Here is a 144,179-nt window from a genome sequence, read left to right on the forward strand (position 1 = left end):
TTGTTAGTCTATGTTTTTGCAGATTTAATAGTTTCTTTCGTTTTAAGGTGCCCTTCTTTATTGAAAATATTCTTCCTTAAAATCTGAATGTTTTCTATTTACTAATTTATTACAGATATTAGAGGAGAATATTCGAAAAAATTCAGTAAATTTGAAGCCATTTCAACACGCACACATAATAACTCCGAAGTTCCTTTATTATAATATTCTATAGTCTTTTTATCGTAAATCTTTTCGATATTTGTAGCATTCTCATTTTCTGTTCGTTTAATACAAAGCATTAATCCTTATACGATACTCAGTGAAGTATATATCAAAGGTATCTGATATAATGTGACTGAAGTAGTCACACTGCTCAAATAAGAAATAACTAATTTAATATACATAAATGGTAGATTATTTTGCCAATTATCTAAGTCAGACCTTTATGCAAAATATTTGAATGTAACGTGAGAATTTAGGATACACATAATGTTAAATATGCTTGAACAAAAATGATAACGATTCTTGTATGAAATAGCGTGTATAAGGATCGGATAGCGGGAAGAATGACACAAATGTATGTAAATCGTTTTGTTTCTTATTTCATGTAATGTATCTGATACATTGAAATAACGCAACGTTAAGCGTAACACATACATTAAAAAAAGTATGCCAGTGATGGGATAAAATAACGAGTATTGTGAAACAGAATAATTTTTAATCTAATTTCCTAACGTTTAATCTAGAGAATTAGAATAATTTGATTCACAAATGAATAATTCATTGATTCGTTAAGAGTCTGATTAAAAGTCTGTTTCCAATAATTCCAACAAGAATTTTTTCTATCGTAGCTTCGATACAATTTCGATGATGTAATATTTTCTGCAAATCGAATCGAGGAATTTCTACAGTCAGGAACGACTGAACTCTGACCAGTTATAAATACGTTCGTAACACCCTGATGCAACGTAAGAACCAACTGATTGCTCAACAAGTTAATCGTTCGATTGTTCCTGTGAGAATGGCCTGTATGGCCACTAATCGTTACGAATATAATCGTGACCCGGCCATTTCTCTTCTGGAATATCAAACAACGACGTCGTAGGTCAGGAACGAGTTTCACTCTAGTTATTCGAAACTGGTGCTTTGTAACAAATAACTGACGTCGAAGATGACGAACTAATCGAGTACCATATTTTTCTTTTTCCAAGGAGAGAAAGAACCGTGCGAGAGATTGAACTAACGAGAATTAGAAAGCAACGAGCTATTTTTAAATAAACCATTTTTATTGTCTCGGTCTCTTTAAATGGACGCTTGCATCATTAATAACGAAGGGGAAAGGTCAGACAGGAACCGGTTCCTCTTGTCCCGATTCATTCGACTGCCGATCCTAAAGCAAATCGGAACTGATTAAATGACTCGTGTGAATAAATCACGAAAAGGAATTTTAAGCTTCCTTGACATGTCACCTTGATCGACTTTTTAAGCCTTGGTTGCTATAATTTGCACCTTTTAATTGGAAGATCGACAACTGCAGATATACAGTGTAACGGTAAAAATCGATATTTTCTGCTCTTCCTCAACCTCATCGAGGAATATGGTAAAGCATTATAATATTTATTTGGACGACTTACCGGCTATTAATTGTTATCACTATCGAATAATCATTTTTATTTTATCAGAATAATGATAGAATCGATCACAAATTATCGGATCTACAAGTTTCTAATAACTTGTCTTCGTCCATAGAAAAGAGAAATAAACAGGTTTATTTCAAATTTTTCACCAGATCAAGAATCGGTAATAGACAATTGCATCGTTTCTTACTTCCTTTCAGTTTATGCTGGTCCAGCAGCTCCAGCTCCATACAACGCTCAATATGGTGCTCCTGCTGCACAAGTATTTCCTGGCGCAGCACCTTCGTATCCTGCTCAAGGTCAACCTGCGTTCGGCACGCCTGCTTTCCATCCCCAGAACTACCAATCGTAACGATTCGGTGCTTACTAAATTCGTAATCAAGACGTATCTGTATATAATTTAGGCAAATAAATTACTTCCCCTCCTTTTTTTTTAAACTTGTCATTCTTATTCCCTTTCCTTCGTTCCTTCGTTTGTATTTATTTCATCTTTTTGCACCTTATCGGAGAAATTTCCTTAAGTTGCTTCTAATTGACTTTGGTTTTTACTTTTTTTTTCGGAGAGAAAAGGAATTAACGAATACTAATAACAGATGTTGACAGATCCCTAAACATTTCCAAGTTTAAGGGGATTGTTTAATGGATTTGTATTATTTGCTTGTTCTTTCTATTTTTTTTTTTTTTTTTTTAATAAGATTGAAGTTGGAAGCTTTTAAATTTTTCAAAGTTTTGGGGAAGCTTTTTAAAATTATTTTTCGAGAAACCTGTGTCTTGCTTTTCTAGAAAAACGAATATAGTTAAAAATATCAGAAAATTCCAATGCTTCTACTCTGACGGTTTAGTTTCAAGTTTTATCGTAAAACGATTTACCTTTAGATAATGTTTCTATAGAAGCGACTCGCTCAGTTGCGAATATTTTTACCGCAAACGATAACGGTTTTTTTCTTTCGTTATCTAAAATTCCATTACTTACATATATACTATGTAAATATATATTATAGTAATTGTTAATTGAACAATTTAATTAACTATCCAATTCTAGAAACTATATATTATTAATTCACATTTATCGCTTAATAGAAACAGTCAGATTTTGCTGTAATACGATTAAAAAAATCGGCTCTTGCATTTCAGATATTTAATGAATTTGTATCATATAGGTTAACGCGCAGTTCTTGGCCAAGAAGCGGCCAAACCAATGCGCCGAACGAATGACCAAGGAGTATTATTTAGTCGTCAGAAACCACGAGTTAACCTACATTCGATTTCGCTATGCATTGCGGTTAACGTAATCCAAGAATCAGAAAGATCTCCTCGCTTCGATCCTGGGTTAGCGAGAACGTGTCCTCATGGCCATTTCACGTTTATTTTATTTATATTATTATTATTACTATTATCGATTATTATTGGCCAGGCAAAAGTAAGAAGAAACACAAAAGACAAACATTTCAAAATGTCGCGATTTTGATTAAAATTCGCGGAGATATGTTCAGATTTTCTGTCAGACATTATCGTAACGATTGTCTCGTAGGATTGCGATCTCTTTGCACGCACGATTTCACGCGAAAAGAAGCGATCGCCGAAAAAAGTTTCGCCATTAGAATAAAAGAACGATGTAGTTGGTTGATCGACGAGAATGTGTTTTGTGGCGTTGGCGGCTTCTCAAAGAACCGATCCAGACTTTCACATCGCTCGCTGAATTCTCAGCGACAAATCTGGCACCCTATTTTCATCCATTTTGGCGTTTTATCGCAATTCGTCAAAATTCATTCGTTCGTCGATTACGATTACTGTATAAATTGATCTATTTATTTATCTTTAAGATATACTCGAGTGAAACGTCGCTAAAAGGGAACGATAGTAGATAAATCTCTAAATTCATGACCAACTCACCAATAATCGAGAACCAGATAACTTTACGAAGAAATAACGAGAAATTTCGTCGAAATACGGTTACCAGCTGGTTACGAACTACCTTCAGACCGTAATCCTTGCGACATAGGTCACATCGGTGTACGAAACACGCGAGAAGAAACCTACCGAGGAACGTGGAGTCGTTCCTCCTGAACAAACTCAAGCATCGTGATTCGTCGCTCTCGAAAAGGTCAAGAATTGTAACTTGCTCGAATCGAGCACGTGCACGCATTGACTGGCAATTGAATCATTAATTGTAATTTGAAATAATTGTACGTAAAATAGATTTCAATAATTTTGCAATAACTTGGCGAGATGTGATTATCATTTATAGTTGGAAATGCAGAAGGAACTTTATTATTTTTGTAGTAGGAAGATAGACGAATTTGATATTATCGGTGAATTTTAATCAAGCACGATCTAATCACGCGTTACTTGTTAGAGGACCCTGTTTGCGTAAAAATTTGCGCAACTGTTTCTTGAAGTTATCGACCGAACTATATCGCGTTACGGTGTAAACAGGCAATCTGAATCGACGTTAATTAACCAAACGAGGTCAGCATTCTAATTTACCTGCTCGTGTAATGCGTAATTACAAGAACGAACCGTTGCATGGCAAACAATTTTGTGTAAACACTGATTTATCTTATCATCAGTGCAAAATTATTACCACTTGTTACTTTTTCTTTTATTCTATTTGTTATTTTATTAACATATGTGTGATATTTATATATACTGTATATAAAACATAATATACATAACATTTTTGCCTTCGTTTCAACAATTCATTTATTTTTAGAAAATACACCTAAAGATTAATATTAGTCTATGTATACAATTAATTGTAATTAAAATATAATTAATATATCTATAAATGTTATATATATAATACATTATAAGTAAAATTTAAATTAATTGTTACCTTTGTTTTTATATGTAAATTTAATATTCAGTAAATATTTTATGGGCAAATGAATATTTCAATATTTTAGCAGATACTACGGAAATTCGTTTACTGTGCGACGGTTTAAACGGACATCGATGGTCAAAGTGTAATCTTGGCCACTGTTTATAAGGGAACAGGAGCTCATTCTTGATAGAGGACTGCCTTGAAAGGATCACTGGATCACTAGGAGGATCTATGATCCCGTCCAGTCGTCCGTGAATCGGGCATGTGTCGAAAACCACAGAAAAGTTCTGCTTAAGTTGCGGCGAAGGGGTTGAGATTGCAACTCGTGAGAACTGGCCTCGAAAAGTTGAGAAGAAACATCAGGGACGTTTGAGGACGGCTTTAAAACTTGATCATCTTTTTTCATCGATAGAACATGCAATTTTTCACTTCCTTGTTTATCTATACAGCGGACTTGTTATGCGACGAACGGCAATTTCGAAGTTTGGAATATTCAAAATATTGAAATGAGGGAAGAAACGGTAAGGGAAGAAGAGAAAGAAAGTTAAATATTCCAACGTTAAATAATACCACAACTAGGAATTCCAGAATTAAATATTGCGTAATTAAACACTTCAAGATTAAATTTTTCATGATTAAATAGTTCCAAGATTAAATATGTTGGAATAAAAATATCCCGAAACCAGCAGATTTCTACACCAAATATTCCGAAATTAAAAATTCCAGAATTGTACAAGGCAAAAGAATAATACGCACCAACTTCTTCCTCGTCAGTGACACTTTACTTCTTCGATAATTCACCGCAGCTTTCGACAGCTTTAACTTCCACACAGACGCGTCTAGTGGGATCGCCGTTCACGTTTATGTCATTAGCAAGAAAACAATTAAAGTATCGTTTTTCATGTCAGGTGTTGATCATCGTAACGTGGTTTACTCACATGATCGACGCCGCGATGCTATAAAAGCTAGATCGTTCGATCGAACTAGCCACACTCGTAATCGAGACGTCCGTTTCGTGGCCGGTGGTGTCCAGCAGCATGAGCTTGCTCGTAAGTGTGATTTCGTCCAGGAAAAAGTTGTTTCGTTGTCGTCGTTGAACGTTGATTGAAAAAAAAGAAATCGGAAAAGGATCGAACTAGTCACAGAAGTCGTAAAATTTAAACTTTTACGGCTACATTTAATTTTGTACAAAATCAAAATCAGATTTCATCCGTTAGAAAATCAATATCTTAAATGAAGTTTTAGTTACAAAGTGTTCGTCGAACTTCGCTTCCGATTGAGCTTAGATAAATCATTATTGGAAATTCTATCAAGATTCAACCGAAACTAATATCAGTAATAAATCTGGAATAATCTATATTAGAGCTTGAATCGTAATCTCAATTTGAGAGGAACCGGTTTAAAATTTAATCGGAAAGATATTGTAATCTCAGTAAAAGGAGGAAATCTAGGGAACTATTTCGAGCTTATTAAATTAATCGAAAAACGTCAATCAATAATCGAAGTTATCTTTGTTTCACTTTCAAAAATTAAATTCCAAATTACTGTAAGATATCAAGTATTTTTATAAATTAAATTAAATCAATATTCCTTACCTTCTATCTATTTCCAAGCCAATCCTTCTTTAGTTTTCAATTCTAATCTTCGAGTCTAATTCCCAATACTTTTGACGCACTGTGAGGTCCAATTGCGGGGAAAAATTGTACAGAATCCGATCGACTTTTTCAGATAATTCTGGCCGCATTAGTGGCGTCAACGATCGCCAAGACTTACGAACAGAGAGAGTACTATCAATACAGAGGTCCACCGGCGCCATTAACCAGCGATGGGATGGTGATGGACACGCCGGAAGTGGCCCATGCAAGAGCTGCCCATCTAGCGTTACACGCTGAAACGATAGCTAGATTAAGAAAAGCTCAGAACGATTACGAAACGTACGAGAACAACGAAATGTACATGCCTCGGATGATGGACCCCATGGAGGTTATTACGCAGAAACGACAAAGACAGAGGACGTTCGTGCCTTTGGAGAATGACGGACGCGCCATGGAAACCTGTAAGACTTGCAGTATACCCCAGGTAAATTAAAATTATTTGTTATCAAATTTGAGAATTTAAAGAAACTAGAAATAACGAGCAGAAGAAATTTTCATCTAACATGCATCGCTGGAGAAATTTCAATTTCAGAATTTTAAACACCGAAAAATTACGAATAGAAGAATTTTTAATTTAATGCTGAATTTCGAATTATTCGTTTTGTTACGTTTATATATTACATATACCTTTAAAAAGTCCTAAAATTTCAATTTTTTCTCAAATGAAAAAGTCACAAAAACTCCTAGATTACTAATTATTAATTTCTACATACAAACCTTGCTCTGATTTTCAAGATGACAGAAGCAAAAATCCCGCATGTAGCAACGCATGCGAGAGCAGCCTCAAAGGCATCCGAATTTTATGAATTCGACGTCTTTGACGGACGAAAAAATTTGGTTTACCTTGCTCCTATCGGACTGACGTATAAACACACGCCAACGATAGGTTATCGGGGACCATTGGCGCCCCTGGGACCGGATGGCCGCGTGATAGACACACCGGAAGTAACGAGGGCACGCGAGGCTCATATGAAGGCGCATGCTCGCGCTGTGGCGCTTTCAACGCAAAACGATCTTTACTACTGACCAATAAAATAGGATCTCTCTTTGTTTATTCCGTGAGATTTGGGTAAACGGACATGTACGATACGTTAAACGACTAACTTTGGTATTTTTGTTTAAAATTAAGAACGATGAAAAGATGCAATACTCCGTTCTTTGAAGAGTTGTAATATTTTGAAACCGAATTTTGACATTTCTGTTTCAAGCTAAGGATGATGAATATATTATAAAGTTATATACATGTACTGTACTCGAGTGAAGAAAATTGCGCGTGTCGCCCAGTTTTCTTCTCAAATCGTTCGACTTTCTGTCAAACTGTACGCATTCGTTCTACGAGAATCGCACAATGTAACTTTTCGCAGCAATGAGAGCACCGTTTGTATTGTACCTGATTTTTTACATTTAACATCGTTTTGGACTTTGATTTTCGTTTGTTCGGCAGTTTGACAACGAAAACAACCTACGCACTTTTTGTAAATAATGTTACCAATGCACACACTCAACCCTACATATACGTAATATTAATTAAAACGAATCATTTTATATGAAATAACGATTTCTTTTTATCTCACATTGCCATTGCTGCAATTCGAATTTTATTGCCATATGATTGTTACTAATGATTAACAATAGGTGATTTTAACAACGTCTAGATTCTAAGCCAATAGTAATAACTTATGATAGTCGTAGAAGGTTAAGATACTTATGTGAAATGAATTTTACGTTGATTAGAAAATCTCTCTCTTACCACCAAAGTGTATTCTGTATTTTTTATTATCTTTCCTGTGAAATAAAATATGAATATGGTTCTAATATTGTCTATTCTCCGTTTTTTTCTCCTTCCCTACTTCAAATTAGAATATGTATTAACGTAGAACATAAAATAGGGAATATAATTAATTAATATCAAACTGACAACAATTTTTCTCCTCCGAAATCTATGGAATCCACGACCGAATTAAAAGATTAAAGCACATCAGATATAATTCGCAATTTACCCAATTTTTTCGCGCAATAACACGCTTAAAACTGAATTTAAACAATGGGCTCCACCCGGTTTCATAAAGTTCACGGAACTCGATATCGTAATAATATATAACTGAATTCTGGTTAATGTCAGGGAACTCTTATCGTCTAGAATTTACATTACGCAAGATGCATACAGGTCAAGCTGGGAGCGCTCTTCCTTTCCATTTCTTATTGGACGACGCCTACCTGCTCGCTTATTTACCTACATTCGAGCATGAGTAATCCGGCACAGTATGGCGTGGGATGACAGAATAAGAGCACGGTGTGCCCACGTGACATATTCAAAAAAATTACATTTCTTTTCTTATTATGAATTTTAAAAAGTAGACAGAGACAGAGAGACGTACGAGAGATGCGCATCGAACCTTTGAAACCTCGAACAATATACGAACATGTCTTTAAATTCCTTTTAAACTTTAGCGATATAATCACGCCACGGAGAGTTGCCTCGGTGAAAAATCTCAAGATGTTCCATGTAATACACGTACGCGTAATATGTTCACGAAAGAAAGATTCTTAAAACGTTTAAATACATTCGTGAGCCATTGCATTCCCTCGGTAATATCGAATACATGTGCACAATTTTTCACTGCTTGATCGATTAAAAACATTGCACCGTTCTAACAATCTCGCCAAACTATTTACTGTCACCTAAACTTAACTCGATGCCCAGTGACCCGTAATTCACCACTATGTTTGCACACAATCTATTAAAAATCCATCCTTCCGAACAATCGTCTAATCTCCTGGCCAGCTACCTGGTCGGGGGAACAGGAAATCTCGACCTTCCACGCCCCAAACGTTCACTTCCTTATGCAGCCAACTCTCGATTTCAATATCCATCGTGTTTAAACAGTCAATTACGTACGATCACTGCGATAACGATGCCGATCCAGATCTAGAAAACGAATCCACGAACGGTGTCTGCTACCGGTACACTTCGCCTTGCACTTATCCGGCAGACACCATGGAACCGGTTCTGTCCGTGACTCGGCTAACGTGTATCCTAGACGCTGGCACCAGCAAGGACGTGTTTGATCGAGCTTGACGAGGTATGCATTAGGATTTAGGGGCAGAAAAATTGCCACCGTGTTGTTCCTTAATGGGATTTATATCGATAGGGTCGTTGAGGTGCACCTGCGATCGTATAAACCGATAATAGGGTGCTAAGGTGAGAGTTGGAGGTGGATTTACGAGGTTGGCGCGAGTTTGGAGATGTTGGTTGGTTTGTGAAAATGGAAGTGAAAATTGGTTGGGTTTGCTATATGCGAATAGTCGATTTGAAGTTATCGTAACGGGAGAGCGTTCTTTTTATGCAATTTTGTGGATTTAAAGTAAAATTGAGCCAAATTTACTTGGATTTGAGAATGTCGAATCTATTTTGCTTGGTCTCGCCGATTTCTACTTTCTGTTAAGTTTAATTCCAACCTGGGGCTTTGTCACGGAGAATTGAATTATTTCGTGAAAATCTTGAGTTAGCTTTGAGTGGTTTTGGTGCAGTTTAATGATTGTAAAATTCTCGGACTCGAGCTCGTACTTGCTTGGATTTCAGATTTCAATTGCGGAGAATCTAATTTGGTTTGTGTAAGTTTGGGGATATCGAAGTGTACCTTGGTACTTTTACGAATTTAGGTTGAATTTGATTGGAACTTTTTTATTGATTCGATTAATTAACTAGAAAATAAATTACCCAAATGGAGTTTTACATTAAAGAAATAGCGAACACCAACAAAATATTTTAATTTTCTATCTAAGTCATATATCTTAGTTACTAAAAACTAGTAAATCGCTTTGCATCCTGGTTGCAGCACCCATAAGTTTGCCTTTAGTGCCCTGAATAAACTAATCGACATTGCGTCCTTTTCACGCCCGTGTACACGTGTTAGACTTCACTGTGCAATCAGATTTGCGTGTAGTCGCTCAAACTCTAACACGTTTTCACTGCCGTGTGTTCTGAGCCGAGCACGAATCAATCTGATTCGTGTCACGGGCATGTTAGTCGACCACACGTGCCTGTTCTCTGATTATATATTCGATTATGTCAGTGTCGTACAACTTTTAAACAGTTCTTAACCGTCTACCATCGTTTGACTATTTTATGAATAATTTTATGGCTACTTATTTCCCAATAACGTACCACTGCATTCTGTAAATGTCTTTTTCTTTCAAAAGAATGAAATATTACATTTCGATCCTTGTTAATAATTTCAATTCCTCTTAGATTACTCTTATTTTAATCTTTAATCGCCGTTTTAATAATTTGATTACTGTTTTATAATTTCATAACTGTTTTATTATTGAATGACCGTTTGCATAAATTGGTAACTCTCTTATAACTTAATAATTGCTTTATAATTTATAGTCACAATTAGTTCAATTGATTTGACTTTCCAAGATATTCGAGAAATCGATTAATATACCAGAAAGTGAAACACAATTAAAAAATATAAGCATTTTGAAACGCAATAAAAATTTTCTTGCAATTAAGAAGAGCGACTTTTTAATCTTGCTTGTTTCAGCAAAACATTTCGCTGCATTTTATTCGTTTCATTCATGTTACAATCGTTTCTCCGTTATGTACACGCACGATAATTTACAAATGCATATGTATCGCTGTAATTATTTAAAAAAAAAAAAGAGAGGGAAAACACGATAGCATTGAATAATATCTATGAATAGTTCACGTGCAAAGGTTAATTCTCACGCAAACGCAAACTTTCCTTGACTAACGAGTGCGAAAGCGATGAAGAGATCACCTTGAAGAGGAATGTGACAAGAGGACATTTTTATCTCGATAATATCCGTAACGGTACAGACCACCGTTATTTCATTTCCATTCGACGATAAACACACGTGTCGATTTCGCTTTCCGTGCACATTTGCATACATCGTTTCTCAAAGTTCGACAACAATTTTTCACTTGCATTTAACTGTATTAAAAGTGTACGAAACTTGTATGAAATTCTATTAAGCAAACTTATCGTCTCTGTAATATGATCTGATGAGTCGATAATTTCTAATCAGTAACGATACTAAAATTCGTTGAGATCCGGGCGAAAAACAGACGATCAAGAGGTAGATGAAACACAGAATCACAGAAAAGGGAGAGAGCTAGAAGGAAGAGAGCTTAAAGATACGGAAGACGTTATAGAAAAATTCCGAGAGAAATATTTCGTTGATTGTCGAAGTGAAAACTCATTGGAGGTAGTTGAAATTCGACGACTCAAGGGGATTTTTTCCAAATTCTCTCGAATCATCGATAACAATGGACGAATGTGAATATTTTCTGTCAGCTTGATTCTTCTTCTGCGGCGATCAACGCCAGTTTAATAGTGATTCCAATTGTTGCCAGCATTCCAGGAGGGATTCCAGGGAGCACCCGCAGGATTCCATGACGGATTAGGAGCAGCTGGACCGGCTGGAGCTTTTTGAGCCTCCGCATTGTATAAGGAGAAGTGGACTGCCTTTGCTTGCTGCACTTCCGGTGTGTCTACCACGCGGCCGTCTGGTCCGAGAGGGGCTGGTGGTCCACTGGAAAATAAATTAATTTTCTTAATAATAATAGTACGTAGGACAAGACGATGTAACGACGAACAAGAGTTGAATGAAACTTCAAACTAATTCCATATTTAAAATAATAGTCACGCTAGAATTTTATACTCGCTTAGTGCAAAGTAGAATATGTATTTGTTCGTACAATAAAGCAATACTATAATATTCTAACTAAAGTTTGATTTCTATAGAAAATTCCAATTTTCAAATGGCCAGAAACAAGAATATCTGAATTTTTTCACTGTCTTCCTACTTCCTCTTCCTAATAGTAGAGAATATATATATATATATATATATATATATATATTTATATATATATATGTATATATATAGAAAGAGAGAGAGAAATTCCTGTTCTATGAGACAATATGCAAAACCTGTAATGCGGAGCATAGCCTCCAGGTGCGTAGGAACCAGCAGGGCCGGGGTAAGGACCGGCAACACCAGGTCCCTTGGGTGCCCTCGCATTTGCATCAGCCAAAGCAGCTAAATGAGCTGCTTTCAATTGAGCAACTTCTGGAGTATCTACAACTCGTCCATCTGCTCCTAATGGGGCTGGAGCCGCGTGACCACCATAGGCTCCTCCGTACCACTGTGGCGCACAGTAGGCCACGTTCAAAATAATAGAAATCAGAATCTGAAAGAAAGCGAAATTCACTTATAGAATACATATATTTTTATTTTGACTTTCTACCCTGAGAAACATGTGCTATCTAACAAGGAACTGAACTATCCCTCTAACAAGAAACTGAAGCACGTACGCTTCAAAATAAATCTCCGAAAGAAAGGAAAAAGAAAGGAACGTCAAATTGCGTTAGAAAAGAGAGAATGAAACAAAATTCTCAAAAATATATCCGAGTCTACTTGAAAAAGCGTACAAAAAATAATCACTTTCCACGATGATTCCCACCAAAACACACACACGCATTTTTCAAAAGAAAAATTCCTGTAAAAAACGAAATGCAGGTGTAAAATTTCAATCAAACAGACAAACCAAAAAGTGAATGCTCAAACCCATCGAAAAGTAATCCAAAAAACAGTCGAGCCTTCCAAAGTCATTTGTACCAGAAATTCAACTAAAATTAAAGATAAAAAAATTACGTAATACTCACAATATATCGAAACATGTTGTCGAAGCTCAGCGCAGGTCGATCCAGCGACTATCGACAGAGCTTGTGATCCGCATTATGACTTCCACAATCTGCTATCGTCGAATTTATAGGGGTACAGGGCGTCGTCGCGTGCCCCACCCCGTGCGCGACAACGGGGTATACAACCACACCCAGAAAAATGCTCTGCTTTAAACGTTGCCTTGCCCAGCTCTGTAACATTTACCAGCCATTAACAATGACACCGTGTGTCCCGTAACCTCGTCAGGAATAAAACTTGCCTCGACGCGACGCTATGCGCGAGACGTGGACACGCACGTCATCGCGGATGCAGTCACAACGTTCTCGATACATTTTCAATAAAGTGGCCACCAAATTCATGGAATATGTCATTTAAAAATTTATTAATTTCGTTGCTTACGATTGTTGTGTAGTTGAATTAATCTTGTTATTAGATCGACATATATATTTTTCCTTATTTTTATGGAAAAAAGTTTAAAATGTTTGATGTAATAATCGAACAAATTACACGACTGCATAACGCAGCGAGGATATCGATAAGCATCGTAGAATTTTTTCAATATCTTTGGGAGCTTAGGGAACAACGAAAAAAATGGTGATGAAAACTGTATTGAGTCTGACTGGAGACTTTGACGCCCGCACAAGCACGAAAGTTACGACTACAAATGAATTGGAGACTCCAACGCCCGCATAGGAAGATACACGTCGAGAATCGTAGAGTATCATTTTCAAGCATTTACTTTGAATTTGCGAAGACATATCTAAAGAATTCCCGTCTCCAAGAAATTTGTTCTGCTGTTATTAAACTTTTCTTTCATCACGAATCGTATTCTGCACGACTCATAATTATTTCGAAAAGTACCAGGCATGTAAATATGAAACCGGAATTTTTGTATAGAAAATACACGTTTATTGTATAAAAATGATTAAAAATATTTTATTCGAAGTATCGCCCATCGCTAGCTATACATTTTTCCCACCTGTCTGGCAATTGGTGGATGCCACGCCAAAAGAACTGTCGCTCTTTTGAGGCAAACCAGTCATCGAGCCATTTTCGTACATTTTTGTAAGAAGTGAAGCGCTGGTCAGAAAGTGCGTGTCCCACCGATTGGATTTCGTCAAAAAATGAACACTGTTTTTATCGTATAACTGATTCTACTAACCAAAATTAATTTTGTACAATTATCTTAGCATTGCAATGTTCTGTAATATTTTGATTTCCTCGTGCTTTCTGTATCTGCTGTGTCCACACATAGTTTCTTAATATTTCACGGGAAATCGAAAAATCTGAAAGGTATTTCTATCCTAATTTCCAAAGAATGACAGAATGGGCAATTACAAAAACAGGTATAGTTTGCATAGGTACGTAACACGAGGCGACAACGTGTTTCAGAAGCATTTCACTCTCTATATCCTCCGAGCGATATTTCATCGTGTGCCCACAGCAAGTGGACGAAACGAATTCCATCGATCGTCGCCCATTCCGTGTTCACCCACCTCTTACGATCCCGCGTGTTGTCACGCGGCGTCACAACCGGTGCATTGGGTTCTTTACTCCAAGCTTTTTTCTCCCCTTCTTTCTTTCTTTTGAAATAACGAACCGAGTTGCGACAGTTGGTGCCGGTTCAAAGACCACCATCGCGCATTGTTCGCGTGCTGACCTGAGCGGAACTGCGCGAGCTTGTCGCCAACGCTTTGATAACGACAGACAAACGTGGTCGGGACGTGCCATGCCGAACACCAGTTTCTTACGCAGTACATAATTAAATCAAAATGAGAGAGAGAGAGAGAGAGCTTGTTATAAATTTAATTATTTCATAAAGGACAATAGACAACACTTGGTAATTGCTTATTATTGCAAGTGAAAACAAATTATTATCAGATCATTGCAAAAAATGTTTCCATATACAAATTCTGATTAAAATCTGTTTTTACATTTTTATAATCCGATTCGCCTCGGTCTACCCTAATTAATAACATTTGCTTCACATTCTAAACGAAAGCAAATTATAATGTTACGTATCCGTGCGTTCTTTTTACAAATTATTTATATTAGTCTATAAAACTGAGATTTTGAATGAAATGTGTATTTTATAGGTGGGCGAATGTTTCAATAAGATCCGCTTCTGTTCTGAATCGTAACAAAGCTTACCAAGTAATAATACGTAGTAATTCACGTATATTTTGATACGTACTTTTTATCTTATTGGCAACCTATAAGTAACATTTAGCAAATACGTTATATTTGCAAATTACTCTTATTTCTAAGTTACTTTCATTTACAATATCATCTTATTTGTAAAATATATTTATGTATTCTATACAATTTTATTCGTGCCAAATTTGTATGAAACGATTGGCGAAAGAAATGCAACGAAAGCGTAAAATTCAGCAGGATATCAAAGTATACAACGTATGATCCAGCGTCCACTGGGGCAAAAGATTTGGCAAATTTACGAATGGTCGAAGTCTTTAAGTTTAAGACGCTTTGAAGACTCGTCGGATGAAGATAAGTCGGATGAAAGATACCAGCTGGCTGTAGCTCACTGTAAACTGACTTTTATTTGTCTATTCCTGTTTTGCACTCTACAATAGTATATCTTTACGTTATCATATGCTGAATGAATTTGAGTTCTACCTAAGTACAGTAGGTATAGTTACTTCAAGAATCCATTTACAATACACGCCAGATTGTTTTCATCTTCCACATATTACTCGTAAATTCGTGGACACTTGACTGAAACGACAAGGGTGCACAGATACCATCTACGAAACAGATAATCTATTTTGGCATTGATTTATGATTTGTAAGTAAAGGAACAAATCTTTATCGAATCCGAGTAGATATCAATTTTTTTGTTTTAATATGAACGCAATAACCAGGAGCAAAATGCAAATTTCATAGAACATCAAGGTATAAAAGGGAAACAGGATTAGATAGAAAATACAATAACGATAAAATGTCCGTTAAATACTTGCAATCTTTAATGAAAATATTTCACCAACATAACAAAACATCCTCCTTGCAATGCACGATCTACATCTACCTTACAAAAGAACCCTCCCTTCCATTATATGATACACAACCTCTTTACGAGGTTAGAAAAATTGGACTATTATAAACAATTCCATCAACAGAACTCCGAAAAATGCACACCGACAACAGAGTGTAAATTAAAACCCAGAAATACCAATTAATCCACAAATCCATCAGAAAAACGACATATTACAAATATTTGACAATTTTCCCTCTTTTTCAAATTTCTCTCATCCCTTGCTGTTTCTCCAAAAAATTTCAACGATTCTGTCATCAGTGGCGCCGAGTATAGCGACTCATTTCCCATTATCACCAATGCGATTGCGGATAAGGGTCAGCGTAAGCGAGGTGAGCGATCTTCGAAATTTGTTCAGCGTGAGCTGCCAAATGCGCAGCCTTGGCGTGCGCCACTTCCGGTGTGTCGATTACTCTTCCGTCGTGAGCCAAGGGCGCGGGCGGACCGTGGTAGATGTTCTGAGTCGCGGCTACGTAGTTGCCGCTGTAGTCTTCGTATTTTCCATCGGAATAATCGCCGTAGCCGAGTGGAGCAGCTTTGGCAGCTTCGGCTGCGTGAGCTGCTAGGTGAGCTGCCTTGGCGTGAGCCACTTCCGGTGTGTCGACCACCCTTCCATCGTGAGCCAAGGGTGCTGGAGGACCGTGGTACGCTGCCCCGTAGGCTGTGTAGCCTGGAATGGCGGACGCCGAGAGGACGAGACACGAGAAAGGAAGCTGAAACGAGAGAAAATATTTGAAGATGGAAAGAAGGAAAGCGAAGAAACGTTAATATCAGAGCGATTCGATTATTTGAGAAGAAAATACGCTTTGCAATTGTAAATTTATGTTTGTTCCAAGTGTTGTTCGTCTTGGCCGATAAGATACGATTGCATCAATTTTAAGATTGCGACGAGGGACACGATAGTTTTGCGCGGAAAAATCAACTGAATCTGGTCGTCGTCTATCGAAACCAAACTTGATCTTAGTATCTTCGCGAATTTCTCGAATTCGAACCGAACGCCATAGCTAGACTGCGGATGTGAATAAAAATGCACGTCTTTTACAGCAAGATCAAAGGAGTGAAACCGAAATAGCTTCATCCTCCAAGTATTGCAACGAAGGAAATACTTTTATTTCCCCGTAGATGCCTAAACATCCGCAGTCCACCAACGACGATACGATAGTGATCTACAAACTGTCTGCCGCTACTCGAAACTCTACGAAACGTGTAATGTTATGGTCGTTACTCACGAGGAGCCTCATGTTAGCCATGATCCACGACCTGATGCTTTTCTGCTGGTCGAACGGTCCGTGGTACACCTTATATAGTCGTGGAACAATACGGGCGCCCACTTAGAACAGCTAAACAAGCGGACACGCCGGTGTACGTGAAATATCCGCGCGCGCACACGCACGCGTTCCGCTTGATTTTCACATAATAATGGGTGGGGAGAGACATTTCTGTTTGGCAACGCGGGAAAAGAGAGTCGTGCGATCGATCGACAGCGAACCGATACAGAGATCGGCAGAAGAAATCAACAGCGATAGAAGAAATGGATGGGATAAGATTTGTTGCGTCAATTTCTCACCGGAGAGATCCATAGCGATCGAAAGAGAAATTAGGGTTGGTCTGTTGAGAATTTTGCCTGACTAGGGCTGGTTAAATTTAAAATTTATGTTGGCCAGGGTTGGTCGTATGGAAACTTTGCATCGGTCAGGATCGATGAAATCAAATGGAATTTTGTATTAATTGGGGCTGGTTCTCGCGATTTATACAGGGATCGCTCGATGGAAAAATATGAAAAATCGAAGAATGACGGATCTTGAGGCGAACGTTGCTTCATCGAATGGATTTTGGCTTTCTCGGGATATTTTAAGTAGTTGGTGTTGCATTTTCATAGTTTACAAAAAGGTGACTCGACGGAGAAGTACGAAAAATTGAAAAACGACCGATTTACTTGTGTTTTAGGGTAAGCTTTACTTATTACGCGTAAATATAATTATCCACTTCCTTGCGCAATACAGAATCAATTGGTCCACTTTATCCATCTTGCATGGGACCAAATTTCTCTGTTTGCTAATTTTACGCGGCGCTTATGGTCAATAACGAATCGAGAGATCGTCGAACGTGGCGTTCGATGCAAATTCTGCGAGATTCCATCACGTATAGCTACGCCCGAGTTCTTAATAAGCCCTCGGGCAATTATACTTTGCGAAACGCAGAACAATGACACCCAGTGCTCGAACAATCATTTCTAACGAGCGTCCACAGCCTAATTGGGACAAGTTCATTACGATGGAATCATTTTCCACTGATTATTCGTGGCCTGCTACCAATGAAAATGGCGCAAGCCATGGGACTTGACTGATCAGCGTGTAATTCAATTCTGATATGGACAAGTACAAGTACAAATATTTTTTCCGTTTTTATAATACAGTATAGGTTTGTGCAATAAGTTATTGTTTTATTATTATGCTACAGTAGTTGTTATCAACAATCGCTTTCGGCTGACAATTTTTCTGTGCGAATGTTATCGCATAGTTTTTCTGTGTAAAAGATTTGTCAAATGATAAATTTCATTTAAATTTATTAAACACTCCAAAAAATTCCACACAATTTTATCTTCACTAATTATGGAATTAATGGAATAATACGCAAATTAATGTAAAAGAAAGAAAGATATAGGTAAATAAAAAAATCAGATGAAAATGATATATAATTTATGTCTCGTAAAAATAGAATTGTCGCGAACGGCAGTCGTTCGTCGAAACGATCGTAGAAATATCGTTGTTGAGTAATTGATACCGAGATTCTGTGTAAACCAGATATTTCACGCACGATTGCCGGGGGACGAAAGAATTCGAGAAACCATGACGAAGAAATTTCCAACCAGCGACGCTTGCTTGAGTAATCGATATTGATACGCAACCGTGATTAACGTAATATTAATGATCTCGCGTCAATGTCAATAACTCGATTAAAACGAGGGCAGGAAGAGAATTGAGAGCGAGATTCTAACTCTGTAATTATTTGAGCTATTTTTGGTAGATTTTTCTGAATTTTCCTCCTTTATTTGTCTGTTTTAATATCTTTCGTTCATTTTTATAATTTAGAGAAATGTTCAAATACGATTTTTCCAAATATGTACATAATTCGACGACGAAATGTCTGCGTTGCAGTCACAGGTTAAAACCCCTCGAGAGATTAAGTTAAAATCCAGCTTTAACGAGATTATTCTATCAGCAGCACGCGGCACGCATTCGCCACTTAACGTGGATTATCCTAGTGGCTGTATCTGAACCTATCAATCATCGTAATCACGGTATTATTATATTCCATCAATAGAGTACAGCGATATGACAAGCCATAGGGGCGAGGATCAATAAACCATCAAGGGAAGCGGTTGTCTCTGTCTTTCGAAGCTCTATTGTAATTGAATCATTGGTTCGTATTGATAAAATATATATTCATCGCGTTAACATTGATAAAATTCCCAGCGACGACGAATATTAGGTGGAATATCAATAACAACCGATATCAACGCACAGTAACTAATTAAAATTTCTATCGAAATTCCCAATTTTTCTATATAAATCAATTTGACGAAATACCGAATATACCAATGTAATTCCTAAATATCCTGAAACGACGTTCCAATTTGATTCTTAAAAAGTTCAATCACCTGTCCATTTTTTATTCGCCTACAAAACCTCATCAGATCCAAGATACACCATTCTTCAACATTCTCTGACAACCGAATTCCTCGATTACCATTACGTAACGTCGCAAAAACTAAATAATTTCTTATTTGCTATTCGAAATAGACGCGGATACAAAAAAGATCATGGCGCTTTTTTGAGTTTCTCGTCATGTCCGAATGCCAATCGAAACGAAGTTTAGTCCGTCTTTTATGACATGCGCTGCTGGATGCAGAGCAGCGTAAATAATCGAGTGAATGTCGATGCTCGATACGTGCAACAGGCATTCCCTGTCGACAACCGTCCCTGGCCTCGTCCAGGCAAATGTGTAGCGGGTTAGTGACACGCCTAATCGTCCCATAGTGTTCGAGAATGATCCTGTATCAGGAAGGAGGAAGTCACGTTCTCCCTCGGATTCCAACGAAGGCTTCGATAAATTCTTTCGCTGTTATCGCACATTGATTCGCGTCATTTGGCTACAGCTTGGATTTCGATGGCAGTTTGTTTTGAATTTTTCACGAGAACTTTACGCGCGTCTTAAAATTTGCGTCACTTGATCGCAGCGGAAACTCGAGTATCGATTCGTTTTGAATTTTCTTGATTTTGGAGAATGATTTTCCTTACAAGTGGAGATATTGGAACATTTTGAACGTTTGATGGAAGGATTTTGCTACAGTACCTGCCAGTGAAATTTATCGCAACCACCAAATTTAATTGTTGGCAAATCTCCGAAGCAATGTACGATTTGCACGTGGCCTCGGTCGAATGACACCAAACCTGGCGCAACATTCGCACAACGTGTATCGTTATTACGTTTACGCTTGCTTCCCGTTCTTCTCGGCTGAATCAGGCGCCACCGCCCACGCAACGAGCACAGCGTGCCAATTAATGGCACCACGACGAACGTTTAGCGAGACCCTTAACTGGTTAGCGTGGATAGCCGCTGATTAAAAACAATGCCGCGTGACGAGATCCCCTGGAATCCCGTGGAAAGGGCTTTTGTTCAACGTATCTATCCATCTATGCATTACTGCGCCGCCCACGCCACATACTACGCGATCTACGCGATTTTCTCCGCATTTTCTGAACGCTGCGTCTTCCTTTCGTGCAGAATAGCGGTGAGTGTTTAAAATACTTAAAATTATTTATTAATTGGAATATTTTCTGCATGTTCGATACTTGGAGTATTCATTTTTATTATGACATTTGATTACGTCAGAGTCAAATAGTTTTTGCGAACAATAGCGATTTTCATTTTCTTGGAATTTATCGTATCGTGCTATCTGCGTTGGAAGTGCAGACGGAAGTTTTGTATTAATCGGTACGAATTATACCAAAGTGAAGAATGGTGTCTGTTGTAAGATACGAAGTAGAAGACTTTTATTCAAAATTTCACAAAAGAGGCCTAAATTTCATCCGCCTGAAACAGCGTTAAAACGAAACATTACAACAATACCTGAGACGCATGTCGCTAAAACAAATTTAAAATTACTTAAATAGTTTTGTAACAATCGATAGTTTAGTTGCTATCGGAGAGCTATGATTGAAAAAAAAAAAAAAAGGAACTTTATATGCGTGATCGAAAGCGTACGTGCGTGACCATAGAAAAATGTCTATTATGCAAAACAGAATTGTTTGGCTATGAAATTCACGCGAATCGCGCAATCACTTTTTCAATACGACGTCGTTGCACGGATTGATTTTTTGCTGATTTCATTGTCTCGTGTCTCGTATGTTTCTTGCGTTTTTTTAGTTCTGTAGGGTGCAGTTTTTCAGACTAGATCGATCGCAGCAAATTTATGTAACTTTGAATGGGTTTATGTAAGAATATCTTATATACATCGATGCTAGTTTTCTAGAAATCTTATTTTATATCTCAAGCCTGTATTTTAAAAATTCTATCGGACGTTTTAGTTTTGTTCGACGTTGGGTTTTATATTCGATCGTTCGATATTCGATATTGGACGTTGAATTTGGAAACATTACGTCATTGTAAAAGTTACCATTTTCAATATCAAGCATCGAGAATACTCGAGCATCGCAAATATTAAATTCGTTAAATCATTAACCGCAATTAGTAAGAAAAGTTATATTGGCTAGTACTAAATTTGAGCAATAAAATCTTTCAAAATTCAATTTCTTCTTTTACACGCTCCTTAATGCTACACAAAACGCCAAGCAAATTTTCAATAATTTCATTACGCTAGAATCAGTGAGAGAAACAGAGATACGACTTCGAAAGCAAACCAATATTTTACACATGTCTTTTTTACGATCTTTCCACTTTTCTCTTTTTTTCTTTTATTTTATTGGTAAGAAAGGTTTCATTCCAATCACGTACGATTGTTTATTCCGAGGACGCGGGACGACCTTCGTCTTGATCAACGTATCAGTTACCTTTCCTACTCCTTCTGCTTTTATCCCTTCTTCCCATTTAATTGCATTTCGTCCCTGTTCTTTCCCTGAATCCGTGGCTTACATACGTATCAAGGTTGTACTCTTGTTTCTCGGAATAATAATTGAGATATTGATTCGATTACGACATCGCACGCGATCTTCCATTATTTACATTTTCCCGCCCATTTTCGATCGAAAATTTGTATCTCTCGATTATCGACTATTATCTGTATTATTATAGTTATCGTGGGAAAGAATGCGAATATGAGAGCAGTTGAAGGAACGATCATTGATTTGTTTCAGCATAATGTACGAATTACATCTTACGAAGTGTTACGCGAAGGTTGTGAAAATTTACGACGCTGACTGAAATATAATAGAACATTAAATTTCGGAAATTGGGAAAGCTGGGAAAATTGAGAAAATTTGAAAAATCGCACGAAACTTGGATTTGTCGATAAAATTAGTATTCCGTGAATATACATATAATGGATCGATACTGTAAAATCGACATCCTAAAATAACGATTCTCCAATTTTTTGTACGAGAGATTGTACAATTAGACTATAGAATATAATAGTTCTAGAAAGTTCTTTAAAGTGGTGACTCAAAAATTTGTTTACGAAGGCAAACTTTTTTAATTCTACATATGCAAATACTTTCTCTTAAAGAAGTATCGAATCGATCAATTTAATGTTCGAAGTATCGAAACATTTGTCAAATATGAAATATTCTCAAATTAAAGAATGAAATATTCATTTTCTTAAAGTGAAATGTAACTTAATTATTTGTATCCTTCAGTCATTTTTACTTAAAGCGTATTACCTTGGTAAATGCTTAAACTACTGTCACCTACCCATGAATTCTCAATTAGCCCTTCAACGACTCACTTTACAACTTTCTTAATAGCTATATTTAGTGACTTATAAATAACAAAAGAATCATATCTTACCCTCGACTCGTATTGAAAACACCGTACTAAATAGTTTATAAATCAATTTATGCTTTATAACCCATGGAATTGATAAAATCGATCATTTAAAACGTACAGCAGCGAACAAGCTGTAAAAGTAAAGATAAAGTATAAGGTATAAATTCTCCAATTATCTCTTTTCACTCGCAAAATACGCAAAAGATAATTTTACTTAAGTAGAATACTTAATAACACGCGAAAATTTTATCGAAATTTTCCACATAAATGAGAGTACTCTAAATATTCTATTAAGTATTCTAGTGGCTACAATACTTACGCGTAATACTTGAAATACTTTACTTATATCGATTAATAATACAAGTACAAGAAATAGAGTAACTATTACTCACCCCCTATAAAATCAAAAGCACTACTTTATGTATTTCGCGATCGAATGAAAAATTACCTTTTTTTTAAAACGTTCAAAGATACAGGAAAATCTATTCAGAGTAAAAATATTTAATTGTACTTGACAAGTAACGTAACAAATACCAAACCTCCTACGAATCGTCACAAATTTAACCACATCACACACCCAGTGAAAAATCAAATTTGGAGATGTACAAATATATATAGAATTTCCTGTTTAAGTTCTATTTTTCTAATTATATTGGGAAACTACAGTATGAATTTGCACGAGGATTCGCCGTCTAATAATATAAACTATCGCTATTCGCCCAAGATATCAGTTTCTTGGGACAACGAACGTACCATTTATAAGAAAAGAGAATGGTTGGCAATTTTTGTCGGACTCCAAGGAGTAAGTTCACCAGTTGCACCTGACCTCGAGAGATCCTTTTGAAAGACGAGCAGACAAGAGACGGACAGACCAGAGAGTAATGTCAATGTCACCACTTTAGGTGTACCAATTGCTTCCCAGGGTGTGGTCCCCTCCTACGGGTCGACGACTCCCTACCAGATTCACCTATATAAAAGGAGACACCGTGGCTCGACAGGGCAGCACATCACCGTTGATACTTTAGGGCGAGTACTGGTTGGAAAATTCACATTCTATCTGCCAGCAGCGCTTTTCCACGTGACTAACCATGAGAACGATAGTGAGTATGGATATCCAGGGATTTTCCTTTTTGTCGTGGCAGTATGATTGGTGAGGATATTTTCGAAGGATATTGCACAAGTGGTAGTTCAGATTAGGGCGCTGTGAGCAGAAAATAGTTCGTTAAATAATTCTTGAATTTACGTCAATTTAAAATTGATTAATTAGGGCAAGATTGATCGGTCAAGTATCGTGTACGTGTTTGATTTTGACTATCGTAGAAATGAATAGCTCTTTGTAGGTTTAGAAATCTTTCTTTGTAAAATTTGATAGCTTGTATAGATCTAGAAATCGATCGTTATTAACTTTGGAACGTTGATCGTTAAAATATTATTAAAATATAATGATTATTTATCTGTTATTAGATAATTAGAAATGAGACCGTTTTCTAACTATTATTAACGATAGTTTAGGTACACGCAATTTTTCTGAATTAAATTAAACGAATAGAGAAATTACATTGCTATTGCTGCAAAATTACAATTATTACTAGAAAAATCGGTACACTGAATATTAATTATTATAAAAAGTTGTTACGTATTAGATAATTAGTTTTTTGACCATGCAAATCGAAAAAAAAGGAATCTGCAATCGTTACTTATTAATAACTAACCGAGTTTTTCCGTGTCACTAGGTTTCTTCGTCATTGACATACTAACATCCCACGTTCTAACAGGAGCCTCTTTATATGAACAGTTGCAATTCGTATGCCTGCTCAGTCGTCAAACCAACCATAAAAAAGTTCTTTCCACGCTTCATCACACTTTTCCATTAACTTGTTTCTTTAACGCCTCTTACCTAATTATCTTCACTATGCCTCAAACTATTAAACGCTAAATCGCATCCCACCGAATTAATTCAACTACAAGGAACCTTCTTTACTGCTCGTTATTCTATTTCTAATTATGCTTGGAGCGTTTGAAAAATACACGTTGCCTCACACGCAAAGACACGCTTCACTGAATTCATTTTCCACCATAACTCCATTTCCATCAACCTTGCTCTTTCAAACTCTGACCTAATTAATATTAAACTACAGTTACAATTATAAAAATTGCAGTTAACAAACTAAAATTTGTATCTTCCTCGGTTAACAGAATAAAATGTCAAAGTACTTTTTCAAATTGCAGATCATCTTCGCTACAATCTGCACCCTGGCCATCGCAGAGCCCGGATACGTGGCTCCAGTGATACCTTACAGCTACCTCAGAGTGCCATTAGCCTACGACGGCCACGTTTTGGACACGCCGGAAGTGGCACAGGCGAAAGCAGCGCACCTCGCGACTCAGGCGTACGAGGCGGCCAGGAACACACTCAGCTATGCTCACGTGCCGGCTCTGTTACGTGTTTATGCACCTGCACCTGGTGCGCCCATAGGCGCCGATGGTCGTGTCGTCGATACACCTGAGGTCGCGCAGGCGAAAGCTGCTCACTTGACTGCTCACGCGTTGGTAATTACGAGCAATTAGTTTTTTTAAATCTGAAAAATCAACGACTCAGTGTTTTTGGTATTAATGGAGAAGGAAGTCCTTGGAAAAGTTCAAGGATCTGTACTTAAAAGTTTTCTTTCCTCTTCTTTAGAAATATTTTAAATTTGCAAAGGAATTTTTAAACACTCGTGAGAATAAGAGCAGAATCTTACATTGTTTTTTTTTTTTTTACAAATATATTCCCTTCATTTACTAATAAAGTAAATGTTTCGTTTCAAGCCGAAAAATGTATAGTATTATTAATATTTGACTTTCCATCATTTTTTTATGTTGAAGGAGGCTGCGAAGAATCTAGGACTCTATCCATACGGTGCCCTGGCTTATGCCTCAACACCTTATGCTTATGGATTTGGATATGGTGCTCCCCTTGGTCCTGATGGTAGAGTAGTGGACACTCCGGAAGTTGTTCGAGCGAAGGTAGCTCATTTTGCAGCACACGCTGATGCGGCCGCAAAAACTGTTGAAAATCTCTGATTGCCACTGAGAGGAATATTTGGAAAGGATAACGACGCAACTCTAAAATAATTTTTTTCAATTTATTCAATATTTGGACTATTTGAATATGAAATGGACGAATAATTCTGTAAAATGATCGGCTGTCTTTGTTCTGGATTTTTTTTACTAAATACCGTAAAAATTGCAACTGAATGTTATATGTGTGAAATAAGGCAGCGAAAGTATCGTGCTATCTTTGTATGACCTAATACGATGGATTCGCATAATAAATAATCTGTTTACGAATTATTATTTATTTTTGTGCATTGTCTTCTCCCTTAAAATACTTTGGACCTGTTTTAAGTACACGAAACGTGATATAAAATAATTTACATTCGATCAATTGAAATCCTAAAATGTAATTGTTCTTAATTGAATTTATTATCAGATAGCTTTCCCTAGCTCAAGAGCTTTGCGTGCCATCGTTATCGCTCCTTCTCTGGTTAGATGGCTACCGATGAATCGTTCTGAATGAACAAAAATAACATCTTTGATTCCAGAGACGTTTGCAAGCTCCTCATTGCACAAACCTCCCCAAGGTTTTGGCAAAAACAGCCTACAAAACAATAGAATGTACATTAAAAGCTTCAAAAATAATCCAGTTGTCGTTCGAATAAATACCTGCACACAAAACTGTTAGGTCTTATAGGTACGCCTTGAACCCTATAGTTACCATTATTTCGAAAAATTACAAATTTTAACGGTGGCTGTACATTTTGTTCTCTTTCTATCGCATAAAGATGCTGAGACCATGGTACAAATTGTAATAATACTATAATTTCGCCACTAGGGTCAACCTGCAGATATTTATCATAGCTTTTCTTTGAACATGTCTTTAAATTGTATAACAGAAAGGCTTGGTAGGATATATTTTTATGTTAACATATAAGAGAGAAAGGAATCTTCTCTTGCATAATATCGCAGTAAGGAAATGCCTATGATACATTTTTATACAACTAACAATGGCCATGTATTCTAATGCTTGAACTCTATTCAAACAGAATGTTATTCTATTCAAATCTATGCAAATGTCACCTCGAAGATGCACAATGATTTGTTACAATATCTCTAATAGTGCAATTATTAATTACAAAGTGGTAAACACTGATAAACTGTAAAGTCCTTGTTTTATTTACCTCAAAGCGTTTGTCAATAGCTTCCTGCACAATGGACCTAGCAGGCAACCAAACATTTGCAGCATAATTAATACGTTGCACTAATTCCTGACCGGTTAATTCAACTGCCTTCAAAAATTGACTATCAACGTTAATATCCTTGCTATTCCATGCAGGATTTAAGAATTTCACACGGGATGATAAGTCTGTACTGATACGATATCTAAAATGGACAACACACTGTAAGTAATTTAATATAATGATATCTTAACTGCGCAACAATAGTATTGGACACTTACACAGGTTCCTCGTTGAACATGGGAACTCCATTATCTATACCATCAACTTCCTTAACGAATGTATTATAAATATATTTAAAAATCAATTCTACGTCGCTATCATTTGCTTGTGGAATCAAATGCTTGATAATCTCATGGCCAAAATGGCAATAAATCAAACCAGCGCTACTCAGTTTTATCGTCGAATCGTAACCTGGCTTCTTTATTACTGTGCTCATTGACTCGTTGAAATCTCTGATTCATAAATTAAAGGAATGAACTCTATGTTATTAGCTTTATACCAAAATGATTAAAAAACAGGTCATACCTCATATGATGATCGTAACGATGCTTGGAAGGATTATACTCTCCACCAACATCGATCACAATATCACATGTATTTAAAATATTCATATTGCGTGATCTACAAGTACATTCAATACTCTATGTTAATTCTCTCCTTTATGCATACTTCCTGCATACTTCTCATTCGTAATAACATTTTCATTTCAAATTGCCCCATATAACTCCATAAGAAAATCTGATTACACTAAACAGCTCTATATCTTACCTCACTATAACTGCATCTTTATACCTGGGCAGCGTCTTCAACATGAAGCAAGCAAGAGTTTCGTCACAATGAAAAGTGCCATCGTGTGTTCCGATTTTCACGTTTTTAGCCATTGTCACGAATTTCTGTGATGTCGTTCGCGTATAGGTTATATTACCTGGAGGAACAGATAGCTTCGTAAAGAGTCGCGGAATTATTCCAGAGATATACTTAATCATATCCAAGCACTAACCACGTCAGTAATTAAATTATATTCTCACCGACGTAAACAATGCTCGTGGTACACAAAAGAATCCTATTTCTTTAATTTCGCACGTGTACAACAGATTAAATATTGATAATCAATTAAAAGTACAATACTGTGTATCAGCCAATCAGAGGCTACGTGCGTTACGCTTGACCAATCAGAAGCTACACACGCTACGCTTGCGTACGCACGTGTTTACAATAGTAAGACATTTAAAATTACATACTCCACTCAATGATATGCGAATGATACGTGTGCTTTATTGTTATTAGTATTCGGATACATATTATTTATATATTTATTTGAGAAAAAATGTGTATTATTACGTGGAAAAAATATTTTTTGTAGAATTAGATATTTTACTAAATAAATATTGATATTTATAGTATTATAATATTGATAATATAAATATTATTCAAATAAATATATTCATTACATACTTATTAGAACAAAGGTGTAATCTGGTATTTTAATGGATTCAAAGAAATTGCGAAAGGTATTTATTGATATTTCACTAGCAGATTGGAAAATAAATATATCTCCCGTGGTGACATGGTATATGAAAACAGATAATTTCTCACGTGTTTTATTATTTTAAGCTACAGTAATATTACGATATCGTGGTTTGAGAGATGACTATATTTACAATCGTTATTTAATTATACGAAATTACACATTTCATCAAATTCAATTATTTCGGGCTACCTCCTCCATCATTGAATAATCGACATATTTAGGAACGAAGATTAGATTAATCGTGCTGCGATCAATACTAAATAAAGATGGAAAAAAATCTTGTTGCCACTCTCGATATGAGAACATCAAAGGGAAGAGAAAAGAAAACAATTAACTAAACGTTCTAAATCGATACAAATAAATAAAGAATAAAAAACTTATCGTGCAGATGGACGAACAAGAGATTGCACGTAGTACACAATTATTATTAACACAGTATAGGGCTTCTTACATCGATAACGTGTTACTCTACAGAGGGACACAGGATATTTACAGAAACCATCGAATGTACACGCTTTGAAACCATATTTTAAACGTTCTACACACTTATCGGTCGCGATTACCTATCTAAAAAATCGCTAAAACTGTAACGGGATAAATTCACATGTAAAAATATATATATTTATGATATACATATGTGTATGCGGAGTCTATTTATACATTTATTTGTAGACTGTGGATATTTACGCAAATTCGTCATTTTTATGAACTAAAAGAATAGCTCGTGAATGTATTCGATCAGTTATAAAAATCTTTTACGAATGTATTGTATGTGTGATACAAAATATTTCGAAATTTCGTTATATTGGATTATATTGGAGAAGTTTGAAACGGAGCTGGAAATGTACATAGAATGTACATGATATTTAATATTTAAATGAAAGAATTTAAACGGTTGATTATTCGTATATTTCTGTATCTTTAAATTTCAAATAAATGCATAAAAATCCTCAGTCTATTTACTAGTATTAGGAATTTCGGTTCGAGGGACCGTATTTCTGCTAAGGAGAACGAAAATCGATGGATCTACAGATTTAAATAAATTCGCAAAAACACGTCGATCTTTTTAAGAAATTATTTTATCGACACGACGATTCGAGTATTTCTCAAAATTCTTTTCTTTATTTGTTACTGTACATCCTTGTTAATCTACTCATGCAGTTGCATCTAGCCAGCCGATACGAACATTCGTTCGTAATTTGTTGAGCAATGCGCGTTAGATTTATTGCTGTATCGCTAGAGGGAATACTCCATCGATGACTGTATCGTGAAAACCATCGATGCAACGTAGGAACAGACGTGATTCGCTCTTTTGACTAAAGGAAGTCGACAGGGGCTGTTGTCTGACTATCAAGTTCTATAAATTGTTACGAGCGAGATTCTGATATTTTCCTCTGAACGAAGATATTTAGGAAACTTGCTCGTGTTTTCGTGTTGGTTAATGACAGTGCAAACTATGGTTATTTATACAATTTAGTATTTGGACACAGCAATGTTCTTAATTTCTAGTTTACATATGGTTTTTTTGGAAGCTTTGCTATCTGCCCAAGTATGTATCAACCAAATAGTTCTATTTTATCAATGGCTGTTTTACTTTATCGATCATCAATGACTGTTCTGCTTTATCGACGAAGCTATAACTAATATTGAATCAATTGGTTGCTGAAGACTACTTCAGAGTACATTTCCTCACTCTCTATTCTTTACTATTCTTTACTCTCTGTACATCATTTATTTCGATGAAAGGAAACGCAATCATGTTACCATTCACCGCATAAAAACAACGAATTCTAGAAAGTAGGAGTGCCGTTATTCACGACACGACTTTTTTCGAACACTTTCTAGCACTGTCATTCCAACAATAAATTCCCTTAAAATCTATCTTCTCCGTGAGCTGCTTGTTCGAACTACCTCGAGCATATTAATTTTAATAAGTGTGAATCCATCATCGTCATGTACAGGGATTATGGCAAATGCTGAGGGGAAGAGGCGCCGCCCTCTTCTCCGGAATCTTACCTATTAACAATATACATAAATATACACTAAGGGAAGGGATTCACCAATTACCAAAATCAACGTTGCCAGCAGCCACAAAGAGAGGACAAACAAATCAAAATCCTGATTCTCCTTTTAACCACTCCCTTTTCAAACAATCCTTATTCCTAGCGTTGTGACGACAGCTCTGGCTCTCCTCATCAAACACAGTGCCTTCTTCACACACGAATCGAAAATCAAGCACCTGCCTTGAAGTGAACCCAGGAGAGCAATAGTGAAACAGTCTGCAGTCTCTATTGTCACCATAGAAACGATACATCTGCTTCTCCAAGCAATTAAAACCACCCTGCCTCCTCAACATCGCTGAGTTTCGACTTAGAGATCTCATCGTGGTCGATTCCACCGTTTCAGCTCGCTTAGTTGTGGTTTCTGAAATAGCAATTGCCTCAGAAACTGTCAAAGTGACAGGTCCCTCTGTCGCTTTACTCTCCAAATTCTGTTCCACGATTTTGGCAGACGAAGCAAGCGTGGTTTCTTCCTCTATGGTTGACCTAACGGTAGTCGAGGGTGATTCTTCGGGATGATCAGACTCAATGGACGTCAGACCGATCGGTAAAGTTGTCGTACTAACAATTTCTAGATCCACTAAGGTAAAACTCTTAGGACTAGTTGATTTCTCAAACTCCGTGCTAGTAGACTCGGTTTCCTTCGAGGATTTCTCAACAGTAGAGGCAAGAGTCGACAGTCTAGAAACAGGATAAGGCGTAAAATTTTCTTCTTGATCTTGTTTTACGTTTGTTGGTGACTTCTGTTCGCTTGGACTGGAGTCCTGGTCGTTTTTGCTCTTCGTAGGTGCATGCATCTTCTCTTCTGATTCGTTTAGAGGCTTCAATTTGCTCTCTAATATATTCTCTTCGCTCCTGCTAGCTTCAGTAGTAGTCGTCGATACATCTGTTGCCATCGTTTCCACTGTTTCGGTCCAATTCTCGTCCATATTCGTCGTGATAGCCATAGTAGTAGTTGGCTTCCGAGCTAATAAAGTGAACTTCCTGATCACCGGTTTGGGTGCCAGCTCGTTGTAGGATTTAGGCGGCTTTGCTGGCTTTGGATTCAACAGACTCAGTCTAGGTTTAATAATTACAGGATTCGGAGTCGTCGTTGGAGGAATGTAATTGTAATTCTTTCTAGCAGTGATTGGCTTGAACAATTTTGGAGGCATGGGACGAGCAGTGGTAGTGGTAGTTGTAGTACTTGTACTTGTAGTAGTACTTGTTGTAGTTGTGGTTGTTGTCGTCTGCAAATCTATCTTCTCCGTAATGGATTCCTTTGGACTCTCGGTCTCCACATCCTGATCTTTCTGAGGCTCCGTGGTAGTTTCTGGCTTGTCTTCCTCATTCTCTTTCTTGGCGTCCTCCATTTTATCATCAGCTAACATTTCCTTACGAATTTTCTCTGCACTTAGACTGTTAGAGTCTGAAGACCCGTGTTCTTTGTAGTTATCTGGTTCATAATTGTCATCTACATAATCGTGAGCTATATTCTCGAGAGATTCTGAGGGTCTTTTCGTTTCTAGTACGTCCTCCTTTTTATCTTTAGGCAACTCATCGGTGAATTTAAGAACTCCTTCCGTACTTTCTTCCTGGTCACTCAAAACAGATTCGTCGTCTTCGTGTTCTTCAAGAGTCTTTTCTTTAGAACTTGGCATTTCTTCAGAAGCCATATGTTCCGAAGTCACATGTTCTGAGGAAATAGTGGCGTTTTCGGAGCTACCAGGATCGTTGTACTCATCGTCTGTACTCATTTCATATGTATTTTCATAGAATGCTTCGGTAGAGTCGTAATGTTCTATGGAAGCTTCCTCGGAATTCATCTCTTCATTCTTCATCGTCGAAAATTCACGAGATTCTTTTCCTTCCTCTTTCTCATTTTCATTTTTCTTGCTTTTAGCTTGCCTATGAGAAGACACTTCTTTCGAAAAGTTCTCAAACTTCATAATCTTTCCTTTACGAGAATGTTTAGCCATTTCTTGCTGATCATCCTGAGAATCTTCATTGCTAAAGACTGTGGTTGATTCATCTTCCATAGATTCGTGCTCTATCGAAGATTCTTCTTTATAATAGCTCATTTCTTCTACAAAAGGATCTTTCTTAGGAGCTTCAGGCTGCTCCACTTCTTCGTCAAACTCTTCCTCGACCTTTCTTTTCTCCTCAACTTCTTTTTCGCCTAAGCTTGGAACAGTTGTTTTCTCCTCGCCTTCCAGAATCTCGACGTCTTTTTCATCCTTTTCCAAAGTTCTAGATTGTTTCTCTAGAGTCTCATATTCGTTAGCCTCGCTCTTCCGATTGTCTTTCCCTGTACTGTGATCTTTACCAGTTTGAAGTTTCTTCAAGTTGCCTCCATGATTATTCACAGCTCTGATATCGACATCTTTCGAGGTCTGTGACTCTGGTTCGTTGAATATATGCTTGTCAATCTGTTCAGCCTCAGGATTCACTATTGTTGTTGTTGTCTCTACTTTTTGATCGGGAACTTTATCATCAAGTAATCCAACAGGTTCGTTATTTTCAATTTTGGTTTCCTTTCTCTTGGAAGAAATCTTTCCTCTAGCTCTGATCTTGGAACTTATCCTTCTCGTGTTTGGTTTGGGTTCTATACTGGGCTTCTCTTCCTTTTTTTCTTCTTCTAAAATCTTTCCACTGTCGCTTTCTTGCAATTTAGACTGTTTACTTTCTTGAATAGTGCCATCAAGGTCTTTTAAGCTCTTAGAATCCTGTTTATCCACCGAATCTCCTTCTGTCGTTGCTCCAGTGATTTCTTCGGTCGAAGATAGAATTGGAGTCTGTGTAGAAACCTGCTCCTCTTCAGTTGTATTTAAAAATTCTTCTTCATCCTTGGATTTCAGCTTCATGTACTCGCCTGGATCAAGAATAACAACATCTAATGTATTTTCTGGCTTTCTTGGTTTAGAGTCTGATTTAGTTTCATTATTAGGCTTATGTTTCATATCAGAAAAATCTACATATTCATCTTTCTGAGCCTCGTGAGTTTCCACTTCGATATCCTCCAACTCTGACTCGACATTCTTCAAATTTGACATAGCATCCTTTTCCTCGTCGGCGTCAATGTATTCTTCAGCATCAGAGTCCCTAGTATCTATTTCCAAAGGAACTTCTAATCTGCCTGACTGCTTAGTTTTACTTTCTTCATCTTCCTTCTCTTCATCTTTCGTCTCTTCGTCTTTCGTCTCTTCGTCTTCCGTCTCTTCGTCTTCCGTCCCTTCGTCTTCCGTCCCTTCGTCTTCCGTCCCTTCGTTTTCCGTCTCCTCATCTTCCGTTTCCTCATCTTCCGTCTCTCCATCTTCCGTCTCTTCGTCTTCCTTCTCTTTAACGTCGTCTTCTTCATAATCCCTCGCTTTAAAATTTTTAGAAGCCTTTGTCTCTAAATCTTCTAACGAATCTCTCTTGGAATTGTTCTTCTCGTTATCAGAACCAAGTCCTTGAAGCCTACTTCCCTCAAAGACACTTCTTAGAGTGTCCTCAGTGAAGTCTTCTCCAAAGAGAATATCCCTAAATCTCATTAGACTTTCCTTAATGGAAGCGAAATCCTGACTTTTATTTTCTGTATCTTTCTTATTCGCACCTGTCACCTGCCCATCACGTTTTCGTTTAGAATGCCCAGCATAGACAAAAGAAACCATGGAATTCTTGGTCTGACTAACAGATCTTTTAGATCTCGAAACTCCTCTAGATTCTTCAAAGGTTCTTCTGCTGTTTCTGATTTTAGGAACGTCTCTATAGAACGGATCAAAGGACTCGTCTCCCTCTTTATAATCATCGTAGCTGGCTGGGATCGTCGGCAAGGGAAGAGTGACTAATTGCGTTGTATTTAATGGTCTACCAGATTCGTCGCTAACACTTGCTTTGGCTGTTACAATTACTCTAGATTGAGAAGGTAGCAAGGATGATGGATTCTGAACTATTCTTTGAAGATCTGGAGGTGGTAAGTTGATGGTGATTTGGTGAGGTTTCAGTTGAGGGATCTGCACAGGCGGCAGCACGTGTATGTGCTGAGTGACTTGGTCATTAGGGGATTGGGAGGTCTGCGAAGGTTTCGAAGATGTTCGTGGGGTTGGGTAGAAGGATCTGACTGTAGTTTCGTCGGGAGATGGGGTGGGAAGGAAGTTGCCTGAAATCCTTGATTGTTGGGAACTCTGGCTGCTCGTCTTCGTTTGCACTGAGCGCGAGGGCTCCGGCGTTGGCACTGGGGATATCGTTAACTTTGAGACCTGGAACAATACGTAGAATTTGTATCAGACAAACGATATGAGATTGTAAAATCAGGTGAATTAACTGCAATATTATTTTTCCTCAGAAAGGGTCTCTATTCTATTCTATTTCTATTTTAGGAAAGCGTTTAAACTCTATTTCCACGAATATGAGCCCCTCCCCGATTTGTACCACGAACTACGGAACGCCTTGTATGATAAAAACAAAAAACTAGGAAAGAGAAAGTCAATTCAGTGCAAAGTTACCTGTCCCTTATTGCTCGACTGAACAACCTCCAACGGCCTGATACTCTGCACCCCACTCTCCCTGTAATCCGAAGTCTCCCTAGGATTATTACTATGAATAAACTGTTCCGTGGTACTAGCAATCCCATGATTGTGAAAGATAGGATTTATCAACGCTGGACTATTTCCATTGCTATTCAATAATGTCTGAATGGTAGAAGATGTAGCGTGAAACAGTGGCGACGCCGTCGATGGTTCGTTGTGAATAATCTGTGGACTTGCAGTCGAACTGAATCTGATCTGATGCACCTGAGGTGGCTGAACAGTGGTGGAACTGACTCCTTGATTGCTAAACAGTTGATAGGAAGTCGCCTGTTGATTATTATTCCTCTCTCCATTGTGGAAAATATACTGGTGATGGTAGCCGCTATTTTTGTCATCGTAGAGAGACTTTGATTGACTCGTGTGAACCTGAGGAAATGGTGGTTGCGGCTGGAAGTGTTGTGGATAGCCCGTGGGATGGGAGAAAGAACCGGAGGATGGCGTAGTGGAGGGTTTACTTGGTTTCGAGGTTGTCGTGGACGTTGTGGTTGTTGTAGTTGGTCGCGCTGAAGTGCTGCGTTGGTGGTCGTCTATGGGGTCCGATGGATCGACGTCGTCCTCGCTATTTTCGTGTAAACTGCGAATAAAAATAGCATTCAGAAATTCACTTGATCGGGTTAGACTTTTTTTTAGAGCAGGCGTTCAAAATCGTGATTTGTCGCTTTGGAAATTGGAAATTTCAGCATGGAATGGTTTTTCAGGTATTGAAAAGAGACGGTGTTTCTAAAGATAGCGCGCTACATAGGAAATGACCGCAACAAGCAGCCAGTAAGACGCGATCAATCAAAAAATCGTCGATACACGCAATCACCACACCTATCGATCCTGTATCGCGCGACTACGTAAGCAAAACCGGCAGTTATGCCAACTAATGCACCTTTGGTCCTTTCGAAATCACATCTAGCATAGGTGAACGTCTAGACAGGCAAACATTTCGTACGCGACAGGTGAACCGAGTCGCTACAATAATTATTTTCAGCCAATGTGTTCTTTCGCGAAAGTAGATTAGCAGGGAGGGGGATGTTGCATTCCTTTGATGGAAAAATAGATATGGCGAGTCGGATTACGAGAGACGAATATGTAATTGGTAGGTGATTTCGTATGGTTCATATGTGAATTTATTAACATACCTGAGAGTGACTGCGTTGTTTCCATAGAGTTCCAAGTTCAAGTTGTAGAATCGCTCGCTCTTGCTGCAATCGACCTCGTCTACTCTCTCGCAAACCCTGGTTTCCTGATCGAAGACGGTTCCATTCAGACAGAGGAACTTTATGTCCATAATCTCGTCTGAAACCAAGTCTCATGGTGAAGGACAGGATCATTATTCGGGGATGCTCTTCTGGGTCATGGTTCTCGAAACGTCCATACGTCCCACATTATTCGAAAATAATTTCAATCACCGTAGTAATTTATGAAGCAATTTCAATCTTAAATATATTAAACAAAGTAAATATAGTTTAACAAACATTCTCCGCCCACTGAGATTTGCATTAGAAAATAGATTTATAATTAGACAGTTTCAAAATATTGTTTGCATGTGAATAGAAAGAATTACGTTCCCCAGGGTAGAAAATTGTTATGTGTGTGTATATAAGAAGATATTATACAATACAGATTTGTAAAAAGGACTATGCCAAAAAAGCACAAAGTTTCCGTAAAAAAAATACAAATATTATAAAGAAAATTACATAATAAAGTTTTTTATGAAAAAATGATGTATCAAGAAGGTACCAGTTTTATAAAAGATGCATACTTCGAGAAGATACAAAATTTCTATAAATAAACTTATTCGAAGAAAAACTATGTAGCAAAACATTCCTACAAATTACGCGAAAGATTCCTAAATTTAGAATTGAAATCATCCATGGAAGATTAAAAAGTTGAGATAATAGCAAAAAAATAAAAAAAGAAAAAAAGATACGTCACTTCTAACGAAGATACTTAAAAGGTTGGACGATCTACTCGATTCCTCGTGACGAGTCGAAGCCAGACGTTCTCGACTTAGGTCAGTAAACGTTCCTCGACGACCGTGACATTCTCTTCCGAGTGATCTCTCGATCGATTACAAAACTTGGATCGGACGTTTGCCAGGCCCCCGAGGCGGGTCTCTCGCGATCGATCGATCGATTTGTCTCGCGTTTACGAGTCTCGTTCCCTGCCTGACGTTAACTTAATTGTCGGTTTCTAATTGTCACGACAACAAATTAACGATAAGAATCAAATTAAGGAACAAACTACGATCGACCGATCCATCGATCCCCTGAGGAGTCTGTTTTTAATTAATCGATGCGCGTTCCGACGAATTCAACGTCGGTTGCAGTCCTTTTCGCGGGAAATTGACGAAGTAATCTAATTTAAGCTGAGAAGATAAGATAACTTTTGTAGGCGTAATTTAGAATAATGAGATATTTGTTAGGTCTGTTTGAAACAGGTGTTAAAGTATTAAAATACGGGGGTTATGTTTTTAAATAAGTGCATTTTGTCCATCTGTTTAGTATTTAAGATCTTTGTCGAATATTATATTTAGCGAGGGATTGTACTATTTTGTTATTTTGAGAAATTGGGAAATTGAAAGTTATAGAAGCGACTGCAGAAATATTGCTGAATTACCTTTTTGACCTATGGTGCAAACGTGAAACATCTGACATCCAGCTTCAACATCCGCGTAGTATCCACCGATCACCTTCCCCTGACACGAGAAATTCGTCTCTGGCAGGTTGTCGAAGTCCAAATACTTGCGAGATAACAAAACATGATTACTATAAAACATGCGATCTCGATTAATCCCAAAGATAGTATTGTACAAAACTTATTTACAAAATTCGTTCCAGAATTCATTAGGGTTCGACATTTTTGAAAATAATTTTCAACTGAAAACGCGATAAACGCGTACTGTAACGCGAAATGTATTCTAACGAGGTTATTAAAAATATTTGAGTACTCACGCCAGGTTCCCCCGCGCTGCATAACAAGGAGCCATGCTGGAGGTTGAGGATCGACAATAAAACTGCAACAGAAGAGCCAATCGCGAGCTATCGTTAATAATATTCTAAATCGATCCATACGTTCGCAATAGCGGAATGTACGAAAGAAGGAAAGACAGAAAGAAAGAAAAAAGGGGAAAAATTCGAGAGTAAAAGTGTCACGCGAAAGGGAAAATAATTTTTCATTCGACAAAGAAAAATGAAATAAAATAAAAGACTACATGTTCGGCACGAGGATAATAATTTACTGGACTAATTTATGCGTTTGCGTAACTCTTCTACTCGGAGACCCTGTTACACCAGTTACGGTTATAATTATAAGCAACTATCGACACGCACCTAGGTCGTTGCTCTCTAATATTCTATACTTGTTTCTTTAAAAAATTCCATCTATATCTGACAAATACTAACGTCTATGTAAAACGTTCTACGATAATCTCAAACTCATGTACGATATACCCAATACAGGACAACAAGCTTTCAAATTGGAAATTACAATTTTCCATATGTTTGCTGAAATTCTCTATATTTTGAGGTAGGGAATTATTGTTTACATTTATATCGTACGAAACGCAGAGAAAAGAGCCGATTTCAGAACCACTTGTTACCGGATCCGATCGGGGCATTGATTTCAATCGGTGCTGCCAGAGTCAGAGTGAGAAAAATGATTATTAAATAAAATAGAATGTCGCAGCGTAGAGAATCGATCGACGATCGAGTGGTCAGTTGTAGGCCGAGGTCATCCGGTGTGCACACGGGCCATCCAATCAGATACGTCCCCGGATCCTGTCGATCTCTCGCGAATCTAATATTCGCGATCGAGGTCTTTTGCAAAGCTGCAGTCGGTTGCCGAAGATATCGCGAGTTGAATCCGATCAAGATCGGGCGAACACGCACGTTCTCGGAATTTAACTGTGTATGATGTCGTGCAGGTTCAAGCTTCGAGACTTAAATTTCGAAAAAATTAACCTTGAATTAACTTACGCTCGATGATCGACGTTTTTAATCAGCGATTAATAATTTCATCACTCGACTAAATTAACCGTGAACTTTAATCGTAAGCGGTAGTTGATTAATTAAAATAAATATCTTTATCCATCTTTACCTATAGCATCCGATGTTTGATCGATTACCAAGAATATAATCTGCATGACAAATTGACCAATTATATTGCTGTCTATTGCCTGCAAGTTTCACTTGTTGACGTTCAACACGAGAGTTACTAAAATAAATTTATTATAAAATCGTCAAAATGCAATGATATATAATTTTATTTTATACTAAACACGCGTGGAGTTAACTTCACTTTACGATTATTTCTCGTTATTCTAAGCGTATCGAGTGTCCAGAATCTTCGGAAGAAGGTAGCAGCGTACATGCGTATATCGACGAATGCTTCTGACGCAAGGAGAAATTGAAGGAACCTGATTAGAAATCATTAAATAAAATTGCAGTAGAGTCGCGATTGAATGTTTCTTTTGTGTTATATTAACGTTACTAAAATTGAGAAACGTTGCAAACGTTGCAATAATTTTTAGAATTTTTCGAGAATTTATAGAAACGAATATTCACGTATTTCCGATTCAAAAAATCAAGGATTCAAGAATTTTAAGAACTTGGAAAATTAGGAAAATTCTTAAAATTCATCGATTTAATAATAATTAATATTTTTAATATTTATAATATTTATATCTACATTTATATTTATAACAAAAGTTAATTTTTTCTACAGAAGAAAGAAAAAGTACACAACTTTGGACTTTCTATCGTAACGTTATTTACATTGCAGGAACGATTCATCGAATTTTGGTTTCTACGATGGAATTCCGCCATGCGGGGCCACACGCTTTCCATTTCTTCAACCTTTCCCTTTCAAAACCTTCCACACAATATATCCAATTATACTGTATATGATACATCCATTTCGACACAGATTTTCCAATTCACCGCGAAGTATGTCATTGATCCACTTGTTTAACGAAGCTTTTATTCCAGATATTACAAACCTGTTCGTAACGCAAAATATACTACTCTAATAACGCAACTAAAGAAATTTTTTTTCTTTTTTTTTTGGTAACAAAATAAAACATGTAATTAATTTTCTAATTGTGCATTAGAATCGTGTGATTAGAATTTTTAGAATCGATAATTCAGGATATATGGAAGTTAGAAGAGGAAGATATTGGTATTTATTAAGCTATCGGATAGTGACGAAACATTAGCACGATGCGAAAACGGGCGCAAAGTAGATATTTTTCCCAGACTCTCGCCCGTAAACTCGATGATCGTTCTTTCATCTCTAGAAAGCTGCGCGGAGTTATTGATGACATTGCCTACGGCGAAATTGACGGAAACTATAGTCACGTGACATAATCAGAAATGCCTAGGTGAAAGGTCAATGCATTCCTCGAGAAGAAATTTTAGGACGTCGAACAAGAACTTTAATAAATTTTCCATAATTCGCGCAAAATTTCAATTTCCTTCGCCTAGATGTACTCGTTCTTTATAGATATATTTACATCGTTATAAAAAATCAAGAGAAATTTTGAATATTCGAAAGGGCGTTCCTCGAACTTCTCCAAACGTCCTGCGATCATCGGTATCGTCAATCGCGAATATCATCGGAAATAAGCAAGATCGCACGCTCCACTTGCCGAGCGCGCCACTCATCGTTTCGTCGTCGAGGCAGCAAGACATTTGCAAACGTGATTTCACCGTCTAAACGTAGTCCATTTGTCCATAAATAATTTGACGTAACGAGGACGAATCGGGAATCGGAGGATCGTTATCGCTCGCGTCATCGACGCCTTTCATAATTCCCGGTTCGCGTAACTTATTTGCCATGCAGATTCCAGTTGCTAATTTCGTTAATCGAAACATGTACGCGCACGATGCTACAGCTACCTGTTTCTTTCGGCTTCTACTCTTTTCTCTACTCTTCTCTCTAGGCAGCTTCTTAACTTTGAGAAAACTATAAAGGGATTGTTATCGATTGTGTTCGAATTTTATGTTGGAGATTTTGGTGAGACGGCGAATGAAATTTCGTGGATCGCGCCAGGGCGAATCGAAACTCGTATACGTATGAACGCTAACGAGCAGTTCTTCGATTCTCTGCTTCGACTCTTTTTGATCCTAGCCTGTTTCTCGTCACTGCTGATGAGCAATGTTTCTATCTTTGTTTATCTTTCGTTATGCGGTAGCATCGTTGGATGAGGCAGTGATATAATCCCTTCAGCATGTAACGCCTGTGTGAATCTCGTGACATTTAGATCTGCCAACTGGCCGACCCAATGCTCATCTTCGCGGGACAAGTTCTTGACAGTCCCATGCCTTCGTCCAGGATGTTAGACGGGCTCGGGATATTAAGAAGCACGCGTGCTGCCATATTTCATTAGTATAATATCTATAGCATATTACGTATGTACAAATTGTATCTTGCATAATAATTTATTAATTTGCTTCGTTTTGCCTATTTTATTTACTCAGCCGTTTATTCGTTTATTTTCAAGTATGAATTTATTTTTCAGATAATTTTGCCAGAATGTTACATTCTGTTTCAATCTTCGTTTATTCCTTAAAGCTAAAACTTACTTCCTAATTTCCTACTCGCGCAATAATTCCTTTCATCGATGCTTCGTTTCTTTTTCTCTTTTTCTTTTTTTTTTTTTTTTTTTTTTTTTTTTTTTTTTTTTGTAGTGTTGCGAAAAGAAGTTTAAAACAGCCAAGTACGTTATTTTATTTTCTCTCGATTATCTCGTAGACTGTCTCAGAAATGCGAGAAAAGAAAATGCAATAACTTCCTCAGGACGAAGAGTAATAATCTTAAATCGGCGATTACGCAAACTCATGCAAATTATTCTGTTTAATTTTCCGAATGCTCCGTGCAGCTCGAGCTATGGGAAATTCGTTCGGCTAAAGTTTCCAGCGTGTGGGTGTACAAACGACTTCCGTTTGTTTAACGAGCCCCAATTTATAAAAACGAGCCACTCGATTCATACTATAATTAAAATAACGCCGGAGAAATATAGCGGCAAGCGCATGATAATATGTCTCGTTGTACGTTGTAGTGTTGCGAAAAGAAGTTTAAAACAGCCAAGTACGTTATTTTATTTTCTCTCGATTATCTCGTAGACTGTCTCAGAAATGCGAGAAAAGAAAATGCAATAACTTCCTCAGGACGAAGAGTAATAATCTTAAATCGGCGATTACGCAAACTCATGCAAATTATTCTGTTTAATTTTCCGAATGCTCCGTGCAGCTCGAGCTATGGGAAATTCGTTCGGCTAAAGTTTCCAGCGTGTGGGTGTACAAACGACTTCCGTTTGTTTAACGAGCCCCAATTTATAAAAACGAGCCACTCGATTCATACTATAATTAAAATAACGCCGGAGAAATATAGCGGCAAGCGCATGATAATCATGGGAATTCTTTTCTCCTATGCAATTATAGTTCATTAGGATTCCTGATACGAATTTAATTATTTACTAATAATTATCATAAATTTCCATGAAATTGTCCCACTTTTATTGCTTATCCTATTCGCAAGAGAAATTACAAAAACGTCAATGAAAATTTTCATTTCTTCTATTATCTACTGCGAAAATAATTCGCAAGAAGAATTATCAAAGAAAAATTGGCGATAATTTGCAGAACGAATTATCGACTTTTATAATCGAATCGATCGATTCGAGAACGTGCAATTCCAGCAATTATTAGGAATCGTGCTCGCTGGAAACAATTGAATTTCCCACGAATTATCAAACGAACAAAAGTACAATTAGTACCTGTGGCGATTCGAAGATCTACAATGGGACAATTAAATCTTGAGAAACGAGAATTGGTAAAGTGGCAGAGGAAAGGCCTGTTTAGGGCTGACTACCGAATCAACAGGTCGATTAGCACTTGCCCGATACTTTTGTACAACTGTTATTCGGAGTGTTGGTTTCCTTTAGCTTAAGTCGGAAATTTTTAAGAAACGAACAAAGCTTTAAAAAAGCAAAATGACAGAGAATAAATCACAAAGAGGAAATACGGGAAATAAAAATAGCAGGACAGCAAAATCGAAACAGAGAAACAGAGAAACAGAAGATAGTTATTCCAATAATTTTCAGAATATAAAAATAGATTGTCCGACTAGAACAGAAAGATCAGGAAATAAAAAGTGAAGAAGGAAGAAAAGAGTAGAAAAATTATTGCGAATAATTATTTGAAGTGGAAGATCGTTCAGGTCGGAAAAGTCACAGCTTCGTTGAAACGAATCGCGAGCAGAGTCGAGAGCGTTCGAGAGATGAGCAACATTGAGCAACATTGTTGCTAGATGTAGTAACGTCTTAGAGACGCTACTGTAACGGTAATATCACGGTAATGGCTGTAACTGTTGCGATAATCGGGTCTCGGTTTCTTCTTTGGTCTCCTCTTCGTTCACCTTGTTCCGTTTCGCCAATACACCCCCCTTGTTTCTTTCAAATTCGATTAGAAGAAAGATGCGCGACTTCTATTTCACGAAAAGTTCACTTCCGTATATTTTGAAATTTATTTCATTACTTTGTATACATTCTCTTTTTTAGATTCTTTCTAGTTTCACATAATTCGGTTCTTTTGCCTTAGAATTCTTTTAAAGTCTTTTTTTTTTTGGCTCGTTTGTCTATTAAGGTTTTATGCTGTATTCATAGATTTCCATTTTTATAAATTAGCTTCGTGTTTGATTCTTTAGCTTGCGATTGAAATTGATTCGATTTATTTGATAAAGTTGATTAACGAAGATGGAGAAATTACTGTTATTCATGGAGCTATCATCTGTATTGTTGGTATAATTGGAACGCACGGTTCTCTAATTATACTCGAATTAGTGGCTCGTTGTAGTTGATTGAGTGGAGAAAAAACGATTCAATTTACCGATTCCTCTCTGTTAATCCCGATTTCATGCTATTTTATTCTTAATCGTTTAAAAATAAATGGGCGATTCGACTTTTCCAACGAAATTGAACAGAAAAATCCGCGATACATGATTAATTCGCAATAATTTTATTACACGGAAAAATAATTTTCGTGCTACGGTAGATTTACGGTAGATTTAGCTGCAAACTCCAGATTTAAAGCTGTCTTAAAAGACTTGAAAAGTCCTTGTAACCTCGAAAGACGTTCTCTCGAGGACGCGGCTCCGCAGGAGGAAGCGGCTCGATCGGCTGAAAGTCAGCTGAGTCTATTAGAGTCGAAAGGGCACGCTGGCACGCGGGTGTATTGTAAAATCACGTAAGAAGAGCACCTTTCACCTCGTCGATCGCGCGCACAGCCTGCTTTTATACCAAATATCCGCCATTACCGAACAAACATCGATAATGAACGACCAGTGTCGACGATCTACCGATCCAGGAAATACACTCCACGCTACGTACCATTGTACCAACGCTTGTCAAACTAACAGGCTTTCTCGAACCGTGCACCGTTACGTATCAGTTTTATATTTAATAATTTTATTATTTTTGTATTTAACAAATTGTATATGTTGTGGAAATTTATAGGGTTGGGAGAAACGATGGAAGAGGAAAAATGAAATTGACGATTATTACAAATAACTCGGAAACAATTCGTTTAATAAACGTAACGAGTGTTTCATCCGATTTAGCTTCGATCTAAAACTCATGATGTTGGACGAGTACAAAGAACGGCGTTAAATGGATCACCTGTCGAAGCTGCACGGAACGAGACAAGTAAAAATAGAGGTTTCCGACGAAGAAAGGACAAGACCGAGGAAGAAAAAGAACAAAATCCACGAGGATAAAAGTGAAGGTGAGCAGAGAATCGTTGCAAAATCGGGCCGCGATGGTAAAAGAACGAGAAGCTGGCAATTTGGTCGATACGTCAGCGCTTTCTACGATTATGGTATCGTGACGCGTCGTTCGCGTAAATAGAGCAACGAAAAAAACAGGGTTCACGCGTAATTGTTACATAAAACACTCGTCTGATTGGCGCGATTACGTTTCGCAAAGATTCGTCACGATATTTAAATACGGTTCCCGAAATTTTTAATCTGGATGCACAAGGAAAAGATTTCTTTACGCAACCTCGAAATTTACGAATCTCCATAGGTCGGTATAAATTTATACACACACACAAATATGATCAGTTATATAACACCTCTTGCTTCGACCTTAAATGTTAGCATAATCATCCCATCCAAAGAACAAAGCATCTTTATTTCCTACTCGTTCCCCTTTGTTCCTCGTTTCTCCTCCTTTCTCCTCCTTTCGATAACCGTCGACAGCAAATTCACTCTGCAGCTTCTGTCTAATTAAAAAATTTTAAATGCTCTGTTCTTTTTGGCAAACGTTACACTTCCTCCTGACCGTATATATTTTAGAAAGTTAAATTTAACTTTTTTCTTCGCAAACACCGCGGAAGATGGCAATTACATTATCGAAAAAGAGGGCGACAACTGTTTTGAAATTATAGAACTAATTCGAATTTCGTAAGTCTCTTCTTTTCGCCAGTTATAATTTATCGTCATTAATCACATGATATGCGGAGAACTTTTTAGAAAGCAAAATTAAATTTCTCTTTCCAAAATCTCCGGAACTTGACGATTATTTCGTTTCAGAACGTACAATTACAGTTGTCCAATATCAATATTGGAGGATAACCCAAATTTAATATAAATAATTTTATGCTTTATGCCCGCACAAGTTCTTCAAATATAACGTTTCAAATATATTTCAAAGTATAGAGAATATCCAAAATATAATATTTTCTATATTCGTGAAGATATGAATTTTTGCATAAATATTCGCGGTCTAGTGACATGCCCAATGATAACACGTCGCTTTTCCCTAGCAACATCATCCATAACTAATTGTAAGATCCGATCCTCTCCTATCAGATCCATTGTTCGCACTTGCGTTTCCCGGCAGTCAGCGAAGAATAAATATTTAACAGGTGGCCAAGATGACTTGTCGCCGATGTAGAAAGTCTCTCTGGTGCTGTGCCCGGCGACTCTCAGGTTTCTAATACATCAATATTTCTCGGTGTTCCAGCGACAAGGAAAAAAGCGAGAGCACAGCCGGGTGAAAGTTTACAAAGGATGAGAATTCGGATAATGCTCGAACGTCCTCATAAATATTTAACAGTCTGGATGATCCCGGATGGGTCCTCTCCTTCGCGCTTCTCGCAGAGATCTCTTTCTTTGGTGTCGAAACGTGTTTTGGTACCAGTTGGAGCGATTCGAATTTTTGGAATTTTAGAATATCCGCCATGTTTCAATATGTTTTGCTTTATCTTGGAATTTTAACAATGTATCAATAAAATTTAGTTCGTAATCGTATTCTTAAAAAATATTCAAGATTATTCGATATTTTCAAAATGTTCGATATGGTATGAAGCTGTTTACTCTCTGAATACTTCAGAATTAATGTAAAAACTTCTGTAAACACGATTACTTGACAAAAGCTTCTCTATCGTTCGATATAAATTTGTGCATAAAGATATAATTTCTTTTATTTCATCAATTACTGTAATCTTTCCTAGTTCCACTTTAATACGGAAGAGAGAACAATAGGAACTCGACCATTCTAAATTGTCTCACATGTTTTCGTTCATCTTGTCACTTAAGAAAGAACTTTCCGCGGTATATCGCCTACTATAAATAGAACTTATTAGCATAATTATGTGTCCGGACAATCAGAATGGCGTTCTTGTTCGACGGAGTAGGCAGACAATGTCAATCCAGGTCAAATAGTAGTATCAAGTACGAGCCATGTTTCAGAAACAATGGAATTTCTTCGTTAACGTATGCGTTTTCTAAACTGTCCCGATATCCTAAATCATTAGTAACTTGATTAATGGAAACAGTAAAGATATTGGTCAAAAGAGAAAATCTACGACGAAAGAGCAAGTACAACTTCAAAGTATAGAGTTATTAAGATGTTATTAAACCGGAATAACACAAAGTAAAAGCCACATTTAAAAAGAAATTCCAAATGATTATCCATTGATATTGTTTAACCTCGATTTTCTCGAAAATCGAGGCTTCCAGAGCGAAAGCTTATTTCACAGTTTCGTCGCGTCTTTTTGCCCAATATCACCTATCGGTCCATGAAATTCTTTGCTTGGAACGACATATGAGAAGTCACGGAGAAACTGAGAAAAATGACAAGCCTGTGAACGCAGGACGAAGAATTTCGTTGAAACACGAATTCCGCTGTACCGAGATCATAAAAGTACACTATACGTATCAGAACAGAAGAAAAAGAACAAAATCGTTGCCATACCGGTTTCTAACAGGGGAACACCGCTCGAGGGAGTTCGTAAACGAAAGCGGCGCGGTTATCGAGCGGATCGATTTATTTCAACGGTGGAACGTGCCGATCTCGATTTAACCGATCTACCTGCACTTGCAGCGACGCAAACACGCGTATTCCGTCGGAGTAGGGCCGCGATCTATCGATCTCTGCGTTCCGTGGCGAAAATCCGCCGAGCTGCCAGCTTACCGGGTTTCGTAACGCGTGTACCGTGCGATCGCCGCGAGTAAACCTGGTATCCTGCTGGTATACGTTTGCATACGTCGACGAACGATACTTGTATTACAGAAGCGTGTATCGGTATGGTGTGTTTATGAAATTTTAGATTTTTCGCTAATTTTAGAAATTGAATAATTTTCACAGTATTATACGGAGTGTCGCGTTTAACTCTACCATCCTTAACGACTCGCTTATTCGTCACGATACTGAGAAATGTTTTCGACAAGAGGCGTATGGCATCGAGAGAAACGTATTGCGGCTTTATTAATTTTTTCTTGTCGCACCTGGACGTTTTAAAACGTATTTAGAAAGCACGGTATGTCCTCCTCGATATCGTACAAATTTTAGCTGAAACGTTGTTTCGTATCATCGCAAATGAGAACGTAATTATGGGTGGCAGAATTGGTGAGACATTCGGTATACGATATAGAATGATTTCAAGTGGTTTGATGAGCTTTTCGAAAAGATAGCTTATACAATGTGTTGCATAAATTACAAAATCACCTTAAAATTTTCAAACGTGACAACATATTCAAATATCAAAAGACACCTCGTAAATAAAAGTACCAAATCCAATAATTTTCCAGCTCGCATGAGAGTGTCTGTCCAACTTGCCTGACTTTACTTTCATTTAAAGCGCGATGCAAATCTGGATCGCTCTCTAGAAACTTACGACGCAGAACAGCAGCAAAACAGTGTGTTTACAGTGCAAGAGAAGAGAAGAGAAGCAAGCGTGGAGCGGTAAAGCGGCGAACCAGTGTAACTAGTAACTGGTGTCTCGACTTCCGGTTTCGACGCGGACGCGGCGTTCCCGGGCCGCGTTTCCGTGGGTTTCTGGATTACGTGCTGGCGTGCGACGGTGCGTGCTGGTTCATTATGCGCAAGAAAGCAAGAAAGAGGCGAGAACCGAGTCATTGCTATTCGAGGGCCGGCGCAGGAAACGGAAGTTCCCGATTATCCACAAGACACGACAAGTATCCTCGGATCGCCGCGTATTCAGCCTTACGGTTGTCAAACTGTCAACGTTGCGAGCTGCGGATATTGTCAGAAAATGGAGATAATTATGTTTTTGGGAAATTTCTGCTACATTGATCGAGAATATTTTTTTTATTTTTGGCAGTTATTGGAAATTTAACGTGCATACATCTGTCGATCAAATATTTCTTTATTCGCTCATTTCAATATTTAAAAATTTATCAAGAAATTATTATAATTATCAGATAAATTAGAATTATGAATATGTACATTCTTTTAGTTAGAATTTCTAAGAAATTAACAGATGAGATTAAATATCGTGTGCAGTAGGTCTGGACGATACTACGAGCAACGCTAATTGAAGAAGAAAGACAAGGGACAAGCGTCTTTGAGAAATTTCTGCAATATTAACAGAGAACATTTGTTTCGTTATTTTTTATTTGATACGGTCGACTTTACTTTTCATAATGTAGGTGTGATTCATGGCTCTGATTCCGACTTTTCTGACACATGTCGTCATCGCCGCGCGTACACAGGAACACGTGTCTACTCACGCAAGCGCGTACGAATCACGAGGGAGTTTCATTGAGGAGCAGAGAGATGAATGAGTCAAGGAAGCGGACGTCATTCACAATAAATGTCACTCCCGTGGATACTGCCGATAGTCACGTGAATCCTCAAGAAATCTTCCTCTGTCACGCGTGCTTTGTTCTTCGTAACGGAACATTTTAATTGACAATAGCAGTAGGTTGAAAAACGTTAGGCTTGTCGTAGATATCATCTTATAGATATTATATAATACGTATATCTTAAATATTGTATCGTATGTTTGAAATTAAAATTACATTTTTCCAACAATCCAGACTCCATTCTTATCCTAAATTAAATCTTTCACAAGCATTACGTAACACTGTAACCACCGGGAGATCGCATAATTAATATCGCGAAAGATATCGTAAAATGAAAAATCCAAAATCGTTAGAAGAATAACAATATACGCGATATATTTCTACTGTGAGAACACGAAAGGGTCAAACCTCCGCCTATAAAATCTATCACCGACTCTACGTCTATATAGTTATCTAATAGAAGATTGGTCACAGGAAATCATGCGAAAACACCAGTCGGTGAACGACTTTTCCTCGAGAAGGGAAAAGGCTGTCGCCGGTAGCGCGATTCGGTTGGTTGCGCTTGTCGCGTAAAAATCCACGTGAAAGGATCTGCAGGATCGCCACGTGGGCGTTTTCGACGACTTCTATTTTCACTGAATGGCCACTGGGCTTCGACCAGTGTACAGTATACATTAGTATACAACAATAAGAAGCTGCGGTACAATGAAGCATTCGTACCAAAAAGCCAGAAAAAAGTCGATTACAAAATTTCCCCTTTCCGAGATGGTTGAACATACGGTAGCTCGTTTTATCTTTAATCGAAGAGAAGATATTCTAGCTGAAATGAGTCAGCTGAAAATTCTTTCAAGAATTCCTCGAAATTATTCAATTCTCGTCTGGGATTTTTTTCACACAGACTATCGAAGGAATCTCCGATATCTCCCTATTGCATGTCTGCTTTAATTACGCAGTAGTCTAAATAAAAACTGACTGGATTTTTCTTTGGCGGCAGACAATGCAGCAAGGCGAAACTCGAACGTGGAGACGACGAAAGGTCGTCAGACGAACTTCAATTGCTTCGGATGAAACGCGCCATTGTGTTCTCTCTCGGGTGACTATTAATTAGAATTAATTAGGAGATCGCGCGGAATTTCTCGTTTCGTATTACGGTATTTGCAACTTCGAGAAAAGTGATGTTCGTGAATGGAGAGAAATTATGTAACGGCTATTGAAAATCTGAGGGAGAAAAGTTGAATTGTTGAGACACAGCTTGGATTAAAAAATGTGAATACATTGTCGGAGTTTTAGTGTGATCTATCGCGATTTATACTTAAATGATTTATTTTAATTTATATTAAAATTTATATCGACGTAAACTTATATTTCCATAGTCGTTCGATTCTTTAGTAAACGAATTGTTATTCGTAATTGTAAATTGTTAATTGCTAGTTGATTGCAGTTGACTACTCTACTTTGCTAGAAACGTAATATAAAATAATTCTGTATTTTTTATGAAAACACTCCTATCACAATTTTTCAAGGATATCTTAGCACAATTTTTCCACGATTTCTAAACACAAAATTTTCTCCTCCACCGATTTTACGCGTACGAATTCTCCTTGGCCCAGTGGAACTGAGATGAAAAGAAAACTCCGCAAGACGACGATTAGCAAAATCCGACACAATTAAAGCAAACTTATACAAACGTAATCTCTATATTCTACTTAGATGTAAAAATCCAAAGGTAATCAAGGTCCAAAATGAAGATAAAGAATTTGTGCAAAATTCAAAACAAAATTTCCGCGGTAATAAAATTTATAGAAACAGAGTATTTCGAATAAAAATTTGTTCATAAAAAATAATGGACGAAAAAAACTGGATTAGTCGGTCGAAAAACATATGCGAGCATTTTATAGCGTATATACGGAACAAAATGAGTAAACTGGAGATTATTGTATAATATATCGCCGAAGATAAAAGATCGAGAGACGATCAAGGTAAAAGACAGAGCGACGATGCATTATTTATGTGGTATGTATTGCGCGGTGAAGTGTGCGATACGTGCTTGATATTTTATAGTTTGCGTATTTCACCAGTGAATTTGTAATCCCATTTTATCGGCTACTCAATGTCACGCAATTGTTGCTTTATTTATTCAGCGACCAGGGTATTTTTCTCGGCGTCGATTTTTATATAAATAGCTCTTTTATGTCTCAATATTTCGAACACAAAATGCGTAATGTATGTATGCATTTGCAATTTGTTCTTATTTAGAATTTAATAAGACACACTTCTGATCTAAGTAATTGATTTGAAAATGAAATTAATCGAATTAATTTTCCAGTTAAACTAAATGTAATTAGACAAACTGCGATATATCAAACCTTTCCCCAAATAGTTTCATAATTAGTCTCACGATCGTCTAGGGAATTTCAACATTTCCACTTAACCTATATATTGCTCAATCGGAATTTTCTCCTCCACGAGAATATTTAAAACGGTTTTAATTCGTAGAAATTGTTCCGGTAAAACGCCGTTGAATTATTCCCCCTTCGCGCTTCGCTTTCATTTTTTTCCAAACATTCCTCGCCACGGTCCGTACACTTTATTAGAGCGAGGCATTGATAACAACATGGCGACTTTCGTGCTTCCCCTAAGAACACCGCCATGTTTAACAGTCTATATAATTGCGCACAATTACAGGCACGCAGCCCAGAAATTGTTTGTCCGGAAAAACAGTCGTCGCTTGATTTCTTCGAAGGAATTTCGATTTCATTAAGACGACTTGGTTTTCATTGATTTACGATTTTATTTCCATCTGCTTATTGGTAGAAAGGAGAAGCTGTGTTGTATGATTCATTTTTAAGTATTTAGGAGTTCTTTTTGCGATCCTATTTTATGTCTTTATAAATTATTATAATAATTGTTAACAGCTCTCGTTAACACAGAGCACAGAATATTTCAGGAAATTTCTTCAATTTCATTATAAGTTTATGACAAAATATCGGCCGTCATTGTTACAAAAGCTTCAATTACCTACGTCACTAAAATGGTAACGTGCACACAGTGGGTCACGAAACAATACTGAAAGTATCATAAGGACGCATTAGTTAATCATGTCTTGGAATGCTAAGAATAACATACAAGGATCTAAAAGAAAAAACTACGGTTCTTCAACTTAGAAATGATTCAAATGGTTCAGGCTTTCTTCGAATTATTCGATAGAATAATTACATGCATGCATTTACGTGATACAATGTTGTATTATTTGACACAGAAATTAGGTACATACATTCATGTGCTCAATTTCAATTTCTGTATCAAATAATTTGAAAGAAAACCTCAAGAATAAAAGAAAGATACAAAAATATGGAAGATCCGTTTCTCGACAAAATTTCCGAAATACAATCGCATCGATGCATAATGATGGGCATTATTCGACAACGTGAGAGAGTGAAATTAAGATCGTGACTGACTGACTCGCGTCTTACGTGACATCGGCCAGAGACACGCTTCGAAAGGTCTAACCGCATCCTTGCGCCGCAGTTACGCGGTTACGTAAGAAGAAAAGTCAGACAACCAGGTGGCGAGAACAGGATAGCCAACTGTGCTCGAGGTGGGGACGAGAAAAGTCGAGAAAAGTGTGCTCAGCCAAACGAGATTCCAGAAAATACGCGGCTCCTCGTAAAAGACGCTATATATATATGTGTGTGTACTACTTACGCTGCTTTATTTTTAAAAAGATCGACCAAATTAATTTAAGATGTATAATTACTAAGGATACGCGTTTAAGTTAGATTCGAGGTTTTCAAGGAAATAGAAAAGATGAGAGAAACGTGATTTTTAAATCTTCGATATTTTGAGTGCTAGAATAAGATTAAGAGGATTTTACGAGATTTTGAAGATCTTTCGACAGTTTTATTAGTAAAGTAATGGTTGAGGATTTATTAGTAGATGTATAATTAAGGGATAATCTTGTTAATAGAATAACTGATAGTCTGGGATTTGTTGACGGAATAACTTCATTAACAGAATAATTAATAGTTCAGGATTCGTTAATAGAATAATCGCTAGTTTAGTATTTATGAGTAGAATAATTTTGTTAATAGGATAATCGTTTTAACTTTCCGTTCAAATAGATTTGTACACGCGTAAGATCAAGAAATACCACCGATGTGAAAGATTATACGTATCAATATACAGAATTTTAAAGTCAGATCTCAGTATTAAGATAAGTGTGTCTAGATTGCAACGATTAACGTTTACAAGTGGATAGCATTTGCGAAATTCACAAGCGTTAAATCGTGTCGCGTCTAATTGGCAAGGAAGTGAATCTGTTAGGTTAACTAAGTACGCCGACGATGATCGTTACAGGATCGTATTTCGAGGCCGATCTATCATTGAAAAAAGCTCCTGTACCATTTTACTTAATTAAACGCCTATCCAGATAATTCGATTTATATCTATCGAATGATCGCGGAGAAAGTAATTGCGGAAACATCAAGCGGACAAATACAAAAAATACGAAAACGAACTTACTATATTGATCCTGCGTAAGCTTCGTACATATGAATCGCCCTATAAAATCTAACCTAAAAATCGAAGTTCAATTGACAAGTTCAATGAGCTACGAGCCAATAATTTCAACAGACGCTGCACTTTATGTATCAAAGCCTAATAAGTGATTAAACTTCACATCGATTGCCTAATTAAACAAAAATAATATACTCGTCATAGTCGTTCTGTATGTTCCTCGTATATGTGAATCACCTTATAAAACTTAACCTAAAAGTCACGTTTAACAAGTTCAACGAGCTACGAAGCGATTTCGGCAGACATTGAAGTTCGTATCTGAAAGCCTAACGATCGATTATTAAACTTTACTTCGATCCTCTAATTAGACGGACGATCGATACTCCATTGTAACGCGATTATACTTGACGGTATTATGATCGCGTGCAGGTAAAATCAGCATGGCTCCGCAAAAGCGAAAGTCAATTATTTCGTTCGCTCGAGTCGTTATGCAAAATTCTGCTAATATGCGGCGTGCTGGTTATTTATAGAGTGACTGGACAATTCTCTGGACTTTCTAGGCCTGTTACCCGCGACCGGGGTCGCAATTTTGACGACCTTTCGATTAATGCCCGCACATTATGCGTGATTATATAATCCTGAGTAGGAGATTCTACAGGAGAAGAAGAAGAAGTAGAGCTCCGTTTATATTAACACATACAGCTATAGTGCATCAGTAAATTTGCTAATTTTTCCTACTATCAAATATTCTTTATTTAAAATTATTATTTTTTGCGTGTGAGTAATCAGAAGTTTAACGAAATGTATACTTTGCAATAATGTCTACTTACGTAACGAATGTTTAACCATTTAAGGAACATTGTTCGATCACATTTCTTTAGTTGTATTCGGAGAATTCTAAGTCGAATTTTATAAACTGTATTTATTGAACTGAATGTGCAAAAGCTATTTTATAAGACCGAGTCTATAAAATTGAATCTAGAAAGTGAATTTGATACATTACACTTCTCGAATCAAATTTATAAAGTAGAACTCATGCAATTGAATCTATAAAACTGAACTTGTTGAAACGAGTTTGTTACGTCGAATTTATATCGAATTCGCGATATCCGCAGTCTGATTATGCAATTAAGTTTCAATTACATGCATTTAGAAGTTAAGATATCCAAGGAATAGAAGATACGAATTCTCAAAATCTCTTACACCGCTATAATATTCGCTGTACCATTCGATAAGTATCAAAATGGTGAGCGAAATGAAGCAGACAGGAGAATGATGGACAGCACGAATTTGCGAACAACGTCGCGAATGAATCATTCGCAAATGGTTGAATCATTTGTACGTTTACGATGCGAGGGCGTGCGCCGCGTTGACGCCACGCATGGAAACGAGCACCGTTGATCGCGGCGTATCGCGATCGAGAGAAGAAAGTCCCTGCCCGATGGTGAACGAACCGGGTTGCGTGGCACGCCGCTTCCAGGCAGAAGCGTGAACAATGCGGAAGAATATTTCTCGAACGATCGAAAAGATACCAGTCTATTTCCGCGTTTTCCAAACCAAGGAAAATGGATCATAACTCCGCTTCGAAATGCCAAACGAACAGTGTATCGACATTTTCTTTTCGATCGACGAGTACTTCTTCTCTCCATGATAATAGGGTCGAACGTTTGTTATTGCAATTTTAGTACTCTTATGCAGTGTTCAATTTGGAAAAAGGAACTCAAGACGAGGTAAAACAAATATATCGTTTAGATTCGTTGACTATCGGTGTAAAATAATTCTTCGCTGCTATAAGCATGGCCGTGATATAATCTCAAATATCATTAGGCTTCCAAACTAATTTCGAAATCAGAGTCTGTTTCAAAACAAGAGTCGATCTGTTTTACGATTAGAAATCCATTACTGAATTTCACTACCCACGAATCCATTAATCACTGCGAGTTTATACTCGCTGAACCTTACTGCATTGACAATTTGCAACTGTATTCTCAGAAATATACGTCAACCTATAACCGTATCGGATATCTCTTTGATAGCTTTCCAGTTGATTCCCTAGATCAAGTTACGACTTCGTTTCTAATCCAATCGATCCGTTTGCTAATTTATTCGGTACTCTGTCGGTCACTGTGTGATTTCCTTTAAAATCTCCTTGACAGAATTGTGAACAGTCTGAAATCTCGTTAATCGAGTCGCTGGCTGCCACTGCATTTACAAACTTGCTCCAAATGTTGTCGATGTATTTGCAATTATATATATCTAAGGACATGGTCCTAAGAAGATGATCAATCTACGCAGAACGAGAGCATCGTAACGAGAAAACGTACGAACGACCTTAAAAGAGGTCGAACAGATCGCCAATAAAAGGCAAGCAGTCGTGAGTTTCGTAGACAACGAATGACTCATTGATTATTGCATTCGTGTAGTAACCGCGGGGGCGGTTTTCGCTCATCTTTCGGTAGAAATGCAACCGTGGGACGCCTCAAGAAAGTCTTACGACAGCGTAAATTGAAATTTTTACGGAATTATTGATTTCAAACTGTCAGATAATCTATCTCCCATGAAACAATTAATTCTCTCTTTTTTTTTAAATATTCTCTCTTAATGACGAATGAGCATTTGTCTAAAGTGATTTTATACCATTCCCTACAATGTACGCATGTTACAACGACATGTGCGTTTCGATATTTTCCAAAGTAATTTTTCGACTAAAATATCTAACAGCTGAAATAAAATATCTGAAACGTCCAAAGTACCTAAATTCCAGTCTCCATAGACATTGCTAATCTCAACACGAGAAACCCTACCGCCGTTGCATTGTCGAGAAATACGGGATACGTATAGTCAAAGCTTCGAACACTAAAACAAGCCATCCCCGAGGAACGATACATAAAATTCCTGGTCTGGACGCAAACGGCAGGCTTTGTATTCATTACACTCGCCATTTGCGTGTTGGAAGAGTCGCGTCTCTGGACCACCAGCCGCGAAACGTGCGAATCCACCTTTGTACAAGCGTATTTACATTCACGTAGGAGCTAAATGGAAGTTGCATCGGGCAAGGAATGCAGCCTCGTGGGACATCCGTCCGTGAAACGTATGCATCGCGGTCGAACCACGTGGGACGTTCGTATACACTACTGTTCATAAGTCGACTCGAAGTAACAGTATTCGAGTATTGCCTAATTTGTACAAAAGTTAACGATAAATCAATAACTAGGAAATTAGAATAGAATCCGTAGGCACGTTCGATCGCCTGGCAATTTTATTACCTCGAGAAAATTTGTTCGTCGAATGAATTCTTCAACGTATCTTTTACCAAAGAATCTTCTGAGATAGTGAAATTCGGAGACAGAGCCCTGAGAACTTTCTCCCAAAATATCCTTCATCGAAGAATTTTCCGAGGTATTAAAGCTGTTAAGGTAATTCCTGGTTCTATAGAACGCGTAGAAATTCCAAACTTTTGAACGTCAGTGTACGTCCACTTGCTTGCGATTTTATTGCGGCTCGTACATCCTCCTGTCTTCCCAGAAAATCCTTTGCGTCCGTCTCCGGTGAATCGACTTATGTATCTTCCTCCTTGTAAGCCTTGTCGAGAGTCTCGAATGTTTCTCGTGGAGAATAGTAAGCCTTTGATTTGGGTTTAAGGCGTGTATACTATACCACACAGGGATTTTTTTTAGCAAACAGCGTGGGAGGATGACTGAGAAGTACGTATTTTCGTTTAGAGAGGAATTCGGTTTCGGAGTATTTTGTTTAAACTGTATTATCGAGGACTTTTCTGGAAAAAATGATTGACTTAATATACGAAACAGATGTACAGGTTTGAGTTTTCAAATGTAAGAGTGAAAGAAAAATACGACGTAGTAACGGGTATATTAAAAAAAAATTTCACTGATCCTACAAGCATAATTCAATATTTAATGCAAAATAAAAAAGGAACAAAGGAAATTTAATCTAATCAAAAATTCTAGCAAAGTAATTAAATTATTCAAAAAACGTGTCTAATTGGTGGTAGATATCACGAGGCACGTCTTCGCGTGTAGATGGTGTATCGCGATACTAACTGGGTTTTCGTGTCGAGTCAAGGTGTTTCCTACGTGAACGTAAACACGAGACCGTACGTCGGCCACGATACGAGAATCGCGAATGAATCGTGCCGATGGGAGGAAAGGAGAGAATCTCGTACGGCGGAAGAATCGCGAATAGTTTCGGTGCACACATACGCCATTCTGTCCAGGCAACGCTAATTGCTCAAGAACCTGCCATTAGTTTCTTCATTTCTCTCCCTTGCGACTACCAACTAGGATCGATCGGCGCGATCATTAATTGGACATGTCGATTAAAATTACTTGAATTTCTGAGACACTGGTAAATATTTTACAATTTTTACGTATCTTATTTCCGTCGATTAAACGTAAAGGTTAACGTAAATTTACGCAGGTTAAATATACGGAATATGAAAAAGTCAGGTGCGTCAATTTCCGATGATACTTATTATCACAGGTTAAAAGTATAAAATATAAGAAAAGTTCGTTATAAGATGTTCTTCAACCATCAATGGTGATAACGACGATAGAACAACATTTAATTTAACGGATGGCATTGAAACGTACGTAGCGAACGTAGTGAAAAAGAGAAAAGAAAAAGAAAATGGAAGGTAGTAGAGCGATAAAGTACAGAAGGATGCAGTGCATGCACTCCATGCAGCCAGTTGCATGCCATTTGCACTTCCTCCACGCATTGTTCGGTTTCCCTCCGACTTTCGAGGACCTCGTATGCAACGAGGCAAGTTGAGTTAGGTCAACCCTCGATCCGAGGCTGCGTATTCCTCCTCGGATGCATTGTTCCCGCGATGCACCATATTGCATTCCATTATTTCGAGCACATGCGTGCAACCGAGGCAACGATTGATTCGCGAGGGGAGTTGAATTTTACTCGAAATTTCCACTAAACTTGTTGCTGACAAATCGACGGTAACATCTTTCTTTCGAATATTTCGAATCGGTAAATTAGATTGATAGGGGAGATGATAGGAGAGAATTAGGTTGACGAGACTCACCTTGCAACAAAAATCCATGCAGCGCGAGGTTCATGGCTACGATCAATTCCTTCAGCCTGAAACAGAAGAATTTTTCGTGGTTAGTGATTAAATTCCTGGCAAAAATTTTATTTTATTTTACTTTCTCACGGTATTATTATGAAAGTATAAATTAGTGGATATTAATAAATGTTTGTTCAATATTGGATATAAATTTATCGAATTTATTCTATAATAAATAACGTAACGTCAATTGATATATATATATATATATATATATATATATATATATATATATATATATATTATTTGTCATATAGTAAGTGGAACATTATTTGAAATATTTATTATTTAGAAATTATTCTTTCAAATAGAGAAGAGATTGAGATCTGCGATAGCGTAGATGAAAATACACGTTTCAAATATGCACTGGTCAGGTTCAAGAGAGAATACGTAAAGTTTCCGAGCGGATAGGAATGAATTTACTTTGTTCAGAGATTCTTGTACGCCTTCGTGCAATTTAGCCGCAATTAGCATCTCTTAGCGTTGCATTATTGCCATCTATCATTCGTCAGTCTTGAAAAGCGGGAATTTTCTGATCGATCCCTCGATTCTGCTCGAACATTGCGTCCGTTCGATCAATTAAAAGCAATTAGTCTTATGAAAGACCACGTTTAAGCCGATCGTACATGAAATGCGCGGATAATTGTGGCGATTGTACTGCTCTTGGGCAACCTATCCGCGAAGCACATAATTTAGCGAAGTTCTCTAAACAGCGATCGAGTAGTCGTTTTGAACGAATTTTTCAATGTTAGTAAATGCTCCTTATTCTCGATGAAATACAATAAAAGAGAAAAAGAGAACAAACATCGAGCGTTTACAGAAAAGTACCAACTTTATAATCCATCGATCATTCAGCACACCTAGATCAATTCTCAAACTTGTTCAAACTCCGAAATCTAACATGCCACTACTTCAAACTGCTCCAAACTTTATCAAACAGGATTCAAACTTTTTCAAACAGGACCAAATAAAAAGCTACACGAGAGTACCAAACTACTAGAAAATTTAGGGTAGAAAAGAAATTTCGTCTAACTGGTTAAACGAAGCCACTGGAAGTCAGAGCTTCGATCATTCGGATCGATGAAATTCGAACATGTGCAGTGGATCAACGGTGGCGCACTCGAAAGTCCTCGTCGGAGCACAATGGCCGCGTTGCAGCGGAATTAATTCAGGTCGAGCACGTAGGAACACGAGCGGGTAACGGTGCCTCTTTGCAAGCCACAAAACGGCCAACGGAATTGTTTCTGGCACGGCAGACTTCTTTTCCCCGTTTTCGCGATCCTTGCTTAAGTACTGAGCCAATTAATAATCTCTTCCTATCTCATGTCAAAATTGATTCGATGCTCTTTACATCTCATCATTTTCATAGTACAAAATTATCATTAATCTTACTTCTATCGTTAAAGCTTACATTCATATACGTATAATTCGATCCATTTCATTTTTTGAAAACCTTGAAGATCCAACGATGTCAAACATCGTCAAATGCATCGATAACTACACCTATCGATAACTCCGATTTGCTTTACAATCGACGAAACGCTCGAACGAGTAATAAATAAATTCCGCGAAATGATCGTCATTGAATAAATGTGGGAAAGGAACGTTGGAAACGAAGAATGGAGGGATCCAGCGAGAGCAACAAAGTCAAGTAAAGTTTCGTCAGATCTTGTAATAGGAATGAACCACCCGATTGTGGTATTTTGTTTCGCTTAGCGCGTCACGAAAACGTCCACCGACGTCTTGGTCGATCGCGGCCCTCGTGGTGAATACGAAATCGAGCAACACGGCCGCCATTAACGTGCGTACAATTCCTGATGAGCCGTGCTCTTTCGTCTCCTGTACCGTAACCATTCGTCGAGGACTCGTCGGGAATTTCATGTACCGCGACCTCGTGGAACCAAAAATCTAAAAGTTTGATAAACTCTGAGAAATGAGTTTTTTAATATCAAACGTAACATACTGTTTGGTAATTCGTCGTTTTCTAAGGACGAAGAAGCAACGATAACGTAAGAAGTTGACGGACTTGCAGAATTTTGTTTTTTCGATATTAATGAAAAAGTTCTTCATAGATTTCCTATATACGATAGTTTTACATGAAAGTTTTATGGGAACTTTTTCTTTGAAAAATGTAACATAATGTTCGTCGGTTTGTCGTCTTCTTAGGACAAAGAAGTAACGCGAATGTAAGCATTTGATAGATTTCGAGCAAATATACGCGAGCTTAAAGAATCGTTTACGTTGCCCCAGGGAGAAATGGAAATGTGCAGTTATGTGAAAATTGTGATTCATGCAAGATATGATCGTACGCATGGTTGCACGGTTTCTTTCTTTCCTTTGCATCCGTGGCGATCCTCTTTCGCCTTAAAGACGATTTTCACCTTACGTAAAACCGGCACATCGGCCGTGACTCGTTTCCATGGCGAACGACTTTCCCCGATTCTGTATCGCGAACGTTGTACAGTTTAAAAACGATCGATGCCACGCCTTTGGATACTTGCCAGATAATCATATGGTTACTTTTCTCATTACAAACGATTTTACGCTCTTTTCACTCGTCGGGTACAAGCTTTCGTACAACGAATTTTTGGTATTGCTTGCGTATAATGATCATTTTTCGTCTTATATAAAAAAAAATGGAATTTAATTTTTTGCCTTACATAAAAGTTCATTACAATGAACAATGATTTACATCTGCCTGTTTTACGATATTCTTCCTTGAGTTACTTAACAGTTTTTGATCAAATCTTACTTCAAAGTTCCACACAGCAGTTTATATAATTCCTGTGCACTGTATACTTCACACCTGAGAACGGAACTTTACTTAAATAAACTAAAAAACTTTGCTTCTTTCACTCGCTGTAATTTCACTAGATCTGGTAGCGGATCAAACACTTTCCAACGATATCAAACTTGTTTGCTAATACAGTTCGCTAGGAATATATAAAGTATAGTACTTTCCAGTCATTTTTACTGTTACATAGCTACTTACTATTTCAGTAAGGATCAAAGAGAAGAAACATGTAAAAATGTCCATACCGAGTAAATATTTCTTTCTGCTTTTCCCTTTCTATTTTTAAAAGTAGAAAATTCAAGGACGTCTGGAAAGGCTACTTGACGAGCGACGACTGTATTATGTGCAGGTGAATTCGTGTAAAGAACCTCTAAGCAGGTCGTTTCGTAATTGATTACGGGTCTCATTGATGATTGCAATTAAGCTGTTACACGAATCCTTAACTTTTTGCCTACCTAAAAATCTAATCAAATTTAACGTATTATCGTCATAATCTAAGCTAATCTATCTAACTTGATTTAATTTAAGCTAATCTAATCTGACCTGATCCATTTTGAATCAAATAGCATTCAGTCGTACAAAGTGCTTCGAAACTCGAAATTCGCATTAGAAAGTCGAAGACCGAAATTCAGCTGCGCGAAGCCACGGGGACAACGTCTGAATGCACCGGAGGATCTAGATCACGGAGGACGAGGATCGACACGCGAGGCCGCGGGCAATATCCGGTCGATCGATCTACGAGCGGAAACGAGGACCGTTCTCCTTTCAGAAAAGGGATTGTTCCACTCGACTATAACGTAACACGTTCAATCGTCTCGGGAAAATCGTTTTCTTCGAAACGTAGCGAGGGCGAGTTCGTGATGACTCTGTGTGCCGGGACGAAGTCGATCGATCGTTTTAGAAAGTCGAGGATGCGCTCGAGAAGGATCTTAAATCATTCGTTGGCAAATAAATCCTCCGTTGCCGTTACCTTGACACTTAACGACGCTGTTATGAATATTGTAATGTGGTCGAGATTGAAATAGCCATGGAACGGTGAAATGTTAATTTGTTCGAGGAAACGTTTGCAAATTTTTACGCTTTTTACGAAGAAAGATTCTTTCCTAAGACAAAGACAGGTGTCGTTGACGCGTAATGTGAGTTACGACTTAACCCTTAAATCGAAGATTAGGAAATAGAAAATTGAGACGTGCAAGATTAAGAACTAAATCATTTGCTTGATCTTTGCATCGCTGTGTTCTACTACGGTCACTTTCATTATTCCGATTTTATTTTTCTAACGAAAATATATCACGATACATCTAAATCTATCATACGTTAATCTTCTTATACATTTGCTGGCTATTTACTATATTTTACGTTGAAGCGAAGAAAACAGAAGTAGTCCACGATCCATTCATCCGCGGATCTAGAATCCTCGATTCGCAACTCTCGATCTCGAGGCTGATTTATGTATCCCCGAGTGGATTCCGTGTGCTCTAGAAAGATTTTCTCCGTCGATAGCTCGTTCAATCGTTGCGCTTTTACATAAACCGAGGACACAGGTGTTCCTTCAGGGCTAGAAAGAAAGCTACGCGCTCGACTTTTCATGTTTTTGACCGAGTATCGTCGCGATAGCGATCGATTAGGCAAGAAGAACACGACGAAGAGTCGATCGACCCAGCGATAATTAACTGGTTACGTAAAGTTGTAAGAAAGAAGGATGAATCGTCGCGTGGATGAAATTCTTCCCGATGTATTCCCGGATAGAAAATGAATCGACTAGAGTACTAAATATAAATATAATTTTGGATATTTAGGCATGTCTCTGTTATAAAAGATAAATTTCCTTTTAGGAATTTGCTTTCGAAAGCCTAAACTATTTTAATTCGCAGGCCATCAAAATTCTAAATATGTGAAAACCTAAAATATATGTATTCCAATTCTACCTGAATTTCAAAGATTTGACAGCTTAAAATATTCTAATTTCCAGAGCATCCAAATATTTGAGATTTGAAAATACCTAAATTCTCGAACTATCTGAATGCCAAATATTTGCATCCGTAAATTACGCGCGTCTTGCAAAATTCATCGACCATGGAATATCAAGAAACTATTTAGAATTATAACAGCGTTTCTATAACGAAAGATATTTAGAATTGCAATGGGCTATTTAGATCGACATTCGTTCGATCTCGAAATGGACTAGTTACTCTCCCGCATCGTGGGAATCGTACGATTTAGACAAAGACTAATTGATCACTGGCAAACGATGCTGCGTTTGCTTTCACTTTCCATAAAATCGTCTCGAATTGAAACATAACGTCCGAGGAAGGTGGAATCGTGCTACGAAATCGGCAATCGTAGACCAACGCGATGTCAGAAAGAGAATGGAGATTCGCTCTGCTCTCAACCAGCCATCCTTCGAGCTGATTCACTACGATTGCACGTAGAACGAATACGTTGAAAGCGAGGAGATCTGGATCATCGATTGAATATGTATAAACGTTCTAGAAAATAAGAATAAAACCATGTTTTTCAACGAAAAAAATTTCTTCATTCAGCTGTGATATTTTCATACAATTTAACTTCTGAGAATCCAAGGAAATAGTAAAAGTAACGGTAAAAGGACCGGTATAAGTCCTTAAGTCGTTTGTCAATAAAAAAATCAAATTATAAAGAATTGAGTTTCCGATATTCAAATACCCAAGACATCTTAGTTTTAATTGTTTAAGTTACTAACATATTGGAGGCCTCAAAATCCAAATTTCCAAACTAATTGAATCTCAAATATTCCCAATCCATTTAAATTCCCAAATATTATCCTATTTAAGTTACCAAGATATCCAAGTCCTTAAATTCCAATTCGCACTACCTGAATTCCAATCTAAATCTCTAAGTACCTGACTGATTAAACTTTCAAAAACCTACAACTGAGATATTTATCAAATTAAATAATGCGAAGAAAATATTTTGTTCGCCGAACAAGACAATACTCTGATGTGAATCGTAAAGGAACAATGAAATATTATAAAATACGTAGCGACAAGAGAAATTGCGTTACGATAATGTAACTATTTCCATACACAACTCTGCGCGTTATGCTTACACCATGTGCAAGAGCCAACGAAAAGAAAAATGGACGATTGTAACGAAACTTTCGGCTTTCCCCTTACGTTTGATCGAAGCTAGACCCGCTAGACCAGCGATTGCAGACTCAGATTATGTAAATTGTTACACATACAAAACAAATCTCCGTTCTCCGTTCGATCGCTCTTAAATGGCCGATTTGTTGATCGTAGCGCCGATACATTGATACGGTTAACTCGCGTGTGCCTTATTACACTTTCAAAATGCCCGCTGTCGAGGAATTCGAGCGACAATATTTTCAGCAAATGAAATTCGGCAGAACTCTGCGAGTTTATTAACACACAAAGAACGGGATAAATCGATCCTGCCTCGAATAATAATTTCGTCCGTTTATCCGCTGCTTCGGTGTATGGTGCGATTAGATTTTTGAACTCTTGGTTTCTTGGTTCTTTGCAAGTTTCAAATTCGGGGAGCTTAAAATTTTAAATTTAGAATTCCTCGTTTGCTTTGCGGAATTTTAACTTGCACGGTATCTAAATTCCGAGCTACGTACCTGAATTTCAAAATGCCTAAATTCCAAAGACATTTGGTCCCAGGATATTTAAATTCCCAGCTCTCGGTTTGTGTATCTGAATTCGAAAAGGTTTCCGAATTTCTAGATATCCAAATTAAAAAATACCTGGTTTCCAAAGAACATAAATCCATGTAGATACTTGAATTTCAAAATATACCTGGTCAAAAAGATACCTGAATTTCTAATCATTTTGATTCAGAAATTCTCGAATTCTTAAATCCATCGGTTCGTAATATTTATCGCCATCTACATAACCAGATATACTTATCGTTAAAGGTTTTCTGCAACGAATAATTTAATCTGAAGCACAGACCACCAAGCGTAACTCGGAATTCTAATCGCTACGATGTAAAACGTCGAAGAAATGAAATTACACTTCCACCGTGAGTCACTAGGGCCACATCAGCCAACCACGTTAACCGATCATTTATATCTCGCCGCGTTTCCGTGTTACAATAAATTCGCTATCGGGCGATCGCACACAGCGTAACATTATCCATATTTAATGCGCGTCTTTAATAAAACAGAATAAACGATTACGAAACGGTTACGAAAGCTACCGCCCGATGTTAGACTCCGTGAAATGTCAATTTTCTGCTCGCACCGTGATAAATAAACTTATTTACACTTTCGATCTTGCAACATTTTTCCCAATCGAACTGAACGTTATTATAATTCACCATGATCGCATAACCATGTCACCATAGAATCGAATATTTTTATTATTACGAGACTTCGAACCTCGTTTATTTTACTATGCACGTGTGAAAATTGAACAGGCTATAAATCGATCGTCCGTCCTTTCGCCAGACACTTTCGAGGAATTCATTAGAATTCGTTAGAAGTGTCGCGGCACGCTTCGATCGCATTTCGATGCATTCGACAACGAAATAGGGAAACAAATCCTGCTACAAATCTGTTCAACGTAAATCAGTGTCAACTGTTTTGGTGTGTTACAAATTTTACCAATTAGATTGGTCTATTAGTAAATGAAATACTCTCCTTTTTCACATGTATCTTTCACCATACGTGTAAATTAGAATTCAAAGTAATTACTATACGTATTTTAGTTGATCCTACATATTCCACGGTATCGTCATAGTAATAGAAACGTATAGAAATAATGTCAATGATACTGTAATACAAAGTACATATGCAATGACGAGCTAATCGTCAACGGATCGATATGTAAATGCCACGATAAATACAATGACGTGCCAGTAGCACGTTTCTCGTAGCAACTGTGTATGATCTTTCGATATGGAGAAAATATTGGGTTTTTAGTGTCCTAATTTGACTTTAGGGTTTGAGGGATTGGATTTTTACTGACATTGGGCGTTACCTCAACATGAATTCTCAAAGCGATTACAGAGTCACTTTCTCCTTTTTGAAAAGGCCGGATCGATGATGTCAATCGTAAAGAATATCGAACTCTCATACGATACTGTAAATTTCTCTTTACGACTGTAGCCGAAACACGTTCGATCGTTTCAGCGACGTTTACATGTTGTTACAAAGTACTGCACGCCCACGTAACGCCGGTGTAAACGAGGTCGTGTGTAATAGACAGAGTTCTTCAGAGCCCAGCTCGCTCTTTGCTTTCTTCTATTCCATACTTTGCCGTCTTCCGTTACCCATTTCATTTCGCTGATCTTGGAATTGCTGCGCATCTTCTAGTGATACGTTTAACCAGATGAATCAGAAGTTGCAGGATAGTTACGAAGCATTCCGGGGTCAAGAGACTTTAAACTTCATAATCGTGAAATCTTATGTTCCTGCTAAAGGAACCTCGCGGCTATGTAATCTGGCCATGATCGTCACAGAGCCACAAAATGTAGGCCGTTGTTGCAGACCGTACAGAAGCTTTAGGCTTCGAACCTTTAGCAAGAAATGGTACTGCATTTAGACTATTTGAAAGTTTAACGAATTTCACGCTTCTGCCGTGCTAACGCAACTAACAGCTAACATTTTTGGCTGCAAGCTTTTTTAACTCAAATTGAAGGGGTAAAATCAACCCTCCAAATGTCGATACCATAAGCCTTCGCCAAAGTTAAGATTAAGATTTGGACGACGGTTGGATGATTCCATAGCCGGGTTGCAAAATGCATAAAATTTTGTTTGATTACAGTACCCATGTACACCGATGTTTTCGCAATAAAGAATGTAATTTTTCATTGTTAAATGCACAGTCGCTGTATTTTTTCAAACTAGCAGCTTCATGGTGCCGTGCGCTTAACAGAAATACTTTCACGAATGATCGAATGAGAAGAAGCTTCTTCGATACCCATCGTATTTCTGTCAATGTCTATTTTGTCAGATTAGATCGACCAGCCAAAGGAATTCGTCCGAAATCGACAACGAAGGAAATGAAATCCTCGTAGCGGAGAATGGAGTTACTGTAGTGTATCGGTGTATACACAGGGTATCTCATTGAAATCGAACGTCTAGATTATTTTCATTGTTATCGACGATAAAATAAGATAACGTAAACCCCTGTTAATAATTTTCAGGATGTTTTTATGAATTAACTTTTTTTTTATCATAAACTATACATTTCTTATAAAATGATAGAAAATATATTATTACTATGCAAAGGATATCAGTGGCCTTAGATCGCTCTTCAAGATAATCTTGCGCGAACAAACTTTTTTCAATAGTTTCAATAGCAGTGAAAGTATCGGAGATACTTAATTTCAGCGAGACACTCTATATAGCAAACGAGAAATGAATTCACCCAGCTATCTTCGAATCGCGAAACATCTACCGAATCTATTAACATCGAATAGAACACAGATGTCTCCGTAAAAGAGATATCGCGTTAGAAACGAGATTGAACGATTAAACAGAAAATCTGATCGGGTCTCGATCGCTATTGACGTCTCATTTGCATTACAAATCAGTCTTTCCCACTGTAATTTTCGTACCTCCTTGTTCGTTATAAAGGTTAACAGCTCAATTTTGAGATTAACTGATTCAAGATTAGTACGTGAAGCAGTTAAACGTGAGATAATTACAAGTTTGGACCGCAAAAGATTGTTATATTTTCTATAAATAAATCATGTGGCGGAAGATATAGTACATATATATATATTATTGTAAAAAGTTATAACTTATAGTCAGTTCGTAATAACGATGCCACGATCATTTTAGAAATCAATTTTCTTGAAAACGAAACCTGCTACAAGAAAACTTATTCCACATTTTCGACTCGATTTTTTCAAAAGGATTGCATTTCACGAATTAAAATATTGTTACATGTCTTGCCGAGAGAAAGCTGTTTACTCTCAGAGACCATCTGTAGAGAACTAGAACTTTGTTAGAAAAACGTAATACTCGAGCTAGTAAGAAGAACGAAATCGTCGGTCTCCGTTAATCTTCGTTGAAACGCTGCTCGATTAACGTGTTTGGTTCGATTCAGTCTCAAGTAGATTCACCGAGGGCTCTGACGTTTTCCATTTTCTTTGACGGCTTTATTGAATGGAGCAGGCGTAACGATGGTGAAACTGTGCCTCAGCTGTTGAAAGTCAATCTGAGAGTTGAAACTCGAAAAAAGAAGCTTACGAGTGAATCCAGATGAAAAGCAGAGGTACAAGGCCGGAGGTACATTGCATTTTGTAATGCCTGATTCACGCTGCACGCTTCGCTGTCCTCGAAGCAGCTCAAGCCACGTTCACGCTTGCACGGATCATTGATTCGATCTTCGAATGTTTCGTAAAAAATTTTCTCACAAGTCCCAGCGATAAATTAACAATGATAAATTCGACGGAGCTACGTTTTCGAGAAAATTGGATCTGAAATATCGCAAGTTAACCAAGCGAACGCGTATTTGACAAATTTTCAAACCCGGTTTTCTCAAAAACGAGATCTCCATCGAGAAAACATTATTCCATATTCTCGACTCATTTTTGTACATGAAATAATCTCCAGCTCGAGCATTTCATCTCGCGTCCATGAATCTTGCTTCAGTAAGAAAGACAAATAAAATTTCACTAAAACTAGGTATGCAAGATTTCAAAATCGCGAACTATATTACTCATTTAGATCACGTGTATCTATATGATTATATAATAATTTATACAATTATATAACGGCAATTAGCCAACCATACGATAAAATTATCGTTCAAAACCCGTTGATTTCGAATATTTATATAAGTGGTGGTAATGAAGTGTAAAGGAAGAAGTTTTTTCTAACTGCGGTTTCGAGAACGAAGAAGAAAAGGGGCAAAACCATGGAATGCACAGTGAGAACCGTTCTTTCCGTAATACGATACATTCGGGAAAGTACCACAATACATTTTGCCGAGTAAAAACCGACTTACGTAACACGGTATCGATTATCGTTAGAGAGTTATCGATCGCGAACGGATAGAACAAGAAAAGCAGGGAAAAAAGGAATGCAGCACTTTTTGTACACTTTCTAAGTGCATTGTGGAAAACTCTCACGATATTGGATAGTGTGAATTCATCGTCTGGTCGAAGAATTGCGAACACGAATAGGTACGAGGAAGAAAAGATTCGCGAATATTAGTGATTTTGCGATAGAAGGAATTTTTAAAATATTTTACTATTTGCAGATTAATAATATTTTAGGAATTTGTTATTGAAAAGTAGGAGAATTCGAAATGAGAACCAAAGAATTATAAATATCAATTCCAATGCAAAATTTCTACAAAAGATTCGTTTAAATCTGAGAAGCAATTTTCTGTATCGATTAGTTTTCAATAAAATTGTAAATCATCTTTCACACATCGAACGACAAATTCAATTTTTTCAATCGATTTTTCCAGCTTTCCTGTTCACGTTACACGTTTTTCCGAAGGAGAAGTGACGGTGTCTCGCGAGGAAATGTGAAGTCGATACGCGTCGATCGTCATCGCCGGGTAATCAATAGTCGCTGACTGGCTTGCGATTCGTGGATAACTTGGCGAGTGACAAAACTCGGTATTTTTCACCGTATTATCTAAGACGCGAATTACGAGGAAAGCAGAGCAAAGAGTAAAACCGTCGTTCTCGAATCCGCGCATTTGCATATTACTTCGAGTACTCGCGCCTTATATTTTTTATTTCTTTCGATTACCCAAGAAATCCTGTTCCGAGTCGTGTTTTACGTAATATCCAGCCAGACGAGAAGCTTGAAATATTTGCTATATACTATTATGTAGATCGCTCGAGATTTTATCAAATAGAATTTATAATCCAAAGACTTCAGAAAATTATAATCTTTATCAATGCGATAAAATAAGATAGTCCTTCGACGATCTTCGTATATGGAAAGCTCTAGTAATGACACTGCGCGAAATCCAGCAATTTTCTACCCTCTAATCACTATATCTCCGCAAGCAACAAATTATTTTACATTTTCTACGATCCCCATACATTAACTAAACAAGTTGCTACAAGAGTCAACTGTGATACGTATCCAACTACGGAACGCGTAATTGCAAAAGGACGCAGGATAAATAGAATTTATCAAATAGTCTCGATTATTTTATACGTATCAAGCCCACAGCGTGCAATTGCAAAAAGAAAGTAGAATATAAAGCAGATCAGGCTCGAGTAGATAATTATGACCGAAAATGTAGAAAATAAATAGGGTTTATTGATTGATATCGAGCATTTTTCTCGTTCACGGTTGGCGGTCTTACGCACGATTACCGACCTTTAGAAAGAATGCAGACATTTGAACAAGTGGTTATCGAAAACGAAAGCTAACTGGTTACCCGGTTGTCCAGCAACTATCGCTTCTGGCGGTTCTGGTCTTCTTGTTGCCGCGCCGCAATGGCAATATCCTACTCGATAGTCCAAGTTTCTCTGTTTCGATTCGGAAACACACAGCGAGCTTTATGTAACTGACTGGCACAGTGAAATGTCAGCCATTTGTTGTCCAATCTTTTCACGCGGTTTTCTAAAATTGTCGCGTGCCACTTTTTCATCGTTAGGATGAAATTAACGACGCTGTTTGTTTAGGGAGAAATTTCTGTCGCTATTATATTACAACGACTGTTACTGGTGTTGTTAGTGTTGATAGCGATTATTAAGCATGAATAATTTCTTTAAATTGACACAAGCAATTTTCTATTGAAAGCAGATTGACGTGACCACAGTAACGTTTTTTTTTAAATGGAATATCTCTGCAACTATCGTAATTTCTTTTCTGTCGTCGGAATTCCTGTTATTAGTCGTTTCTCGCAGTAATTGGAGCAGTTAGACTGCGGATATTTATGCAAATTCGTGTTACCGAGAGTATAATTTAAAAAGTGCAGGCTCGTAAGAAAAGCGTTTTTCCAAGCACCGTAGAAAGCGCCGTACTTTGGACATTTTACCAATATACCGATTGAGGAAGCATAAATAACCATAAGAATTCTCAAGACTATAATCGACACACGATAATTGAATGTAAATCATTAGCGTCTGGGATCGATAGGATTTTAACACGAGCAATATTCATCTTTAAAACGAGACCAGTATAAATTCACGAGAAAGCTCATTAATTGGGCTGTACGATATCCAGAAACGGTTTTCATTAATGAAAATCGTTTCTCCTATGGCGGATCGTTCGATAATTCAACAGACGATTCACGGTTCTAAACCGGTTCTACGAGTGTGGTCCAGCCGGAGAAAGGCGTTCATTCACGGCCCGAACAATAAATTATTGTGTCGAATTGAACCGCATAAATTGAAACGGCGAACAATGGAATTTACGCTATCCCTTCGATTACGTGGTTCATTGTGTTCCGCCAGTCACAAAAGAAACCAAATACACGCGGGTATATGGCGCGAGATATGAAATGGGTAATCACCGATAAATCGAAAGCTATCCCGTTGAGCTAACCATTATCCGAAAGCATTTGGTGATTAGAAAGATGAATAATATTCAATTTTCGTCCCTTTTTAGTTTAATACGCACTTTGACAAATCTCTATACGCCATAGATTGGATTAAAATTCTTCGATGACAAAATTTTCGTATTATCGAGAAATTACTTTCCAGTTCAAGAAATTGTAGCTACTATCAAAGCTTCATTAGAATTGATGAAAATTCGTTAACTCTCTTTTCGTGGCTCATTCTCATAGGTTTTCTCTTTCAAGCACCTTTTGCGACACGCAGAGATTACGTTGAGCTTAATCCTTGTTAATAATATCGTTATAGCGTTATTATAGAATACTAGCAATATTATTACCAAAATTACCGATATCAAATTACTATAATTTTCTACGCGCAGGAACCATTATAGTTCTGGTCTGAACCAGCGTGAGCGGGTCGCAGCAATCACGGGGCATGCTAGTTGTATCACTGCAGAAATTTCACTATCGTCGTTGTATTTACTATATCTATTCCTCGTACGTTCTATATCACCGATAATAATATTATTATAATACAAGATCATGAAAATACAATTATCGATCAATTTTCATATCATTCGCTTTTACTTTTCTCCTTGCATGTATGTACGTGTATGTATGTACGTTTCCACTGATCGACCTTCTATCTAATTACATTTTTAAATGAAAGCCAATTACCCATTGAGAAAACGAAACGAAATACATAAAACCAGTTTGGATAAAATACTGCCATAATTCCTTATGACAACGAACCGATCCTTGGATCGTAGGCGAGGCAATAAACTTGCCTGCTGGAAAAATTGCAACAGGATTTTCCTCGTAAAGATCCAGTGATCCACTAGGATGTATGGCATTTAAATAGACGTTTCACGATGTAGGCTAAAAAAATCGAGAATTGTTCGCGGCGATCCGCTATCGCTGGTTTCTAATTGGTAGAAAGCACCAGCTGCCAGTGATTCCATTCTTTTTCTTGTTTCGCTCGAGCAGGCGGCGGAAAGAAGGCGAAAGAAAAGAACAAAAGGACGATAATCGGCGAGAGATCCAGTCACTGATTCGATCCTCGATGACAATGACCTCGACCCTTGGAATTTCGAAACTTTCCAATATTTCAGCGACTAATTTTTGAAGGCCGAAATGGTGAATCAATATGCTATAATTATCATTAAAGTAATTAATTATCTGATATAAAAAAGTTGCAAAAATTCCTCAAACGTGTTAATAAGTGAGTTTACAATGGCTTTGATATCGAACATTCCGATGAAACATCGATCAGCAACGTTAGCTCTATTTGTTATTGATTCGCGAGATTTATTACAAGCGATTTGCAATCCAGATCGCGTTTCTCGCGGCGCGAGTAAGAAAGCACTCCTGCTTACGACGTTATCTAACAACGAGAAATCTAGTGGTTCCGTTTCACTTCATGGTAAGGTACCATAAATCAAAGCAGCTCGCGTATTATCTTCGCTATCGAAGGCAATGTCGATGCCCCGTTCTAAATACGCGAATAAATCCACGGGATGTAAACGACTAGCATGGCGATTATAGAAATCGACTGAACGTTTTCCTTGATTATACATTGCCTAGGAATCGCACGCTTCCGAAATAAATCGATTTTAATCACTTATCCGTGGCTGTCGTTACTTTCGTTCAGGCTTTCCTCTATTTCCTTGCAAATTAGGTAAATGACATTTTAAAAGTCAAAACAGGATCAAAGTGGGATGAACTTTTGCTCATTGAGTAAAGATTCGATTCGGTCGAGGAACGTCGATACGAGATAATTTAATTTAAGATAACAGGGTAATCAAGAAAATGTGATTAAAATATACTGCTAAACATACCGCTAAAATACTACTACAAGCATACCTAGATAAAAGAATCTCCTAACGTTCGTTCAAGTCAAACGAAACCCATCACAGCTACCGAACTTTCATTCTATTCATTCAACTCTAAGAACTCTAAAAAGAATAAAAGAAGAAAAGTTTCTAATTGCTCTTTCCAAATAAATTCCCCTGAAAGAGCCTACGTCATCGACTTTGATTTGCGCGTGGCGTCTCTCATTTCACGGCTCCAGGAAGGAGAGATGCTCGTTGAATTGTCTTCGCGTGGTCATCAATCAGTGACACCGCGGAGGCACGCTTTCTTAATGCCACGCCGCCGTCGCAGCTCGCTAGACAAAAATAAAGATTCCACACCGCTGGCCGTAGAGGGGATTCCCTTGCGCAACAGGTGGCTAACCTGACAAGCGGACCCTACCCGCGAAAAAATCCCCGTCAGACGGCGCTATCCTGACGTACGCGTCGATAAATTAACGCTAGAAGTAGCGATGATTAAAGCGATCGTGTATTTGCATCGAAGACATAGATACGTAAAATATGTGAGAAAGTAAATAGCATAAACGAAGAAGTTCTTTGTTAGAATCATTAGAAGTAGTATACGTAAATGACAAGATTAAGAAAAATACACTTCCTTTGTTGGTATTAAAAATTGTTACTTTTGGCCATTGCATTGCAACGCTTCGATTAGCGTCATCGTTAAACTAATGCGATCTCGATTCTCGAGTAAGCAGAGGCAAAGTCCAGAGACAGTTCCGCGTTAACTTAACGTGTCCTTTTTACCGATCGAAACAGCATTTATGCAAACACGATCTCGCTAGAGATCACTTCTAGAGCAACGTGGTGTAACTGATTGCTTGGTACTTCCCTATGGAAAATCTGCACTAATGTCGGCTTCTGCTAGATTCAAACGTGGTAATTTAGAGATGTGGCGTTAAATTTATAGTGGGTACTACCGGTAATTGGTTTAAGTTCTGATACTTCAGGAAGCATTCAGCTGTTCCAGTATATTGGCAATATGGTGTTCTAATGGACGTGTGTCGAGATTTGTGGACTGTTTTGTAACGAAGTCTGCGAGGAAGTGAATCAATGATAAGTAGAAATTCCTTATGGGATCCGCATAGTAATTTAGAAATTTTTGTAAGCTACTGTGTGTCGAACATTATCACAACAAGGAAATGAAGCAATGATAGAAAGGTAATACTGACTTTTCGTAATCGATTCTGGGACCCGCGTGGCAATTTCAAAATTTTTGTAGGCTATTGTGTGTTTTATGCGAGACTGATCGAAATTGATGAAACGTTTTATGGGGAAGCTTGCGAAAAAATGAGATAACAATAATTGAAATTCTTCATACTACACATCTATAGCTTATTGTAGGACTCGCGTGGTGATTCAGAAATTTCTATAAATCATTAGGTATTGAATATTATCAGTACGTAGGTGGTGTTTAGATTACTCTTTGGTACGGAGAATTTATGAAGTATTTTATGGGAATGCTCGTGACGAAGCGAAGTAACGATGATTGGAAAGAACGACGTTGGCTATCTGCGGTTGTTAATTTGGGAAACTTAATGGCCCATTAAATACCTAACACGAAATTTGATAGTGTCGAGATTTATAGATAATTTCGTTTAAGATGATCGCGATGAAACACGTAAGAATTATTATATATATCTAATTCGGTTATCAGCGTCGATTAAAAATATTGTCCTACCAAAAAATGTCGAACGAAATATCCCAAGAATTTCAAGCATGTTGACGTCAGCAACAAACAATAAATTACACCAACAACGCAATTTGGAAATACCTGGAAGCTATGATGAGTATATTCCAGTCGTTTAAAGGTGTAACAATAAAAATTGTACCGATCGATCTAAGTCCATTATTTAAACCAGGATTTCTCCGTTATTCTTGCCAGTATATGGATAACTAATGATTATACTAATTTTGAAGTCTAATGGAATTCTCTGTACAAATTACCATAAGTAGGGACGCACATTAATAACTCGCTTGTCTATAAATACTGTTGTATTATAATGCTCAGGTGCTCGTAATGCTAGCAATTAAGATTAAAATCACGGACACTATTTTCGAAAGCCTTTTGCGTTGAGATCCAGGTGTTCTGGACGAAAGAAATGGAAGAAAATCGTTCAGAAAGTTACTCAACCCTGACTAATGTACGAACGAATCCCAGTAATCGGTTACTCATCTAGTAATTAGTCAAGTCTAAGCTGCGTTTTGAGACAATAATAATGAAGTTACAAATTGTAGGCTGCAGACTTCTCTTTTATAATTCAAAACACGGAAAATCTATCAAGCTAACGAATTTCTATTATTACGATCGTTAAATGCATATACACCGTTATGTAAAAGTTTCCTATCACATAGATTCTTCATTGTATGATCCAAAAGCGATATTTTAACGACTTGAAACCGATATTACGAGTAAAAAAATAGCAGTGCAAAAAAAAATACTATCATGTATTTATAAGGTATTAGTTGAGCTTCTTTAAAGTATCGCTACATGTACCATATCCATTAAAAATTGGTTATTCTATTAATTAAGTTGTTAAAATCAAGGTGAAAATTCTGAATGAAAAGGAAAATCGACGAACCTGAGGTGTCCTGCGCGACTCTCAATCCTTCAGGATCTTCTAGGGTTCTTTCAGCTGTTGTTCTCCCTGGGGATGTTCTCCTCGACAGAACGAGCTATCTGCCCCTGGAAGCACGCAGGATCTCGCGCATGTTACCGCACCGGACTCCCTCACAACGTGCACGAGTCATTCTGTGACACCCGCGAGTCCCTCATCCCCGTAATCGATCCTCGAAACACCATCCAAACCTCTGTGATCCGTCCCTGGATATTACCTTCTATTCACCTGAGTATCGTCACGAGTAAACACTTTCTCCCTCTCCCCTTTCTCTCTTTCTCTCTCTCTCTCTCTCTCTCTTTCTCCCTCACTCTCTCTCGCGCGCTCTCTCTCTCTCTCTCACACGCAGACACGAAAATAACCGCGATTGCACAGAACACGTCGACGATTATTTCTTCGAGTCACGAATTCCTACTGCGGCACGTGCCACGATCGGTTTCCAAACACCTGGAGGCCGACTCTGGATCAAGACTCTAGCAGCTAGAGTGTCTTGCGAGCTACGGTCGATTCCATGTATTTTAGAAAAAAGATGATGATTTCGTTAAAAGACGAAGCTTGATGTCTTGGTACCATAGACCATATTACGTGGATCATTTATTACCTATCACTTTTCAAGAATCTTTTTCAGAATTAACGGAGAACGGTAAGAGCACTGGTGAATGGGGTTGGAGGTAGATGAGAATGGGGAAGGGAACGCGGGAAATTCAAGGTTTCGAGTGCACGAGGGAACACACACGGGTGAAGAACACACGTCGAAGATTTGTCAACCTCGCTCGGTGGAAGCGGTCGTCAGACTAAAGTCGTCGTTCCACTGGAAACCGAGTACGTGCATGGCTTTCTTATCCCTCCTGTCAGCTCGAAATCTGTTCCTTCTCTCTCCTGCTCGGCTGGTTTGGTCGAGTTTCTCTGTTGCGCTGAGGACAGGCCCGCTCGTTCTCTCCCTCTCTACGCGGCTCTGTCACTCGGTCCAGAGTGGAGGGGAAACCGAGTCCAAGGATACGGTGGACAGCCAGGAAAAATTATTCGGACGCTTTGGAAACGGGGCTTTCGACGTCCATCGAGCTCTCGTCTGTGGGTTAAGAAAATTGGCAAGTTTCTTTAGAGTATAGGCATTTTTCAGGTATTTTTTTTTAGACCGCAACTTCTCCAACTTTTACGCGTCGAAAATGGTCATTTTTCGCGACCCACGCGAAGATTACACAAAGTGTCGAATTGCTGTCGACAGTTGATAAGCGATCCAAAGTTGATCTGATGCATAGCGGCTGCGATAAGTATTTGTACAAACATTATGGCTCAATTTCTAAGTACCTAAAATAAAAATTGACAAAATGACAAAAAAGTTAGGATAAGTTATTCGAGGATGGTAGTATTAAGTAGATTTTTAATAAAAATATCAAAGCACATTATTGATTGTCACAAATAATCGTAAATTAGTCCTTTAACTCCTTGCGAAATAAATTAGGTGTTATATGTAAATCAAAATAAAATAATTATTTCATCCAGCACATGTACGTCATAATATTGTATTTATTTAATGATATTTTTAACGATACTGATTTCATTACGAAAGTACTTTTTCACAATTTTTAGAATCATCGTTTCGCTCGAATAGGAATAGTAGTATAATCTTTCATAGTTGATTATGAACATAGTTTCTTCGTAGTTTCGAGCAACGTTACCCAAATTCAACTGCGACAAAAGTAATATTTTCTTTCGTAAATATGGAGAAACGTAAAAGGAACTCGTTATTCGATATAAATGCAGCAGAGTGCAATTCTAACACCTCGACTTGCTAGAACATTAACCTTGGAATAAAAAGAATACATTAACTTGAAAGGAACTGTATCTGCATCCGCTGCGATGGAAAGTAATTATCGATCAAGATCGAATTCTCAAACGGAAGAAAAATTCGCCACGTGTAAAAATAAATGAAACATTGTAAAGTCAATAATAAATCACGAGAAGAGAATAAAATCGTTTTCCTCGTATTAAAATTGGAATTTTCACTGTAATAAATATTGCCAAAAATCGTTAACTAATTTGTCACGCGCTAACCACATGCTCGATGCATAACGAGGTGAAAGAAGAGAAAGGCCAGTAAGCAGATTAATGTATCGCCCTGTAACGCAGCGTAACATCCTGTAACGCAGCGTGTACAATGGCTCATGAAAGTATTCAAATACGTAACCATAGAAAATTGTTCGGAAACTTTCTGTAACTTCGTCGATACTTGCAGCAGCATAGGGTTTAGCCGACGTACGTTCAATTTCAGGTCTAGTTTAACACTGTATAGCATGAAATGATACGATATAGCGAGTCGTTTTCGTCTCGACACCCACTATATCATGGATAAAAAATGTAGGGTCTCGTTTAAAACAGTCAGTTTGATCTTAAAATCTTTCCCGTCACTTTACCCACGCAAAAATTATTTATACCACATAATGTCTCCTTTTGTTATCATATAACTTTGAAATGGCCCGCGAGATATTCCAACTTTCTCGTTTAAATGTAACAGCCGTATTCAACGTTAGGAAGATTTACGATAAAAGTATGAAATTTCATTATCGTGACGTTAACGTATGATCGGAATATCCGTGTGACTTTTCTACGTGAAATAAATGTTGATCGTGGGATGAATATCGCATCGAGAGTCTCATAATTCGGAATAGGGGTAGTTTTAAGGCTAAATGTGAACTGTAAGTGTTCAAGTACTTTGAAAAGCCTCTGTATATGAATACAGGCTGCAAATATTCGTGAAGCGCGATTTTGGGATTGTAATTTCGTACTCGAATCGGTATCTCCTCCTCTGCTTGGAAACTTTCTACACGCAGCTACCTTGAAGGATCGAGAGCAATTGAGATATAGATTAATCAGCTCTGAAATGTATTAACGAAATCGTCAATTATAGTGGGTGGGCGTGGTCCAGACGTCATAGCGATCTTTTTATTCCGTGCTTACGAGACAGATGTGGTAATTCGAATTGGTGGGCCTTGAAATTAAAAGTTCTATCGAACTTTGTACCTTTATTGCCTAACAAAACTCATATGCTACGGTTTCGTATTTGAAATTACGCGTTTCTATTGTATAATACAGAAGCTATCGAATTAGCAATCTTCTGATTAATCAGCGCGAAAAGAAATCGGCGACGAAACAAACGAATTGAAATTCCAAAAAATTGCAATTTTCCAATTAATCCACGTGAAGGGTACTAAATTCTAAAACAGTCGACCAAAAGTTCGCAATTTTCCAACCATTCTACTTGAAAATGTGCAAATGATAAGAAAGCTTCGTTAACGTTATTGGATTGTGCCGTTCTACAGTCGCGAACGCATACGCAATGCGTATGATTGATTGACCGAAGAACAAAGGTTCTCGGACGACGAAGAAAAAAATTCGATCGCACGGCATTGAGATAGCGGGTTGGAATTCCTACTTTTCCCCGTGCTGTTGTACGAGAACGACACGAAAATAGAACAGACAGGAAGGCGGAGAGAAAGAGAGTGCCGCAACGAGAGCCCCCAGAATCAGCTGAGAAAAGTGCGAGGGAAAAGTGAGCTGGATGGCCTTCGCGACAATTCACTCGTTACCTCTTGTTTCAATTCGCGCCGTTCGAATTCACCTCCGCCGGCTTTCCGTCAATTCTCGCCGATCGATTCGAAAGCTACCGCCTCCTGACCATTTTTGGACAAAGCTACATTGCTTAATAAACACGCAATATCTCATAATTAAACTGTGGATATTCGTACAAATTTATATTTTTACGAACGCAACTATGGAAATGGAACCTAAATAGAAATTTGTCTCATCGGCTAAATATTACAACGAATATTCGGAGTATTTTACACATTTCTGTATATTATATGTATCCCCTGTGTTTTGGCACGATCAAAAGAACAAATGCCCTGTTTATTCGTAACTAGACTGCGGGGATATTTATCCAACGATTTATATTTTGATGAATATAATAAATTTAATAAATGGAACTCGGGTAGAAAATTGCTTCGCCTACTAAACGTTGTATCGTTGTAACGTTGTATCACGCGTATTCTGTGCGTTTTAGCACCTTTTATTTTCCAAAATTTAAATGCATAAAAATTCGCGGTCTATACATAAGAAATTCGGTGGAGATATTAACCGCATTTTTTATTTTCCTCGCGAATATTCGTAGCTGCTCTATGCTGGTCGAAATTTATGCCAATTCGGGATCTCTCTCGGAAATAATCGATATTCCATATGTGGAATGTCGCAGACACGAAATCCAACTTGCTGTAACGTATCTTTAATGAAATACGACTGATCGAAGGCCAATGGAAAGAAAAACTGGTCGGTTTTTATTGTTAAATCCTAATCGATGTAAATCTTCGCACGATAATGAAATTTATGAATGCTCGATCAAGGAAGTGAAAGGTTTTATAGGAATGGAAACTGAATTCTTTCGTAATTGGTCAAAGATGCATCTGTGCATCGAACGAATCGGAAAGATCACAAGGGAATAAGAGCGTGGCGGATAAAGGCGGATCTCGAGCGTGTCTGTTATCGATCCTGGTAGACATCCATCGATCGACCAACGATCTTCAAATTATTCAGGAAATTCTTAATTTCTTAACGATATAAGAATTAAACTGATCGGATAAGAATTTTAATTCTAAGGTACAAAATCCAATTACGATCTCCTAGGAATTTCCGAAACTTTAATTTTTCTGAACCGATCTCCTCTGTATAACGCGATCGAATTAATCGAATCAAAGGAACTCCATTTCGCAATTGCATCCGCAGCTATATAGAAGGAAACAATTCTCGGGATACGTAAACTAAAAAAAGAAGAAAGAAACATGTAACACTTTCGGTCACTGAAAAAGAGGAGATAATAACTCATAATTATTCAGGATTTAAAATTGCCCGTCATTATTCTATCAATTGTGTGATTTATTTCAGAAGCGTGTTGATATTCTGATATTATTTCATCGGTGTTATCAACTTTCCTGGAGATCTGTCGACACCGTGATCAAGCCCAATTAAGACGACTGTAGCGTAATTAAAATATCGAGTGGCGTGGCCGTTCTAATTATTACACAAAGCCGATCTTAACTCGGCTAATGTCTGCAGCGTAAAAAGAATCCGATCCTTGGCGGCTGCAGAAATCGGTGTTCTGGCATACGACGATCGTATTAAAGCTGGCAACTGGCAGAGAAAGGCGGCCACCCACTGCTTACACAACGCTTTGCTCCAGTTATTAGTATGTGACTCTTTCGCGGATCGGCCTGACGAACCGTGGATCGACAGGATTGTCATCCATCTTAAAGAACGTACGGTGACTCAGGAACACCAAGTTTCTACTTGTAGACTGAGAATCATCCTAACTCTAAATTGATTTATAATCATTAATTACGAATTCCGTATTTAAATATACTAAGAAACGAATAAGTTAAATTTCAAACTAACAATCACAGTAATTAATTATAGGAATATGCAATGCCAAATTTATACTTTGTAAAAACTAATCTATCGTAACTAATTTTTGATCGCCCGATTAAACGAATTTCACACTAACAAATAACTCGATTAAGTTAAATCCCAGACTAATCTCCCACTCGCCAGATACCAATGATCGATTATTGCCGATTCATCGGCTCTAACAAGAGAAAGGTACAAGCCAACGCAAACCGAATTAAAACGTTTCTAGTTTCAATTAAATCATCAAAAACGTTGTACTATCCGCTCCGCGTGAAATTTCAATGTCATCCGAGCGATTGATTAATGAACGTCGTCGTGGCCGATGAAAGTGTTATCATTTCACAATGCCACGTAACAGAGGCCGCCATTGTCAGGCTGGTTATCTACGTGCTACCAGAACTGACTGCCACAACAATACCAGACAAGCGATAGTCTCTGCATAATATTAACGCCATTCTCTGTCGTAACTTTATTATCGGCTGGCCTGCCTACAAATATCGTTGACCCATAGAGAACCGTTCGTAATTACCACGGACACCCGCAATTTCCGCCTCAACCCTTCGTTCCGTTCGAATAAGAATTAATTCGCCGGGAATAAGCCGTTTTATGGGGGAGACCGGCGTTTTCCAATTTTGCAATTTGCGTACAAAGTTAGGATTTCTGTCAGGATCTCTTCTCGAGAAATATAATTGTTTGTAATAAACGACCACATCTCTTTTATCGATATTTTATAATTTGAATGCTTCTCGTTGTTTGCTTGTGCTCTTTCGTTAAATTATTTCTTCGCCAATAACACGCATGAAAAATTTGATCGATAGAACGACGCAGTCATTTGCTTACGCAAGTGCGTTTTGCAATTTAGTCGAAGAGGCTAACATTGAATACGTGCGACGAATTAAATCACGCATAAACGTATGCGCGCATATTCGCGAATAAACAAGAAATGGAAATAAAAATTTCTTCAATCACGGGGTTTGTTCGAACGAAAGTACGATCGATCGAACGACGAGTTTAAAATGCAATTTACGGACGGCGCACGCGAATCGCCGAGCAGTTAACCTTTGATAATTATCGAACTGAAACGCTTCCGTCGAGAAAAATCCTCTAAATGTCGCTGGCCACTCTCTCCCCCTTTTATCGCAACGTTGCATCAGTGATTACGTGTTGGTCGACCGATTTTTCTCCAATGTGAAGGCAAACTGATTTACAATTAGCCAAGTATTCGCGCAGCATTTTCTTCTTTTATATTACCAGGACAGGTACGAATTAGGAAAATGTGAAAGTAAAGACGTAGTGTAATCACGCGTTTTTGTCGCTATGATTGATATTCTAGCAGTCCAGTCGATAAGAAAATTTCGTAAATTATTGTAGAAAATAGAATATATAGGATTGAGAGAAAGTTTGAAATTTTTGCATCGAGAATTTCACGTGAAAGACACATTGTGTTCACCGATCCACTGAATTAAGCTTTTAACTCCAATTCCGATTTCGCTTCTTTTTACGTTCCAGAAAAATATTCAGCTGTCTGGAAATTCTTCGTGGAAGCATTATCCACTTTCTATGAAAATTACATTGAATCTATATATATTCTGCACCACAAATTTACAAATAACAGATAATTTCTTACCACGTCGACTCTCTCTCTCTCTCTCTCTCTCTCCGTCTTTGTCAAACGTTGAAATTTAAAGATACGTTTAAAACGAAAATGATTGCGTGCAAACGCATCGAGGGATGGATAATTTCAACAAATACGAAATAATCTGCGCTGAAAACGCGATGGCGCACGTGTGGCCTATAGTATCACAGCGTCGAGCAATTTACCGGTCGGCTCCGGAGGAAAAGGCCTTGCAAATGTCCCTTGCTCTTTTCTAATCATATTAGCATATCTAGGTGAACCGTGGCTCCCAAGAGTGATTGTACAGATAGGCGATACCAGAGGCCATTTCCTTTTATCGTTCTCGTAGACAGAGCGACAAATGCCGCGTAACTGCCACGCGGATATGTGACTGTCGTAAGGGGCTCTCCCACTCGTTTCGCGCCACGTATAAGCCTCGGTTTCTGCAGATACAGCGGATCTCGTTCCTGTTTTGCAAGCTGTTGTCGAGATCCGCGATCGATCTAACGATCGTCCGACAGATTAATTCCCCTGATTCACAGAAAGAGAATCCTTCAAACGACACAAACGGGTCTGACGACTTCATTTGCCTATTTACTTTCCTGAAATATGGTCAAGATAATTAATGGCGATTTAAGTAACTTGGTATTCATTCCTAGAATTCGTATTAATTCTTCTGCAATAATTCTCGTATAGGATTCGTAAGATGAATTTGTGTGGTAGATTCCTTTTTAGTTTTGAATCGAGTTTGGAGAATTGGTATCCAACAAATAAAATAATCATTTTGGTAATGTTACATAGACAATGGCCTGACCAAGTATTATACTTTCGGTTAAATTAGGATACAACCTTTGAACTTCATATAGGAAAGAAGAAAAATAACCGCGTTGGATACAATGGTATTTAAAATGTGATATTTATTGAACTTTTAGATATGCAGGAAAAATGAATAAAAATAAACATCCCATACAATTTCCAATGTGATATTCGTATAAGGAAAAGAGTTTGAAACTTAAACTCATCTCTTAATGATTCAGCAATGGAAATCGAGGAAGAAGATTCGTTCATTTGCCGATAATAATCATAAATCACCGACCAAATTTGACAATTACTGAAATAGATCCGCAGCGGGTTACCTAAGAGCCAGTTACCCAACGTAGCTCTCCTCTTCCTACACTTCGCTACTTCATACAGATCGCAGAAACGCGAACCCATTAATTTCCTCTCCGTAGTCGCGAACAGACCCGCGCGGAACGTAAGTTTCCAGGCCGAGCAAACGGCATTAAATTCGCGATTTATCATCCTGAAATCGTATCCTTTCACAAAAGACCTAACCTAAAATTAATCCTCCCATCGGGCCAATTAATCACGACTGGTACGTTTCAATGTAACGCTTCATTGCACGAAAAATTGACGTATCGATGTCCATACGAACCGTACAATACGTCTCATAACTGCAAAACTACCCTAAAAATTTTCCACTTTTACGCGCTATATATTATACAATCGATTTCCGTGAAAATAATGACTCGTATGGTCGAGAAAGTTTATTATCTTCTCTTGACGCGTTGGCTATCGCGGTGGTCGTAGGTGACGCACGTTCCATTATATTTTGTAAAACAATTGAAATAAAATAAGTTTTATGGACTCAAAATGATCAGTTGTCAGTTATCATTTTGTAGTTACAAAAGTGCAATTTTTCTATGAGATCGTGATTCGAGGACCAGGGCCTGTTCCATTCACTTGCAATTATCTAGAAGAGCATAGTACATTAAGTTGGATTTGATAATTATTAAAATTGAATCGAATAATATGCAAAAATTGAAGGTTTCGAGCGATGTTGCAGTTGCGAGACACGGTGTATTGGACTAAATATACCAGAGAATAAAGAGAATTACGTCAGTAATCGGTAGAACGGCGCCATTTTCGGCGCTCGATTGCGCCATTTTGCGATCATTTATAGGATAAGCGAGAATTTCGGAGGGCACGCGCGTGAGATAATAAAAGGCTCGTTGAGTAAAGCGTCGAGTCACTTTAGAAGGGAGAGAAAAAAACGAAAGAAAAGCGTGTTCCAGCGCGAAAGTACCGAGAAACCGTGACTTTTTGCGCTCGATGTGTTTTATTATGTAACTTGTTCTTTCGATTTACGCGAGAACCGTTTATTTCTTCTCTGCCTTCGACATCTGGCAAGCAGATCGACCGCGGATTCTCTTTCCAGAGGCTGGTTAATTGAAAGATCGCGTATCTGATAGCTCGGACACGCGGCGTAACACGAGAGATGGATTAAATTAAACGATTAACTTGCTAGCTTTCAGCCGTTTCAGAGATTTTCGTACAGAGCGTAATTGAGTTTTATTGATTTTATCGAATTGAGGATTAAAAAGGATAAACAACAGCTGGATTCAGAGATCGAAGGCAAACAGCTATGACTCAGATATTCGCGACAGTTTTTCACAAAACATCCAGAACCCGTCCTAATTAAAAAAGATTTCATTAGGTACAAAAGTCTGTTTATTGTCACGAAAGCTATCACCGTAAAGAACGACTAATTAACAAAAAACTCGGAGCCATAAAACAACAGCTTGCAGTTCACGCAACGAAAAAGCGATTCCCTTCGCTAAAAAACCGGCTTCGATCTGCTTAAATCTCAAACCAACCAGAGCAACACTGTTATAATTATAACACACCAAAAAAGACAACCACAAAAAGTAAACTACTTAGGAGAACGATCAGACGCAAGGAAAAAAGAAATTGCTGACGAAATTTTCTTGGGAACGAGAAGAAAAATTGCGAATAAAAGATTTCGAAGAGCAATAATTTGCGACTAACGATCGAATTTTGAAATCACCACACCCATACCATTATCATGACTACCTTGAACCTTGTTACAATTCTACGTGATTTATAATACCAGGGCGGTTTAATTGACCTTTATATCACGTTATTTCACAAGTAATGTCGCCTCTTATTTTACACCTTCAAGTGCTAAGTTAATGTCAAACGGTAAGTGTCAAAGCTAATAGTTACATAGCAACTAGAAAGAGTACAAAAATATGAAATACAATTAGATGTGTAATTTGCAACAAAAAGTTTTCGAGAAAGTTTGTTGAGACCTTAGACTGGCCGGCTGGGTGAGACAATTTTGCAAGGACTTCGCCTGAGGGCTCACCATATTAGGTCATCCACTTCACGCATTCTAGAGCACCCACGCCACGTTCCACGATCCTAAATCATTGTTATCAATTAATCAACGCGTTTGACAATCCTGTCGTCGTTCGACCCCCGTGGTGAACGAAATCTGAAACGAAAGGACAGTCCTTTCGAACAGCATACATACGTTTCAGATAGTGGACGTAGTTTCTGAACTATTCGCGATTTCTTAACAATACTTACATTTATCCAAACTAAAAAAAAAGAAAAAAAGCTGAACTAAACAGGTGCAATTTATTTTCTAAATTAAAGATATTGATTGCATTCTAAACATGCAAAGAGAAAGATAACATGAAATAAAGTATTCCTATAAAAGGATGACATATCCGAGGTAATGATACATACGTTCGTGCTCCCCGAGATCCATTTTCTGCATATTCTACATTTTTGTATCCGCGCTAAATATCCCAGAACAAAAAGGTCGAAGAATTTCTACCAATCGTGGCTCATTATTCCCCGAGTACCGATAATAATCTCATAATTTAAGATCGAAATACGTGTTTACCCCTTACTATGCATATTACAAAAGAACAGTCACCTTTCATCGCCTGTTCCAGGTGAACTGACAAAAAAAACCGAACAAAATTCTTCGCTACCATTAGAGGGAACATATTTAGAATCGACGATTTCACGAAGGACCGTTCTCAGGACTTTTACTCCGGGCTTCCTTTCGTCGGTAGCACGGCAACAAAACGCTCCAGTTTCGATAAAGGGGCGTTGAGCAACCGATAATGACCGCAACCGAGTTGTTAGTATGGCACGGCTACCTGAGAACAATCGTATGCGTGCAATTTTCTGTTGTCTCACAACCGAACGAATCTCCGTGAACAATCATCTAGTACGAAAATATTTTAAACCACTATTGTATAATTTTCACTCTTTATTTTTTAAAACGCTTCAAGTCAAAGTGTTTTTCTTATCTATTATTGATTTAGTTACATGTAATGTAAGAAGAACCTATAACTCTTGTATCGCATATATATAATTTTTCATTTCAGCCCTAAACGTTTCTTTGTCACTGTAAGACGGAATAACATTGACACTATAGTCCCATACAACAAGACAGGAGGAATGGTTGTAAAAGAAGGGATGACTGTAGAACAAGAAAACTGTTATCATAAATTTGTATGGAAGTGTGTTTTGGAAAACGAATAGAACAAGGGTACTACTCTCCTCATTTTCAACCATCGTAAAAAAAAGATATTTATTCAAAGATATTATACAAAAGATACAGTCAATTTATTTTTAATATAATTTTTATGCCGTAAATGAAAAGCTTAATGTACTTAATTAATCCTTAAAAATAGTTTTAATTCAAGTTTGCAGTGTTATTTATATTCGATAAAGTGTAAAATAGCTTTGCACATATTTTTAGTAGATATTCATTATTTATAGCGATGCAAATTTTTTCATTAATTTATTTATTTGAGCTAAACCTACCTATCTTTTATATTGATAATAACCTGTAAAATTAATAATTTTTTATGTTATATAGATTTATATTTATTCATAGATTATGAATCATAATAACTGGCTAAACTACTGGATGTTTCACACTCACTTTTCCTGCAGATTTACGGCTAAGAATAAAGTCCAATGCATCATTTATTTTTGGTAATCCAACTGTTAATGAGCAAGTTGGTTTAATTAGACCCTCGTCGATAAATTGCAAGATATCATCCCCTGCTTGTCTAGTTAAAGAAATATAAAATTAAAATAAACTACTTTGAAAAGATTTAAACCTAAGCGCTAAATTGTCCTACAAATTTTGTTAATAATTTTATGAATTAAAAATAGTTCCTATTGTAGCTGATAATTCATAATAATTATCATTTTTATCATAATTCGCCAATGGTTTTGAATGGTTCGTTAAAGAACAAAATTTATGGGACATTCTAGTTTAAAGTTATTATACCGATATGACTCAGGCTTCTTCTTCCTATATTGCCTCAAGTTAAATCCACTAACGGAAAAGCCATTCTTTTGCGTATCAGAGTCACTATTTTCTACAGTTACTGCTGAACCAGCGATTATTACTCTCCCTTTATAATAAAAACTAATATTTAATAAACTGGCCTACTTAATTTAAATAATTAGCGCTATTTCTAAAGTACTTATGTACCTTCGCGGGACAGGTGGTGTAACACAACTGCAAAATTATCATCACGCAACATATCTTTTATGGTAGTCTCATTTTTGTAAATATTAGTAAAACTAGAAATACAACACAGTTTCTAACATTGCTTTTAACTTGACCTTGCGTGAGAATCATTTCTCCTTAAACTTACCAACTTAACACTTTTTTAAAATATTCACCATCTGCGTCATCAAAGATTTCTGTAATATCATTATTTGCAGCTATCTCTTCGATTTGTTTCAATAATGTTTTATCTTTATATTTAAAAGACGCAAGCACACCTTTTTCTCTAGCAAGAGCTGCCCCATCTTCAGTAGCAGAAACGCTAATTACCTGAATTAATAGTTATTGTAGACAACTACTGACTTAAAATGAGAATTACCTATCCATGTTTGTTTTTGTAGTTTTATTGCCAGAAATCTAACCTGAGCTTTGAATACATTTGTTGCAAGATCAACTGCAGCTAATCCAATGCCACTTAAACCCACGTTAATTAATATCATATCTTCTTCTTGAATGCTAACCTTCCTTTCTAATGCGATTAAAGCTGTAATATAATCATCGAGTAAACCCACTGCATCGATAGATTTCACCTCCGATGGTACTTTCCAGATATCCTACAAGTCTCTGATATAGTGAAATACAAACACAAGCGATTAAGCAAAAGAAACTCGCTTACATTAACATCCGCTATGCACTGTTCTGCTAAACCTCCGTAACGGTCTTTGTTAAGAGCAATAACTTTATCCCCAACCTTATAACCTTGTCCTTTAGCTTCTTCCCCAACTTGAATTAATTTTCCAACAAACTCATAACCAAGAACCATGGGCAAAGTTGGTTCAAATGTATACATATTTTTTGTCAATAATGCATCTGATGCATTGAGAGCGCAATACTGAACATCTACAAGAACCTGCCAATGCAAAGATGCTACAAGCTTTGCCTTTTAATGAATATTCTATTAATCTATACCAATACAAAAAAATATAAGGCACAAAAAAATATATAAATATAATTTATACATACAAAAAAATATAAGGCACTATATATATTGTATATAGAATATTTACAAGAACATTTATAGAATAGTTACAAAAAGAATTAAGATAAAATACTAAATTACTTTTGTTTATTAACTACCCAAACTTTACGATAAAAACTAATATATAATTTGCTAATAGTGCTTAGAGATATGATATCATTATTTCTTTCTCAGTTAGAAAGTATAAATGTAGTTTAAATATAGTTCAATCATAATTTACAAATGTAACTCAAAATTGTTTATTATGAAACTATCATACTTAAACCATTTTTTCTGAAATAATATTGACAACAAGAAAAGATTTTATACCTTTTCTTTCTCATTGTGCGTATAAAATTCCCACTCGTTAATTATACAAATAATATTAACATTATGTACATCGTATTGTGAAATATACAAAACATTTTACAATTCAGAATATCACAATCAAATAATCAATTGAATTATTAAAACAGAAAATTTAAAGTACATGAAAATATAATACAGAAATATTTTTATATCTTTGAAAAAGTTAATCTTTACATGACAAACTTACTTCATTAGCTTGTAATACTTTAGGAGGATCAACGTTTTCTAAAACGAAGCGCTCGGAAAATTTCTTCAAAACAGCGGCAGATATTCTGCCATGTTCAGAAGCCGGGATGCCACTTTTCGCATTCTCTTCTAGGTTAACAGACTTGTTATTCGCGACAGAACCAAACCTAACAATTTTCGAACGCGTTGGCAATTTCTTCAAATGACCGCCACAAAAATCCGCGAAGATTTTTCTCCCTATCACTACCGACATTTTCTATTTTTCTAAGAAAATTCAAATTGTTATTCGAAACGCAATAATAGCACCCACGCAGAACTTTATGAAGTACGAGTGCGCATGCGCGACGCCAATTTACTATCGAATTCTAAAGTTTAAATATCGATGAGACGCTGAAATCGAACTGAAACGCCTCTGTATCGATATTTTGAATTTTTTATGAAGAAAATTCAAATCTGCAGTTAAATGTCGGCCGTCGCGATTTCAACCACCGTTTCTTCAAAGTGTTGTTTAATAACTGAAAAATTAATGTGATAAAACATTTATAATGTAATAATGTGTGATAATGTGATTTAGTGCTAATGTGTCGTGATTGAATCGTGGAGTGATGACCCTGGACCACATAATTTTCTCGATTTCCAGCTTTCAACTATTTCTAGACCACAATATTTGAAAAAGGTCAGTGATCAAAAATTTCTTCCATTGCATCGCCATTATTCTAGTATGAAATATTATGCGTGTATCTACGCTATCGAATTATTGGACTTTCTTTATTAATTATATTAATTGTTCAATATGCTTCGTATCGTGTGAATTATTGAGGCCTAGTTTAGGTTGTTTGATATATATATTTTATGTATAATAATTTTAGTTGTAGGATAAAGTCAAATTATGAAATGCTTCCTGATATAATTTATCTAGTCCTTTTTTTCTGAAAATAATAATTTTCGTAAACACTGTGGGACACAGCTTATTTATTATTATAATGAATATTCTGGATGGGTCACCTGTGACTCACACGGTCTGGATTATAGATAACGAAATTCGTATGGTACGAAACGTTAATTCAATATGTCCTCCTTTGAGCTCTGTGTATTTATTATTAGACTGCGGATCTTCATGCACTTATAAATACATGAAATATCTAAAGCAAAGTACTTATTATGATATAGAATAAAGAAAACAAATTTTTATCTATGTTCAATTTTTTTAGTTATATTTTTTTATTAGTTAGTTGTATTTATATAAATTATAATTAGTTATACATTAGTTATATGTATATAAAAATATGAATTTGCAGAAACATTCGCAGTCTATTTATTACAATATATATATATTTTTTTTAAATAGTATAAGGATTTTATATTATGTAATTTTTATATAAAATAATTGAGAGATATAGAATATATGTATAAGAATATGTATAGAATAGAAGTATACATAATATAATTAATAACTCACCTATCGCCAAATGTATGAAAGATCCAAATTTTGACGAAATTTCCGAGGCTGTTAAAGGAGACTGTTTCAGTGAAAACGTCGTAGAATCCATAGTTAAAAATCTACTATGAAATAGAAGAGAACGCAAATGAATTAAAAGAAAGTAGAAATAGGATAATTTTAACTTAACACATTACTAATTAAAAAATTCTCACTTTTTGCGTTCTTGTATTACAGTATAAAAAAATTACGAATTTATAACAACATAAGAAATGACTAAAATATTCATAAAGTAAATCTTTTCCATTATACGAATTTTTGTAAATCTTGAAATTTCTAGACTAACAAAAAATTCAATAGAATTACCGAATTCCACGTAAAATAACTAAAAGAGAAAATGAAAAGTTTCGCAATATGACGCAACGTCGATGCGTTCCGGTAGTATAAAACTGACAAAATCGTAGCGAATAAACAAAAATAATGTATATAAACGCAATTGCCTTTCAAAAAATAGCTGAATTATGATACTTGTTCACCATACCTAATAAACAAAATAACACTTCACACGACGCACTTATTTCGTTTGACTTATTTTCGTTAGTCACTGGATTTAGAAATAGTTTTTAACTGGAAATAGATGAAAAGTTTGGAAATAACGCCAAACTTTAACAGGAAGTATGTAGAAGTGTGTAGCAAAGAGTAGTCACAGGACTGTTGCCCCACTGATGTTCAAAAGGGTAGTGATTTGGTCGATTTTTGTTTCTTCTGACAAAGTCAAGCCTCCCCACCAGGTTTCTAGCACAATTTTTTTATTTTTACTTTTTCGAGCATCCCCACTAGCCTGGTCATTTGTTATTGCTTTCTCGCTGGAAAATCTTTCTGCCGTCCAAGTTTTCGAAATATAAGTGTACCGGAAACTGCTATGTCTTTACTGTATCAGATGATAATTACTTTGTGAAATTAAAAATGTAGAAAAATCTAATTAAAATTTTTTTATATTTTAAGGCAGCAAAGAAACATTTTTGTTTCTTCCAATCACATTCCATTTTAAAATCACTTTCTGAGTAACATATTAATTAACTTGACTCCTTAGAATTTAAAGATATTTAAACATTTTATCAAATGGATTTATTACTTGTCTCCAAGTATTCTTTTTAACGAATTATAGTATAGTTTTATTGGTCATGTAAAAAGGGTAGAATGATAGAGCACAAAGCATTTAACTTTATTTATTGAGCTAATAGGTCATTGCAACTGATTCTCCTTTTTCAATTAATATTTTAAATGATTGTTCCATGATGATACCTTATAACAGAGTTCATAGTAATTCAATATCTACAAAGAACTATGAGAATTAAGTGCAACATTTATGCAACGAACAGGAATATATATAAAAGTTTCACTTCACATTTGAATTTTAGTTAATGAATGCTTAAAATAAAAGTAACATAAAAAGCATATAATGTACCTGTATGTTAATCAAGTCGGATTTACAGGAAAGAAAATGGAGTGAAAGATAGGAAGATAGAAACGATGACATTGTAAGTTTGATTAGATTTATTCATTGACAAATATTAAGTCATGCATTAAACAGTATGGCCAGCCGTACTCATATCTATCACAAAAATGTTAGTTCCACTTAAAAACAAATATAGTCATAGATTTAATGATCGGATTAAAAATAATAGGGCGATGACGAGTATGACTAGTACATGATTATAAAAATAGCGAACTCATTTAAACACATCAGGTTAGTTCGAATAAGGACTAAATTAAAGTTAGAGTATGCTTAAGCAGTACGGATTTCACTCACTGTCATCTAGTTAAGTGGACTGAAATAAAAGCAACGAAAAGAAGCAAATACATTTAACATAATATAAGTCACAGCGGATATCCTGCTTAATATCGGTGTTGGTAGAAAAGTTCCTTAAAAAAGATATTCAGAATGCTTATCCATAAACGCAATTATAATAATATCGAATCTACAACAACGATTTATATATTGAATTTAACATACCTAATGACTCTTCATCTTGTAGAAACTAGTTTCAGTATAAAAAATCTCTTAATTTAAGGGCATACGCAATGCAAGCGGTATAAAGCATCATTTAAATACAATAACTTATAAAAATACTTGATAATAGTTAATATACTTTCAAAACAAGAACACTAGACATTCTGTGCATTAAATGAACAAAATGCTAAATACATAAATTAATTGTCGCCAAATAGGTATAATGAGCAATAAATATCACATTGAAAACATTTAGACAAAAGATAAAAAGTGATGCTTCTAGGATTGCGTTTGCCGTTTATACAATCACTATTCTTCACAATCTAATAATATCACTTGATCAGAACCTTGGTACCAATCATTGTTGAGAATTAAAAAATCTACCTACATATTACATACAATAAACAATATACGAACACTTTTGTTCCCCTTCCCAATAAACGTTGTTCAAGTGAAAATGCTGGGTCTTTCGCGTTGGTAGCATAGTTGATAGTATACGAACACATACGTCGACATAATTCGTCTACAAATGTTTTTCTTTTTGTTTTTTTCTTCGTTTTTTCCATTTTTACTCTAAACATATCAAATAGTATACTGTGCATTCACATTCATAATACTGTGAATGAATTTCATCTTACATCCTACGCAGAATATTAGGATATTACTGCATTCTTACTTTATGCGCACTCATTGTTGTTATTAGGTGTACAAGTTCGTTTTTTAGTACAAAAATTCTATTACAAACGTTAGAAAAAGCTATTGTTACTCTTTCGTTTTCCCACTTCCTTGCTTGCTTAGAAACTGAAAACTTAATCTATGCTTCTGGAATGCTGTATGAATAATACTTCTAATTTGACATCGATGTATATCAAAAGTTGTCACACGTCTAGATTATTACTCGTACGATCGGCGAAAACTCCTTCGTTCGTTCTTGTGCAAAAATTCAGTTCGATGGTTTGGTAGAAATCAGAGGAAGATGTAGCGTGATTTTCTTTCTTTTTAAATAACGATGATGAATGAATTTGCTTAAAGATCATTTCGTAAATTATCTCTTTGTATTGTGCCAATTTTACAAAGTTATTATATATCAATAAATCCCCAATAAATTAGAATTCATTCCCTATGAAATTCTTGCTGAGTTAATAATGACTACGTTTACATTCCTATGTATGTCTTTCGTATAAGTCATCAAAAAATCGTCTTTACCTGATACTTTCATCGTTATTGTATATAAAAACTACTCAAGTTATAACAAAAGGAATAATAATATATTTATGAGTAAAAATGTTATGACAATATATCTATTGAAATAACGTATCTTTTTTTTTCCTTTTCCAATATTTTGGAAACAAGAGTTAGTTTGAATTTCATAAAAATCCTTCAAATCAATTCTAGAAATATTTGAACTATTATTTAGCGTCTTCTAATGATTTTGCAAGTCTTACGTATATAAATCTGCACCATTTTCTTTTTTCTTTTCCTTACTATAAAGTTTGCAAAAAATTGATCAAATACAAAGAAATCACAAAAATTCCAACTCCGCTCGATTCGATTAATTTTAAACGCGAAATTAAATTAAAGACTAATTAAACTTAAATTCTGTCTAATGATTCGATTGCTTCACCATTTGCGGCTATTTTACACTTTTTTTGTGGGTGATTATAAATGGTTTGCAGAGGTATATGAAGCAATTCCACGATTTCTATAAAATTAGGCTCTGCAACAGAATATTTTAATTACTTGACACTGTAATTGTTTATTGTCATAAAGTATACTCACCGTTTTCCGCTGTAATATATCCATGTCTAATTAAAAAGTCAAGCGCAACTGGCACCGACGTGGTTTTAAAATGCGAAGACAGTATCCTTTCTAAACATTCGTTAACTGGAAGCAATTCAAAAGTCTCTACCTCTCCATCATTGTTACTTGGTACAAAATCTGGTGGTAGTTCAAGGTCGTATACAAACTCAGTGTTGGGGAACAGACCCCTTTCACTTTCAAAAAACAGAGATACACAGCCGGCACTCTTTAGTTTTGCAATAAGATTATTAGGAATGCTGGCTTCTTCCCCAGCCTCTTTTATAGCAGTTTCATTAATTCCATAGCCAACGCTCAACCCACCACTCACCATGTTATCCCAGTAGCCAGGCCAAGTCTGCTTGTTTGGACTACGCTTTTGCAACCATATTGATAATCCTTTTACAGGATCCATGACGTATCCATTAATATCAACTCCATATTTGCGAATTCCAAACAAGCCTGTAGAACAGTAATTTTTAAGTAAAGAATTATGTTAAACAAGTCTAGTTAGATAGATAAAGATGTTAGTAAGATTATAATTAGTGTACGTACATGTGGCAGACCGGTCCATTTTGAACAGTGGCGGGGTATTGAATTCTGCACGTACTTCATAGCACTCCTCTCTCCATCCTCTTAATGCTATAAACTTCCCACCTGCACGCCATTCTTTCAGAACTTCCTCGACTCTAGCACTTCTCTCTGCATATTCTCTGAATGCTGGATTCAGTTGCACATACTCAGGATGTACTTGGAATACCTATGAAAAATATTTAAGATAGATATGACAAGATTATATAAACATATTAATAGACATATTATCTATTGTAATTCAATATGCAGAGTTACCTGTGGATAATTCAACAATTCCTTCATTACATCTGGACGCACAAGGCCAATTTGTTGCCCATCAACAACAAAGGCTCTGCATTCACCTGCGTGAAAACCTAAAAAGTACCGTGAATTATTTCATTAATCCAATTATTGACATTATAGAATAAAATTAGAATTTAGATATAAAATACAAGCAATAAATGAAAGAAATAGAAAATAAAAAAATTAAAACTAAAAATTAAACGTGTTAGTCAATACAAAATCATAATATAGTAACGTAATAATCCTATTATAACTTGAACCTAGAAAAAAAAAGAATACCAATAGAATCTCACAATTATTCATCAATATACATTCTATTTACAGATCTGTTTAAATTGTACAAGAAATAGATTATAATATAGATTACCTCATAAAGATATACGATACATATCCTTGGTATCTACTTTGATAAATATGCATATAGCAACAATACTCAAACTATTTATTATGAGAATAGTAGGGAAAATCAAGGATATATATAATGGTAGAAAAAATTATTGTAGCGAGTTTCATGAATATCATTTATGTTCTTCGGGAAAGATAGACACAATTCCTATTAGTTCGCTGAAAATACGTGAAAGAATACACAAGAGACTCGAAATCAATATCTTAGCAGACAGGACGGAAAGCTACGAATTTCTATGCGCTAATCATTACAAAATCGTGCAGGAGGCATACAGAGAGGCGAGGCGCCCTTATATGAAACGATTTCGCTTACCTGACAGGTAGAAGCAGTTGAATTTGTTGGCGAGCTTCAATAAACGTGACATCGGTTTCTTATCACTATCCGTCATTATGTTTCGCTGTCGTTAGCCAGCTGTGACAAAAAATCCTAGCATAGAGTATAGTATATATCAGACGCGAGTCTCACGGGATTTCTGCACATCAAGGGGTACAGTCTAGACTGAAATTGCCAACGCGATTCATCCCAACTACTTTTATTTTTTCTTCTGTATTTTTCATAGATTCAGAGATAAGATATCAGATTCTACTTCTTATGTAATTTATAACATACAATATACTTTTATTGCGATAGCAAACAGTAGTTAATAGAGTATATGATTTGTAATTGGTTGAATTGATTTAGAAATTGTACGCAATTTCTTTTTATTGGATATTGAATTTTGTGCACTTTTTAAGGATACAATTTTATATATGCAATTTGTATTTTAAACTTAAATAGAATTATAGTAAAACTGAAATAATATGATATTAAAATTTGTTATGACACAAAAAAGAAACGAGGAGGTTTATAATTTTTAATATGCACATAAGAGTAATTATTGGGAGGAGTAAAGGGAACATTTTTTAATATTTCATTTTAATTATATTTGAGAACAGTTTAAGAAGCTTGTTTATGGTTTAAGTATCATGCTTGAAACATAACCCTGTATTTCTAACAGATTGCGCTAAAGGCGTGTGGATGCACACTGTGTATTGTGTCAACACTGTAAATTTGTGTATTTATCAAATTTAACATAAAAAATGAAAGTGAAGAAGGTTGTATTGCACACCGAAGAAGCGCAAGCATCTTCTGAATCGGATTCGGAATACAATTCATCAGACGAAGAAGTAAATACTACTTATACATCAAAATATCTGTCATAATTTTTCTCTAACCTTTCTTTTTCATGTGTATAGTTACAAGAAGCTTATGCGAAGGGTTTGTTGAAACCTGGTTTGAATGTTGTAATTGAAAAACAAAAAAGAGAACACAAAAACAGTGTTGTAAGTATAAAGATGATTAATTCTTAAATGTAACTTAATCGATTAATTTTTTGAAGAAAATGACAAAAATATAATCCTTATAATTGACATTATTCGTAGAACCTTATGAAAAACAAACTAGAGAAATTTAAATTGGAATTGCCATGGATCGAAAGGTTAGACATGGTTAATGCGCCAGCACCCTTAGCACCAGAATTGGCATTACAAATGCAGGAACAGGAAGTAAGGCGTTCTAAACAGTTACAAGGGAATAAGAAGTTACCACAGTACGAACCAACTGAAGATCCTGTTCTGAATGACTTTCGTAGAGAAACAATGTTTCACAGACAAGCACAGGGTGCTGTTATGGATGCAATCGCACGACTGAAAAAGCTCGGTATTCCAACAACCAGACCCGACGATTATTTTGCTGAAATGGCAAAATCAGATACTCATATGCAAAAGGTTAGACAAAACTTAATGAGACAGCAAATAATAGCACAAAGGTCGGAGAAGGTCAGACAACTGAGACAACAGAGGAAAGTAGGAAAGCAAATGCAAATAGAAGCAACTCTGAAAAAGCATGCGGAAAAGAGAAAATTATTAGAGGAGGTTAAAAAATATCGCAAGGGTGTGAGAAAAGACTTAGATTTCTTAGATGACAAAAAGAAACCTCAAGATAAAGCAGTGAATCAGAAGGTAGCAGCAAAGCGAAAAATGAGGGATGCTAAATATGGTTTTGGTGGGAAGAAACGTGGCAGTAAGAAGAACACAAGGGCAAGCTCTGCGGATGTTTCAGAATATAGAAGGCCTTCGAAGCCAGGGAAAGATTCGAAGAATAAAGGGGAGAAAGGGGGGAAGCCTAAACAGAGATTAGGAAAAAGTCGTAGAACACAGATGAAAGCAAAGAACAAGAGACAATAGGAACGAACTTGATGTAATATGTTTTATACGACTAATTGATCTAAGCCACGTATTTGTAAAATAATAAACTTTTACGTAATAAACGGCTCTAGAGATACTTTCTATTATTATTTCTTACCTTTTTATCGAAATATTTCTGGGATCTCGTTCAACAGACAGCAATGAACAATTGCAAACTGGCCTCGACAAAAGAATTTTTGTCGCATACGTAACTACGTTCAAACGTATCGAGCGTGAAAGCACTGAAACGTATGCAAAGAAGGGATTACGTAAAGACGTGTAAAGCGAGAAAATCTTTTTCCCTTTTCAGAGATCTTTTTCAAGTTAGGTAGCACACTGTTTCGTGCTCAATCAAACGCGAACAGCCCCGAAGCATCATCGATACCGACGTTCTCGAGCCTGCTATTGCGTTTTATATGTATCCCTAGAATATTTCTATGCGCGCTGGAAAAATATACACCGGCCAAACAGAAACGCCCCGTCGACTATTGTGGTTCTTATCACTCGTACCTTTCACGAACTCCTATATAAAAAGGAATTCTTTCTCATTGTCGATGATAATAGTAGCCGCGAGTGTGTACACGCAACGCAAAGATGTTGTTCCTTCGATTATAGCGATTTCCTTGCTTCATCTTCGAATCCTCGTACTTTTTGTGATTTATTTTTTTATCATATTTTTAGTTTGTCATTCTATTGCTAAAGTTAGATATCATGAAATATTTGAATGAATGAAATCCAATAGGATATTCCAATATAAATAGTATCTCGTTTTTGGAATATTCTTAAAAATTTTATAATAGTTGAATTAGAAAAGGTAATCATTACTTGGAACATATATATTATTATCTGAAAAATCTTTACTGAAAAATTATCTCAGATTAGATTAATCTGATAACGTAAAACAAATATAACGTACATCGAATAGTTTGAGCGTAAAAGTTTCGATTAAGTTTTATCACACGCAAGTACAGAAGAAAAATAACTAAACAAAATGAACGAATGGTACATAAAACAACGGCAGGAGTGGTCGCATGATGGATCGCTTAATCTACAAAGTGACTCTCCAATATTTGGTGCTCGACCCGTTCAATACGTTAATGCCCCATTATGTTATGAAAAATCGCGAAGGATGCGGTCGAATGATAGCGACACGAAACACGTGGATCAGAGTAATCTCCCTATGGTATCGATACCGGCGGAATATTTAACATGTGTCGTCCATTAGACAATCCACTGTATCTACAGGGTTTGTTACATGCATAGGAATGCGATTACACCGCATATTACATGCGCGGCCACGTTTGCACTCGCGTAGAGATACGTATGTACACACGCTCCCCTTTCCTTTAGCGATCGTTGGCTTGATTCGCCACCATACGTAGCTAATGATGATTTAATCTCATCTTCTATTCATGTGTGTACATTTAAAATTCAGAAGCTTATAACAAAAAAAAGCTACCCTTATCAAATTTCTAGATAATATCGCATAACAAATGAATTCCCCCCACCATTCATATAAGAAATATGGTAAATTATATTGACTGCGAGTTACTAATCTTACTCAATGAAATAAGAATAATATGAATAATAAAATCATATATGATAGATGTATAATATAAAGATGTATAATTAACATTGTTACTATAGGAATGAATTATCTATTGAATTTTAGTTCAGTTCTATAATAAATATATTCTAAGTTACAAAATGTCTATGCCTATGTCTGGAAACTTTATAGAGATAGAGTAATAATTCAGTTACTCGGACAATGACAGAAAATTATTTGAAAAATCGATCGATTAACTTCTGAAAATGCATGATGACGCGCACATGTGGGATCATCGATGCGATGGATCCTCGAGGATCGATGGGATGGATGGTCAGTGGAATATGGGATAACACGCTTGATTGGGTTCCGAGTGTATACTTGTTATTTGGCGAGTGGAAATACCAGCGATCGAGCCGCATGCATAAGGCTGGGCCATTGGTGTGCAGCCACGTGCACGTGGCCGTGTATATTTTTTACAATAGCCCCGGGTTATTGTATTTAAATCCAGGAGCACTCTCGCGCTGTGTCCTCCGCTTCTGTGTCCGGCGCAGACACGAGAGCCCTGGGAATCCGCTCTCCAGGTAACAGCTGTTTTAGAGGGAGATCCCCATTTTTATTCCCTCCCACGCATTCCTAACAATTACTCAAGTGGTACGCACCGTTCCATAGGTTCTTTCTTCCGTGATTTTCATTCTTAATCCTAGAATAGTATACTATAGGCTCTTTTATGACCCGAACATAACGATTTCGGTTACCGTGTTGCAAAATAATTCAGCCAATGTATAGTAACATATTTATTCTTCAACGCAGTTCTAAAGCAATAACAAAACAGCTTTAACTCATCTTGCTATTTAACTCATCCAAGCTGAAAAAACGCTTTATTGAAACTATCTTTTTATCCCAATAAAAGGCCCGCAAGTTATTATCTTTCATGAGACAGAGTCGTAATGTTAGAGAGGTTAGGAAACATCGCCGCAAACGAACAGCTTCCTCCATTGGGACCGGCGAATCGTCCAGTTTTCAGACGTACTCGGTTAACGCGATCATGTTCGCGGTATTCGTAGCTGGGATACAGTTAGCATGTACGAATTTCATCGAACAAATTCGCGAGGTTTTTCCATGTATGGAAGCGTACACACGATTTCATGGCTGGACCACGAGAATATGGACAGGTATCTCGCGCAGATATTTGTATTGATGACAACCGCGGCGTGACATGTATCCTCCGTCGCGTCGGGCTGCTAATGGGTGAAATTTGTTTCGTCGTTGCCTTCGGGCGATTTTGTTCGATTTCAAATTTCACCGAATCCGTATACTCCCTCTGTCTCCCGCTCTGTTTCGCTCGCTACGTCGACCTACCACGGCGTTCCCGTGCTCATGGAAACCTGACAGGACAACGATAAAATATCCATCTCAATTATTTAGACCTTCGTCTAGTGTGCAGTATGGAAACACGGGTGGTTTTAATCGATGGAGCGGTTGATAAATTGGTGCATGTGTTTTCTTTTTTTTTTTTTTTGTTTGGCAATGTCGCTAAGTAATTGGAACAAGGTATTTTTGATCGTTAATGGACGTCTGGGAATTTGAGTGGATGTTTTCAACGTAAGAATTGTCGAATCTTTTGGAGAGTTTCGTGCGATCTGTAGAAATTTAGAATTGGAAACCTGTCGGATCAATAGTTATATCAAGTTCCTGGAATTAGGAAATTTGAAGTTTTTGGATCATCCACGTTCGGAATTTTCAGAATTTCTAATTTCTACAGCTTTGAATTTCTCAAGTTTCGACTGTTCTTACTTCTGAATTTAAAGGCGTTGGATCTTCAAAGTTTGGCGTTTTTAATCTTACTTCTGAATTTTCTAAATTCCAAATTTGTTCCGTCTCCACTAAATTATACATGCGCGATAAAGTTTCTTAAAATCTTAATATTATAAAACCAAAGTACGTGAACCGCGTTTGCAACGGGCGAAACAGAAGACGAACGTCGATAAGTCGGAAACGATATAACGAAATGGAAACGTGGATTTTAGCATGAAAATAGTAGGGCGTTCGATGTATTCGGTGCGTTGAAGGATATAAAACATTTTTCAGATATCTCTGCTCGACATGATAGACTTTATCCGACGAAAATGGATTCGACGAACCCTTTTATGGTTGAGACGAATAAAAATAAAGAAGATGGATTAAACAGAGATTTTTATTAACGCTTTAAAGTCAATTTTTTCTGCTCTTTTCTTTTCCAATTCGTGTTTTATCTCTTTCTATCTCGTATACAATTATGAAATGTACAACTGTGTGCTTAAAATGTTCAAAATGGAAGTTGTTCACCGGGTTACTTTGTAATCCAACGAAACTTGCCAGTGTCCTGAACTGTAACGTTGATTAAAAGTTTAGATTGCACGAAGTTATTTCGTTTCTTGAATTTTCAACTTCGTTTCGGATGTCGTTAACGATTGCTTAAAACGCTTTTGATTCTAAGAGATGACTAAACGAAGTTTCGAGTTTGTATCGTGTTTACGTAATCAATGAAGATTTTCGCGAAATAATGTAAATTTATAACGACTGCCTTTAGGGAGATATTATTATTGTTAATATCAATATCAAAACTTTGTCTTTTTTTTCTCTGTCAATTTTTATTCTATGAAAAAATTATACCGTCTAAATATTGAACCGAGGAAACAAAGAAGAATTAAATTAATAATAAGCATAGAAAACATTGCATGCGGTAAGAATGAATGTTCCGAAGGATCGTTGGGAGGCTAATCCGGTTTAGACGCAACCGAAAGCTTAGTTGGAGTAGTTTAGTCAACTGGTTCGCACACATGGATCAAATAACTCGGTCGAGTAGTGATTTAGTTAAGTTTGAGCTGCCATCCATACGAGTTCAGTGGAATATTTCACTTCTACTGGGAATCTACATATCTGTGTACGGTTCTGTTTAGCAAACACGCGGTGATAACAACAGAGAATGAAAAAGATTCGTTCTTTGCCTACGACTTAATCTTATTCTTCTGCTTAAACGACTCATCGTCAGAATGATAAATTATCCAATATATCCAATTTCAAGTACAATCAAAGTTATTTTAAACATCATCCTAAACGACAAATTCCCCTGCACATGACTCGACAACTCTTAAATATTTCCAAGCCCACGCTTTCAAATTTCCTCTGAACCAAAGACGAGGCAGTCGCAGTACGTATTTCCCATCTTTTCCACCAGCCTACGTCCCTCATACAGGGCCAAACACACGCAAACACAAATACAGCCATTCACACGGAACGACTTTTCCCGGAAGCATAAAACGGTGCTCACGTCGGCACGTGGCTATGTTAGGGGCCGCATCGAATAATACAGTCGTCCATAGACGAGATAGTTAGCCGTTGGTTACTTCTGCCCCCGGTGTGTTCCATAAAGCTCACGGTAAATCGACTGTGAGCGGGTGTGGAGCAGCAACCGAGCTCTACTGTGTTGCACGTACGCGGCCACGGGCGTTGGGTGCCCACGGGGGTGCAGAGGGAGAGAAACGCGAAGAGGAGGGATGGGAAACCATTATTGAAATGCAGTAAATGGCCGTGAGTTTCAATTGCCCCTGGGTGCTTCGAGCGTGCCGTAGGAAAGAGAGGCGCCTACCACCCTGGCCGTGTCCCCGCACACCTCTACACACCCGCGAAACCACCCTTTCACGGACGGGAGGGAATTACGAGAATTCGCAATGATTCCGCTCGCTGTCGGCGCACGAAAACACACGGGGGTTGATCGGCCTACGGGCTGCCGATGGTAAGGGCTATTACCTGGTCTAATGCTTCCTCTGCTAAGATGCTACCCCAGGTTTTTAGGGGGAGGGAGGCAGACGAGAGTTTGGAGTGGGGTTTGCATAATGTGTCGCGATTAATATATAGGTTTTGTTCAATTCTTTTGTCCTTGATGTTCTTCTTTTTCGTTCTGGCATGATTCGATGCGTGGAGGTTCATTCGTATGTGATCAAGAGAATTTACCATTGTACGAGAGATTTCAGGCAGGAATTTTTCTAACTTTGAAAAGCTTACGAAGTTTTAACTACGCATTCCTTGGAGAGTAGAATTTCGTTGCATCTTTTTCTTAATGCTGTCGTTTTTTAATTTTATTTTATTTTCTGGGGGGAAGGGAGGGAGGGGAGAGGCGTGTGATACGGTGTATGGAAATTTTATGTCCAGCCTGGGGGTCATTAACATTTGTAATTTTTTAAAGAAGGATCCTTTTTATTCAATGTAGAGCTTGACTTGGCGTTATGTTGTATCGTATAACAAATGTTTTATTCTGTTGAATTTTGTGGATGCATTCAACTTAAAATATACGAAATGACACAAATTTGTCCAACTATCGATGATCTTTGGATCTGTATTTGGATATGTATCTCAATAACACATCGAATCAGTTAGAATTAGATTGTTTCCAGTGAAAACGTGAACTATTGGTGGAAGATTCTATCCAATCATTCACACGAGAAACATGTGACCAATTCCCCAGAATAATTGCTGTTTGCAGTTATTATGCATCCTGTGGCGTGTTACACGACACGTGTTATTTGAACAACGTGAATGTTATAATAGATACAAACAAAGCGCAACGCATAATCGCTTCGATGTTCTTCGGATAATATAAAGGTTAGCCGTGTCCCTAATTGGGGATAATGGCAATCGAACCTCCATAATGTGCGTACATATTAAATTGTACAATTTCTAGCCCTAACAATTAATTTATCACTTTTGAGGATTTAAGACTATTAATTTATAATATAAAAATCTTTGTTTATAAAGATACGAATAATTTAAAACTTAAGTTAGATATTTTTAAATATAATGTTTTCAAACAACAATTAAAAAATTACATTAAATATTTCGTTCTTCAAGGAATATTAAAGTTGTTACAGTAAAGAAACGATAATCTTTATGTAAATTTTCGAAAGTTTTTCATACTGAAATTTCTGCAATTCTTCATAGCAATAATTACAGTCGCAGGCTACGAAGCACGAATCTAATTGGTTTAATCTATGTCGGCTAATTGGTTGACAGATTAAAATCATGGATGTACAGAATCTCTGGAAGTAATTCTTCATCCTGAATTCTTGCAATCTTAATTCAAAATCAACAAATTCCTACGTTTCTTAAATACAAATAATTGGCAGATTAAAGATAGGCTGAAGAATAATCGAACAATTTATTGTAAAAATTCTGTCTATTTTCGAGACAATTAAAATTCTCCATTTAGCCGAATTTCCTTTTGAAGTTATCTTTTACGTCCACTATTTGTAGCGAGATAATACTTTGCCACCATTTATAAAACTAACTTTAAAAGGTTTGCCATTTTTTATAAATATATGTGTAATTTAAAATCTTCTGTATCTCCTCGTAAAAAGCTCTGTGACCGAAAAAATTTCATAAAAGAATTTCTCTAACCCAAAAATTTACTAATCCTTTAGAGAATCCTCATTACCTTTTGCAAGCACTTGTACAACCCGAAAATCCGACTATTCGTATCTAAGAAATTCCTCTTAGAAAAGTAAATAATACATAATTTGGATCACTTTTTGCCCCTTACGATATCTTCCGTGGCCCAGATTCGTTCTTCTTCGATTTGCTAAATGACAATTGAATTCGCTATTATCAACTTCGTTCCTGCAAGCAAGTAGGTCCATGTAACTATATGTAACTGAACCAACGAGATCGTATAACGAGATGCAACCAGACCAACCGGAGCGTGTAACTAAATACAACCAAGATCAACTGGAGTACGTAACAATGTATACAATAACCCATAAATAACTAGGTGCTCGGTTATTTTCCTTACAACGTTGCAAGTTTAACAGTGCATTATTTGAAAAAGCAAAATTCATGGCGAAAGCAAGGGTATGAAGAGAGTAAAAGTATGAAATTATTTGCGTTATTTTGTTCGAAATATCATTTGCTCGTTTGGTTTAAACGCGCTGTAGCGATATCGATATATGAAACTGGATTAATTCGAAGGTTTGCCTAAATCTTCGTGATGATCGAAGAGATCGATTATCGGTTTCGTGAATGGATTTCTAGATAGAAAAACACTGGATGCACGTGATCGATACGTGCTCACGTTCGCGTTGGTAGGCGGGATAAGGGCCGCTGGTGCAAAACGCGATCGTTTAGGTAACGCAGTCAGGGAGACAAATGCGATATCGCGTCTCACGGCTATAGCGGAATTTCAATGGAGCAGATGATATTCAGCGATTCGCAGACGTCGGTAACGAAATTGGACTGGCGTGTCAGTGGCATACCAATAAGCGATATACGCGAACGGAGAGTCCCGGCCACGCTTTATTTTCCCTGAATATGACGCGACCTATTCGCGAGCACGTATTTGTCAGCGAGACCCGCGGAATAGAGCTACTCGACTGTTTTCCCCGAGAAGCGGCATGACATTTTTATGCGGGTCATTTGTATGTATGCACAATGCCTACAGTTTCGCCCCGGCTTGTCTAGGGATCCCTAGGATACTTGCAAAGTATCGAGAGACGTTTCAGAGATCATGTCTGTGTGATTTCTAAGTGGTTGCTGTTCTTAGTCTCTCGCTTTCCACTTGTTTATGTTGGAACAAGTTCTTTTTCTTCTTTACAAGAACAGTAGCTTGCTTATGTACAGGTTTTTCTGCGATATTCTGTTCGATCAAGGTGATCGATATTATCGTCATATGATACTTGGTTATTTACAAATCTTAGGATTCGCTAATAAATATGTTTCAATTTTTCTTTCCTGAAGAAAGAATGATTTTCTCATTTATTAGAAAAGGAAAACATAAAATATTTATTTAATTGGAAATTAATTCTTTGGCGAAACTAATCATAATTAACTTTTTGATATTTGATCGAAATTAACGAAACAATCCTCGCGTCGGCTAACAGAAATCCCGAGGTTTCAATTCAAACGCGTATTCATTCGACCTAACCTCAAAACTTGACGGAGCTGCCATTTGTTATATCGAACGTTTCTCGTCAGAAGTTGACATATAACCGTTTTCGTTCACGCTTTTTGCTTTTCCACCCGCGTCAATCAGAGAAATACAAACATTTCGGCGAATGCAATCAGTATCGTTCGCGCTGTCCTCTTCATTAGCGTTGACCACGTTTGCAAGATCCGACGATGTTGACCTCTTTGCGCAATATATAATGGAAAACTCTGTATCGAGTCGAATTGTGCCATTCAAAGCGACACCGTACTTCGATACGAAGGACAGAAACTTTCAAACAAGTTTCAACATCGGGAACGTTTCGAAATTATATAATTAATATTATTCCTTGGTCCTAAGATAGATCTCGAGGAACGCGAGTCTCCGGGCTCTGACGTGGTCGTTATTAGTCGAAAGTTTCGACAGAAAATTATCTCACTTTTACTAATTATATTTTAAGCTTATTTATTTCTGGTAGAAAGATATCTACCAAAGAGAATTCTTCTCTATGTGAAATTTTGTTTTTTGTTAAGTTGTTTGTAACAAAAATAATTCTTGTCGACTGTCGTTAATTGATTTTTTAAGCGGGGAAATTATTTTGGAAGATTCTCGACACTGTTATTTTATAGCGTTCTTAAATAGAGCGCGTGTATACGCTAAAATGAAATTATTCAAAAAAAATATTGCGTTATTAATTAATCAAGTTTGTAGTCAAGTTTGTGTCAGTTTGAATTGGAATATACACGTCGTAGGAAGTACAGATGTCGATGAAAGATGTCTCTGCAATGACCTTTATATTCTTAATGAATTACTTTCATATTGATAGACATAGGTTGATTCTCTCGTGGTCGGAATCGATGGGATTCGATTTTCACTCTGTCGAACGATATGTGTCGTATCGGAGGTTTTAAATATTTAAACGAAGAATCCTTCTCGCTCACGGAATATAGATGAAAGAATATTTTTACTTACACATGCAGTTTTAACTTATCCTTGCAAGCTGGAATTTAAATATCTCCAATTAAAATCCGGTGAGCTGCCTTTAAAAGCTGGAAATTTAAATTCTGCCGATAAAGCTTGAATACCGGCGCGCCCGGTTGAAATTTTCACCTCGCCATAGAAAGACTATTAGTTGTTATTTATTCTCCATCGCGCGGGAAATCTGTACCCTTTTCCACGTGGATTCCATCCATTTTCAAATATTCGCGCGACGTCGTTTCAAAATTAACGAGTATTTAAATTGGCATTACTTTAAACGGACAGAAGCTATTTTCTACCTTCCATATTATTTTAAATATTTATTTCAAAAATCTCCGGGGCATTAAGCTCTTTGTAAAACTCTCCGATTCCAAAATTGGAACCTATGTTGCTTCAAATATTTAAGCTCTTGATAAACAAAATATGCAAAGTGTTTATCAATACGCTAAAAACTCGTCAAAATATTGTAAGTCTTTTTGTTTTTAGCAAAGTACACTTTTATATATATATATATTATAATAGTATCATATTACGAATAGTATTACAATCATGTAGGATCAGTTGTAGTATAATAAACGACGAATAACGTCCGTAGAAATCGAATTTCTGAATAAATATGAAGGATTTATTTGAACAAAAAATATCTCACGGTAGATCGAATTTGCATTGAAGAAATTTTTCAATAGGAGAGAAAAGATATCGATAGACCCTCCACGTTCTCGTCCGTAGAGACGCGAATTGCGAGGCATTTCTCACATACGGAGGAGCGTGCAGTGGAAAATCCTTTTTCTAGGGACTTTCACACGCTTACGTGTTTTGTGTTCTTCCCTATTATGACTGTTGCGTGCCGTGGCGGCGTATCGAGGGCTTCCCCGACGTGCTCGACGCGATACGATGATCTCTGAATCGACCAAGTCCTCTTCACCAGGCAAATCGATTTCACAGGCGTGCTATGCCCGTTTTATATTTAATGGGACATAACCTTTTGCACGATAAAAATTCCCATGACGATCAAATCCTGTTGTACGTCGCGTTCCTAGAGTGTGCCGAATGTTTATGAAGATTTAACATTCCGATTACACGATTAGACGATGTATTACACACTCGAAGGTTCCAGATTCAGAGTGATCGGTAGGAATGGAAGTTGGATTTTTTTTTCATGGAAGAGACACGAATAAACGTGCTTGAGTTTTTACATACTTTAGATATTTCACAGAGATATTAAAGGCATTGTGTGAAACTCTCTTTGTATCGAATTTTTCAATATCAATTCCTTTTTTCAAGGAATAAGCCAGTAGTTTTTTTTTCTATCCGGCATTAAATTTCTCGTCAAATACGTACTTATTTTTGGGGATATTTTAGATCATATCGGTTCAAAGTTGGATCCACTCGAAATGCAATACTACGTATCCGAACGAAAGAAGAGAAAAAAGAACGAGTATCATCGATGATATCGACGTATTTTTAGATATTTCGAACAATATTCGGGCACGCGTTCAAACGAAGTGAAAAGTGTTGAAGTGGGTATCGAGATGGACGAGGATGCAATATTTTACGAATATTGAAAAGTTTTGACGGAAAACACCACTCGATTTTTAATGTTTCACGAATTCATCGAAAGCTCGACAATGTCCTTCGCAATTTGTTTGTGCGCGGATCTCATCGATCCGTTTTATCGCTTACAACGACCGAACTTTTATTTTCGTCTCTCAAAGAATCCATAAATCCATAATCTAGAATTTTCAAATACACAATTTTCTCGTTTAACATTAACGAATTACTCTACTTACGCTCGATCGTTCGTCACTGACTTTATGCGATTATGAAAAGATGTTTTAAATTCTAGCTTTGAAACAATACATTTACGAATCAGAAGTAATATAAAGCGTAACATTAAAATTCAAGACTTTGATTTTAACTTGCAATGAGATCAGGAAATAATTCGGAAAAAATATCTGCAAGGAAATAACCACCCCGATTGAAAAAATACGCAGACATTGAAAAAACAATTGAATTTTCAAACGTCTCTTTTCGATTAACTCGAATTACAAAAACCATCGATAAATCAAGTTAAAATCGAGCTTTTACAAGCTATTCGTCTAAAGTTTTCTAAAACGTTCCGTCCACTTTTCCATGAATTTAATTTACACGAATCATCATCTCTCGACCACCCTCGCCTATAAAACTACTCAAAAATCCATGGAGAAATCGTGTATCCCGGGAATGGTATAATGAGAGTTCGCAGCAAACACGTCCGGTCTAGCCAACGTCCGCTTAATAACCAGGAAAAGGAGCCGGATACGTTTCAAGTATTTGCCCAGCGTGCTAATAAGGAGGGGAAAAGAGGCGGAAAAGAGCGAGCAGCTAGAAAAAAGAAAAGAAAAGAGAAGAGAAGAACAACGAAAAAGAAGAAGAAAGGGCAACGATTAATATCGAGTTTATTAAGAGCAGGAAGCCGTTAACAAAGAGCACATTTCAGGGACGTGACTGCAGTGGCTACTGTACAATTTCCGGGTCTGTTACCGGCGCGTCTCCAGCTTTCTCACTGTTCATTTCTTTCGAGACACGCCGTATTGATATTTGATTTCTTTTATTGCGCGTCCTTTGAGCGACGCTCGCGACTTGATTACGCCGCAAAGAATAAAACGGCACCGGCGATATTACGTTTGGTAATTCCACGCGAAACGAGCGGACGTGAAAGTTGATCAGCAAAGCTTTGGGTCCCGCGAGATCGAATCGATGCGTTCAACGAGTATGCAAGAGAATATTATCCAGTTTTTGCTCAGTTTCCGCCTCTTCTACGGCGCTTTTAAGCGTTACCTTTTTGTAAAGGAAGAGGGAAATCCCTTTTAATTCGCTTCTCGTAAACGACGAAATTTATTAGAGTCGAGCATCCGAGATGGCGCTCTGATCATCAATATGGTTGGCAATCGTCGGTCAAGGGAACCCTGAGTCTTCGTTTCAGTTTTGCGAACTTTTGCGCAAGGAGTAATTTTCACGTCGTTTTCGTTCGGTTTGTAGAGCGTTTAAATAAATAAATTCCAATTTCCACCGAACAAAATAAAACATATTATTGATTCACGATCGGAAATAAGATTTTAAGGTGATTGGCGTAGTTCAATTATAGAAACGTGAATTAGTTGCAAATTCTGCACATACCTGGGGTGACATAGATAATTGGATCGACCCTACTATTCCTGACAACATATTTTTTTCAGTTTTGGCTATTTCAGGCGATTGGCGAGATTATTCTGGATAATTTATGCAATTGGACGTGGTTAGCTAGACATTGGAATAGTTAGACTGCAAAAGCGCGATCTTTCTTCGAATTTCTCATATTTTTATCGCCGATATTCTACGAGTCTATTTCTATTTTTATATACGGCCGCAAACTCCGCTGAACTGTCTGTATAAAATCTCACGTAAAATCCCGCTTCTACCAACTTCTTAGTCGATGATTCTCCAATCCGTGTAGTTATTCGAAAAGGATATTCTAAACAAGAACGACACTCGATAGCTGATTGTCTGGCAGAAACGCGACGTTCCCAGTAATCAACGCATTTTCTGTCCCAAGAACGTTAACGTCGACGTATATGCGTCATTCACAAACGAGGACTTCGTTTCGAGAATATCATTCCTTAATTAAGATCCTGCGGTTTAATTCATCAACTTGCCCATCGCAGCATCCCATCATATACATGTGTACGTGCAACGACCTTTCGCGATAACCCACTTGTGAAAATAGCGGGACAACAAATGACGGCAGGTCGATTAAAACGAGACTGTCTGACTCTTTTTGTTTTGGATGATATTTTAATTAGACCGGGAATGCACTGCTGACATATTCGTGAGCCTTAAGATCGAAGTTCATGTCTGACATTCTTTAACTGTAAAATTGGAATCGCTTGTTCCCTGTAAAATTAGATTCTCGCGAACGATTGAATTCAGAATCAAGCGAGTCTTGGAAATATTCCATTTTGAAAATTCCATTCGTAGAAACTAATTTTGGGAATATTTAACATATTCAATGTTTCGATATATCTATTGTTGTATAAAATTTTTGTCAAATTTTTTAATTTTAAGCGTACGAGGGTATAAGGAGTAGGCAATGTAATTTTTCTGTAGTTTTCCAGGGGGGGGGGGAGGGGAGAGAAATAGTAGTTATACCATATGACAAATCTAGCGTTTGTTAGAATTATCTTTGAGTTTAAAATATGGTATCGTATTTTAAGTCACGCTGTGTGTTTCTAAAGTTCAGCCTGGAAACTTGTCGCGTTAATTTACCCTCGAACTTCTGAAAATTACTTCAAAAATGGAAACATATTTCATTCTCGTTAAACCACTGTGAAACTCGGTCTTCACGTTTATATAGCTCCCAAATCCAGCACAGTATTTTTCCATCGTCGCGTCTTTACTCTATGGGTCATCCTTTTGTCGGGATTGTTTAGATATTGCACCATTTTCGCTGAGAAATTTTCCAAAATGGAGCGATATATACGCGACGAAATTCCATTAACTTCCTGTTTCAATAATTACAAACGAAACTTCCATAGTCCTTTATTTCGTATAACAATTTCTCGAGTTTCTCACAAAACTGCAATTATAAAAGAACTTCCCAGCCGTAAGATCCTATCAAGAAAATTGGTCGAAAACACAAACCAGCATGGACATCTTCGAGCACCGATAAGCTGTAATCGAGACGGTGCCTGGTTTGTCGCGTCTGGCCGACGATTTCCAAGCTTCGAAGGCGCCTCGACGTTTCACTTTTCGTCGCACGTAGCGACGGGAAAAAATTCACCCTCGCATGTTCGAGCCGTATGGTCCTTCAGAGACCGTGGATAAGACGGTTAAGGGGTTCCACGGGGTCGAAAGTGGACCACCAGTCGAATAGATAAGGGTGCGAACTTCTCACGAGTCGGTTGATTTACGAAATTGTTCCTTTAAAGCGACATGCCGACAACTTTCCGAATTCCCGTATGTTGCACGCCTAAACCTTCTCGACCCCTTTTCAAACATGAATTCCGTCGAAAGTACGCTTTTATCTCGCAAGGTTACCGCTTCATGCAGAATTAACCTTTCTTCGCGCGTTTCCCCGCATATTTCTATTTCGGCCGCGAACACGGCCTTAAAAAGTTCCTGAAAATTCGATTAGGATCGTCTTTCCGTTTTATACGAATGTTCGAGACGTCGTTGCCAGAATTTTAGGCAGTTTCCTAAAATGTTGGCACGCCTGATAGTGTTCATGGACACGGACTTTTCGGGGAATTTAATAATTTAAGCGCGTAGATGGCGTGATGGCGGTGCTCGTCGGTTAGAGATATATGGTATCAAGGTTTCAGGGGATTTTAATTTGATACTTTGCCTTTTTGCTGGAATTGTAGACAGTTATGGAAATTGGAGAGCTCCGAGAGCTTCTAAAATTTGGTGAAAAATAACGTTTTATCGTAACGCTAGAACCACCGACGACTACGGTATACAACTTGTATCAGAGAAGTAGAAGGAATAGGACAAAGTTCGTAATGCGATAAGAATCGCGTATAAATTTTTATTAAACTATTAAAATTTTAAATTCGTTGAACTTTGACAAAATCTCGCGGAGTTCGATAGGTCGCAAAAAGTAACATCTTGGTAAAGGAAAAATGGAAGAATTAAATTTTAACGAAGAAGGTCCAGTTTCCATGTTTCATATTTTTACGTGCTCGGAAAATTACGAAAAGGTCGCTTCACCTTTTACTCGAAATTAAAGATCCCCGAACGCTTTCACAATCTCCGTAGGCACTCATAATTTAACTGCTCCCGTAAAACTTTAATATACCTCAGGAGTTTCTGATTTTCTTTTTTGTCGAAACGACCAGGGCACTGGCCGATTTATTCGCCCTTTAATGTTTTATGCAATCACGATAATAAATATTAGGCCATTCTTGCGTGAGCTGCTTCTTTCGAAAGACGATACGATGCGGCGAGAGACTAGATAGAATTCAGATTCATCCAACTACGAACTGTACTAGATCAAACTATTACTCGGTGAATGATTATTCCAGCTATAGCTGTTTCACGATATACCATATGTATCTCGAATGTTATTTCGTTTAGTTTCTAACTTTACCAATACGGTGCGTATGATTATACGAAGATAAATAAAACAAATTTTGAAAAAAACAACGAAATTTCGTCTAACTCTGAAATTTCTCCAAATCTAACGATCGTACGTTTCGACGGTATCACGGGAGAAGGAATATCGTGTTATCAAGTTATCGACGAAATTTTTTCCGCGTAGAAGCCGACAAATGTCCGTTCCGTTTGCCAAAGGGTATATTTTCACTCGCAGACACGCCCCGTAATGATAGAAAATTTCAGCATACACGTCTCGGCCGATAAGCAGTCGCAATCACAAATGCGTTCGTACGATCCGAGACGATGTTACGTACCAGAGAAAGAGTCCAAACCCACCGTGTTATCGAACAATCACGAAAGCTTATGTACAGTATCAGCGCGGGCCTAACGATAATATCGTCTTCTCATTTACATATTCCTGACGATCTACACACAGCTGACAGTTAAGGTGGAATAAAATAATATTTGAAACGTGTATCGCGTAGCAGCCACAAGTGGAATAACTTTTCATCGAACGATGGTTTTTGGTTTAGTAGGTTTTCCAGCTGAATGAATCCGAACTCTGTCTAGTCATTCAGTTTCATGATTTATTCTATTTAACAACGGTGCACGATCGAATTTAATATTTGATTAAACTAGCCGACAGAACAGACCGCCATTCCAGTATATGATATGTAAATAATCAAGCGTACCAAGCTCTTAGTATTTCATGAACAGCTGCTCGGTGACAGATCTGGGTCACGTTGAATTCCAGCCCCCTGTGTTAAATGCCATAAACGGGGTCTACCACCGTTCCCGTGAAACAAAACGCTATTGACCGAAGCAAGAAGTTCCCAGTGGTATCTTACTCTCGAAAGAACGTATCGTTGGTTAGGGAACGCGATCGCGATTTTGTCTTGTAATTGTCACGTTCAAATTCAATTTCTATTCTGAGCAGACAGTGGATCGTTGCATCGGATGTAGAAAATCACGATTAGTTTAGTTCTAAAGTAGACATTTCCTACACTCGTCGATCTTTATTCGATTACGTGTACACGTGCAACTGTATTTAATTGCAAGAGGAATAAACAAACGATAAACGATCACTATTTTCTGCAGGAATTTCCAAATTTTTAAGTACTAAATTAAATTCTCTTCCATCCCGTGTAACAAAAATTTCTCTGCAAAACATGGAAAACCTGGCTTACTATATTCGTCTTCTGTAATCCTACGCTGTGAATAATTATCCGTTTTCTAGCCTTAGAAGAAGAGAAGGACGCGCGGAACTCCGCTAGATAGGACATTTTGACTAAAGAGGGCAGCGTTAGTGACAACAGGCGCCGGCCCTTTAGGGTAGCAATCGGGTCTCGGATTCATGCATGAATAATAAACTCGTGTCCTTCGATCGAACTGTGTACATGCGGGTTGGTAAACGATCGTGTACTCGGTTTTTCCTCTTCGCTGGCATAGGTGTGATTAAAACTCGAGCACTTTGTTCGACGAAAGCCCCGCGGAGTCCGACAGGAAAGGCTAATGAAAGCAACTTTACTGATTTTCAATCTCCAACTCCGAACTCTGTCTCTTTTCGTTTTCATGGAAACGTTTCGTTTTCGTTGCAAATTAAGCTGGATTGCGCTTCTTCGACCCGTTTCCACTGATTGTCGGGCATACTAGCTAGAAACTTGTGTCGTTTCTGTTGTTCGGTCCTCGAGTTTCATGCCATTGATGAATTTGCCGCCATTAAGGAAAACTCTGCGAAAGGAGAGTTCCGATGCCGACACTGTTCCGCCGGTCTTTTCGGCTAAATGAGATTTGAACGAGGATAGGGTGTGTTTTTCTTTGTTTTTCGAGGAGGAGTTCGCAACACCGGGCTTTTAATATCTTAGGACAGGTGTAATGAGCTTTTTCTGCCTGTTGTTTTTTAGGACAGACGAAATTGGGCTAAGTTGAGATTGTTTTGCTTGGAAGGATGGGGTCCTGGAGCGTGACCTTTTGTGTTTGCCGTGTAATAATAATGAAAGTAATCGTAAGTATCGGGTTTAATCTTCGAGTCAATTTAAACAGCGGCTATAATTATTTTTGGAATTTTGGTAGATCAAGCAGGGAAGAAAGGATTAAAAATAAATTAGAACGATCGAGGCTCGTTATAGTTTTATGTTAATACGCGTTAGACCGCAGTATTATCAAATGAAGTATTTCTGGAATGGTCTTTAAGACACACACTTATTGCTGAACAACGCCTTTTCGAAAGAATCATCGTTGATTAAAAGAAGCAGGTTTGCGAATTAAAAACGCGGTGCAATGCCGCGTGTTCGCCGGGAAATCTCCGCGCGATCTCTCTTTTTTAAATATTTTACAAGCTGAAAACGGCCAACAGGTTAACCATATTTGCTTGGAAGTAACAGATGATATTCGTCCGTGGAAAAACTTGCTTCGAGCGGAAAATCGAAATTTTTAATCGCGTTCTACGCAACGATCGAAAATTCTCATACAAAAATCTATAGAGGTGTAAATACGCGATGAAAAATATACGAACCACCGTCGAAAAGCTCGATTGCCAAGGATGTTGTAAATCCGAGTCGAATCGAGGTATCATACGTATACAATGTATAAAATATTCTATACAGAGCCATCGTCGAAACGTTGAGTTACAGTGTACAGTAAAACGGAAAGGATGCCATAATTTAACGAAACTGGATTATAACGAACGAAAGAAACGAACGTCTAACGTGATTCGATATGTAGCGGCACAAAAGTTAGAATTCGATTCAAATCATGTTGTTTTGCTTCGGAGTATCAAGACCGTTAGGTGACAGGTATTGTAAGGAGTAATGAAGTCCGAAGAAACGAACGTCTAACGTGATTCGATATGTAGCGGCACAAAAGTTAGAATTCGATTCAAATCATGTTGTTTTGCTTCGGAGTATCAAGACCGTTAGGCCACAGGTATTGTAAGGAGTAATGAAGTCCGAGCAAAACAATGCCGCCGCTACATGTAAACAAGACAAATTTGAATCTTCCGACTTTTCCCTGACTATTATAAATAATAAATAAACGGGCGCGATCGCAAACGATTCGTCATAAACTGTGACCAAACGACTTTATACTTTTTTAAATACATTAACGATTACACATACTGGCAGTCTCATTATTCGATCTCCTACAGATATAACGTTCGATATAGCGTTTCGGAAAGATGTTCGACACAAATTTTACTTACGCTCGTATATACACGAGTCACAATTTCAAACTTGCTTCTGCTTGCCACTGTATCATAGCGTATATAAAATATTCCGGTATATAGAATCCATCGTGAAAACACTTAACTTAACCAAAAACCTTTTAAATGAAACCTAACCCAAAAGCCAAAGCCCCGTATCTTTTACGATATTTGTACGAAACGGATCCAGCAATGGTTCACATCCATTCAGAGTCGTAGTATCAGACGGTCGGTGGATGTGTAAGCAACACTCAGTTTGCAGCTAGGCGCGAGGATAATGACAGTGGTACGGAGGCGTGCAGGGAAATCCAGAGAGTTAATTAGGAAGTACCACGGTATCAACCGGCGGTGGTCGACCTTCCCTCTTCGAGAGGAGAACTGATGCAAGATGCACGAGAAGAGCTAAGATCGTGACGAGGAGCGGAGAGGGCGATAGAAGCAAAGAGAGAGCCACGAGTCTTACGTACAAAGACCTTAATGTACACACTCGCAGACTTTAAAGACGAAAGTTAGTTACACGGACACCGGGGGTGAGTTCTAAGGCGAGGCAGAAAGAGGGGGCGAAGAAAGGAGAGGGGGCGGGAGTCTGGAAATTTAGATACTCCTCCGTTGCGTGATCCAAGAAATTTGCCCGATAGCCTCCCCCGCCCTAAGAGGATTGCCAACCCTTTCCGGCTGCTGTCTTTAGCCTAATGAATCGGGTTTAATTGATGAGGTGACGTACGTAATTATTGATACTCCGTGAATTTACGTTTGAGGATAGAGGACAGGAAGCAGACTGGGGATTTTTGTGCGTTCGTAGGAAATTTCTAAAGGAAATGTCTAAAGATACACGTTCCTTGCATAAATGCCTGTAAAGTCGATGCTATCGAATTTTAAGGAATTTTGAAATCAAAGAGAACGTAGTAGCTCGTTGGGTTCGTGGTTACGATAGAATTGAGAATCACTGGTAAGGATGTAAACGTGATAAATAATGAAGCTGGATGGGTACAGACTGGAGAATGCGCTCCTTCGAAATTATGACAAAAATAAAAAAAAAAAAAACGCGACTGTAACGTTAGGGAGATTTATAGCGGGGAACAGTCGAGTAGTAAAATATGTTTTCGCGGCAATAGTAAAGCAAATTTTTATGGCAAATAAATTTTCCTCGCGATATACCATAGAACCGAAGGTTCTCTCTTTTTTAAAAAATTGCTCACTCTGATAAGTACATACCGTTACGCAAATCGAACAAATTTAATCAATTCTATTAATTCACATTAACGAAGGTTCCATTTCAATTTATCTCTTCGTGTTATTATTTTAAATAAATTGCAGAGAAACATCTGCCGTTATCGAAGAACGAAAAAATCACCGAATAATTATATATCCGAAAACAATAACTTTTGCCGTGCTGTTTAACAGATCAAAGCCGACGCGTCCATTAAAATATAAAAATCCATATTCAAACAAATTGCTTGAAACTGCCCTTTCAAGATCAGAAAACCTTTCCTTACCGCTGCGAGAACCTTTTCCTCGTTGAAAACTTGAAACTTACAATCAGGTCGAATCATCCGACTCACCTTGCACTTTTAAACCTAACCTAACCTCACCAACGTGTCCGTCCAAGATCCCCGTGACCCGAGAACACATTTCCTCTCAGTGTGAAATTATCGAGAGGAGCCCTTGGGCGGTCGATTCGCGAGATCTTGATTTTCTACGCGATCAAAAACGCCCGTGGCGGTATCCAACATTTTCCAGCGCAGCTTCTCGTATCCGAACGGAAAAGCATAGAGTCACGTGGGACGAAGTATGGTGGCTCGAGGATGCGTCTCGAGGATCCACGGTGTCCCACGGGCGTTTCACCTATCCAGGTGGTTTCGTATCAACTGATTTTAAAGTCGCCGTCGGACGAGCTAGTTTATGCCATGACCTTCGCAACTTGTTCCATTCTGTCCTTGCACGCCTCTTGTAACGAGCTTTCGTCTTACTCTTATTATTTCGTCCTACTATGTCGGTTACAAGTAGGTTTTAATTATTCGAGGAATATTTCTGATGTCTGTTTCTTAGCGGTAGTTGTCGTTGTTTTCGCACGTTCGCGGGGAGACACGATCTCGAAGAAGCGCGCCAACGGGAGTCGTAAATTCCCGTTACGATTTGCTAATCGACGCCGCGAATCGTTCGATCCCTTATTTCTTTTGGGATAATAAGGGTTGTTAAATCGAAGATAACGCTGCTACTAACAGGTTGTTATATATTTTCACAATCCAACAACTTCGGTGTAACACAAAATGAATGTAACACTGTATAGTAAGTTATAAATCACCGTTTATTCCAACAACTTGTAAAGAAGATAGTTACGCTGGTGCGTATGTATAAGATGAGTGAGTGACTTGATCTTCGGGTGTAAATCCGGTCGAAGGATGTTCACTGTTCGAAGGATAGAAAATCAGTGATGTTCGGAGACGATGCTGTGGCGGAGGAAGACTAAGGATGGGTGTGTCTAGCGCACGGGACCATCGGATTTGTTGGTGACGATTTTGGCTAAGAGAGTGAGGGAAATAGGCTTCGTTGTTAATTGGTTAAACGAAGGTTGGTGGACTAGGAAGGGTCTTAGCCGCCCTCGATAGAGAGTGGTTAGTAGGAGGAAAGTTGCATCTTAGAAAGTTAGAAAAACTAACTTTCCCTTGTCAAGCCGTAGTAGACAATGGTCTTTAGAAATGATTCGGAAAACAGATGTTTGTTCGGTTTAAAGGACCTCGACTAGGAAATTCCTGAGATTTATGGAAGGTACGCAGTAAGTACCCGAAGACATCTGGTTGCCATCTTGCCCGCGGTGTGTCTAGGTAAAGTGTTACGCGACGTAACAGTCGTTTTAGTTTAATCTTTAAGTTATTATTAATTCTATACTTTAATTTCTTCGGTATAAATCCGGTGCTCCTTAGTCTTCGAAAATTCTGTTAAATATAAACCTGTAGCTTCTACGATTTCATTTTTTTTCTCTTAATAAACGGCAGGCTGAATAAACGGTGGTACGTTTTAAGAATATTTTATATGTAAGAATTATGCGTTAACTCGTGGCTGACTGTATTTCTGCCTAAATGCTTCGTAAAATTATATAGAATATACTATAGGACTAGTACGCGTACAATTTACGCGTATAAAATATTTAAGATAGAAATTTTGAAACATTTTCATGAAAAATTTATATAATATATAGTATCTAACAAACGTAAAAGAAATATTTAACTATTACTGAATATTCTCTTGAAATATTTTAAATAGATGTGAAAAATGGTTATTATTTTCGCGTGTGTGCCTTTTTCGTTTCTCGCATTTGTTTTCGCGTTAACCTCGGTTACATATTCCCGAGCACAAAGAATATTTCACGGTGCACGCTTGGGGATATTTTAAAGCAGCCCAGGGGATAAAAAGTTTTAATAAGGTGGAACGGTGTACGATCGTTAGAGGACGATGCCAAATGTAAAATTTCAATTTCAATTTTTTACTCTACAAAATTATATGATTTTGATGTATTGTGCGAAACTTCATTTCCGAAGAAGATTCCTCGCGTCGGTAAAAGCCCCATTAAAAATACTCGAACGCGTTCAAACGTTATGAAATCCCGATGACAAACGACTAAAAATATCATTACGTAATTAAAGTTTCTCAATTAACGTGAAACGAACTACGGAACTCTATTTATTACTTGGTACCTTGTCAGAATTTTTTAGAAAGCCGATTTTCTAATATTATTTCTTCTTTAGAACGCGATAAAAATCATTTCGTTACGAGCCGTTTTATTTTTAACATTTTCCTTTTTACAATGGTCTCCCGTGATAAAAAGTACTCTGAATATTGTGATTTGATTAAATGGAATATTGATTGAATTTTACAAAAACGTAGATGGAAAATTGGAAATTGATTAATTATTTTTGATTAATAATTTTCGTGTTACACTCACCTTTCGTGGCACACGAAATCATCGATGAATTTTTATTTGTTTCGAACCGTAAGAATAGAAGAAGAAAGATGAAACGCGTCGTTTAAAATCTTTAAATATCCTCGTCGTTCGGTTTCCAATTAACACGATTAACTAAGAATATCATTCTGTATAAAAATTTATAGACGGAGACTCGGTGATCTTCTTGAACGAATACCTGGTAGCTTTCATTATCAATTGGTTCGTTGAAACGTTGATTAATTCCAATCTCCGAAACGATGTCTCATTTTTAATAGCAGAATACGTGATCCGTGTCTAGGAGACTAGAATAAATAACACACATTTAACTTTAACTTGTCGGAACTGACTAGTTTAACTTGTACATGACAAAGTTAGATACCGCTTTGTCAATTTCAGCCTATGAATTAATTGTCAGTGAATTAAATATGAAATTAGGCAAGGTAGCTTTAGAACTACAATGCAATCAGAAGCTTAGACACTTCGTCTACAGTAGAATACGCTATAAATAGTCGGACACGTATTTACAAGTCAGCCGCCTGTACAGTATATTCTAAATTTCGTATTGTCTTAAGCGATAATGTTTTTCAAATGATAGGATGATAATTAGGATTTGGGACTATATTTATCCTAATGTTAATTAGGATTTTTATATTTTTTGCACTTGTATACACGATAACTAATCAGACACGTATTCAAGGTGTACTTGGAACCTGTAGAATATATTTTAGATTTCTTATTATATCAAGTGATCAATTTTTCGAAGAATAGACGACTAGTTTTGAGAATTTATTCCAGTAACAGGTATAAATAGAACATTCCATAACCGATCAGACGCCTATTTTTAAGGTATGCTTGAAAGCTGTGTAGAATATAATATCTTCTTCTAATAAAAATTATTTGCAATTACGTTAGCTTTAACTATGCAAACTCCTCTGATAATAATTATCTTTCTTCGCAGTAATAAAAAATAATTTGCGCGAAATCTGTTAACGTTGTCTTCGCTATGCATATACAAGGAATCGTACAACAAGGACTAAACGATTTGTTCCCTGAATCGCATAAAATCGTAGTTTGTACAAACCTTTCTCGTGTCCAATGGCCGCGAACACGTCGTATGAATATTTAGTCGACGTCGGGGCGCGCGCGAGAAAATCGGCTATTTAACATTCGTTAAAATTATAACGTCCGAACGGGTACGAGTGGCCGTGTAATCGAATGCCGCGCGTATAAATATATAATCGAACGATGGACAGGGGGCGCGTGCACGCAATTCATGCGTCAATCCGATATTTCCGTATCGGCGGCAATTTGGGCGAGCAGCGAGCGCGTCTGAAATTCACCGATTGCACGTCCAACTGAATTTCCATCCCCCGCGGAAGGATCGACACAGAGCAATCCCCCTTTCTCGTTCCATCCCCCTCCTCCTTTTCGATATTACATGCTCGATGTTACAGGCGAATGCGAGGATAGGAAAATTAATACGTTGTTATTTCGCGTACGATTATTTGTAACGAATAATGAGTCTTTCTTATATTTTATTTTCTCCGTAACATTGATAGCTATACTTTGCCCGATTTCCAGAGTATAGTTTGCAGTATCGACAATTTTCCATGACTTTTATCGTGGGGGTTGGTAATTTTATTTTCTACGGTATTATGTAGCTAATGATATCGAGGATACTCAGTGTAATAAATTCGGAAAGCTATTATACGAAATATTTGCCAAATCTTTCTTGGATTTTCCAGCTGTTTAATACTGATATATTTTTCAAATTCGAAGAGAATGTTTTCGAATGTTTGAATGTATTGAAATGGTTATTTTATCAAAAATGTTGCGTATCAGGTGTCACAGAATATTGCATAAACAACGCTATATGAAAATGGAACAAAAATAGAATATTAAATGTTTATTATATTTAGTAGGTAACGGCTTAGGGGAATTTACACGATTGTCATCATCCAATTACTATTACTGGCAGATACATAGAGTTAATTAAATGTTACTAATGTTATCTGGTGGTAATTATTAATATGCGCTGGTAATTACCGATTAATAGCATCTAATGCAAAATAATAGAAAATAATATGATATTTGGCATACTAAACCTTTACATACATGTTTACATAATAAATCTGTAAACAGCAAAGAATTATACTTCTCTTAACGAAAATAATAATTTTTATTTGCCGAGATCTTCGGAAAGTCGATCTAGAATATTCTCCCTTCGAAGTGAATGTCATAATTATGCAAAGCAAAAATAGAGGAAAAAAGTTAAATAGCGGTATAACTCGTAATCGATATCACGAGCCGAGTCTCCATTTTTGTTTTTCGTCCTACAGTCCAATTTACGCTTTCTAGCAAAGCGTTCAAGCTCAACAGAGCGGAGGTCGAGTGAAATACGCGAGTAATCGTCAGAGCTACCACCTACGGTACGTCGAACGACAAACAGAACGTAAGGGGGTTGACGATTCCTCCGCCACCCTCGCCCCTTACGAGCTGGTCGTTTGCGAGCCCCGCATACGCTTAATGTCAGCGCATTTGAAAATCGGGACAAGGGCGTAATTACGCGTTAAGAACTTGCCGAAGAGCTTTCAAATTAAGCGAGCGGCTGCAATTTTCGGCGACCTTTCCGAAACCCGGCGTGTGTGCACACTGTTCTCCATCAGCGAACCATCTCCCTCTCAGTATGTGCGTTTTACTCTCCGTTCGCATGGTAGTGAAATGGAGTAGCGTGTGGGTGATCGATACATTGGGAGCTTCGTTCGTTTGTCTGTTCTGATTTTATGGAGGATTTCGGGGAACGGGCGAAGTCCAATCGTGGCTCGAGTGGTGTTGGATAGGATGTAAAGGGTCGATGTTCTTTTCCACGCTAGATGAAGAATAAAACGTTACGCTGTTAAGGTGCTACGACAAGGCCGTACAGACACTGGAATACTAGAACAGAGCAGGCAAATATTAAAAACACGACGAAATAAAAATTCCATCTTAAACCTTTGCGAACGTTTTGGGAAATTACTGTTCCGTACACGTTCTCCATCTGCTTACCATTCGCTCTGAACTCAATCACTCCGGTTGCCTTCAAACAAAAGCAAACCCCCATAGCTTGGAAGCAAAGCGGTCTGACCAAGCTGACGATAAAGGGGGTCAGGAAAATCAAAAGGTCGCATCGAGTGGCTGGGCTTAGAGGTTACAGCTTGGTCAGCAGCGCGCGGAAAAGTGGATAAAGTTGTTTCTGTAAACGCGGGGGTTACACACGTGATGCAGATGGATAAACGCGTACACGTACACGAGAATCGTCTATATACAGAGACTGTGGCGAGGCAACGAACGCGCGAATCCAGGCGACGCGGTAACCCGTATTAGGGTCACGTGCAGATTTGCCACAGCTAGAGCCTATCTTATGCGTCCCACGTACACTCATCTCGGAATCAGAAAGCCGTCATAAACGATGCAAGGGATATATCTTCCTTCAGCCTGGTCAAAATTCAGAACCGTGAAATCTCGCGTCATACACCCGTGAAAATAGTTCGTCAGCCATGGCTCTGAAGCGCGTCTACGAATCGAGAGGCGACACTTTTTGGCTTCAAACGTTTCTCCAGTGACGTACCCAGTGCGTCCTATACCGTGTCCGTAGTAAGAGCCGAGGCTCGGTTACAATTGCAACACCGTAGTTAAAGCAACGGTGAGAAAAATGTCTAAATGGATTTTGTTATGGTTACGTACTTTTTAGATACGCGATATGGTAATACGTAAATTCCGATGAACTACAAATTACCTATGTTTGCCCAAGAATACCCGATATACTCGTAAGAAAACTTCTATAAATTCTACGTAGATTTAGATCTTGAGTAATCGCAAAGCGTAATAAACATCGTGATACAAAGTTAACGACGATAACCAGGACAGTGAACCCAGAATTACCTTCTCTAACCAGCTACTCGATACCTAAACTCAAAACACACATCACACGAACATCACACGAACCTCCTAACCTCCTCGGTCATACCTCACGCTTAACCTTCCCTCGGCTCCCAATTCCACCTGGCAAATTGGAAGCAGGTGCTCATTTGCCAGTGCTCGAAACGAGACCACCTATTCTGTTCCCGGAATCGATCGCCTCGGCATTAAACCTTATCAAGACACGGGTCATCCAGTCGTCCATTAATATCTCGTCAAATAACGTGTACACACACGTCGCGGGAGTATCAACCGGTTCGTGGGGGATCAATATTGAAAGGAATTTCCAGGAGGGCAAACTAATGTGTCGTTCGTGGAACGGCGCGAACGCAAACAGCGTCGAACGAACGAGGCGCGTTGCAGACGCGCGTAATTTCCAACGATAGCGTCGCCACGCGGCCATTAGACGCCAACCGAGTGACGCCGTGGTAATCGCGAACGATAGACGCCCGATCAATTAGACACTCGAGTAATTTGCTACTCTATCTATCGCTGTCGCACTCGCCCGCCTATCTCGCTCTATCCATCTCGCCTTGTTTGCCACGACGAAACGCGAATCGGATGTGCCCATCCGTCCAGACGTTTCCGGGCACGTTCGTTGAGCCCGCGCGCGGATATCGACGCATCCTCCCTGAAAGCGGACCAACCCGATATTGACTTTCGTTTCAATATTCAGTTTCTTGAATAAAACAACAGCCGACCGCTGGTCTGCTCCATATACCGACGACATCCTCCGTCAGTTCGCTTTAATCATCTTCGTATGATTGTCTTTCCGTTTTGTGCAGCTTTATGGCTTTGACGTGTTCACGTGTCGTCGCGTTTGATGAAGCTCGGACGACGCATACAGCTGAGGCAATTGCTTCGGATATCCTATATCGAGCGATAAGGGATAAGACGAAAAGAAACGACCGCGTTTAGAAAAATTTCTGACGAGTTGAATAAACTTTGTATATGATTAAGGGAAGGTAGAAGAAATTCGTGTTATTTAGAGATGTTTGTACGCGAAACTTGAATATAACGGGCTGACGCTAATGGGTTCAAATTAATTTTCTTCCGTCAACTATCGACCACGTCGAGATAAAATTATACGGACCCAGTACTTCGTACAATTATCTCGCATCTTCCAATCATACGATCTTAATCCTACTGGAACGAAACGTTTTCGAACCAACGAGTTTCCGAATCGTAGAAATTCCTTGTTATGAAATTAGCAAACCAGACCGCAAAAAGCCAAGACATATCTAGCGTTTACAGGTGCAAAATGTCTCAGGAACGGAAAATAAATTCTCAGAAGGATATTAACGATCCTTAATGGCCCCCTCCGATACGTCCTCTCGCATACGGAAAAAGTTTAATCGTACAGCTTGCAAGTTTGAGGGGATATCGCGCGCCGTACAACTATTTTGCAAAGTGCAGCTGCTTCGTTTCGCGAATCGTAAGTTCCCGGGACTCTTGTTAATTTGATGAAGTGGAGGACGATGGTAGGAGGTATCGCTGTTACCCTCGATCTGCATCGATCCCTTGTGTAGGTTGGGAAGAAAGGGACCAGGATAACGATGGGGGAAGCGTTAAGGGAGTTGAAAAGTTGTCTGAAAATCGCTCGTGCCTCGATGACGCGGAAAAAACGGCTTGAAAACTTCGTCGAGAATCGTTACCCTTATTTCTTCTGTCCTTTCGTCGAACCGATAGGTTGTGCAAAGCGTTTCGATGTTTTTAATATACAGCCGGGTTTATATATATCTTGCAACTAAATATACGTTCTTGGATGGTCACAAATAATTCACAAGTTTAAGTCGATTAAAGTCAACGAATATCGATGAATTTAAAATGTCACTATCGTTCCGCGTCTGTCAAATGTCTGCTAAGCTCGGAGGCTCGTTAGACATTCATAAAGCCTCTAATATTCCGAAATTAATATTTTATGTGGGAACCATAACTGGGTACAGGAGGTCGAGAAATAGAGCAAACAGGTTGAACGATGATCTGGAGAAATATGGAATCTATTTTATGAACCTATGTGAAAGATTTAATTTACTCGTCTAAACCTGAATCCTTCGTCGATTGAAATAGTAATATGCGAAATAGCGATTTTTCTTTATTTGAGAAGTAACGTAGCGGAAATTTAAGAATATTTTGTCCAGCGGAATTGCTCTCAACTCTTTTGAAATGTTGTAATTTTAATAAACATCAACAGCGAAATTTCGTTCTAGGAATTTTAAAGCTTTTATTAAAAATGATACGTACGTGAAAAAAGTGATTTTTTTTTACGAATATTGACTATACCGAAAGTCAGAATGGGATATAGTATCAAGGTATGACTGATATGTATGATTGGAGCCAGAGACAAGTAATCATAGGAGCACTCGATCATGTTTGAACCAGGACGTTGTCATGACCGCGTCAATATACGTCAGAGAAAATTGCTTTTATTTTAATTGAATTTTCAAAAAAATAGGTATCGCGCGCCGTGTAATCAGGTTACACTATAAAGGACTCTTCTATCAAATGCATCCGCAACATTTTATAGAAACATCGGGAACGTTTAATTTTCAGCATATACACATCGTAGATCAATGAAAATATAAAAGAAGTGTTTTATATCGTTTCGTGAGATAGAATACTACGTAGTACAAATATAATTCTTATACGTAAATTTTCGCGTTAGCCTTAAGAATCAGTGGAAAGAATATCCGGCTGTTTGAAAACTTTATCTACCAAATATATATAAATAAAAATATAAAAGCGAATGGATAATAAGATACAATAAGAATGATGAAAAGATCTCAGAATAATAACAATCTGTTATAAACTTTTAAAACAAAATTAAAGCGTTACAACTGCAGTGAACCATTAGACAGATTACACGCAGCCTCGCTAGATAAACGACCTGCATTAGTAAACCGCGAAGGAATTCCTTTTTAGCAAAATAACACCGGGAGAAAACAGATAAATCAGCGATAGGTGATCGTTTCTCTTTGAAACGAATAGTTTCAAACGACGATATAATTTTATTACGAAATAAATTCAAATTACATCTTCGTCAAATCCGAAACTTACGATCGTAGATATCTGTACAAATTTATTCTAATTTTCAATTATACACGCTTCTTTTTCTGGTCGTATCTGCTATAAGGATATTCTGCAATAAATTAAACCGACTGTTACTGGGATCACGGGAAACGATACGTTTAAGTAACTCATATTGTCCCTGATAGTAATTCACCAAAGTCCCCAGAAACTCCCTAGCATGCCGGGTAATCCCGAAACAAAGCAGCGACACCACGTGTCCCCTTCAGAATCGTTCGGTGCCAAGACGGTATCCAAAAGTTTTGCAGGTTACTGTACGAGGCAGGCTGTGCACAGACGACGTGTCACGTATCAGTGTGTTAGGTAGAAGTGCGCTGTTGCGAAACGTTCCGCGCCTGAGCACGGTAATGCAAGTTTGAGCGCGGGCCTATACAGGACACGTCGCCTGGAATACCGGTATACCGGCGTGGCAACGCTCCGTGGATCTGTTTTGCGCGGCAATAAGAACAATTATGATAATAATTGAATGGTTAACGGTGGCACGGCAAGAAATTCCTACTCGAACTTCGCCGACTGTCGTCTCGCTAATACTTTACTTATTAGATTGCTAGACGTCGCGGCCGCTAATGGAAAACGTGCAATTGAGTTGGCTCGATGCTGATGGAATCTAGCTGGGCGTGTTGTTACGTCTCTGCAACTTAGTTCCGAAGCGGCACGTTTCTTTGTTACGTTCATTCGCGGGGAAATCGAAATAGCGCGTGGAATTCTTTTATTTGATGGAAATGGAAATTTAAATGGTTACTTCGCTTTAGGTTACGTTGCCCGCTATAATGAAGGATCTTTCGTTCCTCTGCGGAGTGGATAACGTATGGAACCACTTTATTCGCTTCTTTATGGGAAAATAGGAACGGTACGAAGAATTCTTTTATTTGGCAGAAATAGAAGTTTAAGTGAAAACTTCAATGTTAGGCAGAGTCCTCGGGTACGATTTATGGTTTCTCTTCGATCTCGGCAGTCTATCTCCTTTCGTAGCAATATTTCGTTTAGTTTAATTATTCGAGAAATTCCCGCAAGTTCCATTGCTCGAGATTCTGGAGAATAATTTCTAGAAACCAACGAGCGTAGAATGGATGAAACGTTTCTTCAAAACAGTGGACTTCAAAGGTACAGAATTCCTGGATTATCCGGGATGAAAATCGAGACCCTTGAAGATCATCCGTATAGATCGTGTATACTGTATACACTGATTGCAGGCACGTCTATCAATTATGCACGTACGTATCCACAACGACGCGGCAGAGATCACATATCGAATGGTGCACAGTGGCAGCGTTCAATCGCATGCCACAGTCGTGTCGATATGCCTGTGTAATCCATGCATTCTGCCAGAGGCACAAAGGTGCCGGGTCTTTTCATCCTCAGAGAACGATATTTCCAGCTGACTTGTAGACGTGGCTAAGACTCTCGCATAGCTCACACGTTATACCGCGGTAATTTCGTCCAAGAGAAACTAACGTCAGCGGATTTGAAACTTTCGTTGATCGTTCGCCTTTGAAATTTTCACTAATTCGTCTCCAGGTTCATCCTCCAGGTTCATAACAACGACGAAAAAGTGATTTCTAATTTCATATTACAAAACGTTCAAAAAATCGTCGACTTCCTGGCAGTTTTCTAAATAGAAACAGCCGAACTTGAACCAAAATACACAGATGAGAAGTTTCATCGATATGTCTCAGGGTTAGCTGATTCGGCACGCGTAGATCGGAGGGAATATAAAATATATAAGTAGGGCAACATAGATTCGCTAGTTATACGCGAGGAATCAAAATTTTCTAGCCGCTAACTTTTAACGAATCGAGTTTCCCGCCAATCGTCTAAGGTTGGAGGACTTCCGTACTCTGTCTCTCTTTCACCCTCGATATCTGCAATCTTCGCCTTTGACAGACTGAGTAACTCGGCACGACTAAGAGCGTTGCCAATTTACATACACGGTTATCGCAAAACAACTTTCCTCCGCAACGTTCAACGTAACAACTTGGAAACTCGTCGTCGCCAACTTTATGGCGGTTTTCCTCAAAAACACGTGCCTAGGAACATGTAGTAGACGAGAGTAGAAAAAAAAGAAAAAAAGAAGAGGAAAAAGAAAAGAATTAATGAAAAAGCACGGAGGGTGAAATAAAAATGTCTAACATCCGAGGAATAAGTGGAATTTTCTCGAGAATGTGTTAGAAAAATGAGAGTGGATCATTAAAACGGAGTAACGAGTTGCTCCTTTGTCCTCGTGCGAGTTTACGATTCGTTTTAGCGAAATAACTGCTTTACGCGCGGCGTTCTGTGGCTCGAAGTGCGGTCAAGTTATTGAAACGCACAAGGGAAGCGTGATTTTTGAGATTTCTGTTGCAAGATTGTCGGTGACATAGATTTCGGTCGAGCTGCGGTTTGTTTGAAAGGATCGCGTTGCTCGAGGTTGAGATAGGTCGAAGGCCGCGCAACGCGTTTCATTCTTCGTTATGATTCGACAAGAAAGACTTTCGTTTGCAATTTTTAATTACGTTATTTTAACGAGATTTTCAACGAAGTTATATGTGCGTTGTAAAAGTTGTCAGGATTCGTATATTGTACGTATTGTTATTTTGAAAATATATAAAAGGAATCTAATTTTCCTTAAGCTTTAAAAGAAATGTAAAACAGCGAATTTAATTTAAGTTCACTGGAGAAACGAGAGAAAGACTGAAAGAGAATATCGAGTAAACATTTTCCGAGAGGTCTACAAAGAAATCCAACGCCACGTTCATTCTATATATGTACGTGAGAATCGAACGACTATCTTCTTCGCCATTTTCAATAAATATAGGAATAATCGCGCGCGCATGTTTGCACCATTCTCGAGAGCGTTAACGCTTCGGATTTACAGCGAAAAGGATTTCTTGACTGTTTCCATGCCGTTGCAAACGACGAAACTCTTCCGCGTCTTACCAGTTGCCAACAATGGAAATCGTTCCATGACCTGCATTATACCCATAACACAGATTTACGATGCATACCGCGTCCCCTGCAATATTTGCGGCGAATTTGTCATTTCGCCCGCTGCGGTTATTACTTTCTCGTTGTTGCTGGTCACGGTGATATCCACCGCTGTACTAAACAGGGGAAAACGAATCTCTGCAAACGATTACAACGTGTCGCCTGTCGTTAGTGTCCTTAAAAAAATCTCTAATACGATTCGATCGATTTGGTTCGTTCTCGAGAATCGTTGAAATAATCTGAATTATCTGACAAAATTGTTCTATAAGTAGTTACGTGCATGTTGTAAATCATAAAAACGACAAATTCGAAATTCCGCTCATAGTACGCAATAAAGCAACAAAATGCACGCGGTACGCAAAAATATCCAGAGTGAAATATTCGTCGTAACATTCCGCTAGCTTCGACAAATCTTTATTTAACTTCCATCTCTTCTCTTTTCATCGCGAAAATATAAATTTACACAAACGTCCCTGGCTTAACTGTAACACATTATTTTTCTTTCTCATTTCCGAATATAACTTTGCTATGCGCAGACATTACGACGTATTACGTGTCTATATAATATCGCATAGCCTGGGCTTAATTCTGCACGAATTTTCGTCTAGCCCGGTAATTAACCTCGCATTCTCATTCCACGAAACCGTATACCGTGATCATTCGTTTACCATCGACGCTTACGAACGCGATACCGCGTCTCGCTTCGCTAGGGAAAATGGCGTCGTTTCCGGTGCTCAAAAACTCAACTGCCCGCGTTATTCTCCGATTACTATCGCGTGTTAAGTGTTAAATAATTTTTTTCACTCTTTTCCCACGCGTGCTCCACGCAGTCGGCCAGCTTGTTTAATTGGGACAATCATCATCGAACGATTTTTTTTTTCACCGAGAACGATTCGCTTGTTCCGGTCAAACACACGCGAGCGAGCTCAAACGAGCACAAACGACCGGCGTACACGTTTTTTTCCGCCGCTACAATCAGATGAAACGAAATATCGAAGTTCCTCGTTTAATTTAACTAACTTGTTGGGATGTGCGAAACACCCCCCCCCCCCTCTCCTATCTACCTCGTTCATTCCTTTTTCTATCTACAGGGTGTTAAGGAAAGAGGAAACGATATTTATACGTTATGATTCTTGATATCGAAAGATCGTTCGAGGCTTATTTTTCAAACAGTTTAATTTTATATTTCGAATAGTATTTTGGTTAACCAAGAACAATTTGCTATTCGTGATACCGTATTGCAACTAGAAAAGTGACTGAGAAGAAAAGTAGCACAGAGACTGCAGATATCCAGACACTGACGAAAGTTTAGGTAGAGAAGCGTCGTCTCAGGCTCGTTTGCCAAGCTACATACAGTTTAACACCCTGTATACGCGTTTCTTTCAATTTTCCGTATTTTTCTGTTTTCTTTTTTTTTTTCGATAGGAAGAGGGATATTTCTGTTTTATTTCGCTCGTATTATGCGTTCGACGTTTCCGAACAAGGGTACTCTCTCGCTTTATCGATCGACACGCGGTATTTTCCATCCCTTCCTTTACCCCTCTACAGAGGCTCGTCGGATCGACGGTTCTTTATTTGTAAAAATGAATTTATTAAACTTCGAAAAAAGTGCCGATACCACTCGTCGTTATCTAACCCGCCCGCGGCGGCTTCTTCCTGCGATTTCAAACTCGCAAAAACACCATGATACTCGTCGAATGTGTGCGAGTGCAGAGGCTTGCTTGCTTGGTATTTTTTCTTTTTTTGTGGAAATGGTATCTTGATAATGCATTGTTCATTCTACCTGATAGAATTTGGTTATAATAGAAACTGGTTCGGTGTAATTGGGCATTTGTGCCTGTCACGGCATAGGTTTGTGGGGAAATTGCGGTGGCAGAGGTTGATAATCGTGACAAATTGGTCGTGATGTGGGTTATGCAAAACGTAAGAAGGTTACATTTGTAAGAAGGGTTTTTACTCGATACGAAATGATAACGAAAATTAGAAAATTCTTCGCGATTTTACGCGTCATCATTCTTTTCGCAAGTTTCTCGCTTCGTTTGGTTAACCGTATCTGATTTTGTATGGCGTAAAGTTTATGTAGGGCGTGCATTCTTCTTGCTCTTTGTTTTATATAGAGTTGTGTTTTAAAGCGTGGTTAAGATGTAAAGGGGAAGTCTTGTAGCCCCACAGGGGAGGCGATAAACTACTACTACCACTACTGTTACTAAATTACTGTATAAATGTTAAAAAGTTCTCGAAATTATAAATACGCAGAGAATTCACTTAATCCTTGTTGAAACTGAATTGAAAATTCGCAAAATTCGTTCGTCATACACATTCTACGATACTAAAATAAATACAGAAGCGAGAGATCTGTGCTCGTCTGGTTCTTCGTGGACGATGAAGGATACAGGACGGTATATTCGTCGTCGGTGGCCGTCGTCCATTATACACGTTACACTGACAGTCTAATATCGTCCCGGGAGGCTGCAGGATTAACTTGAAATTTAATGGGTTTTCGAATTGCCATGGGAAGAGAGTCATTTGCGAGGAAGGTGTTGGGGGCGCAGGGATTTATGGGGGTTGCAGCCCTCTTGAAAAAATAGAAATAAATATATCGCTATCGGAGGCTTAATGGGTTATTAATTAAAAGCGTAGCTTCTGAAGCTTTTCACGGCGCTACGTGTTTGTTATATAATAAATCGGCCTTTGCCACCTTGATTTATGGCTATTTAAGCTACATTCGTTCGAGAGGACACGCTTTCCAAGTTATTTATATCGTATTTTATATTGCGATTAATTCGTGCCGATATCCGTTCTCTTTTACCGGGTTCTCCAAATAAATTATTTATTAATAATGTTCTATAGAAAAGTTTATTACTCGATCGGCAAAACTCCATCTCTCAACTCATCGGTACGAAAAAACGGATTTAAAGTTAAAATTTGTAAGTTTACCCAGATTCTTTGTTGAACTCGGGCTGCTTCTTACGTTTCAAGTTTATCTTTTCATAATTTAAATATCCATCTCTGTTAAATCGGTATACACGAGACTGGAAAAGTTCTGCGGTATTTTAAAGTTCTTTCGAAGTGAAACGGATTTTCCCTGCAGCGGCCCACGATTTTTCATCTTCAATTTCATCTTCGAATGCACGCGTGCATTTATTTTCTTTGATAATGACCACGGGGAAAATGGGAACGTAGTTAAACGAAGATATAGGATAAAAAAGGGAGAATATGAAAATTCTATTAAGAGATCTGCAATTTCCGCGATAGATTCGTACCTTCTGAATCAATTATCAACGCCTAAACGATCGCGCATTAAAGTACCGGCCATTTCTATACCTAAATAATTGAATATTTGAATACTTTAATGGATATTTGAATATCAAGCTATCCAAATATCAGAATTTTCCGATATTCGATAAGTAAATATGTCTCAATGCTAAAATATCCAAAGGTATACATACGAAATACCAACAAAATATTATCAATGGTTCGTTAATGGTAAAAATTTTTACTTCGTCATTTGAATTATTTAAAAGGAGAGAAAAAAGAGTACCAAGGCGATAGAACAGTGACTATTTCCGCGAACAGTCTGTGCAGGTTTCAGTTTACTTAAGGTCCATTACATTTTCCACGGGCCGTCGATATTTCATAGGGTCGACTATACACGAGAGCGCAACACCGAAATAGAATGTACTAATGTTCTTCCACGAGGTTGAAACCTTTGTAAATGCGCGGAAGCAAGAAATCAGGAAACACTAGGCGGAGCTTGTTAACAGGAACTTCTTTGAAACTTTCTGTTCGACGTTTGAACGTCTCTCTAAATTAGTGAGCTTCGGAAACGTGACTAATAAAAAGCGGTAATAATATAGCAGTTTACTTCGCGTTTCTACATCTTCAACCTTGTATGCGATTCGTTTCTAGAACCAGTCGGATATCCTGTTTCACTCCTTTAAGCTCAACCAACTTGATACAAAATCGAAAAAGGAATTACGAATCTATCAGCTTGCAATTAACGTCTAATATTTCGTATTTAATCACGTAATTTATATTTTCTCACTGGTATAATATTTATTTATTCTTTCGTCTCGTATCATATCGTATGATATCTGTATATCTCATCGATGTAAATTTTTCTAACCGCACGAAGAAGTTTCTCGATATAGAAAATGAAAATATATATGAAATTTAACGTGATTGAATTTAATTACTCGTATAATACGTTTAGTCGCTGTTACTACGGCTCTATTGTACCGATACCATGCTAGTAGTATTACTAGCGCGATATCCAATTTTTACTTTACGCTAACAAATCTTTACGTTACACGTTTCATCGTGCAACTATCCTAAATTTCGAATAGACTCTCGCTAAAATGCAAAAGAGTAATATCGATTTCTCGAAAATTCTCCTGTAAAATGCTTTGAAATGTTGGCGAGCCGTGGCGCATGGCCTTCGGAGACGCCTGGAGGAGCGCACGGCCCTGCTCCAACAAAGTGTAAGTACGCAGGTAGGAACAAATTGCTTTTTTGCGAGTGACGCTGCACGCGTGTATGCCCGTTCATAAAGCATGTATAATAAACACGGTTCTGACGTCGCTGCGCTTGCGTGTGTTCCAACGGAGTCCAACGGGTAGTGGGGATGGGGTGGTTTCGCATCGATCCTTCAGCTTTATTCGTGTTACCGGCCCGTACAGTGGAAGGTCCTTCATTTGTACAACCTTGGTCATCCTTCGTCGCTGAATGTCAGCCCTCCTCGCAGACGGATGGCTTTTCCTACGTCTCCACCTTTGTCCGCCACCCCTATCTGATCTTGCCTGATCGCACCACCTACCCGTGGTTTTACGTTTCAATAAGTTTCTTCCACCGTGTCATTTTGGTTCGCACCGACATTCTTTTGTTAGGTGATTTCGCTAGGTGACTGTTTTACGACGGAGAATCAGTTTATCGATATTTGTATTTTTAATTTCGACTTGGACTGATTCTCAGGAGGAAAATGTTTTAAGACGTGAAAGGTTGGGCTAGTTCGATGTTGTTGCAATTTTCCTTCCAATTTAACTTCCACTTTACCGGTCTTCTTTATTTGAACATCGAGGCAAAGAATAAATTCATCCATACTTTACTTTTAATTAGGAAGTGGAAGATTTCACTTCCAAATTTTTACTTTTATCAGCTTCAACCGTAGTTTTCCTAAGATTAGTTAAGGATTCTCACTAGCTCAAACGCTCCTGTCGAACGAAAAGTTCGCTTATTAACGGCTCTATGTATTATCTTTAATTGAAAATATCCGAAAATAGATTCCATCGTGAAATACTGAATTGCACAGTGGTTTCTTCCGCGTAACCCAAACCTGACCGATCCCGTTAGAGTCATCTATGACCCGGTCGAGGGTTAAAGACCCGCGTTTCAACCGTTGCGCTTCGTATCGGGTAACTGTTCTTTCGAGATCAATTGATATCGATCGCGTCTCCCGTTGCAGATACATGTAAAAATGCACGGTATCCGATTCGCATCGCGCATCCTATTGTTGCATCGTATTCGTCCACGTCCGGATGTTAACAAGATTCAACCATAAGGTATTCCGTGGACGAAGGCGTGGATTTTCCTCGCGAATTTCTCCATTTCACGGGCGATTTGTCCACGAGCGTGCGAGGTCACTACGCGACGACTTTTTAAATCTCGTCTGACGTCTCGCCAGCCTCTTCCTCCGGCATCCTTGCCGATTTTATCGTCGCAAACTGATCCTAGATGCCGTAAATCGCTCGTTGTTAGTTCCGCCACATACAGAATCGTTCGTCCACCGAGTTGTCTTCGCGTTGAGGAGCCTAGTGGTAGTTGGGAAGTTATGTCGAATGGAACCTGTGACCGAATTCTTTCCAGTATACTCGGAGCGGTCGCGAGTTATTTCGTTGGGAGAAAATGATCGTGAAATGGGTGTCGTTGGTTAAAAGTGGCCCGACATTTGTCTATTTTTCGTAGGATGCCATTTTGCCACGGTGGATTTCTTCTTTAATGATACTGATTATCGTTCCAAGATATTGCAGAATATTATTGAGACGTTGGTGTAGATTAATTTATCTGCTTGTATAACGCGTAATAGATTAGATTTAGATTAGGTAAAGATTCGCTTCGTTAAATATTATAACGTCGTTGTAACATTTTTAGAAATTTTTATGTCCAGCTATACACACTGTTTATATTTGTATTATGTATGTAGTATATTTTTATTTGCTATGTATATGTTTGGTTTGTACTCACTCGGTTAATAACAATAACGATAATAATAATGTATGACATACTTATTACTGTGTTACTTTATATCGATATCGTAAATATTATTGCTTATTTTGTGTATCTTGTGGATCGTCGCACTTTAAAATTCTCCATAATCCAATTTTTCCTCTTATCGCTAACGCTAAACGTTGCTGAAAGTTTCAAAAGCGCAAAATTTTTGTACCAAACACCGTGAAGCACGTTCGTGTAGGAATTTTCGTTCCTAATAATAGCCGTCTATAAATGTGAAAAATAAGTCGAGAAATTCGATGATCGTCGACATTCTGATAAAACACGTAGAACTATGTTTTTTTTCGTTTTATTAGCAAAGTGGCGGCCATGCATAGCAGCCGAGGAAGTTCGGGAAAAGTCGCTAGCCATTCGTCTGCCGGTGTCGGTGCTTTCGGTCAGCTTTAAAACTTCTTCGGTGATAGTTTGTCGAACACCGTGAGAACAAGCGAAGGATGCTCGAGTTTCCAACCCCTCTGGTCTCGCCTCCTGGAAAAACGGATAAATTAATTGCTTCCGTGTTCGAACGTGCCGGTGTCACTTCGTGTCGTGCGATAATACCCAGTCGGTTATTGTTGATATTTGAAAAATCGACGTTCTTTGAATATCGAAGCTTCCAGAGATATTTCCATCGATGAAGTTATACGCCAGAGCTGATATTGAAATAAAAAGATTGTTATTTTTTCAACAGTGAAAAATAAGTAGAAATAAGATACTCGAAGGACGAGTGTCCTTCGAATATCGAAGCGTCGATCGACGAATTTCGGTGAAATATCAAAGTTAATACCTATACGAAGAAATCGTTACATTTAGCACGTATTAAAGATCGATAATTAAGAGATACGACAAGCGCATCTGTGTGAGTTGTACTCGGCTACGTAACATCTTTTCCAGACAGAAATATTTAACAACTTTAGGAGTTATAGGTCCATACGTATGCAGCGTCGAAAGAAAGATGTACATACTGTTGCTTGGCATAATTCCAGTTATCCCGGTAGCAAATAGGATAGAAAGCAAAGATTAGTCGATAAGGTCACGACTATGATTCCGACCGAAGTAAACGAAAGTCGATCAATTTCTACGAAATCTTCCAGAATTCGGAATACAGATAAAATGCTTGAACGATCCTTCTTCCACTTCACTTTATTCCTGAAAATGCGTCCGTAGCCAGGCAATTACAGAGCTTTAGAAATTTTGAACGCGACGCACAATCAGCTGCATCGTCTGAACCGAGAGTCGGAAGTGGGCAACGGGTCCATTATCATGGCGAAAAGTTAAATGAATTATCTTTTCAGACGGTGGTTGCCTTTATAGGCTGTTCGAGGGTCATTATAACGGGAGCTTGGCGAGATATAATCCGAAGATGCAAAACGCGGAAAAGTTGGTAAAACTGACGTTCCGGTAATTAGATTCAACGGCGCAAAAGGGCAACCGCGCTGCTTGACAGCGGAAAACTTGCTCCGATCCATTTCAATGAGCGATTATAAAATCCGTCTGCGGCTCTATATACAGAGAAACTTCCGGCCCCTGGCACCGTCCCGTATTTTGCAATTATTATTTTCATTTACATAGTAACCGGCCTGTCCTTTGCCCTTTTCCTCTCACAGAGTAACATTACTCCTCTTTTTTCTCCTCTTTTCTCTCTCGTCGATCGTTCGATTACAAATAGATCTGGCGAAGGAGACCGACGTTTAACCGTCCCTTTTGCCACGCGATGGGGTAGACAAAGACGCGGATTAATCGCAATTTGCGTGTATGCAAATGAAAGAACATATCCATCGATGCTTTGCCGTAGAAATATCTACGTTTCTTAATTTCATTATACAAATACACGCGAATGATATTGCATTCTCAAACGACGTATGCCCGTAAGTTCGTTTATCTCGAGTAAACGACACGAATCGAACGGCACATATCTAAGATAGATATAAAACAGAGTATTTCCATCGAAGGTGATGAGATTCATGAAAAATCAGTCGATCGATGTAACCAAAATTTTGTAAACAGAGAAAATATCTATCCACGATTCTCTTTTCCATTTTTTACTAAACGAATCCCTCGGAAGACTTTCATCAGTGGCGATATCACCGCGTCTCGTTCCATCTTAAAACCATATCGTCTCACGACGTAAGCTTGCGTCGAAAAATCGTTATACACCAAGTCCCTCATGAATCGTTTGATCACGGCTGTTGGATAGCTTGGTAAAATGAAGGAAGCACCTTTGACTCCAAAACCTTCCCTCTTCTAACCCACCCTGTCCTAAAAGGGTTTTGATATGATAGCCCTCTCGCAAACCCATAAACCATTAGACGCGATACATAATTATTCACGCTTCATTTCGTTTTCCCATTTCCTAGCCACGTCATAGAAAGGAAATCGAGGATAGCTTCAACGATAGCATCAAGTTCGGTATGTACATCTTTCATAAGTATCACGACACCCGCGAATCAAGAATCAGCGAACGAAGGATCGCTGGAACGAGAAATTAGTGGGATATTTTCAAAACCTTCGACGATTGGGTTTTGTCTTTGATCTAGAAAAGAGAAATTTTCGATGGTCCCCGTTGAATGATCAGGCACTGTCATTCGTACCAAGTTCGAAGTTGTTTCTACAAGAGAGTGGCTACCAGAAAGTATTTCCACGTAGTCGTCTTTTCGCTCCGAAGACGAATAATATAAATTTCTTCGAAATACTCATCGGTATACCGATTACAGTATTACATGTCTGTAGTTGCATTATACGCGAGTGATACGAAGAACGTACTTGGATCTAATCGAATAGCTAAATGGTGCGCTCTGGTACTTGCTTTTTGTAGCCACTATAGATTCGGTTCTAGTTAAAACTACATCGTTGCTTCTTCTTTCGAGTACTCGGCAGATGCAACTATAGTTGGCTTCGAAGCTACTTGGAATATGCTTGATCCCATGGCTACCGGGGTTGTCCTACGTTAGCAGGAGGAGAAGAGTGGCGAACGAGAGAGAACAGAGAAAAAGAGGATGATCACGTTGCAGGGGTGGGTGGAAGGCTGGCTGCGCTTGTCCGCAGGCTTGTTTCTGCGCTTTGAGCATGCATTCTGTCGTGCCGCGAACATGGACGAGTTAACCAGCTCGCGACTATCGCGAAAATAACGCCGTGGAAATCCGCTTGAGCGGAAACGGGTCGTCATTCCATCGATCCAATCTGCCCTCCTCTCCCCCACTTCATCCCTCCTCCTCATCCCTGTATTTCTTCTTCTTCGTCCTTTTTTTTATTATTTCTATCCATCCCTTTTGATCTTTTTTCGTTCTCCTTTCCTCGATCTCTGTTGGCTAGAGAGTTCGGCCTTCGCGTTTTCGGCCCGAGGAAAATCCGGCTACGAAGCGAAGCTACTTGATTTATATCGCCATAGCTTGTTTGCGTACAAATATATTCCTGATGGAAATCGGCCGCTTTGACTCGCGCCTGGTGCTCTTCGCGATTTCAGGGTAATTTTATTAGCTTTCATGTTGGACAAATTTTCGTCCGTTTGTTTCTTCGACTGTTTCTTTTCTATTTCGTTTTGAATTGCAATAGGATTTTCCTTCGGCAGATCTTCATCAACAACGCGAGAACAATTCTTCCGCTAGTGAATTTTTGTTTTCTTGGTTACCTATCCAGTGTACCATTCGTGTAACTCTTTCCTGCTTGCATTAAGAAACGTCGTCTTCTTTATGTAAAATGCGTTTTATGTCGTATTTTTCGTATTTTAACGTATATTTACATATTTTTTTAGGAATGTAGAAAAATTTATTTCACGTACAAGTACTTGGAGATAACCGCTGGCAATAAAAGTTTCGATGAAATATATTATTCTTTGATGGCTTTGAAATGTCTACAACCCTTCGATTTTTTGCGCAGCGTGTGCGGTTTTACGTGAAAACCATGTTCAAATAAAAATTCAACAAGGACATCAACATGTTCCTAGCTGGAGAAACTTAAGAGAGCAGAAAAGTATATTTTCAAAAATTTACAATTTTCATCGAATTTTATCGGGATTTTGAAACAATGTTCCATATATATTACTCTTTGCTAATGTCACCGATATCATCTTGCCTGTACAACGCTGGCCTGTACAACGTTACAGTGTTCGCCGGAAACGTTCAATTTGTAGGATTTTTAATGGAATAATGCAAATTTCGTTGTATTATTCTCAAAATCTAATCTAACTAGTTTCAGTTTCTAGAAAATATCTATCTAATGTGTTTAATTAAAAAAGATAGCTTAGGAAGCGCTATTTAAAAATTCCAAGTTATTTTGTAGCCGTTGTATGTTAAGGATCCGCGAGACACATTTCACTATTTGTCTTGATGTCTGGAAAACGTGCTTTCTGTCTTTACAACGGTTCTCATCCGTGTCCCATCGATGTGTCGATGACCCAAATCGGAATTTATTAGAGCACGGGGTATGGAGGTTATCGGAGAAAAATGGAGAAGCGTCGCGAGATCGTGTCTAGCCATAAGTAGCGATCCCAGATAGGGGGTGGGCCATAGGAGCCGGCTTGCATAAGATATCTCCAACCTCTATGCATCCTTGTACATGTACACACGCGTTCATAAGTATTAGCACGTTTACTCGTATCGTATGAAACGTGATATTCCATATACATTATCAAGTAAACGATTGATCGATCAGGATTTTTCACTCGCGTTAAATAACGATTCCAAGTATACGATGGAAGTTGGTAGAAACTTTGTTTTGCGAGAGTCCGGGCAAATTATTAACGGATTACTGATACTTATGGTAATATAACAATACATTTCTACGATGCTCGTAACGTAACGTAAAACGATTTTCCACCAAAGTTCCACTTTTCTTAATACGTTTCGGAAAATATAAATTTCCACAAAAATTCACGATCTGACCATAAACTAGGATATAAAATCGTGTTCGCAATGTCAAAGCGACCATGTTGCGAGCGTTACATCCGACTGTCAAAACTCGCTACCATCTAAAAAAGTTAGAAAATTTGACCAGGATCGTTTTTATCACGAACCTTAAATTTTTTACGAGCTTAATCGTTTTTCATCGATCGCTCGAACTCGCTCAATTTTTCGAAAATGTCCAAATACTTATGAACGGGGGTGTACACGGGGGGTCGTGTGTATCCACAAGCATTTCCATTCTGTCGTGTACACGTGGCGGCATAGTGTGCACAACGGAGATAGGGGAATGTAGTGCACCGATGTGCCGCGGCCCCGGCATGGAATTATTCGTGTACAGATAACTCGACTTAACGACATCTAGAAGCGATACTTCAACGCACCGAGCATGGAAAATTGCGCTGATAATGCCTGCATACGTTCTTGTTATTTCGCAACCCGCTGCCGTACCTACGCGTCGATTTATCAGTATACGTGTAATTTGAATTTCGACCAAGACACGATCTTCTCCAAGAGCAGAGAAAGATCAAGAACGGTCCGACTTATCCGCAAATCTATATTTTTATAAATCTATGGCATATTATAAAAAGTACCGCGCTTTCTATATTCTTTATAAGTTTTTCTCTTTACGTTATGTGCGTCTCGTGTATTTTTGTATCTTAAAAGTTCCCATAGATGCATAAAATTCGCAGTCCAGTTATAATTCCTGCATGCTGCGATGCATGCATGCATGTTTCCGTATCTTCGAAAAACGCATTA

The 144,179-nt window shown here is 37.8% G+C and overlaps 9 protein-coding genes and 1 long non-coding RNA gene across 23 annotated transcripts in view; 4 read left to right on the forward strand and 6 right to left on the reverse strand.

Annotated features, from left to right (window-relative positions):
* LOC100745909 (pupal cuticle protein-like) overlaps positions 1–2,092 on the forward strand; it is a 4,699-nt gene extending 2,607 nt beyond the window's left edge. Inside the window, exon 5 of the mRNA XM_033322446.1 lies at positions 1,820–2,092. Coding sequence (XP_033178337.1) covers positions 1,820–1,971 — 152 coding nt within the window. The 3' untranslated portion in view covers positions 1,972–2,092. The remainder of the gene's footprint in view (positions 1–1,819) is intronic.
* Positions 2,093–5,410: 3,318 nt separating this feature from the next.
* LOC105681178 lies at positions 5,411–7,898 on the forward strand. Its single transcript, XM_012389186.3, has 3 exons — positions 5,411–5,492; positions 6,172–6,522; positions 6,834–7,898. The coding sequence occupies exons 1-3, from the start codon at positions 5,481–5,483 to the stop codon at positions 7,122–7,124; spliced, it is 654 nt and encodes a 217-aa protein (XP_012244609.1). The 5' UTR covers positions 5,411–5,480; the 3' UTR covers positions 7,125–7,898.
* A 3,470-nt stretch (positions 7,899–11,368) lies between these two features.
* Positions 11,369–17,129, reverse strand: LOC100742192 (pupal cuticle protein). Its single transcript, XM_012389188.2, has 6 exons — positions 17,094–17,129; positions 16,162–16,577; positions 13,781–13,943; positions 12,794–12,841; positions 12,059–12,318; positions 11,369–11,660 (listed from the first exon to the last, which is right to left on the reverse strand). Exons 1-6 carry the CDS (start codon positions 17,112–17,114, stop codon positions 11,456–11,458), a joined length of 1,113 nt encoding a protein of 370 aa, XP_012244611.2. The 5' UTR covers positions 17,115–17,129; the 3' UTR covers positions 11,369–11,455.
* Positions 17,130–20,128: 2,999 nt separating this feature from the next.
* Positions 20,129–25,964, forward strand: LOC100742316 (cuticle protein 18.7-like). Of its 2 annotated transcripts, XM_024369702.2 has the most exons (4): positions 20,129–20,659; positions 23,772–23,969; positions 25,099–25,419; positions 25,735–25,964. In XM_024369702.2, the coding sequence occupies exons 2-4, from the start codon at positions 23,958–23,960 to the stop codon at positions 25,930–25,932; spliced, it is 531 nt and encodes a 176-aa protein (XP_024225470.1). In that variant the 5' UTR covers positions 20,129–20,659; positions 23,772–23,957; the 3' UTR covers positions 25,933–25,964. The 2 variants fall into 2 exon arrangements, with proteins under 2 accessions (XP_024225470.1, XP_033178336.1); XM_033322445.1 differs by lacking the exons at positions 20,129–20,659; positions 23,772–23,969 and having other exon boundaries at positions 24,976–25,419.
* Positions 22,481–25,216, reverse strand: LOC117152063. Its single transcript, XR_004462292.1, has 2 exons — positions 25,084–25,216; positions 22,481–24,986 (listed from the first exon to the last, which is right to left on the reverse strand). It is a non-coding gene; the product is annotated as an uncharacterized LOC117152063 (long non-coding RNA).
* A 19-nt stretch (positions 25,965–25,983) lies between the features above and the next one.
* Positions 25,984–28,297, reverse strand: LOC100746029 (UPF0160 protein MYG1, mitochondrial). 2 transcript variants are annotated; one of them, XM_012389185.3, is made up of 7 exons: positions 28,178–28,297; positions 27,918–28,074; positions 27,675–27,770; positions 27,368–27,601; positions 27,090–27,291; positions 26,575–26,750; positions 25,984–26,509 (listed from the first exon to the last, which is right to left on the reverse strand). In XM_012389185.3, exons 2-7 carry the CDS (start codon positions 28,028–28,030, stop codon positions 26,338–26,340), a joined length of 993 nt encoding a protein of 330 aa, XP_012244608.1. In that variant the 5' UTR covers positions 28,031–28,074; positions 28,178–28,297; the 3' UTR covers positions 25,984–26,337. The 2 variants fall into 2 exon arrangements, with proteins under 2 accessions (XP_012244608.1, XP_012244607.1); XM_012389184.3 differs by lacking the exon at positions 28,178–28,297 and having other exon boundaries at positions 27,918–28,171.
* Positions 28,298–30,519: 2,222 nt separating this feature from the next.
* Positions 30,520–93,129, reverse strand: LOC100742440 (FK506-binding protein 5-like). Of its 12 annotated transcripts, none has more exons than XM_033322400.1 (10): positions 92,739–93,129; positions 92,219–92,322; positions 77,369–77,836; positions 76,732–76,973; positions 58,959–59,014; positions 38,233–38,294; positions 37,898–38,021; positions 36,418–36,586; positions 35,207–35,864; positions 30,520–34,960 (listed from the first exon to the last, which is right to left on the reverse strand). In XM_033322400.1, exons 5-10 carry the CDS (start codon positions 58,990–58,992, stop codon positions 30,791–30,793), a joined length of 5,217 nt encoding a protein of 1,738 aa, XP_033178291.1. In that variant the 5' UTR covers positions 58,993–59,014; positions 76,732–76,973; positions 77,369–77,836; positions 92,219–92,322; positions 92,739–93,129; the 3' UTR covers positions 30,520–30,790. The 12 variants fall into 12 exon arrangements, with proteins under 12 accessions (XP_033178291.1, XP_033178289.1, XP_033178298.1 ...); XM_033322398.1 differs by having other exon boundaries at positions 76,732–77,073; positions 77,113–77,836; XM_033322407.1 differs by having other exon boundaries at positions 30,520–33,394; positions 33,446–34,960; positions 76,732–77,836; positions 92,739–93,126.
* Positions 88,233–91,113, reverse strand: LOC100746271 (quinone oxidoreductase-like protein 2). Its single transcript, XM_003491803.3, has 8 exons — positions 90,761–91,113; positions 89,863–90,096; positions 89,609–89,800; positions 89,335–89,516; positions 89,169–89,260; positions 88,962–89,088; positions 88,608–88,737; positions 88,233–88,509 (listed from the first exon to the last, which is right to left on the reverse strand). The coding sequence occupies exons 1-8, from the start codon at positions 91,010–91,012 to the stop codon at positions 88,483–88,485; spliced, it is 1,236 nt and encodes a 411-aa protein (XP_003491851.1). The 5' UTR covers positions 91,013–91,113; the 3' UTR covers positions 88,233–88,482.
* Positions 93,130–93,739: 610 nt separating the features above from the next.
* LOC100746390 (uncharacterized protein YJR142W) lies at positions 93,740–97,904 on the reverse strand. Its single transcript, XM_024369677.2, has 5 exons — positions 97,603–97,904; positions 96,858–96,955; positions 96,564–96,768; positions 95,991–96,470; positions 93,740–95,928 (listed from the first exon to the last, which is right to left on the reverse strand). Exons 1-5 carry the CDS (start codon positions 97,676–97,678, stop codon positions 95,804–95,806), a joined length of 984 nt encoding a protein of 327 aa, XP_024225445.1. The 5' UTR covers positions 97,679–97,904; the 3' UTR covers positions 93,740–95,803.
* A 215-nt stretch (positions 97,905–98,119) lies between these two features.
* On the forward strand, positions 98,120–99,608 carry LOC100746510 (probable rRNA-processing protein EBP2 homolog). Its single transcript, XM_003491805.3, has 3 exons — positions 98,120–98,456; positions 98,526–98,612; positions 98,712–99,608. Exons 1-3 carry the CDS (start codon positions 98,370–98,372, stop codon positions 99,513–99,515), a joined length of 978 nt encoding a protein of 325 aa, XP_003491853.1. The 5' UTR covers positions 98,120–98,369; the 3' UTR covers positions 99,516–99,608.
* The last annotated feature ends 44,571 nt before the right edge of the window (positions 99,609–144,179 follow it).

The sequence above is a fragment of the Bombus impatiens genome, unplaced genomic scaffold (genome assembly GCF_000188095.3).
Source record: "Bombus impatiens unplaced genomic scaffold, BIMP_2.2 scf_0637, whole genome shotgun sequence".
NCBI classification, from domain to species: domain Eukaryota; kingdom Metazoa; phylum Arthropoda; class Insecta; order Hymenoptera; family Apidae; genus Bombus; species Bombus impatiens.

What these genes read in the sequence shown, in the direction of transcription:
- LOC100742192 (XM_012389188.2), bottom strand. Translation starts at nt 17,114, where the DNA reads ATGGCTAACATGAGGCTCCTC. An exon ending in TGGCTAACATGAGGCTCCTC is followed by an intron (nt 16,578 to 17,093) that starts GTGAGTAACGAC and finishes CTCTCGTTTCAG; the next exon opens with CTTCCTTTCTCGTGTCTCGT. An exon ending in GGCTATGCTCCGCATTACAG is followed by an intron (nt 11,661 to 12,058) that starts GTTTTGCATATT and finishes TTTATTTTCCAG; the next exon opens with TGGACCACCAGCCCCTCTCG.
- LOC100746271 (XM_003491803.3), bottom strand. Translation starts at nt 91,012, where the DNA reads ATGTCGGTAGTGATAGGGAGAAAAATCTTCGCGGATTTTTGTGGCGGT. An exon ending in AAGTATTACAAGCTAATGAA is followed by an intron (nt 90,097 to 90,760) that starts GTAAGTTTGTCA and finishes TTGCATTGGCAG; the next exon opens with GTTCTTGTAGATGTTCAGTA. An exon ending in TTTAAAAAAGTGTTAAGTTG is followed by an intron (nt 89,261 to 89,334) that starts GTAAGTTTAAGG and finishes TTGTATTTCTAG; the next exon opens with TTTTACTAATATTTACAAAA.
- LOC100742440 (XM_033322404.1), bottom strand. Translation starts at nt 58,992, where the DNA reads ATGAACCTCGCGCTGCATGGATTTTTGTTGCAAG. An exon ending in GCATGGATTTTTGTTGCAAG is followed by an intron (nt 38,295 to 58,958) that starts GTGAGTCTCGTC and finishes CTTCTGTTGCAG; the next exon opens with TTTTATTGTCGATCCTCAAC. An exon ending in TTGCACCATAGGTCAAAAAG is followed by an intron (nt 36,587 to 37,897) that starts GTAATTCAGCAA and finishes CTTCACCATGAG; the next exon opens with ACTTGGTTTCAGACGAGATT.
- LOC100742316 (XM_033322445.1), top strand. Translation starts at nt 25,072, where the DNA reads ATGTCAAAGTACTTTTTCAAATTGCAGATCATCTTCGCTACAATCTGC. An exon ending in ACTTGACTGCTCACGCGTTG is followed by an intron (nt 25,420 to 25,734) that starts GTAATTACGAGC and finishes TTTATGTTGAAG; the next exon opens with GAGGCTGCGAAGAATCTAGG.
- LOC100746029 (XM_012389184.3), bottom strand. Translation starts at nt 28,135, where the DNA reads ATGATTAAGTATATCTCTGGAATAATTCCGCGACTCTTTACGAAGCTA. An exon ending in AAAGATGCAGTTATAGTGAG is followed by an intron (nt 27,771 to 27,917) that starts GTAAGATATAGA and finishes ATGTACTTGTAG; the next exon opens with ATCACGCAATATGAATATTT. An exon ending in CCTAACAGTTTTGTGTGCAG is followed by an intron (nt 26,510 to 26,574) that starts GTATTTATTCGA and finishes ATTGTTTTGTAG; the next exon opens with GCTGTTTTTGCCAAAACCTT.
- LOC100746510 (XM_003491805.3), top strand. Translation starts at nt 98,370, where the DNA reads ATGAAAGTGAAGAAGGTTGTATTGCACACCGAAGAAGCGCAAGCATCT. An exon ending in ACAATTCATCAGACGAAGAA is followed by an intron (nt 98,457 to 98,525) that starts GTAAATACTACT and finishes TCATGTGTATAG; the next exon opens with TTACAAGAAGCTTATGCGAA. An exon ending in GAGAACACAAAAACAGTGTT is followed by an intron (nt 98,613 to 98,711) that starts GTAAGTATAAAG and finishes CATTATTCGTAG; the next exon opens with AACCTTATGAAAAACAAACT.
- LOC100746390 (XM_024369677.2), bottom strand. Translation starts at nt 97,678, where the DNA reads ATGACGGATAGTGATAAGAAACCGATGTCACGTTTATTGAAGCTCGCC. An exon ending in CAACTGCTTCTACCTGTCAG is followed by an intron (nt 96,956 to 97,602) that starts GTAAGCGAAATC and finishes GGTACTTTTTAG; the next exon opens with GTTTTCACGCAGGTGAATGC. An exon ending in AATGGACCGGTCTGCCACAT is followed by an intron (nt 96,471 to 96,563) that starts GTACGTACACTA and finishes ACTGTTCTACAG; the next exon opens with GCTTGTTTGGAATTCGCAAA.
- LOC105681178 (XM_012389186.3), top strand. An exon ending in AGACTTGCAGTATACCCCAG is followed by an intron (nt 6,523 to 6,833) that starts GTAAATTAAAAT and finishes CTGATTTTCAAG; the next exon opens with ATGACAGAAGCAAAAATCCC.